This window comes from Schistocerca nitens, chromosome 8 (genome assembly GCF_023898315.1).
Source record: "Schistocerca nitens isolate TAMUIC-IGC-003100 chromosome 8, iqSchNite1.1, whole genome shotgun sequence".
NCBI lineage: Eukaryota > Metazoa > Arthropoda > Insecta > Orthoptera > Acrididae > Schistocerca > Schistocerca nitens.
The window spans coordinates 64,375,820-64,519,998 of NC_064621.1; positions in this window are offsets into that span (position 1 = coordinate 64,375,820).

Here is a 144,179-nt window from a genome sequence, read left to right on the forward strand (position 1 = left end):
GTGGTGCAACAGATGTCCGTTTCTCCAAAAATGTACTCAATGGGATCGTAATGTTGCTACCACACACAAGTTGACCTGCTGTGAGGAAAAAACGAGTTAGTACATTTCAAACATGATAAAGGTCATTTTAAAATCAACATGAAAAACCAAAATTCCAAAAGAAAGAAATGCTTACCAAAGAAAGACAATGTGTCGTGCTGTGCACCCTCCTCCCACCCCGTGGTGCAACAGATGTCCCTTTCTTCAAAAATGTACTCAATGGGATCGTAATGTTGCTACCACACACAAGTTGACCTGCTGTGAGGAAAAAACGAGTTAGTACATTTCAAACATGATAAAGGTCATTTTAAAATCAACGTGAAAAATCAAAATTCCAAAAGAAAGAAATACTTACCAAAGAAAGAAAATGTGATCTGCTGTGCACCCTCCTCCCACCCCGTGGTGCAACAGATGTCCCTTTCTCCAAAAATGTACTCAATGGGATCGTAATGTTGCTACCACACACAAGTTGACCTGCTGTGAGGAAAAAACGAGTTAGTACATTTCAAACATGATAAAGGTCATTTTAAAATATACATGAAAAACCAAAATTCCAAAAGAAAGAAATGCTTACCACAGAAAGAAAATGTGTTCTGCTGTGCACCCTCCTCACACCCGGTGGTGCAACAGATGTCCCTTTCTCCAAAAATGTACTCAATGGGATCGTAATGTTGCTACCACACACAAGTTGACCTGCTGTGAGGAAAAAACGAGTTAGTGCATTTCAAACATGATAAAGGTCATTTTAAAATCAACATGAAAAACCAAAATTCCAAAAGAAAGAAATGCTTACCAAATAAAGAAAATGTGATCTGCTGTGCACCCTCCTCCCACCCCGTGGTGCAACAGATGTCTCTTTCTCCAAAAATGTACTCAATGGGATCCTAATGTTGCTACCGCACACAAGTTGACCTGCTGTGAGGAAAAAACGAGTTAGTACATTTCAAACATGATAAAGGTCATTTTAAAATCAACATGAAAAACCAAAATTCCAAAAGAAAGAAATGCTTACCACAGAAAGAAAATGTGTTCTGCTGTGCACCCTCCTCACACCCGGTGGTGCAACAGATGTCCCTTTCTCCAAAAATGTACTCAATGGGATCGTAATGTTGCTACCACACACAAGTTGACCTGCTGTGAGGAAAAAACGAGTTAAGTACATTTCAAACATGATAAAGGTCATTTTAAAATCAACATGAAAAACCAAAATTCCAAAAGAAAGAAATGCTTACCAAAAAAAGAAAATGTGTCGTGCTGTGCACCCTCCACCCACCCCGTGGTGCAACAGATGTCCCTTTCTCCAAAAATGTACTCAATGGGATCGTAATGTTGCTACCACACACAAGTTGACCTGCTGTGAGGAAGAAACGAGTTAGTACATTTCAAACATGATAAAGGTCATTTTAAAATCAACATGAAAAACCAAAATTCCAGAAGAAAGAAATGCTTACCAAAGAAAGAAAATGTGTCCTGCTGTGCACCCTCCTCCCACCCCGTGGTGCAACAGATGTCCCTTTCTCCAAAAATGTCCTCAATGGGATCGTAATGTTGCTACCACACACAAGTTGACCTGCTGTGAGGAAAAAACGAGTTAGTACATTTCAAACATGATAAAGGTCATTTTAAAATCTACATGAAAAACCAAAATTCCAAAAGAAAGAAATGCTTACCACAGAAAGAAAATGTGTTCTGCTGTGCACCCTCCTCACACCCGGTGGTGCAACAGATGTCCCTTTCTCCAAAAATGTACTCAATGGGATCGTAATGTTGCTACCACACACAAGTTGACCTGCTGTGAGGAAAAAACGAGTTAGTACATTTCAAACATGATAAAGGTCAATTTAAAATCAACATGAAAAACCAAAATTCCAAAAGAAAGAAATGCTTACCAAAGAAAGAAAATGTGTCCTGCTGTGCACACTCCTCCCACCCCGTGGTGCAACAGATGTCCCTTTCTCCAAAAATGTACTCAATGGGATCGTAATGTTGCTACCACACACAAGTTGACCTGCTGTGAGGAAAAAACGAGTTAGTACATTTCAAACATGATAAAGGTCATTTTAAAATCAACATGAAAAACAAAAATTCCAAAAGAAAGAAATGCTTACCAAAGAAAGACAATGTGTCCTGCTGTGCACCCTCCTCCCACCCCGTGGTGCAACAGATGTCCCTTTCTCCAAAAATGTACTCAATGGGATCGTAATGTTGCTACCACACACAAGTTGACCTGCTGTGAGGAAAAAACGAGTTAGTACATTTCAAACATGATAAAGGTCATTTTAAAATCAACATGAAAAACCAAAATTCCAAAAGAAAGAAATGCTTACCAAAGAAAGACAATGTGTCGTGCTGTGCACCCTCCTCCCACCCCTTGGTGCAACAGATGTCCCTTTCTCCAAAAATGTACTCAATGGGATCGTAATGTTGCTACCAGACACAAGTTGACCTGCTGTGAGGAAAAAACGATTTAGTACATTTCAAACATGATAAAGGTCATTTTAAAATCAACATGAAAAACCAAAATTCCAAAAGAAAGAAATGCTTACTACAGAAAGAAAATGTCTTCTGCTGTGCACCCTCCTCACACTCCGTGGTGCAACAGATGTCCCTTTCTCCAAAAATGTACTCAATGGGATCGTAATGTTGCTACCACACACAAGTTGACCTGCTGTGAGGAAAAAACAAGTTAGTACATTTCAAACACGATAAAGGTCATTTTAAAATCAACATGAAAAACCAAAATTCCAAAAGAAAGAAATGCTTACCAAAGAAAGACAATGTGTTGTCCCCCCAGGGGCTCAGCATTCATTTGCTGGGTACGGGCTTGGCGACCCCGGGGTTCCTGAGCTGGGGACTGGTAAGCGCCGCCAGTCCCCTGTCTTCGTAAGCTCTGAGCATACTTCAGCGACCACCGTGTGGCGCGGCGGTGGAACGTTGTGTGTCTCAGGGAATGGGGATCTTGGCTTGACCGCCCGGATCGCGAGGACGGAATACACCTCTCTAAAAAACTCCTCAATCTCAAGGTGTGCTGCGCGCCGATGAGATGCATGGCTGTTGAGGTGGAACAGTCGTTAGCGGGCAACCTCTGGGGAGCCTGCCGCACCTCAGTTGTACAAGGCTTACCTAGGCACGCGGGGCTCTGTCTAGGTGGACTCCTAGTTCCCTAGCTGCTCGTGGGACCGAGATGGAACCCTCGAAGTTTTCTTCTTCTCCTCCCAGCGGAAAGGGTGGGCCGCTGGTAGGTTCTAACACCCAATCTCACAAGAGGGCTCGTGTAGCCAGTCCTCCTGATTCAGGTAGTAACAGAATGCATGCTGCTTCGCAGAATGTGTTTCTTGTAATTAAAAGAAAAGATGGGAGTTTCGAAAAAGTTTCGCCATTTTACATACAGAAAGGCTTAGAAGGTATTGCTGGTACATTAAAATCTGTAAAGCGCTTGCGAAATGGCACCTTGTTGGTTGAAACATCTAGCTTCCAGCAAGTCCAGAACCTTCAGAAGGCACAATTTCTTGGGGAGTTTGCGATTGAGACTGAATTTCACAACACCTTGAACTACAGCAAGGGTGTTGTGACTTGCAGAGATCTCGTTGATATTCCCCTAGACGAACTGAAGGCTGAATGGTCCCGGGAAGGAATTGTCGACGTGCAACACGTTATGAAACGGGTGGATGGTGCTCTCCTGAAATCTGACTCGTTCATCCTTACGTTTAACAGCACCAAATTGCCCGAGCATGTGAAGGCAGGTTTCCTGCGTCTCAGTGTACGGCCTTATTACCCCAACCCCATGCGGTGTTTTAAATGCCAACGCTTTGGACACACTACTCTCGGCTGTAAAGGGGAAGCCACTTGTGGGAACTGTGGTAAAGCTGCCCATGAGGGAGTTGGTTGCTCCTCTCCTCCCAAGTGTGTCAACTGCTCTGGGGATCACCCTGTGTGGAGTAGGGAATGTAGAGTTTTCCTTGAGGAACGGAAGATCCAGGAACTTAAAACCACCAAACGCATCCCGTACGGTGAGGCAAAGAAAATTTACAAGTCCCTGCAGCCGCCCACGTTCGCTGCTTCCTTTTCTTCCGTTCTGAAACAGCCAGTCTTGAAAACTGATGCCGCTACACAAACGGAGGTTGCTACTGTCAGCACTAGCACCTGCGTTTGTCAATGTACGTGTGCTGCTGCTGTTCCTGTGAAGCCTGCTGCTCCTCCCCGGCCTTCTGACCAGGCCGTGGTAGGTGACGTCGTGGAACTTCCTGCCCCTTCCCAGGTCCAATCTTGTGCAATGCCCAGCGCTGCTACACCCCCTACTGCTTCTGAGGTTTTGGCTCCACTGCCACCTCAGGCCCGAAAATCGAAGCCCAAACCAAAGGTGAAGACTCGACCGCTCAAGGAGACTGAAGTTCTACAGTCTGCTGATGTTGACGTCATTCTTTCTGACGTCTCTCTCGACTCCTCTTCAGAGGCGATGGAGGTTGATGTCAGACTGGGGCAATCATCTCGCCCCAAACCTGAGCCTCCACCTGTTGTGGGCTCTCCTCCCCGACAGAAAGTGAGAATGAAGGTACTCCCACCCTGATCAATGGCTCCCATTATACAGTGGAACATGAATGGATTCCGGGCACATGTGGAGGAACTGCACCTCCTAGCACGGCAACGCCCCCTGTGCTTGTGTTTACAGGAAACACATCTAAAACAATCTGATGCTCCTGTACTCAGGGGCTATACGTTGTATCGTAAAGATGACCTGACTGGAGACAGAGCCAAAGGCGGAGTCGCCGTGTTTGTTAATAATGACCACCACTCCTCTGCTCTCCCCCTGGATACTGACCTGCAAGCAGTTGCAGTTGAAATTCATTCCCGTCGAAGGCTTACTGTTTGCTCCCTTTATTTACCCCCTCTGGATGCAATGACCTTAGACGCTCTCACAGGTCTTATCGAACAACTCCCCCGCCCCTTCCTCCTCCTGGGAGACTTCAATGCCCATCATGTGCTGTGGGGCTCCACTTCTCTTTGCACTCGAGGTCGAATTTTGGAGAGCCTCCTAACATCTCAAGTGTTGTGCATCCTCAACACAGGTACTCCAACTCATTTCTCTGCTGCTACTGGGTCATTCTCAGCCATTGACCTATCTTTCTGCTCTCCCGCCCTCACCGACTCTGTTCACTGGGAGGTCATTGACGACCTTCATTCCAGCGATCACTTCCCCATCCGCATTCATCTCCTGGATGGTGTATTGCTGGAGCAGAGGCCGCCATCGTGGATGATTGGCAGGGCTAACTGGCCTCTGTTCACTCGATTGGCTGTCTTTGAACGCCACAACAGCGTACAGGAATGGGTGGATCACATCACACTTGTGCTCCATCATGCTGCTGACCTGTCCATACCACAGTCTTCTGGCCCTCCTAAGCGGCGCCTTGTGCCTTGGTGGACGGAAGAGTGCCGTTCAGCCATCCGGGACAGGCGTGCGGCTCTTCGCCGATTTAAATGCCGCCCAACAGCAGTCAATCTTACCGCCTTTCGCATCGCGAGAGCCAGGGCACGCCGTGTCATTAAAGAGAGCAAGAAAAGGTCATGGCAGGAGTTCCTGGACTCCATAAACCGTTCCACTTGTTCCACAAAAGTATGGGAAGCCATCCGGAGGATTTCCGGTAAACGCAGCCGTCTACCAATAGCTGCAGTCCTGAACCAGGGATGCCTCCAAACAACACCCAGCGCCATTGCTCAGACGCTGGCAGAGCATTTTGCACAAAGTACTGCCACTGCAACCCAGGATCCAGCATTTCGTCGCTACCGTGCGACTGTCGAACGAGCGAAGTTGGACTTTCGGTCGAACAGTTCTGAGGCCTACAACTCCCCTTTCTCCATGTGGGAACTTGAATCGGCACTTACTGCGACTTCTGACACTGCCCCAGGTTACGACCGCATCCGGTACTCCATGCTTCGCCATCTGCCAGCGGTGTCAAAGGAAATCCTCCTCGAATGTTTTAATCTCATATGGCAGACAGGAGTGTTCCCCACCTCGTGGAGGGAGGCAATCCTCATCCCTCTCCTCAAACCAGGAAAGGACCGCACATGTCCCAGTAGTTATCGTAGTATCGCCTTGACAAGCTGTGTCGGAAAGACCCTGGAACGGATGGTTAACCGTCGTCTGGTCTGGCTGCTAGAGACCAGGCAGCTCCTTAGCCGCTTTCAGTGTGGATTCCGAAAATTTCGGTCCACAGTCGACAACCTGACACTCCTCGAGGCGGCTATTCAGCAGGCTTTCCTCCGTCAGCATCACTGTATCGGTATCTTCTTTGATATCAGTAAGGCATATGATACTGCTTGGAGACACTGTATTCTTGCACAACTGCATCAATGGGGCTTTCGTGGCCGCCTCCCCATTTTCATTCGGTCTTTCCTGTCTCAGCGGTTTTTTCGGACCCGCGTTGGTAACACGCTGTCTGATCGCTTTGAGCAAGAGAACGGTGTCCCCCAGGGCAGTGTTTTAAGCGTTACCCTCTTTGCCATAGCCATCAACAGTATAACGTCTACAGTGAGGAGTCCAGTACAGTGCTCCTTGTTTGTGGACGACTTTGCTGTTTTCTGTTCCTCCTCCAGTGTTGCAACCGTGAGCCGTCAGTTGCAGCTAACAGTGCGGCGGTTAGAGGAGTGGGCTGCAAAGACAGGTTTTCGGTTTTCTGCCGATAAGTGTGTTGGTGTTCATTTTAATCGTTCTCGTCGTCTTTTTACTTTGCCTGCCTTGCATTTGGGGGATGCTGTCCTACATTTTAGAGACGCAGTGCGGTTTCTGGGCCTAATTTTTGACTCCAGGTTGTCATGGCTGCCACACCTACGTGACTTGAAAGCCAGATCCCTGAAGGCACTGAACATCCTCAAGTGCCTCAGCCACAGGTCTTGGGGAGCGGACAGGGCGCGTCTCCTTCAGTTTTATCGGGCTTTTGTGCGTTCACGGCTGGACTATGGGTGCACAGTATATGGGTCAGCGAGGCAGTCTTATTTGCGGATCCTTGACGCTGTCCACCATGCTGGGATTCGACTGGCCACGGGTGCTTATCGGACCAGTCCCATACCCAGTCTCTGTGCTGAGGCTGGCGAGCCGCCACTTACCATCCGGCGGCAGCTCCTTCTGGTGCGCCAGGCTTGTAAGTTTCTTGCGGTTCCCAGCTCGCCTGCTCACCGCCTTGTTGCCCATCCACCTCTGGACCGCCTTTTTTCCCACCGTCCCCGGGCTACGTTGCCATTTGGGATCCGTGTGCAACGTGTTCTAGAGTCGCTCGGTGTGGAGTCTGTACAACCCCAAATCCAGGGTTTTAACCGCCTGCCGCCCTGGTTACTGAAGAGGCCCAGAGTGATTTTAGATTTATTGCAGTACAAGAGAGGTTGCACTCCTGCCATCGTTTTTCATGCAGCATTTTCTGCTGTTTTATCTGAGCACCACGACTATGTAGCGGTTTTTACGGATGGGTCGAAACAAGGGGATTCCGTTGGTTGCTCAGTTGTTTTTCCGGATCGTGTCCTTAAGGTCCGACTGCCTCAGACTTTTACGGTCTTTGATGCAGAATTGTCTGCGATCTTGCGGGCGCTGGAGCAGATGAGACGTTCTTCCTCTCCTAAATTTCTTGTCTGTTCCGATTCCCTCAGTGCCCTTCAATCATTGCACCATTTGTATCCGGCAGATAAAGTAGTCCAAACCATCCAGGATGCCCTCCTCCGACTACAGCGACTGGGGAAGGTTGTAGCTTTCTGCTGGGTTCCGGGGCATGTTGGCATTGCTGGGAATGAAAGGGCAGATCTCGCAGCCAAGGAGGCGTGTCTTGATCCACACGTATCACAGTGTGCTATCCCCGTGCACGCACTCACCTCGCTGTTGAGCTCCCGAGTCATGTGTCGGTGGGAGGACGAGTGGCTGGAAGTGACTGACAATAAGCTCCGTCTAGTCAAGCCCACAACGCGTGTGTGGTGTACTTCCTTTCAGCCCCATCGACGGGACGAGGTTCTCCTCACTCGGCTTCGAATAGGCCACAGCCCTATGACGCATGGCTTCCTGCTCCGGCGAGAAGACCCTCCATTGTGTGGTGCTTGCGGCGTCCAGGTCACTGTGCGCCACGTTTTACTGGATTGCGTTTTATTTTCTGACCAGCGGGCCGCGGCTGACTTGCCAACGGACCTGCCAACTCTTTTAGGCAACACTCGGACGAATGTGGATAAAGTTTTAAAGTTCTGTGCCATGTCAACTGTTTTTACAAAGATTTTAGGGAGAGGATTTTAATTTGCTCACTGTGTGACAAGCTCGCCCATATTTTATGTAAGTGGCCAGCCAATGACAATTTCCTGTGTCATTCTTGTTGCTATATTTTACCTTTCCTTAGGTTTTACGTTCTTCTGTAGTATTTTCCCTCTTTTTCTGCTTTCTTTGAGTGTGTTTTTTCAGTTTTATTAGGTCTCTCCACATTCGTTCCTTTTCATGTGTGTCAGGGCGCTGATGACCTCGATGTTGAGCGCCCATAAACCCCAACACACACACACACTCCTCCCACCCCGTGGTGCAACAGATGTCCCTTTCTCCAAAAATGTACTCAATGGGATTGTAATGTTGCTACCACACACAAGTTGACCTGCTGTGAGGAAAAAACGAGTTATTACATTTCAAACATGATAAAGGTCATTTTAAAATCAAAACATGAAAAACCAAAATTCCAAAAGAAAGAAATGCTTACCAAAGAAAGAAAATGTGTCGTGCTGTGCACCCTCCTCCCACCCCGTGGTGCAACAGATGTCCCTTTCTCCAAAAATGTACTCAATGGGATAATAATGTTGCTACCACACACAAGTTGACCTGCTGTGAGGAAAAAACGAGTTAGTACATTTCAAACATGATAAAGGTCGTTTTAAAATCAACATGAAAAACCAAAATTCCAAAAGAAAGAAATGCTTACCACAGAAAGAAAATGTGTCGTGCTGTGCACCCTCCTCCCACCCCGTGGTGCAACAGATGTCCCTTGCTCCAAAAATGTACTCAATGGGATTGTAATGTTGCTACCACACACAAGTTGACCTGCTGTGAGGAAAAAACGAGTTAGTACATTTCAAACATGATAAAGGTCATTTTAAAATCAACATGAAAAACCAAAATTCCAAAAGAAAGAAATGCTTACCAAAGAAAGAAAATGTGTCGTGCTATGCACCCTCCTCCCACCCCGTGGTGCAACAGATGTCCCTTTCTCCAAAAATGTACTCAATGGGATCGTAATGTTGCTACCACACACAAGTTGACCTGCTGTGAGGAAAAAACGAGTTAGTACGTTTCAAACATGATAAAGGTCATTTTAAAATCAACATGAAAAACCTAAATTCCAAAAGAAAGAAATGCTTACCAAAGAAAGAAAATGTGTCCTGCTGTGCACCCTCCTCCCACCCCGTGGTGCAACAGATGTCCCTTTCTCCGAAAATGTACTCAATGGGATCGTAATGTTGCTACCACACACAAGTTGACCTGCTGTGAGGGAAAAACGAGTTAGTACATTTCAAACATGATATAGGTCATTTTAAAATCAACACGAAAAACAAAAATTCCAAAAGAAAGAAATGCTTACCACAGAAAGAAAATGTGTCCTGCTGTGCACCCTCCTCCCACCCCGTGGGGCAACAGATGTCCCTTTCTCCAAAAATGTACTCAATGGGATCGTAATGTTGCTACCACACACAAGTTGACCTGCTGTGAGGAAAAAACGAGTTAGTACATTTCAAACATGATAAAGGTCATTTTAAAATCAACATGAAAAACCAAAATTCCAAAAGAAAGAAATGCTTACCAAAGAAAGACAATGAGTCGTGCTGTGCACCCTCCTCCCACCCCGTGGTGCAACAGATGTCCCTTTCTCCAAAAATGTACTCAATGGGATCGTAATGTTGCTACCACACACAAGTTGACCTGCTGTGAGGAAAAAACGAGTTAGTACATTTCAAACATGATAAAGGTCATTTTAATATCAACATGAAAAACCAAAATTCCAAAAGAAAGAAATGCTTACCAAAGAAAGAAAATGTGTCCTGCTGTGCACCCTCCTCCCACCCCGTGGTGCAACAGATGTCCCTTTCTCCAAAAATGTACTCAATGGGATCGTAATGTTGCTGCCACACACAAGTTGACCTGCTGTGAGGAAAAAACGAGTTAGTACATGTCAAACATGATAAAGGTCATTTTAAAATCAACATGAAAAACCAAAATTCCAAAAGAAAGAAATGCTTACCAAAGAAAGACAATGTGTCCTGCTGTGCACCCTCCTCCCACCCTGTGGTGCAACAGATGTCCCTTTCTCCAAAAATGTACTCAATGGGATAGTAATGTTGCTACCAAACACAAGTGACCTGCTGTGAGGAAAAAATGAGTTATTACATTTCAAACATGATAAAGGTCATTTTAAAATCAACATGAAAAACCAAAATTCCAAAAGAAAGAAATGCTTACCAAAGAAAGAAAATGTGTCCTGCTGTGCACCCTCCTCCCACCCCGTGGTGCAACAGATGTCCCTTTCTCCAAAAATGAACTCAATGGGATTGTAATGTTGCTACCACACTCAAGTTGACCTGCTGTGAGGAAAAAACGAGTTAGTACATTTCAAACATGATAAAGGTCATTTTAAAATCAAAACATGAAAAACTAAAATTCCAAAAGAAAGAAATGCTTACCAAAGAAAGAAAATGTGTCGAGCTGTGCACCCTCCTCCCACCCCGTGGTGCAACAGATGTCCCTTTCTCCAAAAATGTACTCAATGGGATAATAATGTTGCTACCACACACAAGTTGACCTGCTGTGAGGAAGAAACGAGTTAGTACATTTCAAACATGATAAAGGTCGTTTTAAAATCAACATGAAAAACCAAAATTCCAAAAGAAAGAAATGCTTACCACAGAAAGAAAATGTGTCGTGCTGTGCACCCTCCTCCCACCCCGTGGTGCAACAGATGTCCCTTTCTCTAAAAATGTACTCAATGGGATCGTAATGTTGCTACCACACACAAGTTGACCTGCTGTGAGGAAAAAACGAGTTAGTACATTTCAAACATGATAAAGGTCATTTTAAAATCAACATGAAAAACCAAAATTCCAATAGAAAGAAATGCTTACCACAGAAAGAAAATGTGTCGTGCTGTGCACCCTCCTCCCACCCCGTGGTGCAACAGATGTCCCTTTCTCCAAAAATGTACTCAATGGGATTGTAATGTTGCTACCACACACAAGTTGACCTGCTGTGAGGAAAAAACGAGTTAGTACATTTCAAACATGATAAAGGTCATTTTAAAATCAACATGAAAAACCAAAATTCCAAAAGAAAGAAATGCTTACCGAAGAAAGAAAATGTGTCCTGCTGTGCACCCTCCTCCCACCCCGTGGTGCAACAGATGTCCCTTTCTCCAAAAATGTACTCAATGGGATTGTAATGTTGCTACCACACACAAGTTGACCTGCTGTGAGGAAAAAACGAGTTAGTACATTTCAAACATGATAAAGGTCATTTTAAAATCATAACATGAAAAACCAAAATTCCAAAAGAAAGAAATGCTTACCAAAGAAAGAAAATGTGTCCTGCTGTGCACCCTCCTCCCACCCTGTGGTGCAACAGATGTCCCTTTCTCCAAAAATGTACTCAATGGGATCGTAATGTTGCTACCACACACAAGTTGACCTGCTGTGAGGAAAAAACGAGTTAGTACATTTCAAACATGATAGAGGTCGTTTTAAAATCAACATGAAAAACCAAAATTCCAAAAGAAAGAAATGCTTACCACAGAAAGAAAATGTGTCGTGCTGTGCACCCTCCTCCCACCCCGTGGTGCAACAGATGTCCCTTCCTCCAAAAATGTACTCAATGGGATCGTAATGTTGCTACCACACACAAGTTGACCTGCTGTGAGTAAAAAACGAGTTAGTACATTTCAAACATGATAAAGGTCATTTTAAAATCAACATGAAAAACCAAAAACAAATGCTTACCACAGAAAGGAAATGTGTCCTGCTGTGCACCCTCCTCCCACCCCGTGGTGCAACAGATGTCCCTTTCTCCAAAAATGTACTCAATGGGATCGTAATGTTGCTACCACACACAAGTTGACCTGCTGTGAGGAAAAAACGAGTTAGTACATTTCAAAAATGATAAACGTCATTTTAAAATCAACATGAAAAACCAAAATTACAAAAGAAAGAAATGCTTACCACAGAAAGAAAATGTGTCGTGCTGTGCACCCTCCTCCCACCCCGTGGTGCAACAGATGTCCCTTTCTCCAAAAATGTACTCAATGGGATTGTAATGTTGCTACCACACACAAGTTGACCTGCTGTGAGGAAAAAACGAGTTATTACATTTCAAACATGATAAAGGTCATTTTAAAATCAAAACATGAAAAACCAAAATTCCAAAAGAAAGAAATGCTTACCAAAGAAAGAAAATGTGTCGTGCTGTGCACCCTCCTCCCACCCCGTGGTGCAACAGATGTCCCTTTCTCCAAAAATGTACTCAATGGGATAATAATGTTGCTACCACACACAAGTTGACCTGCTGTGAGGAAAAAACGAGTTAGTACATTTCAAACATGATAAAGGTCGTTTTAAAATCAACATGAAAAACCAAAATTCCAAAAGAAAGAAATGCTTACCACAGAAAGAAAATGTGTCGTGCTGTGCACCCTCCTCCCACCCCGTGGTGCAACAGATGTCCCTTGCTCCAAAAATGTACTCAATGGGATCGTAATGTTGCTACCACACACAAGTTGACCTGCTGTGAGGAAAAAACGAGTTAGTACATTTCAAACATGATAAAGGTCATTTTAAAATCAACATGAAAAACCAAAATTCCAAAAGAAAGAAATGCTTACCAAAGAAAGAAAATGTGTCGTGCTACGCACCCTCCTCCCACCCCGTGGTGCAACAGATGTCCCTTTCTCCAAAAATGTACTCAATGGGATCGTAATGTTGCTACCACACACAAGTTGACCTGCTGTGAGGAAAAAACGAGTTAGTACGTTTCAAACATGATAAAGGTCATTTTAAAATCAACATGAAAAACCTAAATTCCAAAAGAAAGAAATGCTTACCAAAGAAAGAAAATGTGTCCTGCTGTGCACCCTCCTCCCACCCCGTGGTGCAACAGATGTCCCTTTCTCCAAAAATGTACTCAATGGGATCGTAATGTTGCTACCACACACAAGTTGACCTGCTGTGAGGGAAAAACGAGTTAGTACATTTCAAACATGATATAGGTCATTTTAAAATCAACACGAAAAACAAAAATTCCAAAAGAAAGAAATGCTTACCACAGAAAGAAAATGTGTCCTGCTGTGCACCCTCCTCCCACCCCGTGGTGCAACAGATGTCCCTTTCTCCAAAAATGTACTCAATGGGATCGTAATGTTGCTACCACACACAAGTTGACCTGCTGTGAGGAAAGAACGAGTTAGTACATTTCAAACATGATAAAGGTCATTTTAAAATCAACATGAAAAACCAAAATTCCAAAAGAAAGAAATGCTTACCAAAGAAAGACAATGAGTCGTGCTGTGCACCCTCCTCCCACCCCGTGGTGCAACAGATGTCCCTTTCTCCAAAAATGTACTCAATGGGATCGTAATGTTGCTACCACACACAAGTTGACCTGCTGTGAGGAAAAAACGAGTTAGTACATTTCAAACATGATAAAGGTCATTTTAATATCAACATGAAAAACCAAAATTCCAAAAGAAAGAAATGCTTACCAAAGAAAGAAAATGTGTCCTGCTGTGCACCCTCCTCCCACCCCGTGGTGCAACAGATGTCCCTTTCTCCAAAAATGTACTCAATGGGATCGTAATGTTGCTGCCACACACAAGTTGACCTGCTGTGAGGAAAAAACGAGTTAGTACATGTCAAACATGATAAAGGTCATTTTAAAATCAACATGAAAAACCAAAATTCCAAAAGAAAGAAATGCTTACCAAAGAAAGACAATGTGTCCTGCTGTGCACCCTCCTCCCACCCTGTGGTGCAACAGATGTCCCTTTCTCCAAAAATGTACTCAATGGGATCGTAATGTTGCTACCACACACAAGTTGACCTGCTGTGAGGAAAAAACGAGTTAGTACATTTCAAACATGATAAAGGTCATTTTAAAATCAACATGAAAAACCAAAATTCCAATAGAAAGAAATGCTTACCAAAGAAAGAAAATGTGATCTGCTGTGCACCCTCCTCTCACCCCGTGGTGCAACAGATGTCCCTTTCTCCAAAAATGTACTCAATGGGATCGTAATGTTGCTACCACACACAAGTTGACCTGCTGTGAGGAAAAAACGAGTTAGTACATTTCAAACATGATAAAGGTCATTTTAAAATCAACATGAAAAACCAAAATTCCAAAAGAAAGAAATGCTTACCACAGAAAGAAAATGTGTTCTGGTGTGCACCCTCCTCCCACCCCGTGGTGCAACAGATGTCCCTTTCTCCAAAAATGTACTCAATGGGATCGTAATGTTGCTACCACACACAAGTTGACCTGCTGTGAGGAAAAAACGAGTTAGTACATTTCAAACATGATAAAGGTTATTTTAAAATCAACATGAAAAACCAAAATTCCAAATGAAAGAAATGCTTACCAAAGAAAAACAATGTGTCGTGCTGTGCACCCTCCTCCCACCCCGTGTCTCAACAGATGTCCCGTTCTCCAAAAATGTACTCAATGGGATCGTAATGTTGCTACCACACACAAGTTGACCTGCTGTGAGGAAAAAACGAGTTAGTACATTTCAAACATGATAAAGGTCATTTTAAAATCAACATGAAAAACCAAAATTACAAAAGAAAGAAATGCTTACCAAAGAAAGACAATGTGTCGTGCTGTGCACCCTCCTCCCACCCCGTGGTGCAACAGATGTCCCTTTCTCCAAAAATGTACTCAATGGGATCGTAATGTTGCTACCACACACAAGTTGACCTGCTGTGAGGGAAAAACGAGTTAGTACATTTCAAACATGATATAGGTCATTTTAAAATCAACATGAAAAACAAAAATTCCAAAAGAAAGAAATGCTTACCACAGAAAGAAAATGTGTCCTGCTGTGCACCCTCCTCCCACCCCGTGGTGCAACAGATGTCCCTTTCTCCAAAAATGTACTCAAAGGGATCGTAATGTTGCTACCACACACAAGTTGACCTGCTGTGAGGAAAAAACGAGTTAGTACATTTCAAACATGATAAAGGTCATTTTAAAATCAACATGAAAAACCAAAATTCCAAAAGAAAGAAATGCTTACCAAAGAAAGACAATGAGTCGTGCTGTGCACGCTCCTCCCACCCCGTGGTGCAACAGATGTCCCTTTCTCCAAAAATGTACTCAATGGGATCGTAATGTTGCTACCACACACAAGTTGACCTGCTGTGAGGAAAAAACAAGTTAGTACATTTCAAACATGATAAAGGTCATTTTAAAATCAACATGAAAAACCAAAATTCCAAAAGAAAGAAATGCTTACCAAAGAAAGAAAATGTGTCCTGCTGTGCACCCTCCTCCCACCCCATGGTGCAAGAGATGTCCCTTTCTCCAAAAATGTACTCAATGGGATCGTAATGTTGGTACCACACACAAGTTGACCTGTTGTGAGGAAAAAACGAGTTAGTACATTTCAAACATGATAAAGGTCATTTTAAAATCAACATGAAAAACCAAAATTCCAAAAGAAAGAAATGCTTACCAAAGAAAGACAATGTGTCCTGCTGTGCACCCTCCTCCCACCCTGTGGTGCAACAGATGTCCCTTTCTCCAAAAATGTACTCCATGGGATTGTAATGTTGCTACCACACACAAGTTGACCTGCTGTGAGGAAAAAACGAGTTAGTACATTTCAAACATGATAAAGGTCATTTTAAAATCAACATGAAAAACCAAAATTCCAATAGAAAGAAATGCTTACCAAAGAAAGAAAATGTGATCTGCTGTGCACCCTCCTCCCACCCCGTGGTGCAACAGATGTCCCTTTCTCCAAAAATGTACTCAATGGGATCGTAATGATGCTACCACACACAAGTTGACCTGCTGTGAGGAAAAAACGAGTTAGTACATTTCAAACATGATAAAGGTCATTTTAAAATCAACATGAAAAACCAAAATTCCAAAAGAAAGAAATGCTTACCACAGAAAGAAAATGTGTCCTGCTATGCACCCTCCTCCCACCCCGTGGTGCAACACATGTCCCAATCTCCAAAAATGTACTCAATGGGATCGTAATGTTGCTACCACACACAAGTTGACCTGCTGTGAGGAAAAAACGAGTTAGTACATTTCAAACATGATAAAGGTCATTTTAAAATCAACATGAAAAACCAAAATTCCAAAAGAAAGAAATGCTTACCAAAGAAAGACAATGTGTCGTGCTGTGCACCCTCCTCCCACCCCGTGTCTCAACGGATGTCCCTTTCTCCAAAAATGTACTCAATGGGATCGTAATGTTGCTACCACACACAAGTTGACCTGCTGTGAGGAAAAAACGAGTTAGTACATTTCAAACATGATAAAGGTCATTTTAAAATCAACATGAAAAACCAAAATTCCAAAAGAAAGAAATGCTTACCAAAGAAAGACAATGTGTCGTGCTGTGCACCCTCCTCCCACCCCGTGTCTCAACGGATGTCCCTTTCTCCAAAAATGTACTCAATGGGATCGTAATGTTGCTACCACACACAAGTTGACCTGCTGTGAGGAAAACACGAGTTAGTACATTTCAAACATGATAAAGGTCATTTTAAAATCATAACACGAAAAACCAAAATTCCAAAAGAAAGAAATGCTTACCAAAGAAAGAAAATGTGTCCTGCTGTGCACCCTCCTCCCACCCTGTGGTGCAACAGATGTCCCTTTCTCCAAAAATGTACTCAATGGGATCGTAATGTTGCTACCACACACAAGTTGACCTGCTGTGAGGAAAAAACGAGTTAGTACATTTCAAACATGATAGAGGTCGTTTTAAAATCAACATGAAAAACCAAAATTCCAAAAGAAAGAAATGCTTACCACAGAAAGAAAATGTGTCGTGCTGTGCACCCTCCTCCCACCCCATGGTGCAACAGATGTCCCTTTCTCCAAAAATGTACTCAATGGGATCGTAATGTTGCTACCACACACAAGTTGACCTGCTGTGAGTAAAAAACGAGTTAGTACATTTCAAACATGATAAAGGTCATTTTAAAATCAACATGAAAAACCAAAATTCCAAAAGAAATGCTTACCACAGAAAGAAAATGTGTCCTGCTGTGCACCCTCCTCCCACCCCGTGGTGCAACAGATGTCCCTTTCTCCAAAAATGTACTCAATGGGATCGTAATGTTGCTACCACACACAAGTTGACCTGCTGTGAGGAAAAAACGAGTTAGTACATTTCAAACATGATAAAGGTCATTTTAAAATCAACATGAAAAACCAAAATTCCAATAGAAAGAAATGCTTACCAAAGAAAGAAAATGTGATCTGCTGTGCACCCTCCTCTCACCCCGTGGTGCAACAGATGTCCCTTTCTCCAAAAATGTACTCAATGGGATCGTAATGTTGCTACCACACACAAGTTGACCTGCTGTGAGGAAAAAACGAGTTAGTACATTTCAAACATGATAAAGGTCATTTTAAAATCAACATGAAAAACCAAAATTCCAAAAGAAAGAAATGCTTACCACAGAAAGAAAATGTGTTCTGGTGTGCACCCTCCTCCCACCCCGTGGTGCAACAGATGTCCCTTTCTCCAAAAATGTACTCAATGGGATCGTAATGTTGCTACCACACACAAGTTGACCTGCTGTGAGGAAAAAACGAGTTAGTACATTTCAAACATGATAAAGGTTATTTTAAAATCAACATGAAAAACCAAAATTCCAAATGAAAGAAATGCTTACCAAAGAAAAACAATGTGTCGTGCTGTGCACCCTCCTCCCACCCCGTGTCTCAACAGATGTCCCGTTCTCCAAAAATGTACTCAATGGGATCGTAATGTTGCTACCACACACAAGTTGACCTGCTGTGAGGAAAAAACGAGTTAGTACATTTCAAACATGATAAAGGTCATTTTAAAATCAACATGAAAAACCAAAATTACAAAAGAAAGAAATGCTTACCAAAGAAAGACAATGTGTCGTGCTGTGCACCCTCCTCCCACCCCGTGGTGCAACAGATGTCCCTTTCTCCAAAAATGTACTCAATGGGATCGTAATGTTGCTACCACACACAAGTTGACCTGCTGTGAGGGAAAAACGAGTTAGTACATTTCAAACATGATATAGGTCATTTTAAAATCAACATGAAAAACAAAAATTCCAAAAGAAAGAAATGCTTACCACAGAAAGAAAATGTGTCCTGCTGTGCACCCTCCTCCCACCCCGTGGTGCAACAGATGTCCCTTTCTCCAAAAATGTACTCAAAGGGATCGTAATGTTGCTACCACACACAAGTTGACCTGCTGTGAGGAAAAAACGAGTTAGTACATTTCAAACATGATAAAGGTCATTTTAAAATCAACATGAAAAACCAAAATTCCAAAAGAAAGAAATGCTTACCAAAGAAAGACAATGAGTCGTGCTGTGCACGCTCCTCCCACCCCGTGGTGCAACAGATGTCCCTTTCTCCAAAAATGTACTCAATGGGATCGTAATGTTGCTACCACACACAAGTTGACCTGCTGTGAGGAAAAAACAAGTTAGTACATTTCAAACATGATAAAGGTCATTTTAAAATCAACATGAAAAACCAAAATTCCAAAAGAAAGAAATGCTTACCAAAGAAAGAAAATGTGTCCTGCTGTGCACCCTCCTCCCACCCCATGGTGCAAGAGATGTCCCTTTCTCCAAAAATGTACTCAATGGGATCGTAATGTTGGTACCACACACAAGTTGACCTGTTGTGAGGAAAAAACGAGTTAGTACATTTCAAACATGATAAAGGTCATTTTAAAATCAACATGAAAAACCAAAATTCCAAAAGAAAGAAATGCTTACCAAAGAAAGACAATGTGTCCTGCTGTGCACCCTCCTCCCACCCTGTGGTGCAACAGATGTCCCTTTCTCCAAAAATGTACTCCATGGGATTGTAATGTTGCTACCACACACAAGTTGACCTGCTGTGAGGAAAAAACGAGTTAGTACATTTCAAACATGATATAGGTCATTTTAAAATCAACATGAAAAACCAAAATTCCAATAGAAAGAAATGCTTACCAAAGAAAGAAAATGTGATCTGCTGTGCACCCTCCTCCCACCCCGTGGTGCAACAGATGTCCCTTTCTCCAAAAATGTACTCAATGGGATCGTAATGATGCTACCACACACAAGTTGACCTGCTGTGAGGAAAAAACGAGTTAGTACATTTCAAACATGATAAAGGTCATTTTAAAATCAACATGAAAAACCAAAATTCCAAAAGAAAGAAATGCTTACCACAGAAAGAAAATGTGTCCTGCTATGCACCCTCCTCCCACCCCGTGGTGCAACACATGTCCCAATCTCCAAAAATGTACTCAATGGGATCGTAATGTTGCTACCACACACAAGTTGACCTGCTGTGAGGAAAAAACGAGTTAGTACATTTCAAACATGATAAAGGTCATTTTAAAATCAACATGAAAAACCAAAATTCCAAAAGAAAGAAATGCTTACCAAAGAAAGACAATGTGTCGTGCTGTGCACCCTCCTCCCACCCCGTGTCTCAACGGATGTCCCTTTCTCCAAAAATGTACTCAATGGGATCGTAATGTTGCTACCACACACAAGTTGACCTGCTGTGAGGAAAAAACGAGTTAGTACATTTCAAACATGATAAAGGTCATTTTAAAATCAACATGAAAAACCAAAATTCCAAAAGAAAGAAATGCTTACCAAAGAAAGACAATGTGTCGTGCTGTGCACCCTCCTCCCACCCCGTGTCTCAACGGATGTCCCTTTCTCCAAAAATGTACTCAATGGGATCGTAATGTTGCTACCACACACAAGTTGACCTGCTGTGAGGAAAACACGAGTTAGTACATTTCAAACATGATAAAGGTCATTTTAAAATCATAACACGAAAAACCAAAATTCCAAAAGAAAGAAATGCTTACCAAAGAAAGAAAATGTGTCCTGCTGTGCACCCTCCTCCCACCCTGTGGTGCAACAGATGTCCCTTTCTCCAAAAATGTACTCAATGGGATCGTAATGTTGCTACCACACACAAGTTGACCTGCTGTGAGGAAAAAACGAGTTAGTACATTTCAAACATGATAGAGGTCGTTTTAAAATCAACATGAAAAACCAAAATTCCAAAAGAAAGAAATGCTTACCACAGAAAGAAAATGTGTCGTGCTGTGCACCCTCCTCCCACCCCATGGTGCAACAGATGTCCCTTTCTCCAAAAATGTACTCAATGGGATCGTAATGTTGCTACCACACACAAGTTGACCTGCTGTGAGTAAAAAACGAGTTAGTACATTTCAAACATGATAAAGGTCATTTTAAAATCAACATGAAAAACCAAAATTCCAAAAGAAATGCTTACCACAGAAAGAAAATGTGTCCTGCTGTGCACCCTCCTCCCACCCCGTGGTGCAACAGATGTCCCTTTCTCCAAAAATGTACTCAATGGGATCGTAATGCTGCTACCACACACATGTTGACCTGCTGTGAGGGAAAAACGAGTTAGTACATTTCAAATATGATATAGGTCATTTTAAAGTCAACACGAAAAACAAAAATTCCAAAAGAAAGAAATGCTTACCACAGAAAGAAAATGTGTCCTGCTGTGCACCCTCCTCCCACCCCGTGGTGCAACAGATGTCCCTTTCTCCAAAAATGTACTCAATGGGATCGTAATGTTGCTACCACACACAAGTTGACCTGCTGTGAGGAAAAAACGAGTTAGTACATTTCAAACATGATAAAGGTCATTTTAAAATCAACATGAAAAACCAAAATTCCAAAAGAAAGAAATGCTTACCAAAGAAAGACAATGAGTCGTGCTGTGCACCCTCCTCCCATCCCGTGGTGCAACAGATGTCCCTTTCTCCAAAAATGTACTCAATGGGATCGTAATGTTGCTACCACACACAAGTTGACCTGCTGTGAGGAAAAAACGAGTTAGTACATTTCAAACATGATAAAGGTCATTTTAAAATCAACATGAAAAACCAAAATTCCAAAAGAAAGAAATGCTTACCAAAGAAAGAAAATGTGTCGTGCTGTGCACCCTCCTCCCACCCCGTGGTGCAACAGATGTCCCTTTCACCAAAAATGTACTCAATGGGATCGTAATGTCGCTACCACACACAAGTTGACCTGCTGTGAGGAAAAAACGAGTTAGTACATTTCAAATATGATAAAGGTCATTTTAAAATCAACATGAAAAACCAAAATTCCAAAAGAAAGAAATGCTTACCAAAGAAAGAAACAGTGTCGTGCTGTGCACCCTCCTCCCACCCCGTGGTGCAACAGATGTCCCTTTCTCCAAAAATGTACTCAATGGGATCGTAATGTTGCTACCACACACAAGTTGACCTGCTGTGAGGAAAAAACGAGTTAGTACATTTCAAACATGATAAAGGTCATTTTAAAATCAACATGAAAAACCAAAATTCCAAAAGAAAGAAATGCTTACCAAAGAAAGAAACTGTGTCCTGCTGTGCACCCTCCTCCCACCCCGTGGTGCAACAGATGTCCCTTTCTCCAAAAATGTACTCAATGGGATCGTAATGTTGCTACCACACACAAGTTGACCTGCTGTGAGGAAAAAACGAGTTAGTACATTTCAAACATGATAAAGGTCATTTTAAAATCAACATGAAAAACCAAAATTCCAAAAGAAAGAAATGCTTACCAAAGAAAGAAAATGTGTCGTGCTGTGCACCCTCCTCCCACCCCGTGGTGCAACAGATGTCCCTTTCTCCAAAAATGTACTCAATGGGATCGTAATGTTGCTACCACACACAAGTTGACCTGCTGTGAGGAAAAAACGAGTTAGTACATTTCAAACATGATAAAGGTCATTTTAAAATCAACATGAAAAACCAAAATTCCAAAAGAAAGAAATGCTTACCAAAGAAAGAAAATTTGTCGTGCTGTGCACCCTCCTCCCACCCCGTGGTGCAACAGATGTCCCTTTCCCCAAAAATGTACAGAATGGGATCGTAATGTTGCTACCACACACAAGACGACCTGCTGTGAGGAAAAAACGAGTTAGTACATTTCAAACATGATAGAGGTCATTTTAAAATCAACATGAAAAACCAAAATTCCAAAAGAAAGAAATGCTTACCAAAGAAAGAAAATGTGTCGTGCTGTGCACCCTCCTCCCACCCCGTGGTGCAACAGATGTCCCTTTCTCCAAAAATGTACTCAATGGGATCGTAATGTTGCTACCACACACAAGTTGACCTGCTGTGAGGAAAAAACGAGTTAGTACATTTCAAACATGATAAAGGTCATTTTAAAATCAACATGAAAAACCTAAATTCCAAAAGAAAGAAATGCTTACCAAAGAAAGAAAATGTGTCGTGCTGTGCACCCTCCTCCCACCCCGTGGTGCAACAGATGTCCCTTTCTCCAAAAATGTACTCAATGGGATCGTAATGTTGCTACCACACACAAGTTGACCTGCTGTGAGGAAAAAACAAGTTAGTACATTTCAAACACGATAAAGGTCATTTTAAAATCAACATGAAAAACCAAAATTCCAAAAGAAAGAAATGCTTACCAAAGAAAGACAATGTGTTGTGCTGTGCACCCTCCTCCTACCCCGTGGTGCAACAGATGTCCCTTTCTCCAAAAATGTACTCAATGGGATCGTAATGTTGCTACCACACACAAGTTGACCTGCTGTGAGGAAAAAACGAGTTAGTACATTTCAAACATGATAAAGGTCATTTTAAAATCAACATGAAAAACCAAAATTCCAAAAGAAAGAAATGCTTACCAAAGAAAGAAAATGTGTCGTGCTGTGCACCCTCCTCCCACCCCGTGGTGCAACAGATGTCCCTTTCACCAAAAATGTACTCAATGGGATCGTAATGTTGCTACCACACACAAGTTGACCTGCTGTGAGGGAAAAACGAGTTAGTACATTTCAAACATGATATAGGTCATTTTAAAATCAACACGAAAAACAAAAATTCCAAAAGAAAGAAATGCTTACCACAGAAAGAAAATGTGTCCTGCTGTGCACCCTCCTCCCACCCCGTGGTGCAACAGATGTCCCTTTCTCCAAAAATGTACTCAATGGGATCGTAATGTTGCTACCACACACAAGTTGACCTGCTGTGAGGAAAGAACGAGTTAGTACATTTCAAACATGATAAAGGTCATTTTAAAATCAACATGAAAAACCAAAATTCCAAAAGAAAGAAATGCTTACCAAAGAAAGACAATGAGTCGTGCTGTGCACCCTCCTCCCACCCCGTGGTGCAACAGATGTCCCTTTCTCCAAAAATGTACTCAATGGGATCGTAATGTTGCTACCACACACAAGTTGACCTGCTGTGAGGAAAAAACGAGTTAGTACATTTCAAACATGATAAAGGTCATTTTAATATCAACATGAAAAACCAAAATTCCAAAAGAAAGAAATGCTTACCAAAGAAAGAAAATGTGTCCTGCTGTGCACCCTCCTCCCACCCCGTGGTGCAACAGATGTCCCTTTCTCCAAAAATGTACTCAATGGGATCGTAATGTTGCTGCCACACACAAGTTGACCTGCTGTGAGGAAAAAACGAGTTAGTACATGTCAAACATGATAAAGGTCATTTTAAAATCAACATGAAAAACCAAAATTCCAAAAGAAAGAAATGCTTACCAAAGAAAGACAATGTGTCCTGCTGTGCACCCTCCTCCCACCCTGTGGTGCAACAGATGTCCCTTTCTCCAAAAATGTACTCAATGGGATCGTAATGTTGCTACCACACACAAGTTGACCTGCTGTGAGGAAAAAACGAGTTAGTACATTTCAAACATGATAAAGGTCATTTTAAAATCAACATGAAAAACCAAAATTCCAATAGAAAGAAATGCTTACCAAAGAAAGAAAATGTGATCTGCTGTGCACCCTCCTCTCACCCCGTGGTGCAACAGATGTCCCTTTCTCCAAAAATGTACTCAATGGGATCGTAATGTTGCTACCACACACAAGTTGACCTGCTGTGAGGAAAAAACGAGTTAGTACATTTCAAACATGATAAAGGTCATTTTAAAATCAACATGAAAAACCAAAATTCCAAAAGAAAGAAATGCTTACCACAGAAAGAAAATGTGTTCTGGTGTGCACCCTCCTCCCACCCCGTGGTGCAACAGATGTCCCTTTCTCCAAAAATGTACTCAATGGGATCGTAATGTTGCTACCACACACAAGTTGACCTGCTGTGAGGAAAAAACGAGTTAGTACATTTCAAACATGATAAAGGTTATTTTAAAATCAACATGAAAAACCAAAATTCCAAATGAAAGAAATGCTTACCAAAGAAAAACAATGTGTCGTGCTGTGCACCCTCCTCCCACCCCGTGTCTCAACAGATGTCCCGTTCTCCAAAAATGTACTCAATGGGATCGTAATGTTGCTACCACACAAGTTGACCTGCTGTGAGGAAAAAACGAGTTAGTACATTTCAAACATGATAAAGGTCATTTTAAAATCAACATGAAAAACCAAAATTACAAAAGAAAGAAATGCTTACCAAAGAAAGACAATGTGTCGTGCTGTGCACCCTCCTCCCACCCCGTGGTGCAACAGATGTCCCTTTCTCCAAAAATGTACTCAATGGGATCGTAATGTTGCTACCACACACAAGTTGACCTGCTGTGAGGGAAAAACGAGTTAGTACATTTCAAACATGATATAGGTCATTTTAAAATCAACATGAAAAACAAAAATTCCAAAAGAAAGAAATGCTTACCACAGAAAGAAAATGTGTCCTGCTGTGCACCCTCCTCCCACCCCGTGGTGCAACAGATGTCCCTTTCTCCAAAAATGTACTCAAAGGGATCGTAATGTTGCTACCACACACAAGTTGACCTGCTGTGAGGAAAAAACGAGTTAGTACATTTCAAACATGATAAAGGTCATTTTAAAATCAACATGAAAAACCAAAATTCCAAAAGAAAGAAATGCTTACCAAAGAAAGACAATGAGTCGTGCTGTGCACGCTCCTCCCACCCCGTGGTGCAACAGATGTCCCTTTCTCCAAAAATGTACTCAATGGGATCGTAATGTTGCTACCACACACAAGTTGACCTGCTGTGAGGAAAAAACAAGTTAGTACATTTCAAACATGATAAAGGTCATTTTAAAATCAACATGAAAAACCAAAATTCCAAAAGAAAGAAATGCTTACCAAAGAAAGAAAATGTGTCCTGCTGTGCACCCTCCTCCCACCCCATGGTGCAAGAGATGTCCCTTTCTCCAAAAATGTACTCAATGGGATCGTAATGTTGGTACCACACACAAGTTGACCTGTTGTGAGGAAAAAACGAGTTAGTACATTTCAAACATGATAAAGGTCATTTTAAAATCAACATGAAAAACCAAAATTCCAAAAGAAAGAAATGCTTACCAAAGAAAGACAATGTGTCCTGCTGTGCACCCTCCTCCCACCCTGTGGTGCAACAGATGTCCCTTTCTCCAAAAATGTACTCCATGGGATTGTAATGTTGCTACCACACACAAGTTGACCTGCTGTGAGGAAAAAACGAGTTAGTACATTTCAAACATGATAAAGGTCATTTTAAAATCAACATGAAAAACCAAAATTCCAATAGAAAGAAATGCTTACCAAAGAAAGAAAATGTGATCTGCTGTGCACCCTCCTCCCACCCCGTGGTGCAACAGATGTCCCTTTCTCCAAAAATGTACTCAATGGGATCGTAATGATGCTACCACACACAAGTTGACCTGCTGTGAGGAAAAAACGAGTTAGTACATTTCAAACATGATAAAGGTCATTTTAAAATCAACATGAAAAACCAAAATTCCAAAAGAAAGAAATGCTTACCACAGAAAGAAAATGTGTCCTGCTATGCACCCTCCTCCCACCCCGTGGTGCAACACATGTCCCAATCTCCAAAAATGTACTCAATGGGATCGTAATGTTGCTACCACACACAAGTTGACCTGCTGTGAGGAAAAAACGAGTTAGTACATTTCAAACATGATAAAGGTCATTTTAAAATCAACATGAAAAACCAAAATTCCAAAAGAAAGAAATGCTTACCAAAGAAAGACAATGTGTCGTGCTGTGCACCCTCCTCCCACCCCGTGTCTCAACGGATGTCCCTTTCTCCAAAAATGTACTCAATGGGATCGTAATGTTGCTACCACACACAAGTTGACCTGCTGTGAGGAAAAAACGAGTTAGTACATTTCAAACATGATAAAGGTCATTTTAAAATCAACATGAAAAACCAAAATTCCAAAAGAAAGAAATGCTTACCAAAGAAAGACAATGTGTCGTGCTGTGCACCCTCCTCCCACCCCGTGTCTCAACGGATGTCCCTTTCTCCAAAAATGTACTCAATGGGATCGTAATGTTGCTACCACACACAAGTTGACCTGCTGTGAGGAAAACACGAGTTAGTACATTTCAAACATGATAAAGGTCATTTTAAAATCATAACACGAAAAACCAAAATTCCAAAAGAAAGAAATGCTTACCAAAGAAAGAAAATGTGTCCTGCTGTGCACCCTCCTCCCACCCTGTGGTGCAACAGATGTCCCTTTCTCCAAAAATGTACTCAATGGGATCGTAATGTTGCTACCACACACAAGTTGACCTGCTGTGAGGAAAAAACGAGTTAGTACATTTCAAACATGATAGAGGTCGTTTTAAAATCAACATGAAAAACCAAAATTCCAAAAGAAAGAAATGCTTACCACAGAAAGAAAATGTGTCGTGCTGTGCACCCTCCTCCCACCCCATGGTGCAACAGATGTCCCTTTCTCCAAAAATGTACTCAATGGGATCGTAATGTTGCTACCACACACAAGTTGACCTGCTGTGAGTAAAAAACGAGTTAGTACATTTCAAACATGATAAAGGTCATTTTAAAATCAACATGAAAAACCAAAATTCCAAAAGAAATGCTTACCACAGAAAGAAAATGTGTCCTGCTGTGCACCCTCCTCCCACCCCGTGGTGCAACAGATGTCCCTTTCTCCAAAAATGTACTCAATGGGATCGTAATGTTGCTACCACACACAAGTTGACCTGCTGTGAGGAAAAAACGAGTTAGTACATTTCAAACATGATAAAGGTCATTTTAAAATCAACATGAAAAACCAAAATTCCAATAGAAAGAAATGCTTACCAAAGAAAGAAAATGTGATCTGCTGTGCACCCTCCTCTCACCCCGTGGTGCAACAGATGTCCCTTTCTCCAAAAATGTACTCAATGGGATCGTAATGTTGCTACCACACACAAGTTGACCTGCTGTGAGGAAAAAACGAGTTAGTACATTTCAAACATGATAAAGGTCATTTTAAAATCAACATGAAAAACCAAAATTCCAAAAGAAAGAAATGCTTACCACAGAAAGAAAATGTGTTCTGGTGTGCACCCTCCTCCCACCCCGTGGTGCAACAGATGTCCCTTTCTCCAAAAATGTACTCAATGGGATCGTAATGTTGCTACCACACACAAGTTGACCTGCTGTGAGGAAAAAACGAGTTAGTACATTTCAAACATGATAAAGGTTATTTTAAAATCAACATGAAAAACCAAAATTCCAAATGAAAGAAATGCTTACCAAAGAAAAACAATGTGTCGTGCTGTGCACCCTCCTCCCACCCCGTGTCTCAACAGATGTCCCGTTCTCCAAAAATGTACTCAATGGGATCGTAATGTTGCTACCACACACAAGTTGACCTGCTGTGAGGAAAAAACGAGTTAGTACATTTCAAACATGATAAAGGTCATTTTAAAATCAACATGAAAAACCAAAATTACAAAAGAAAGAAATGCTTACCAAAGAAAGACAATGTGTCGTGCTGTGCACCCTCCTCCCACCCCGTGGTGCAACAGATGTCCCTTTCTCCAAAAATGTACTCAATGGGATCGTAATGTTGCTACCACACACAAGTTGACCTGCTGTGAGGGAAAAACGAGTTAGTACATTTCAAACATGATATAGGTCATTTTAAAATCAACATGAAAAACAAAAATTCCAAAAGAAAGAAATGCTTACCACAGAAAGAAAATGTGTCCTGCTGTGCACCCTCCTCCCACCCCGTGGTGCAACAGATGTCCCTTTCTCCAAAAATGTACTCAAAGGGATCGTAATGTTGCTACCACACACAAGTTGACCTGCTGTGAGGAAAAAACGAGTTAGTACATTTCAAACATGATAAAGGTCATTTTAAAATCAACATGAAAAACCAAAATTCCAAAAGAAAGAAATGCTTACCAAAGAAAGACAATGAGTCGTGCTGTGCACGCTCCTCCCACCCCGTGGTGCAACAGATGTCCCTTTCTCCAAAAATGTACTCAATGGGATCGTAATGTTGCTACCACACACAAGTTGACCTGCTGTGAGGAAAAAACAAGTTAGTACATTTCAAACATGATAAAGGTCATTTTAAAATCAACATGAAAAACCAAAATTCCAATAGAAAGAAATGCTTACCAAAGAAAGAAAATGTGATCTGCTGTGCACCCTCCTCCCACCCCGTGGTGCAACAGATGTCCCTTTCTCCAAAAATGTACTCAATGGGATCGTAATGATGCTACCACACACAAGTTGACCTGCTGTGAGGAAAAAACGAGTTAGTACATTTCAAACATGATAAAGGTCATTTTAAAATCAACATGAAAAACCAAAATTCCAAAAGAAAGAAATGCTTACCACAGAAAGAAAATGTGTCCTGCTATGCACCCTCCTCCCACCCCGTGGTGCAACACATGTCCCAATCTCCAAAAATGTACTCAATGGGATCGTAATGTTGCTACCACACACAAGTTGACCTGCTGTGAGGAAAAAACGAGTTAGTACATTTCAAACATGATAAAGGTCATTTTAAAATCAACATGAAAAACCAAAATTCCAAAAGAAAGAAATGCTTACCAAAGAAAGACAATGTGTCGTGCTGTGCACCCTCCTCCCACCCCGTGTCTCAACGGATGTCCCTTTCTCCAAAAATGTACTCAATGGGATCGTAATGTTGCTACCACACACAAGTTGACCTGCTGTGAGGAAAAAACGAGTTAGTACATTTCAAACATGATAAAGGTCATTTTAAAATCAACATGAAAAACCAAAATTCCAAAAGAAAGAAATGCTTACCAAAGAAAGACAATGTGTCGTGCTGTGCACCCTCCTCCCACCCCGTGTCTCAACGGATGTCCCTTTCTCCAAAAATGTACTCAATGGGATCGTAATGTTGCTACCACACACAAGTTGACCTGCTGTGAGGAAAACACGAGTTAGTACATTTCAAACATGATAAAGGTCATTTTAAAATCATAACACGAAAAACCAAAATTCCAAAAGAAAGAAATGCTTACCAAAGAAAGAAAATGTGTCCTGCTGTGCACCCTCCTCCCACCCTGTGGTGCAACAGATGTCCCTTTCTCCAAAAATGTACTCAATGGGATCGTAATGTTGCTACCACACACAAGTTGACCTGCTGTGAGGAAAAAACGAGTTAGTACATTTCAAACATGATAGAGGTCGTTTTAAAATCAACATGAAAAACCAAAATTCCAAAAAAAAAAAAATGCTTACCACAGAAAGAAAATGTGTCGTGCTGTGCAACCTCCTCCCACCCCATGGTGCAACAGATGTCCCTTTCTCCAAAAATGTACTCAATGGGATCGTAATGTTGCTACCACACACAAGTTGACCTGCTGTGAGTAAAAAACGAGTTAGTACATTTCAAACATGATAAAGGTCATTTTAAAATCAACATGAAAAACCAAAATTCCAAAAGAAATGCTTACCACAGAAAGAAAATGTGTCCTGCTGTGCACCCTCCTCCCACCCCGTGGTGCATCAGATGTCCCTTTCTCCAAAAATGTACTCAATGGGATCGTAATGCTGCTACCACACACATGTTGACCTGCTGTGAGGGAAAAACGAGTTAGTACATTTCAAATATGATATAGGTCATTTTAAAGTCAACACGAAAAACAAAAATTCCAAAAGAAAGAAATGCTTACCACAGAAAGAAAATGTGTCCTGCTGTGCACCCTCCTCCCACCCCGTGGTGCAACAGATGTCCCTTTCTCCAAAAATGTACTCAATGGGATCGTAATGTTGCTACCACACACAAGTTGACCTGCTGTGAGGAAAAAACGAGTTAGTACATTTCAAACATGATAAAGGTCATTTTAAAATCAACATGAAAAACCAAAATTCCAAAAGAAAGAAATGCTTACCAAAGAAAGACAATGAGTCGTGCTGTGCACCCTCCTCCCATCCCGTGGTGCAACAGATGTCCCTTTCTCCAAAAATGTACTCAATGGGATCGTAATGTTGCTACCACACACAAGTTGACCTGCTGTGAGGAAAAAACGAGTTAGTACATTTCAAACATGATAAAGGTCATTTTAAAATCAACATGAAAAACCAAAATTCCAAAAGAAAGAAATGCTTACCAAAGAAAGAAAATGTGTCGTGCTGTGCACCCTCCTCCCACCCCGTGGTGCAACAGATGTCCCTTTCACCAAAAATGTACTCAATGGGATCGTAATGTCGCTACCACACACAAGTTGACCTGCTGTGAGGAAAAAACGAGTTAGTACATTTCAAATATGATAAAGGTCATTTTAAAATCAACATGAAAAACCAAAATTCCAAAAGAAAGAAATGCTTACCAAAGAAAGAAACAGTGTCGTGCTGTGCACCCTCCTCCCACCCCGTGGTGCAACAGATGTCCCTTTCTCCAAAAATGTACTCAATGGGATCGTAATGTTGCTACCACACACAAGTTGACCTGCTGTGAGGAAAAAACGAGTTAGTACATTTCAAACATGATAAAGGTCATTTTAAAATCAACATGAAAAACCAAAATTCCAAAAGAAAGAAATGCTTACCAAAGAAAGAAACTGTGTCCTGCTGTGCACCCTCCTCCCACCCCGTGGTGCAACAGATGTCCCTTTCTCCAAAAATGTACTCAATGGGATCGTAATGTTGCTACCACACACAAGTTGACCTGCTGTGAGGAAAAAACGAGTTAGTACATTTCAAACATGATAAAGGTCATTTTAAAATCAACATGAAAAACCAAAATTCCAAAAGAAAGAAATGCTTACCAAAGAAAGAAAATGTGTCGTGCTGTGCACCCTCCTCCCACCCCGTGGTGCAACAGATGTCCCTTTCTCCAAAAATGTACTCAATGGGATCGTAATGTTGCTACCACACACAAGTTGACCTGCTGTGAGGAAAAAACGAGTTAGTACATTTCAAACATGATAAAGGTCATTTTAAAATCAACATGAAAAACCAAAATTCCAAAAGAAAGAAATGCTTACCAAAGAAAGAAAATTTGTCGTGCTGTGCACCCTCCTCCCACCCCGTGGTGCAACAGATGTCCCTTTCCCCAAAAATGTACAGAATGGGATCGTAATGTTGCTACCACACACAAGACGACCTGCTGTGAGGAAAAAACGAGTTAGTACATTTCAAACATGATAGAGGTCATTTTAAAATCAACATGAAAAACCAAAATTCCAAAAGAAAGAAATGCTTACCAAAGAAAGAAAATGTGTCGTGCTGTGCACCCTCCTCCCACCCCGTGGTGCAACAGATGTCCCTTTCTCCAAAAATGTACTCAATGGGATCGTAATGTTGCTACCACACACAAGTTGACCTGCTGTGAGGAAAAAACGAGTTAGTACATTTCAAACATGATAAAGGTCATTTTAAAATCAACATGAAAAACCTAAATTCCAAAAGAAAGAAATGCTTACCAAAGAAAGAAAATGTGTCGTGCTGTGCACCCTCCTCCCACCCCGTGGTGCAACAGATGTCCCTTTCTCCAAAAATGTACTCAATGGGATCGTAATGTTGCTACCACACACAAGTTGACCTGCTGTGAGGAAAAAACAAGTTAGTACATTTCAAACACGATAAAGGTCATTTTAAAATCAACATGAAAAACCAAAATTCCAAAAGAAAGAAATGCTTACCAAAGAAAGACAATGTGTTGTGCTGTGCACCCTCCTCCTACCCCGTGGTGCAACAGATGTCCCTTTCTCCAAAAATGTACTCAATGGGATCGTAATGTTGCTACCACACACAAGTTGACCTGCTGTGAGGAAAAAACGAGTTAGTACATTTCAAACATGATAAAGGTCATTTTAAAATCAACATGAAAAACCAAAATTCCAAAAGAAAGAAATGCTTACCAAAGAAAGAAAATGTGTCGTGCTGTGCACCCTCCTCCCACCCCGTGGTGCAACAGATGTCCCTTTCACCAAAAATGTACTCAATGGGATCGTAATGTTGCTACCACACACAAGATGACCTGCTGTGAGGAAAAAACGAGTTAGTACATTTCAAACATGATAGAGGTCATTTTAAAATCAACATGAAAAACCAAAATTCCAAAAGAAAGAAATGCTTACCAAAGAAAGAAAATGTGTCGTGCCGTGCACCCTCCTCCCACCCCGTGGTGCAACAGATGTCCCTTTCTCCAAAAATGTACTCAATGGGATCGTTATGTTGCTACCACACACAAGTTGACCTGCTGTGAGGAAAAAACGAGTTAGTACATTTCAAATATGATAAAGGTCATTTTAAAATCAACATGAAAAACCAAAATTCCATAAGAAAGAAACGCTTACCAAAGAAAGAAACTGTGTCGTGCTGTGCACCCTCCTCCCACCCCGTGGTGCAACAGATGTCCCTTTCTCCAAAAATGTACTCAATGGGATCGTAATGTTGCTACCACACACAAGTTGACCTGCTGTGAGGAAAAAACGAGTTAGTACATTTCAAACATGATAAAGGTCATTTTAAAATCAACATGAAAAACCAAAATTCCAAAAGAAAGAAATGCTTACCAAAGAAAAAAATGTGTCGTGCTGTGCACCCTCCTCCCACCCCGTGGTGCAACAGATGTCCCTTTCTCCAAAAATGTACTCAATGGGATCATAATGTTGCTACCACACACAAGTTGACCTGCTGTGAGGAAAAAACGAGTTAGTACATTCAAACATGATAAAGGTCATTTTAAAATCAACATGAAAAACCAAAATTCCAAAAGAAAGAAATGCTTACGAAAGAAAGAAAATGTGTCGTGCTGTGCACCCTCCTCCCACCCCGTGGTGCAACAGATGTCCCTTTCTCCAAAAATGTACTCAATGGGATCGTAATGTTGCTACCACACACAAGTTGACCTGCTGTGAGGAAAAAACGAGTTAGTACATTTCAAACATGATAAAGGTCATTTTAAAATCAACATGAAAAACCAAAATTCCAAAAGAAAGAAATGCTTACCAAAGAAAGAAAATGTGTCGTGCTGTGCACCCTCCTCCCACCCCGTGGTGCAACAGATGTCCCTTTCACCAAAAATGTACTCAATGGGATCGTAATGTTGCTACCACACACAAGATGACCTGCTGTGAGGAAAAAACGAGTTAGTACATTTCAAACATGATAGAGGTCATTTTAAAATCAACATGAAAAACCAAAATTCCAAAAGAAAGAAATGCTTACCAAAGAAAGAAAATGTGTCGTGCCGTGCACCCTCCTCCCACCCCGTGGTGCAACAGATGTCCCTTTCTCCAAAAATGTACTCAATGGGATCGTTATGTTGCTACCACACACAAGTTGACCTGCTGTGAGGAAAAAACGAGTTAGTACATTTCAAATATGATAAAGGTCATTTTAAAATCAACATGAAAAACCAAAATTCCAAAAGAAAGAAATGCTTACCAAAGAAAGAAACTGTGTCGTGCTGTGCACCCTCCTCCCACCCCGTGGTGCAACAGATGTCCCTTTCTCCAAAAATGTACTCAATGGGATCGTAATGTTGCTACCACACACAAGTTGACCTGCTGTGAGGAAAAAACGAGTTAGTACATTTCAAACATGATAAAGGTCATTTTCACATCAACATCATAACCAAAATTCCAAAAGAAAGAAATGCTTACCAAAGAAAGAAAATGTGTCGTGCTGTGCACCCTCCTCCCACCCCGTGGTGCAACAGATGTCCCTTTCTCCAAAAATGTACTCAATGGGATCATAATGTTGCTACCACACACAAGTTGACCTGCTGTGAGGAAAAAACGAGTTAGTACATTTCAAACATGATAAAGGTCATTTTAAAATCAACATGAAAAACCAAAATTCCAAAAGAAAGAAATGCTTACCAAAGAAAGAAAATGTGTCGTGCTGTGCACCCTCCTCCCGCCCCGTAGTGCAACAGATGTCCCTTTCTCCAAAAATGTACTCAATGGGATCATAATGTTGCTACCACACACAAGTTGACCTGCTGTGAGGAAAAAACGAGTTAGTGCATTTCAAACACGGTAAAGGTCATTTTAAAATCAACATGAAAAACCAAAATTCCAAAAGAAAGAAATGCTTACCAAAGAAAGACAATGTGTTGTCCCCCCAGGGGCTCAGCATTCATTTGCTGGGTACGGGCTTGGCGACCCCGGGGTTCCTGAGCTGGGGACTGGTAAGCGCCGCCAGTCCCCTGTCACCGTAAGCTCTGAGCATACTTCAGCGACCACCGTGTGGCGCGGCGGTGGAACGTTGTGTGTCTCAGGGAATGGGGATCTTGGCTTGACCGCCCGGATCGCGAGGACGGAATACACCTCTCTAAAAAACCCCTCAATCTCAAGGTGTGCTGCGCGCCGATGAGATGCATGGCTGTTGAGGTGGAACAGTCGTTAGCGGGCAACCTCTGGGGAGCCTGCCGCACCTCAGTTGTACAAGGCTTACCTAGGCACGCGGGGCTCTGTCTAGGTGGACTCCTAGTTCCCTAGCTGCTCGTGGGACCGAGATGGAACCCTCGAAGTTTTCTTCTTCTCCTCCCAGCGGAAAGGGTGGGCCGCTGGTAGGTTCTAACACCCAATCTCACAAGAGGGCTCGTGTAGCCAGTCCTCCTGATTCAGGTAGTAACAGAATGCATGCTGCTTCGCAGAATGTGTTTCTTGTAATTAAAAGAAAAGATGGGAGTTTCGAAAAAGTTTCGCCATTTTACATACAGAAAGGCTTAGAAGGTATTGCTGGTACATTAAAATCTGTAAAGCGCTTGCGAAATGGCACCTTGTTGGTTGAAACATCTAGCTTCCAGCAAGTCCAGAACCTTCAGAAGGCACAATTTCTTGGGGAGTTTGCGATTGAGACTGAATTTCACAACACCTTGAACTACAGCAAGGGTGTTGTGACTTGCAGAGATCTCGTTGATATTCCCCTAGACGAACTGAAGGCTGAATGGTCCCGGGAAGGAATTGTCGACGTGCAACACGTTATGAAACGGGTGGATGGTGCTCTCCTGAAATCTGACTCGTTCATCCTTACGTTTAACAGCACCAAATTGCCCGAGCATGTGAAGGCAGGTTTCCTGCGTCTCAGTGTACGGCCTTATTACCCCAACCCCATGCGGTGTTTTAAATGCCAACGCTTTGGACACACTACTCTCGGCTGTAAAGGGGAAGCCACTTGTGGGAACTGTGGTAAAGCTGCCCATGAGGGAGTTGGTTGCTCCTCTCCTCCCAAGTGTGTCAACTGCTCTGGGGATCACCCTGTGTGGAGTAGGGAATGTAGAGTTTTCCTTGAGGAACGGAAGATCCAGGAACTTAAAACCACCAAACGCATCCCGTACGGTGAGGCAAAGAAAATTTACAAGTCCCTGCAGCCGCCCACGTTCGCTGCTTCCTTTTCTTCCGTTCTGAAACAGCCAGTCTTGAAAACTGATGCCGCTACACAAACGGAGGTTGCTACTGTCAGCACTAGCACCTGCGTTTGTCAATGTACGTGTGCTGCTGCTGTTCCTGTGAAGCCTGCTGCTCCTCCCCGGCCTTCTGACCAGGCCGTGGTAGGTGACGTCGTGGAACTTCCTGCCCCTTCCCAGGTCCAATCTTGTGCAATGCCCAGCGCTGCTACACCCCCTACTGCTTCTGAGGTTTTGGCTCCACTGCCACCTCAGGCCCGAAAATCGAAGCCCAAACCAAAGGTGAAGACTCGACCGCTCAAGGAGACTGAAGTTCTACAGTCTGCTGATGTTGACGTCATTCTTTCTGACGTCTCTCTCGACTCCTCTTCAGAGGCGATGGAGGTTGATGTCAGACTGGGGCAATCATCTCGCCCCAAACCTGAGCCTCCACCTGTTGTGGGCTCTCCTCCCCGACAGAAAGTGAGAATGAAGGTACTCCCACCCTGATCAATGGCTCCCATTATACAGTGGAACATGAATGGATTCCGGGCACATGTGGAGGAACTGCACCTCCTAGCACGGCAACGCCCCCTGTGCTTGTGTTTACAGGAAACACATCTAAAACAATCTGATGCTCCTGTACTCAGGGGCTATACGTTGTATCGTAAAGATGACCTGACTGGAGACAGAGCCAAAGGCGGAGTCGCCGTGTTTGTTAATAATGACCACCACTCCTCTGCTCTCCCCCTGGATACTGACCTGCAAGCAGTTGCAGTTGAAATTCATTCCCGTCGAAGGCTTACTGTTTGCTCCCTTTATTTACCCCCTCTGGATGCAATGACCTTAGACGCTCTCACAGGTCTTATCGAACAACTCCCCCGCCCCTTCCTCCTCCTGGGAGACTTCAATGCCCATCATGTGCTGTGGGGCTCCACTTCTCTTTGCACTCGAGGTCGAATTTTGGAGAGCCTCCTAACATCTCAAGTGTTGTGCATCCTCAACACAGGTACTCCAACTCATTTCTCTGCTGCTACTGGGTCATTCTCAGCCATTGACCTATCTTTCTGCTCTCCCGCCCTCACCGACTCTGTTCACTGGGAGGTCATTGACGACCTTCATTCCAGCGATCACTTCCCCATCCGCATTCATCTCCTGGATGGTGTATTGCTGGAGCAGAGGCCGCCATCGTGGATGATTGGCAGGGCTAACTGGCCTCTGTTCACTCGATTGGCTGTCTTTGAACGCCACAACAGCGTACAGGAATGGGTGGATCACATCACACTTGTGCTCCATCATGCTGCTGACCTGTCCATACCACAGTCTTCTGGCCCTCCTAAGCGGCGCCTTGTGCCTTGGTGGACGGAAGAGTGCCGTTCAGCCATCCGGGACAGGCGTGCGGCTCTTCGCCGATTTAAATGCCGCCCAACAGCAGTCAATCTTACCGCCTTTCGCATCGCGAGAGCCAGGGCACGCCGTGTCATTAAAGAGAGCAAGAAAAGGTCATGGCAGGAGTTCCTGGACTCCATAAACCGTTCCACTTGTTCCACAAAAGTATGGGAAGCCATCCGGAGGATTTCCGGTAAACGCAGCCGTCTACCAATAGCTGCAGTCCTGAACCAGGGATGCCTCCAAACAACACCCAGCGCCATTGCTCAGACGCTGGCAGAGCATTTTGCACAAAGTACTGCCACTGCAACCCAGGATCCAGCATTTCGTCGCTACCGTGCGACTGTCGAACGAGCGAAGTTGGACTTTCGGTCGAACAGTTCTGAGGCCTACAACTCCCCTTTCTCCATGTGGGAACTTGAATCGGCACTTACTGCGACTTCTGACACTGCCCCAGGTTACGACCGCATCCGGTACTCCATGCTTCGCCATCTGCCAGCGGTGTCAAAGGAAATCCTCCTCGAATGTTTTAATCTCATATGGCAGACAGGAGTGTTCCCCACCTCGTGGAGGGAGGCAATCCTCATCCCTCTCCTCAAACCAGGAAAGGACCGCACATGTCCCAGTAGTTATCGTAGTATCGCCTTGACAAGCTGTGTCGGAAAGACCCTGGAACGGATGGTTAACCGTCGTCTGGTCTGGCTGCTAGAGACCAGGCAGCTCCTTAGCCGCTTTCAGTGTGGATTCCGAAAATTTCGGTCCACAGTCGACAACCTGACACTCCTCGAGGCGGCTATTCAGCAGGCTTTCCTCCGTCAGCATCACTGTATCGGTATCTTCTTTGATATCAGTAAGGCATATGATACTGCTTGGAGACACTGTATTCTTGCACAACTGCATCAATGGGGCTTTCGTGGCCGCCTCCCCATTTTCATTCGGTCTTTCCTGTCTCAGCGGTTTTTTCGGACCCGCGTTGGTAACACGCTGTCTGATCGCTTTGAGCAAGAGAACGGTGTCCCCCAGGGCAGTGTTTTAAGCGTTACCCTCTTTGCCATAGCCATCAACAGTATAACGTCTACAGTGAGGAGTCCAGTACAGTGCTCCTTGTTTGTGGACGACTTTGCTGTTTTCTGTTCCTCCTCCAGTGTTGCAACCGTGAGCCGTCAGTTGCAGCTAACAGTGCGGCGGTTAGAGGAGTGGGCTGCAAAGACAGGTTTTCGGTTTTCTGCCGATAAGTGTGTTGGTGTTCATTTTAATCGTTCTCGTCGTCTTTTTACTTTGCCTGCCTTGCATTTGGGGGATGCTGTCCTACATTTTAGAGACGCAGTGCGGTTTCTGGGCCTAATTTTTGACTCCAGGTTGTCATGGCTGCCACACCTACGTGACTTGAAAGCCAGATCCCTGAAGGCACTGAACATCCTCAAGTGCCTCAGCCACAGGTCTTGGGGAGCGGACAGGGCGCGTCTCCTTCAGTTTTATCGGGCTTTTGTGCGTTCACGGCTGGACTATGGGTGCACAGTATATGGGTCAGCGAGGCAGTCTTATTTGCGGATCCTTGACGCTGTCCACCATGCTGGGATTCGACTGGCCACGGGTGCTTATCGGACCAGTCCCATACCCAGTCTCTGTGCTGAGGCTGGCGAGCCGCCACTTACCATCCGGCGGCAGCTCCTTCTGGTGCGCCAGGCTTGTAAGTTTCTTGCGGTTCCCAGCTCGCCTGCTCACCGCCTTGTTGCCCATCCACCTCTGGACCGCCATTTTTCCCACCGTCCCCGGGCTACGTTGCCATTTGGGATCCGTGTGCAACGTGTTCTAGAGTCGCTCGGTGTGGAGTCTGTACAACCCCAAATCCAGGGTTTTAACCGCCTGCCGCCCTGGTTACTGAAGAGGCCCAGAGTGATTTTAGATTTATTGCAGTACAAGAGAGGTTGCACTCCTGCCATCGTTTTTCATGCAGCATTTTCTGCTGTTTTATCTGAGCACCACGACTATGTAGCGGTTTTTACGGATGGGTCGAAACAAGGGGATTCCGTTGGTTGCTCAGTTGTTTTTCCGGATCGTGTCCTTAAGGTCCGACTGCCTCAGACTTTTACGGTCTTTGATGCAGAATTGTCTGCGATCTTGCGGGCGCTGGAGCAGATGAGACGTTCTTCCTCTCCTAAATTTCTTGTCTGTTCCGATTCCCTCAGTGCCCTTCAATCATTGCACCATTTGTATCCGGCAGATAAAGTAGTCCAAACCATCCAGGATGCCCTCCTCCGACTACAGCGACTGGGGAAGGTTGTAGCTTTCTGCTGGGTTCCGGGGCATGTTGGCATTGCTGGGAATGAAAGGGCAGATCTCGCAGCCAAGGAGGCGTGTCTTGATCCACACGTATCACAGTGTGCTATCCCCGTGCACGCACTCACCTCGCTGTTGAGCTCCCGAGTCATGTGTCGGTGGGAGGACGAGTGGCTGGAAGTGACTGACAATAAGCTCCGTCTAGTCAAGCCCACAACGCGTGTGTGGTGTACTTCCTTTCAGCCCCATCGACGGGACGAGGTTCTCCTCACTCGGCTTCGAATAGGCCACAGCCCTATGACGCATGGCTTCCTGCTCCGGCGAGAAGACCCTCCATTGTGTGGTGCTTGCGGCGTCCAGGTCACTGTGCGCCACGTTTTACTGGATTGCGTTTTATTTTCTGACCAGCGGGCCGCGGCTGACTTGCCAGCGGACCTGCCAACTCTTTTAGGCAACACTCGGACGAATGTGGATAAAGTTTTAAAGTTCTGTGCCATGTCAACTGTTTTTACAAAGATTTTAGGGAGAGGATTTTAATTTGCTCACTGTGTGACAAGCTCGCCCATATTTTATGTAAGTGGCCAGCCAATGACAATTTCCTGTGTCATTCTTGTTGCTATATTTTACCTTTCCTTAGGTTTTACATTCTTCTGCAGTATTTTCCCTCTTTTTCTGCTTTCTTTGAGTGTGTTTTTTCAGTTTTATTAGGTCTCTCCACATTCGTTCCTTTTCATGTGTGTCAGGGCGCTGATGACCTCGATGTTGAGCGCCCATAAACCCCAACACACACACACACACACAAATGCTGTGAGGAAAAAACGAGTTAGTACATTTCAAACATGATAAAGGTCATTTTAAAATCAACATGAAAAACCAAAATTCCAAAAGAAAGAAATGCTTACCAAAGAAAGAAAATGTGTCGTGCTGTGCGCCATCCTCCAACCCCGTGGTGCAACAGATGTCCCTTTCTCCAAAAATGTACTCAATGGGATCGTAATGTTGCTACCACACACAAGTTGACCTGCTGTGAGGAAAAAACGAGTTAGTACATTTCAAACATGATAAAGGTCATTTTAAAATCAACATGAAAAACCAAAATTCCAAAAGAAAGAAATGCTTACCAAAGAAAGAAAATGTGTCGTGCTGTGCACCCTCCTCCCACCCCGTGGTGCAACAGATGTCCCTTTCTCCAAAAATGTACTCAATGGGATCGTAATGTTGCTACCACACACAAGATGACCTGCTGTGAGGAAAAACCGAGTTAGTACATTTCAAACATGATAATGGTCATTTTAAAATCAACATGAAAAACCAAAATTCCAAAAGAAAGGAATGCTTACCAAAGAAAGAAAATGTGTCGTGCTGTGCACCCTACTCCCACCCCGTGGTACAACAGATGTCCCTTTCTCCAAAAATGTACTCAATGGGATCGTAATGTTGCTACCACACACAAGTTGATCTGCTGTGAGGAAAAAACGAGTTAGTACATTTCAAACATGATAAAGGTCATTTTAAAATCAACATGAAAAACCAAAATTCCAAAAGAAGGAAATGCTTACCAAAGAAAGAAAAACTGTCCTGCTGTGCACCCTCCTCCCACCCCGTGGTGCAACAGATGTCCCTTTCTCCAAAAATGTACTCAATGGGATCGTAATGTTGCTACCACACACAAGTTGACCTGCTGTGAGGAAAAAACAGTTAGTACATTTCAAACATGATAAAGGTCATTTTAAAATCAACATGAAAAACCAAAATTCCAAAAGAAAGAAATGCTTACCAAAGAAAGAAAATGTGTCGTGCTGTGCACCCTCCTCCCACCCCGTGGTGCAACAGATGTCCCTTTCTCCAAAAATGTACTCAATGGGATCGTAATGTTGCTACCACACACAAGTTGACCTGCTGTGAGGAAAAAACGAGTTAGTACATTTCAAACATGATAAAGGTCATTTTAAAATCAACATGAAAAATCAAAATTCCAAAAGAAAGAAATGCTTACCAAAGAAAGAAAATGTGTCCTGCTGTGCACCCTCCTCCCACCCTGTGGTGCAACAGATGTCCCTTTCTCCAAAAATGTACTCAATGGGATCGTAATGTTGCTACCACACACAAGTTGACCTGCTGTGAGGAAAAAACGAGTTAGTACATTTCAAACATGATATAGGTCATTTTAAAATCAACATGAAAAACCAAAATTCCAAAAGAAAGAAATGCCTACCAAAGAAAGAAAATGTGTCGTGCTGTGCTCCCTCCTCCCACCCCGTGGTGCAACAGATGTCCCTTTCTCCAAAAATGTACTCAATGGGATCGTAATGTTGCTACCACACACAAGTTGACCTGCTGTGAGGAAAAAACGAGTTAGTACATTTCAAACATGATAAAGGTCATTTTAAAATCAACATGAAAAACCAAAATTCCAAAAGAAAGAAATGCTTACCAAAGAAAGAAAATGTGTTGTGCTCTGCACCCTCCTCCCACCCCGTGGTGCAACAAATGTCCCTTTCTCCAAAAATGTACTCAATGGGATCGTAATGTTGCTACCACACACAAGTTGACCTGCTGTGAGGAAAAAACGAGTCAGTACATTTCAAACATGATAAAGGTCATTTTAAAATCAACATGAAAAACCAAAATTCCAAAAGAAAGAAATGCTTACCAAAGAAAGAAAATGTGTCCTGCTGTGCACCCTCCTCCCACCCCGTGGGGCAACAGATGTCCCTTTCTCCAAAAATGTACTCAATGGGATCGTAATGTTGCTACCACACACAAGTTGACCTGCTGTGAGGAAAAAACGAGTTAGTACATTTCAAACATGATAAAGGTCATTTTAAAATCAACATGAAAAACCAAAATTCCAAAAGAAGGAAATGCTTACCAAAGAAAGAAAATGTGTCCTGCTGTGCACCCTCCTCCCACCCCGTGGGGCAACAGATGTCCCTTTCTCCAAAAATGTACTCAATGGGATCGTAATGTTGCTACCACACACAAGTTGACCTGCTGTGAGGAAAAAACGAGTTAGTACATTTCAAACATGATAAAGGTCATTTTAAAATCAACATGAAAAACCAAAATTCCAAAAGAAAGAAATGCTTACCACAGAAAGAAAATGTGTCGTGCTGTGCACCCTCCTCCCACCCCGTGGTGCAACAGATGTCCCATTCTCCAAAAATGTACTCAATGGGATCGTAATGTTGCTACCACACACAAGTTGACCTGCTGTGAGGAAAAAACGAGTTAGTACATTTCAAACATGATAAAGGTCATTTTAAAATCAACATGAAAAACCAAAATTCCAAAAGAAAGAAATGCTTACCACAGAAAGAAAATGTGTCGTGCTGTGCACCCTCCTCCCACCCCGTGGTGCAACAGATGTCCCATTCTCCAAAAATGTACTCAATGGGATCGTAATGTTGCTACCACACACAAGTCGACCTGCTGTGAGGAAAAAACGAGTTAGTACATTTCAAACATGATAAAGGTCATTTTAAAATCAACATGAAAAACCAAAATTCCAAAAGAAGGAAATGCTTACCAAAGAAAGAAAATGTGTCCTGCTGTGCACCCTCCCCCCACCCCGTGGGGCAACAGATGTCCCTTTCTCCAAAAATGTACTCAATGGGATCGTAATGTTGCTACCACACACAAGTTGACCTGCTGTGAGGAAAAAACGAGTTAGTACATTTCAAACATGATAAAGGTCATTTTAAAATCAACATGAAAAACCAAAATTCCAAAAGAAAGAAAAGCTTACCACAGAAAGAAAATGTGTCGTGCTGTGCACCCTCCTCCCACCCCGTGGTGCAACAGATGTCCCATTCTCCAAAAATGTACTCAATGGGATCGTAATGTTGCTACCACACACAAGTTGACCTGCTGTGAGGAAAAAACGAGTTAGTACATTTCAAACATGATAAAGGTCATTTTAAAATCAACATGAAAAACCAAAATTCCAAAAGAAAGAAATGCTTACCAAAGAAAGACAATGTGTCCTGCTGTGCACCCTCCTCCCACCCCGTGGTGCAACAGATGTCCCTTTCTCCAAAAATGTACTCAATGGGATCGTAATGTTGCTACCACACACAAGTTGACCTGCTGTGAGGAAAAAACGAGTTAGTACATTTCAAACATGATAAAGGTCATTTTAAAATCAACATGAAAAACGAAAATTCAAAAAGAAAGAAATGCTTACCAAAGAAAGCAAATGTGTCGTGCTGTGCACCATCCTCCCACCCCATAGTGCAACAGATGTCCCTTTCTCCAAAAATGTACTCAATGGGATCGTAATGTTGCAACCACACCCAAGTTGAAATGCTGTGAGGAAAAAACGAGTTAGTACATTTCAAACATGATAAAGGTCATTTTAAAATCAACATGAAAAACCAAAATTCCAAAAGAAAGAAATGCTTACCAAAGAAAGAAAATGTGTCGTGCTGTGCGCCATCCTCCCACCCCGTGGTGCAACAGATGTCCCTTTCTCCAAAAATGTACTCAATGGGATCGTAATGTTGCTACCACACACAAGTTGACCTGCTGTGAGGAAAAAACGAGTTAGTACATTTCAAACATGATAAAGGTCATTTTAAAATCAACATGAAAAACCAAAATTCCAAAAGAAAGAAATGCTTACCAAAGAAAGAAAATGTGTCGTGCTGTGCACCCTCCTCCCACCCCGTGGTGCAACAGATGTCCCTTTCTCCAAAAATGTACTCAATGGGATCGTAATATTGCTACCACACACAAGATGACCTGCTGTGAGGAAAAAACGAGTTAGTACATTTCAAACATGATAATGGTCATTTTAAAATCAACATGAAAAACCAAAATTCCAAAAGAAAGGAATGCTTACCAAAGAAACAAAATGTGTCGTGCTGTGCACCCTACTCCCACCCCGTGGTGCAACAGATGTCCCTTTCTCCAAAAATGTACTCAATGGGATCGTAATGTTGCTACCACACACAAGTTGATCTGCTGTGAGGAAAAAACGAGTTAGTACATTTCAAACATGATAAAGGTCATTTTAAAATCAACATGAAAAACCAAAATTCCAAAAGAAAGAAATGCTTACCAAAGAAAGAAAATGTGTCCTGCTGTGCACCCTCCTCCCACCCCGTGGTGCAACAGATGTCCCTTTCTCCAAAAATGTACTCAATGGGATCGTAATGTTGCTACCACACACAAGTTGACCTGCTGTGAGGAAAAAACGAGTTAGTACATTTCAAACATGATAAAGGTCATTTTAAAATCAACATGAAAAACCAAAATTCCAAAAGAAAGAAATGCTTACCAAAGAAAGAAAATGTGTCGTGCTGTGCACCCTCCTCCCACCCTGTGGTGCAACAGATGTCCCTTTCTCCAAAAATGTACTCAATGGGATCGTAATGTTGCTACCACACACAAGTTGACCTGCTGTGAGGAAAAAACTAGTTAGTACATTTCAAACATGATATAGGTCATTTTAAAATCAACATGAAAAACCAAAATTCCAAAAGAAAGAAATGCCTACCAAAGAAAGAAAATGTGTCGTGCTCTGCTCCCTCCTCCCACCCCGTGGTGCAACAGATGTCCCTTTCTCCAAAAATGTACTCAATGGGATCGTAATGTTGCTACCACACACAAGTTGACCTGCTGTGAGGAAAAAACGAGTTAGTACATTTCAAACATGATAAAGGTCATTTTAAAATCAACATGAAAAACCAAAATTCCAAAAGAAAGAAATGCTTACCAAAGAAAGAATATGTGTCTTGCTGTGCACCCTCCTCCCACCCCGTGGTCCAACAGATGTCCCTTTCTCCAAAAATGTACTCAATGGGATCGTAATGTTGCTACCACACACAAGTTGACCTGCTGTGAGGAAAAAACGAGTTAGTACATTTCAAACATGATAAAGGTCATTTTAAAATCAACATGAAAAACCAAAATTCCAAAAGAAAGAAATGCTTACCAAAGAAAGAAAATGTGTCCTGCTGTGCACCCTCCTCCCACCCCGTGGGGCAACAGATGTCCCTTTCTCCAAAAATGTACTCAATGGGATAGTAATGTTGCTACCACACACAAGTTGACCTGCTGTGAGGAAAAAACGAGTTAGTACATTTCAAACATGATAAAGGTCATTTTAAAATCAACATGAAAAACCAAAATTCCAAAAGAAAGAAATGCTTACCACAGAAAGAAAATGTGGCGTGCTGTGCACCCTCCTCCCACCCCGTGGTGCAACAGATGTCCCATTCTCCAAAAATGTACTCAATGGGATCGTAATGTTGCTACCACACACAAGTTGACCTGCTGTGAGGAAAAAACGAGTTAGTACATTTCAAACATGATAAAGGTCATTTTAAAATCAACATGAAAAACCAAAATTCCAAAAGAAAGAAATGCTTACCAAAGAAAGCAAATGTGTCGTGCTGTGCACCATCCTCCCACCCCATAGTGCAACAGATTTCCCTTTCTCCAAAAATGTACTCAATGGGATCGTAATGTTGCAACCACACACAAGTTGAAATGCTGTGAGGAAAAAACGAGTTAGTACATTTCAAACATGATAAAGGTCATTTTAAAATCAACATGAAAAACCAAAATTCAAAAAGAAAGAAATGCTTACCAAAGAAAGAAAATGTGTCGTGCTGTGCACCATCCTCCCACCCCGTGTTGCAACAGATGTCCCTTTCTCCAAAAATGTACTCAATGGGATCGTAATGTTGCTACCACACACAAGTTGACCTGCTGTGAGGAAAAAACGAGTTAGTACATTTCAAACATGATAAAGGTCATTTTAAAATCAACATGAAAAACCAAAATTCCAAAAGAAAGAAATGCTTACCAAAGAAAGAAAATGTGTCCTGCTGTGCACCCTCCTCCCACCCCGTGGTGCAACAGATGTCCCTTTCTCCAAAAATGTACTCAATGGGATCGTAATGTTGCTACCACACACAAGTTGACCTGCTGTGAGGAAAAAACGAGTTAGTACATTTCAAACATGATATCGGTCATTTTAAAATTAACATGAAAAACCAAAATTCCAAAAGAAAGAAATGCTTACCAAAGAAAGCAAATGTGTCGTGCTGTGCACCATCCTCCCACCCCATAGTGCAACAGATGTCCCTTTCTCCAAAAATGTACTCAATGGGATCGTAATGTTGCTACCACACACAAGTTGAAATGCTGTGAGGAAAAAACGAGTTAGTACATTTCAAACATGATAAAGGTCATTTTAAAATCAACATGAAAAACAAAAATTCCAAAAGAAAGAAATGCTTACCAAAGAAAGAAAATGTGTCCTGCTGTGCACCCTCCTCCCACCCCGTGGTGCAACAGATGTCCCTTTCTCCAAAAATGTACTCAATGGGATCGTAATGTTGCTACCACACACAAGTTGACCTGCTGTGAGGAAAAAACGAGTTAGTACATTTCAAACATGATAAAGGTCATTTTAAAATCAACATGAAAAACCAAAATTCCAAAAGAAAGAAATGCTTACCAAAGAAAGGAAATGTGTCGTGCTGTGCACCCTCCTCCCACCCCGTGGTGCAACATATGTCCCTTTCTCCAAAAATGTACTCAATGGGATCGGAATGATGCTACCACACACAAGTTGACCTGCTGTGAGGAAAAAACGAGTTAGTACATTTCAAACATGATAAAGGTCATTTTAAAATCAACATGAAAAACCAAAATTCCAAAAGAAAGAAATGCTTACCAAAGAAAGAAAATGTGTCCTGCTGTGCACCCTCCTCCCACCCCGTGGTGCAACAGATGTCCCTTTCTCCAAAAATGTACTCAATGGGATCGTAATGTTGCTACCACACACAAGTTGACCTGCTGTGAGGAAAAAACGAGTTAGTACATTTCAAACATGATAAAGGTCATTTTAAAATCAACATGAAAAACCAAAATTTCAAAAGAAAGAAATGCTTACCAAAGAAAGAAAATGTGTCCTGCTGTGCACCCTCCTCCCACCCCGTGGTGCAACAGATGTCCCTTTCTCCAAAAATGTACTCAATGGGATCGTAATGTTGCTACCACACACAAGTTGACCTGCTGTGAGGAAAAAACGAGTTAGTACATTTCAAACATGATAAAGGTCATTTTAAAATCAACATGAAAAACCAAAATTCCAAAAGAAAGAAATGCTTACCAAAGAAAGAAAATGTGTCCTGCTGTGCACCCTCCTCCCACCCCGTGGTGCAACAGATGTCCCTTTCTCCAAAAATGTACTCAATGGGATCGTAATGTTGCTACCACACACAAGTTGACCTGCTGTGAGGAAAAAACGAGTTAGTACATTTCAAACATGATATCGGTCATTTTAAAATTAACATGAAAAACCAAAATTCCAAAAGAAAGAAATGCTTACCAAAGAAAGCAAATGTGTCGTGCTGTGCACCATCCTCCCACCCCATAGTGCAACAGATGTCCCTTTCTCCAAAAATGTACTCAATGGGATCGTAATGTTGCTACCACACACAAGTTGAAATGCTGTGAGGAAAAAACGAGTTAGTACATTTCAAACATGATAAAGGTCATTTTAAAATCAACATGAAAAACAAAAATTCCAAAAGAAAGAAATGCTTACCAAAGAAAGAAAATGTGTCCTGCTGTGCACCCTCCTCCCACCCCGTGGTGCAACAGATGTCCCTTTCTCCAAAAATGTACTCAATGGGATCGTAATGTTGCTACCACACACAAGTTGAGCTGCTGTGAGGAAAAAACGAGTTAGTACATTTCAAACATGATAAAGGTCATTTTAAAATCAACATGAAAAACCAAAATTCCAAAAGAAAGAAATGCTTACCAAAGAAAGAAAATGTGTCGTGCTGTGCACCCTCCTCCCACCCCGTGGTGCAACATATGTCCCTTTCTCCAAAAATGTACTCAATGGGATCGGAATGATGCTACCACACACAAGTTGACCTGCTGTGAGGAAAAAACGAGTTAGTACATTTCAAACATGATAAAGGTCATTTTAAAATCAACATGAAAAACCAAAATTCCAGAAGAAAGAAATGCTTACCAAAGAAAGAAAATGTGTCCTGCTGTGCACCCTCCTCCCACCCCGTGGTGCAACAGATGTCCCTTTCTCCAAAAATGTACTCAATGGGATCGTAATGTTGCTACCACACACAAGTTGACCTGCTGTGAGGAAAAAACGAGTTAGTACATTTCAAACATGATAAAGGTCATTTTAAAATCAACATGAAAAACCAAAATTTCAAAAGAAAGAAATGCTTACCAAAGAAAGAAAATGTGTCCTGCTGTGCACCCTCCTCCCACCCCGTGGTGCAACAGATGTCCCTTTCTCCAAAAATGTACTCAATGGGATCGTAATGTTGCTACCACACACAAGTTGACCTGCTGTGAGGAAAAAACGAGTTAGTACATTTCAAACATGATAAAGGTCATTTTAAAATCAACATGAAAAACCAAAATTCAAAAAGAAAGAAATGCTTACCAAAGAAAGAGAATGTGTCGTGCTGTGCACCATCCTCCCACCCCGTGTTGCAACAGATGTCCCTTTCTCCAAAAATGTACTCAATGGGATCGTAATGTTGCTACCACACACAAGTTGACCTGCTGTGAGGAAAAAACGAGTTAGTACATTTCAAACATGATAAAGGTCATTTTAAAATCAACATGAAAAACCAAAATTCCATAAGAAATGCTTACCACAGAAAGAAAATGTGTCCTGCTGTGCACCCTCCTCCCACCCCGTGGTGCAACAGATGTCCCTTTCTCCAAAAATGTACTCAATGGGATCGTAATGTTGCTACCACACACAAGTTGACCTGCTGTGAGGAAAAAACTAGTTAGTACATTTCAAACATGATATAGGTCATTTTAAAATCAACATGAAAAACCAAAATTCCAAAAGAAAGAAATGCTTACCAAAGAAAGAAAATGTGTCGTGCTGTGCTCCCTCCTCCCACCCCGTGGTGCAACAGATGTCCCTTTCTCCAAAAATGTACTCAATGGGATCGTAATGTTGCTACCACACACAAGTTGACCTGCTGTGAGGAAAAAACGAGTTAGTACATTTCAAACATGATAAAGGTCATTTTAAAATCAACATGAAAAACCAAAATTCCAAAAGAAAGAAATGCTTACCAAAGAAAGAATATGTGTCTTGCTGTGCACCCTCCTCCCACCCCGTGGTCCAACAGATGTCCCTTTCTCCAAAAATGTACTCAATGGGATCGTAATGTTGCTACCACACACAAGTTGACCTGCTGTTAGGAAAAAACGAGTTAGTACATTTCAAACATGATAAAGGTCATTTTAAAATCAACATGAAAAACCAAAATTCCAAAAGAAAGAAATGCTTACCAAAGAAAGAAAATGTGTCCTGCTGTGCACCCTCCTCCCACCCCGTGGGGCAACAGATGTCCCTTTCTCCAAAAATGTACTCAATGGGATAGTAATGTTGCTACCACACACAAGTTGACCTGCTGTGAGGAAAAAACGAGTTAGTACATTTCAAACATGATAAAGGTCATTTTAAAATCAACATGAAAAACCAAAATTCCAAAAGAAAGAAATGCTTACCACAGAAAGAAAATGTGGCGTGCTGTGCACCCTCCTCCCACCCCGTGGTGCAACAGATGTCCCATTCTCCAAAAATGTACTCAATGGGATCGTAATGTTGCTACCACACACAAGTTGACCTGCTGTGAGGAAAAAACGAGTTAGTACATTTCAAACATGATAAAGGTCATTTTAAAATCAACATGAAAAACCAAAATTCCAAAAGAAAGAAATGCTTACCAAAGAAAGACAATGTGTCCTGCTGTGCACCCTCCTCCCACCCCGTGGTGCAACAGATGTCCCTTTCTCCAAAAATGTACTCAATGGGATCGTAATGTTGCTACCACACACAAGTTGACCTGCTGTGAGGAAAAAACGAGTTAGTACATTTCAAACATGATAAAGGTCATTTTAAAATCAACATGAAAAACCAAAATTCCAAAAGAAAGAAATGCTTACCAAAGAAAGCAAATGTGTCGTGCTGTGCACCATCCTCCCACCCCATAGTGCAACATATTTCCCTTTCTCCAAAAATGTACTCAATGGGATCGTAATGTTGCAACCACACACAAGTTGAAATGCTGTGAGGAAAAAACGAGTTAGTACATTTCAAACATGATAAAGGTCATTTTAAAATCAACATGAAAAACCAAAATTCAAAAAGAAAGAAATGCTTACCAAAGAAAGAAAATGTGTCGTGCTGTGCACCATCCTCCCACCCCGTGTTGCAACAGATGTCCCTTTCTCCAAAAATGTACTCAATGGGATCGTAATGTTGCTACCACACACAAGTTGACCTGCTGTGAGGAAAAAACGAGTTAGTACATTTCAAACATGATAAAGGTCATTTTAAAATCAACATGAAAAACCAAAATTCCAAAAGAAAGAAATGCTTACCAAAGAAAGAAAATGTGTCCTGCTGTGCACCCTCCTCCCACCCCGTGGTGCAACAGATGTCCCTTTCTCCAAAAATGTACTCAATGGGATCGTAATGTTGCTACCACACACAAGTTGACCTGCTGTGAGGAAAAAACGAGTTAGTACATTTCAAACATGATATCGGTCATTTTAAAATTAACATGAAAAACCAAAATTCCAAAAGAAAGAAATGCTTACCAAAGAAAGCAAATGTGTCGTGCTGTGCACCATCCTCCCACCCCATAGTGCAACAGATGTCCCTTTCTCCAAAAATGTACTCAATGGGATCGTAATGTTGCTACCACACACAAGTTGAAATGCTGTGAGGAAAAAACGAGTTAGTACATTTCAAACATGATAAAGGTCATTTTAAAATCAACATGAAAAACAAAAATTCCAAAAGAAAGAAATGCTTACCAAAGAAAGAAAATGTGTCCTGCCGTGCACCCTCCTCCCACCCCGTGGTGCAACAGATGTCCCTTTCTCCAAAAATGTACTCAATGGGATCGTAATGTTGCTACCACACACAAGTTGAGCTGCTGTGAGGAAAAAACGAGTTAGTACATTTCAAACATGATAAAGGTCATTTTAAAATCAACATGAAAAACCAAAATTCCAAAAGAAAGAAATGCTTACCAAAGAAAGAAAATGTGTCGTGCTGTGCACCCTCCTCCCACCCCGTGGTGCAACATATGTCCCTTTCTCCAAAAATGTACTCAATGGGATCGGAATGATGCTACCACACACAAGTTGACCTGCTGTGAGGAAAAAACGAGTTAGTACATTTCAAACATGATAAAGGTCATTTTAAAATCAACATGAAAAACCAAAATTCCAAAAGAAAGAAATGCTTACCAAAGAAAGAAAATGTGTCCTGCTGTGCACCCTCCTCCCACCCCGTGGTGCAACAGATGTCCCTTTCTCCAAAAATGTACTCAATGGGATCGTAATGTTGCTACCACACACAAGTTGACCTGCTGTGAGGAAAAAACGAGTTAGTACATTTCAAACATGATAAAGGTCATTTTAAAATCAACATGAAAAACCAAAATTTCAAAAGAAAGAAATGCTTACCAAAGAAAGAAAATGTGTCCTGCTGTGCACCCTCCTCCCACCCCGTGGTGCAACAGATGTCCCTTTCTCCAAAAATGTACTCAATGGGATCGTAATGTTGCTACCACACACAAGTTGACCTGCTGTGAGGAAAAAACGAGTTAGTACATTTCAAACATGATAAAGGTCATTTTAAAATCAACATGAAAAACCAAAATTCAAAAAGAAAGAAATGCTTACCAAAGAAAGAAAATGTGTCGTGCTGTGCACCATCCTCCCACCCCGTGTTGCAACAGATGTCCCTTTCTCCAAAAATGTACTCAATGGGATCGTAATGTTGCTACCACACACAAGTTGACCTGCTGTGAGGAAAAAACGAGTTAGTACATTTCAAACATGATAAAGGTCATTTTAAAATCAACATGAAAAACCAAAATTCCAAAAGAAAGAAATGCTTACCAAAGAAAGAAAATGTGTCCTGCTGTGCACCCTCCTCCCACCCCGTGGTGCAACAGATGTCCCTTTCTCCAAAAATGTACTCAATGGGATCGTAATGTTGCTACCACACACAAGTTGACCTGCTGTGAGGAAAAAACGAGTTAGTACATTTCAAACATGATATCGGTCATTTTAAAATTAACATGAAAAACCAAAATTCCAAAAGAAAGAAATGCTTACCAAAGAAAGCAAATGTGTCGTGCTGTGCACCATCCTCCCACCCCATAGTGCAACAGATGTCCCTTTCTCCAAAAATGTACTCAATGGGATCGTAATGTTGCTACCACACACAAGTTGAAATGCTGTGAGGAAAAAACGAGTTAGTACATTTCAAACATGATAAAGGTCATTTTAAAATCAACATGAAAAACAAAAATTCCAAAAGAAAGAAATGCTTACCAAAGAAAGAAAATGTGTCCTGCTGTGCACCCTCCTCCCACCCCGTGGTGCAACAGATGTCCCTTTCTCCAAAAATGTACTCAATGGGATCGTAATGTTGCTACCACACACAAGTTGAGCTGCTGTGAGGAAAAAACGAGTTAGTACATTTCAAACATGATAAAGGTCATTTTAAAATCAACATGAAAAACCAAAATTCCAAAAGAAAGAAATGCTTACCAAAGAAAGAAAATGTGTCGTGCTGTGCACCCTCCTCCCACCCCGTGGTGCAACATATGTCCCTTTCTCCAAAAATGTACTCAATGGGATCGGAATGATGCTACCACACACAAGTTGACCTGCTGTGAGGAAAAAACGAGTTAGTACATTTCAAACATGATAAAGGTCATTTTAAAATCAACATGAAAAACCAAAATTCCAAAAGAAAGAAATGCTTACCAAAGAAAGAAAATGTGTCCTGCTGTGCACCCTCCTCCCACCCCGTGGTGCAACAGATGTCCCTTTCTCCAAAAATGTACTCAATGGGATCGTAATGTTGCTACCACACACAAGTTGACCTGCTGTGAGGAAAAAACGAGTTAGTACATTTCAAACATGATAAAGGTCATTTTAAAATCAACATGAAAAACCAAAATTCCAAATGAAAGAAATGCTTACCACAGAAAGAAAATGTGTCGTGCTGTGCACCCTCCTCCCACCCCGTGGTGGAACAGATGTCCCTTTCTCCAAAAATGTACTCAATGGGATCGTAATGTTGCTACCACACACAAGTTGACCTGCTGTGAGGAAAAAACGAGTTAGTACATTTCAAACATGATAAAGGTCATTTTAAAATCAACATGAAAAACCAAAATTCCAAAAGAAAGAAATGCTTACCAAAGAAAGAAAATGTGTCGTCCTGTGCACCCTCCTGCCACCCCGTGGTGCAACATATGTCCCTTTCTCCAAAAATGTACTCAATGGGATCGTAATGATGCTACCACACACAAGTTGACCTGCTGTGAGGAAAAAACGAGTTAGTACATTTCAAACATGATAAAGGTCATTTTAAAATCAACATGAAAAACCAAAATTCCAAAAGAAAGAAATGCTTACCAAAGAAAGAAAATGTGTCCTGCTGTGAACCCTCCTCCCACCCCGTGGTGCAACAGATGTCCCTTTCTCCAAAAATGTACTCAATGGGATCGTAATGTTGCTACCACACACAAGTTGACCTGCCGTGAGGAAAAAACGAGTTAGTACATTTCAAACACGATAAAGGTCATTTTAAAATCAACATGAAAAACCAAAATTCCAAAAGAAAGAAATGCTTACCAAAGAAAGAAAATGTGTCCTGCTGTGCACCCTCCTCCCACCCCGTGGTGCAACAGATGTCCCTTTCTCCAAAAATGTACTCAATGGGATCGTAATGTTGCTACCACACACAAGTTGACCTGCTGTGAGGAAAAAACGAGTTAGTACATTTCAAACATGATAAAGGTCATTTTAAAATCAACATGAAAAACCAAAATTCCAAAAGAAAGAAATGCTTACCAAAGAAAGAAAATGTGTCCTGCTGTGCAGCCTCCTCCCACCCCGTGGGGCAACAGATGTCCCTTTCTCCAAAAATGTACTCAATGGGATCGTAATGTTGCTACCACACACAAGTTGACCTGCTGTCAGGAAAAAACGAGTTAGTACATTTCAAACATGATAAAGGTCATTTTAAAATCAACATGAAAAACCAAAATTCCTAAAGAAAGAAATGCTTACCAAAGAAAGAAAATGTGTCCTGCTGTGCACCCTCCTCCCACCCCGTGGTGCAACAGATGTCCCTTTCTCCAAAAATGTACTCAATGGGATCGTAATGTTGCTACCACACACAAGTTGACCTGCTGTGAGGAAAAAACGAGTTAGTACATTTCAAACATGATAAAGGTCATTTTAAAATCAACATGAATAACCAAAATTCCAAAAGAAAGAAATGCTTACCACAGAAAGAAAATGTGTCCTGCTGTGCACCCTCCTCCCACCCCGTGGTGCAACAGATGTCCCTTTCTCCAAAAATGTACTCAATAGGATCGTAATGTTGCTACCACACACAAGTTGACCTGCTGTGAGGAAAAAACGAGTTAGTACATTTCAAACATGATAAAGGTCATTTTAAAATCAACATGAAAAACCAAAATTCCAAATGAAAGAAATGCTTACCAAAGAAAGAAAATGTGTCCTGCTGTGCACCCTCCTCCCACCCCGTGGTGCAACAGATGTCCCTTTCTCCAAAAATGTACTCAATGGGATCGTAATGTTGCTACCACACACAAGTTGACCTGCTGTGAGGAAAAAACGAGTTAGTACATTTCAAACATGATAAAGGTCATTTTAAAATCAACATGAAAAACCAAAATTCCAAAAGAAAGAAATGCTTACCAAAGAAAGAAAATGTGTCGTGCTGTGCACCCTCCTCCCACCCCGTGGTGCAACAGATGTCCCTTTCTACAAAAATGTACTCAATGGGATCGTAATGTTGCTACCACACACAAGTTGACCTGCTGTGAGGAAAAAACGAGTTAGTACATTTCAAACATGATAAAGGTCATTTTAAAATCAACATGAAAAACCAAAATTCCAAAAGAAAGAAATGCTTACCAAAGAAAGAAAATGTGTCGTGCTGTGCACCCTCCTCCCACCCCGTGGTGCTACAGATGTCCCTTTCTCCAAAAATGTACTCAATGGGATCGTAATGTTGCTACCACACACAAGTTGACCTGCTGTGAGGAAAAAACGAGTTAGTACATTTCAAACATGATAAAGGTCATTTTAAAATCAACATGAAAAACCAAAATTCCAAAAGAAAGAAATGCTTACCAAAGAAAGAAAATGTGTCCTGCTGTGCACCCTCCTCCCACCCCGTGGTGCAACAGATGTCCCTTTCTCCAAAAATGTACTCAATGGGTTCGTAATGTTGCTACCACACACAAGTTGACCTGTTGTGAGGAAAAAACGAGTTAGTACATTTCAAACATGATAAAGGTCATTTGAAAATCAACATGAAAAACCAAAATTCCAAAAGAAAGAAATGCTTACCAAAGAAAGAAAATGTGTCGTGCTGTGCACCATCCTCCCACCCCGTGGTGCAACAGATGTCCCTTTCTCCTAAAATTTACTCAATGGGTTCGTAATGTTGCTACCACACACAAGTTGACCTGCTGTGAGGAAGAAACGAGTTAGTACATTTCAAACATGATAAAGGTCATTTTAAAATCAACATGAAAAACCAAAATTCCAAAAGAAAGAAATGCTTACCAAAGAAAGAAAATGTGTCGTGCTGTGCACCATCCTCCCACCCCACAGTGCAACAGATGTCCCTTTCTCCAAAAATGTACTCAATGGGTTCGTAATGTTGCTACCACACACAAGTTGACCTGCTGTGAGGAAAAAACGAGTTAGTACATTTCAAACATGATAAAGGTCATTTTAAAATCAACATGAAAAACCAAAATTCCAAAAGAAAGAAATGCTTACCAAAGAAAGCAAATGTGTCGTGCTGTGCACCATCCTCCCACCCCATAGTGCAACAGATGTCCCTTTCTCCAAAAATGTACTCAATGGGTTCGTAATGTTCCTACCACACACAAGTTGACCTGCTGTGAGGAAAAAACGAGTTAGTACATTTCAAACATGATAAAGGTCATTTTAAAATCAACATGAAAAACCAAAATTCCAAAAGAAAGAAATGCTTACCAAAGAAAGAATATGTGTCCTGCTGTACACCCTCCTCCCACCCCGTGGTGCAACAGATGTCCCTTTCTCCAAAAATGTACTCAATGGGATCATAATGTTGCTACCACACAGAAGTTGACCTGCTGTGAGGAAAAAACGAGTTAGTACATTTCAAACATGATAAAGGTCATTTTAAAATCAACATGAAAAACAAAAATTCCAAAAGAAAGAAATGCTTACCAAAGAAAGAAAATGTGTCCTGCTGTGCACCCTCCTCCCACCCCGTGGTGCAACAGATGTCCCTTTCTCCAAAAATGTACTCAATGGGATCGTAATGTTGCTACCACACACAAGTTGACCTGCTGTGAGGAAAAAACGAGTTAGTACATTTCAAACATGATAAAGGTCATTTTAAAATCAACATGAAAAACCAAAATTCCAAAAGAAAGAAATGCTTACCAAAGAAAGAAAATGTGTCCTGCTGTGCACCCTCCTCCCACCCCGTGGGGCAACAGATGTCCCTTTCTCCAAAAATGTACTCAATGGGATCGTAATGTTGCTACCACACACAAGTTGACCTGCTGTGAGGAAAAAACGAGTTAGTACATTTCAAACATGATAAAGGTCATTTGAAAATCAACATGAAAAACCAAAATTCCAAAAGAAAGAAATGCTTACCAAAGAAAGAAAATGTGTCGTGCTGTGCACCATCCTCCCACCCCGTGGTGCAACAGATGTCCCTTTCTCCAAAAATGTACTCAATGGCATCGTAATGTTGCTACCACACACAAGTTGACCTGCTGTGAGGAAAAAACGAGTTAGTACATTTCAAACATGATAAAGGTCATTTGAAAATCAACATGAAAAACCAAAATTCCAAAAGAAAGAAATGCTTACCAAAGAATGAAAATGTGTCCTGCTGTGCACCCTCCTCCCACCCCGTGGTGCAACAGATGTCCCTTTCTCCAAAAATGTACTCAATGGGATAGTAATGTTGCTACCACACACAAGTTGACCTGCTGTGAGGAAAAAACGAGTTAGTACATTTCAAACATGATAAAGGTCATTTTAAAATCAACATGAAAAACCAAAATTCCAAAAGAAAGAAATGCTTACCAAAGAAAGCAAATGTGTCATGCTGTGCACCATCCTCCCACCCCATAGTGCAACAGATGTCCCTTTCTCCTAAAATGTACTCAATGGGTTCGTAATGTTGCTACCACACACAAGTTGACCTGCTGTGAGGAAGAAACGAGTTAGTACATTTCAAACATGATAAAGGTCATTTTAAAATCAACATGAAAAACCAAAATTCCAAAAGAAAGAAATGCTTACCAAAGAAAGAAAATGTGTCGTGCTGTGCACCATCCTCCCACCCCACAGTGCAACAGATGTCCCTTTCTCCAAAAATGTACTCAATGGGTTCGTAATGTTGCTACCACACACAAGTTGACCTGCTGTGAGGAAAAAACGAGTTAGTACATTTCAAACATGATAAAGGTCATTTTAAAATCAACATGAAAAACCAAAATTCCAAAAGAAAGAAATGCTTACCAAAGAAAGCAAATGTGTCGTGCTGTGCACCATCCTCCCACCCCATAGTGCAACAGATGTCCCTTTCTCCAAAAATGTACTCAATGGGTTCGTAATGTTGCTACCACACACAAGTTGACCTGCTGTGAGGAAAAAACGAGTTAGTACATTTCAAACATGATAAAGGTCATTTTAAAATCTACATGAAAAACCAAAATTCCAAAAGAAAGAAATGCTTACCAAAGAAAGAATATGTGTCCTGCTGTACACCCTCCTCCCACCCCGTGGTGCAACAGATGTCCCTTTCTCCAAAAATGTACTCAACGGGATCGTAATGTTGCTACCACACACAAGTTGAAATGCTGTGAGGAAAAAACGAGTTAGTACATTTCAAACATGATAACGGTCATTTTAAAATCAACATGAAAAACAAAAATTCCAAAAGAAAGAAATGCTTACCAAAGAAAGAAAATGTGTCCTGCTGTGCACCCTCCTCCCACCCCGTGGTGCAACAGATGTCCCTTTCTCCAAAAATGTACTCAATGGGATCGTAATGTTGCTACCACACACAAGTTGACCTGCTGTGAGGAAAAAACGAGTTAGTACATTTCAAACATGATAAAGGTCATTTTAAAATCAACATGAAAAACCTAAATTCCAAAAGAAAGAAATGCTTACCAAAGAAAAAAAATGTGTCCTGCTGTGCACCCTCCTCCCACTCCGTGGTGCAACAGATGTCCCTTTCTCCAAAAATGTACTCAATGGGATCGTAATGTTGCTACCACACGCAAGTTGACCTGCTGTGAGGAAAAAACGAGTTAGTACATTTCAAACATGATAAAGGTCATTTTAAAATCAACATGAAAAACCAAAATTCCAAAAGAAAGAAATGCTTACCAAAGAAAGAATATGTGTCCTGCTGTACACCCTCCTCCCACCCCGTGGTGCAACAGATGTCCCTTTCTCCAAAAATGTACTCAACGGGATCGTAATGTTGCTACCACACACAAGTTGAAATCCTGTGAGGAAAAAACGAGTTAGTACATTTCAAACATGATAACGGTCATTTTAAAATCAACATGAAAAACAAAAATTCCAAAAGAAAGAAATGCTTACCAAAGAAAGAAAATGTGTCCTGCTGTGCACCCTCCTCCCACCCCGTGGTGCAACAGATGTCCCTTTCTCCAAAAATGTACTCAATGGGATCGTAATGTTGCTACCACACACAAGTTGACCTGCTGTGAGGAAAAAACGAGTTAGTACATTTCAAACATGATAAAGGTCATTTTAAAATCAACATGAAAAACCAAAATTCCAAAAGAAAGAAATGCTTACCAAAGAAAAAAAATGTGTCCTGCTGTGCACCCTCCTCCCACTCCGTGGTGCAACAGATGTCCCTTTCTCCAAAAATGTACTCAATGGGATCGTAATGTTGCTACCACACGCAAGTTGACCTGCTGTGAGGAAAAAACGAGTTAGTACATTTCAAACATGATAAAGGTCATTTTAAAATCAACATGAAAAACCAAAATTCCAAAAGAAAGAAATGCTTACCAAAGAAAGAAAATGTGTCGTGCTGTGCACCCTCCTCCCACCCCGTGGTTGCAACATATGTCCCTTTCTCAAAAATGTACTCAATGGGATCGTAATGATGCTACCACACACAAGTTGACCTGCTGTGAGGAAAAAACGAGTTAGTACATTTCAAACATGATAAAGGTCATTTTAAAATCAACATGAAAAACCAAAATTCCAAAAGAAAGAAATGCTTACCAAAGAAAGAAAATGTGTCGTGCTGTGCACCCTCCTCCCACCCCGTGGTGCAACAGATGTCCCTTTCTCCAAAAATGTACTCAATGGGATCGTAATGTTGCTACACCACACACGTTGACCTGCTGTGAGGAAAAAACGAGTTAGTACATTTCAAACATGATAAAGGTCATTTTAAAATCAACATGAAAAACCAAAATTCCAAAAGAAAGAAATGCTTACCAAAGAAAGACAATGTGTCCTGCTGTGCACCCTCCTCCCACCCCGTAGTGCAACAGATGTCCCTTTCTCCAAAAATGTACTCAATGTGATCGTAATGTTGCTACCACACACAAGATGACTTGCTGCGAGGAAAAAACGAGTTAGTACATTTCAAACATGATAAAGGTCATTTTAAAATCAACATGAAAAACCAAAATTCCAAAAAAAAGAAATGCTTACCAAAGAAAGAAAATGTGTCGTGCTGTGCACCATCCTCCCACCCCATAGTGCAACAGATGTCCCTTTCTCCAAAAATGTACTCAATGGGTTCGTAATGTTGCTACCACACACAAGTTGACCTGCTGTGAGGAAAAAACGAGTTAGTACATTTCAAACATGATAAAGGTCATTTTAAGATCAACATGAAAAACCAAAATTCCAAAAGAAAGAAATGCTTACCAAAGAAAGAAAATGTGTCATGCTCTGCACCCTCCTCCCACCCCGTGGTGCAACAGATGTCCCTTTCTCCAAAAATGTACTCAATGGGATCGTAATGTTGCTACCACACACAAGTTGACCTGCTGTGAGGAAAAAACTAGTTAGTACATTTCAAACATGACAAAGGTCATTTTAAAATCAACATGAAAAACCAAAATTCCAAAAGAAAGAAATGCTTACCAAAGAAAGAAAATGTGTCCTGCTGTGCACCCTCCTCCCACCCCGTGGTGCAACAGATGTCCCTTTCTCCAAAAATGTACTCAATGGGATCGTAATGTTGCTACCACACACAAGTTGACCTGCTGTGAGGAAAAAACGAGTTAGTACATTACAAACATGATAAAGGTCATTTTAAAATCAACATGAAAAACCAAAATTCCAAAAGAAAGAAATGCTTACCAAAGAAAGAAAATGTGTCCTGCTGTGCACCCTCCTCCCACCCCGTGGTGCAACAGATGTCCCTTTCTCCAAAAATGTACTCAATGGGATCGTAATGTTGCTACCACACACAAGTTGACCTGCTGTGAGGAAAAAACGAGTTAGTACATTTCAAACATGATAAAGGTCATTTTAAAATCAACATGAAAAACCAAAATTCCAAAGAAAAGAAAAAAAATGCTTACCAAAGAGAGAAAATGTGTCCTGCTGTGCACCCTCCTCCCACCCCGTGGTGCAACAGATGTCCCTTTCTCCAAAAATGTGCTCAATGGGATCGTAATGTTGCTACCACACACAAGTTGACCTGCTGTGAGGAAAAAACGAGTTAGTACATTTCAAACATGATAAAGGTCATTTTAAAATCAACATGAAAAACCAAAATTCCAAAAGAAAGAAATGCTTACCAAAGAAAGAAAATGTGTCCTGCTGTGCACCCTCCTCCCACCCCGTGGTGCAACAGATGTCCCTTTCTCCAAAAATGTACTCAATGGCATCGTAATGTTGCTACCACACACAAGTTGACCTGCTGTGAGGAAAAAACGAGTTAGTACATTTCAAACATGATAAAGGTCATTTGAAAATCAACATGAAAAACCAAAATTCCAAAAGAAAGAAATGCTTACCAAAGAATGAAAATGTGTCCTGCTGTGCACCCTCCTCCCACCCCGTGGTGCAACAGATGTCCCTTTCTCCAAAAATGTACTCAATGGGATAGTAATGTTGCTACCACACACAAGTTGACCTGCTGTGAGGAAAAAACGAGTTAGTACATTTCAAACATGATAAAGGTCATTTTAAAATCAACATGAAAAACCAAAATTCCAAAAGAAAGAAATGCTTACCAAAGAAAGCAAATGTGTCATGCTGTGCACCATCCTCCCACCCCATAGTGCAACAGATGTCCCTTTCTCCTAAAATGTACTCAATGGGTTCGTAATGTTGCTACCACACACAAGTTGACCTGCTGTGAGGAAGAAACGAGTTAGTACATTTCAAACATGATAAAGGTCATTTTAAAATCAACATGAAAAACCAAAATTCCAAAAGAAAGAAATGCTTACCAAAGAAAGAAAATGTGTCGTGCTGTGCACCATCCTCCCACCCCACAGTGCAACAGATGTCCCTTTCTCCAAAAATGTACTCAATGGGTTCGTAATGTTGCTACCACACACAAGTTGACCTGCTGTGAGGAAAAAACGAGTTAGTACATTTCAAACATGATAAAGGTCATTTTAAAATCAACATGAAAAACCAAAATTCCAAAAGAAAGAAATGCTTACCAAAGAAAGCAAATGTGTCGTGCTGTGCACCATCCTCCCACCCCATAGTGCAACAGATGTCCCTTTCTCCAAAAATGTACTCAATGGGTTCGTAATGTTGCTACCACACACAAGTTGACCTGCTGTGAGGAAAAAACGAGTTAGTACATTTCAAACATGATAAAGGTCATTTTAAAATCTACATGAAAAACCAAAATTCCAAAAGAAAGAAATGCTTACCAAAGAAAGAATATGTGTCCTGCTGTACACCCTCCTCCCACCCCGTGGTGCAACAGATGTCCCTTTCTCCAAAAATGTACTCAACGGGATCGTAATGTTGCTACCACACACAAGTTGAAATGCTGTGAGGAAAAAACGAGTTAGTACATTTCAAACATGATAACGGTCATTTTAAAATCAACATGAAAAACAAAAATTCCAAAAGAAAGAAATGCTTACCAAAGAAAGAAAATGTGTCCTGCTGTGCACCCTCCTCCCACCCCGTGGTGCAACAGATGTCCCTTTCTCCAAAAATGTACTCAATGGGATCGTAATGTTGCTACCACACACAAGTTGACCTGCTGTGAGGAAAAAACGAGTTAGTACATTTCAAACATGATAAAGGTCATTTTAAAATCAACATGAAAAACCTAAATTCCAAAAGAAAGAAATGCTTACCAAAGAAAAAAAATGTGTCCTGCTGTGCACCCTCCTCCCACTCCGTGGTGCAACAGATGTCCCTTTCTCCAAAAATGTACTCAATGGGATCGTAATGTTGCTACCACACGCAAGTTGACCTGCTGTGAGGAAAAAACGAGTTAGTACATTTCAAACATGATAAAGGTCATTTTAAAATCAACATGAAAAACCAAAATTCCAAAAGAAAGAAATGCTTACCAAAGAAAGAATATGTGTCCTGCTGTACACCCTCCTCCCACCCCGTGGTGCAACAGATGTCCCTTTCTCCAAAAATGTACTCAACGGGATCGTAATGTTGCTACCACACACAAGTTGAAATCCTGTGAGGAAAAAACGAGTTAGTACATTTCAAACATGATAACGGTCATTTTAAAATCAACATGAAAAACAAAAATTCCAAAAGAAAGAAATGCTTACCAAAGAAAGAAAATGTGTCCTGCTGTGCACCCTCCTCCCACCCCGTGGTGCAACAGATGTCCCTTTCTCCAAAAATGTACTCAATGGGATCGTAATGTTGCTACCACACACAAGTTGACCTGCTGTGAGGAAAAAACGAGTTAGTACATTTCAAACATGATAAAGGTCATTTTAAAATCAACATGAAAAACCAAAATTCCAAAAGAAAGAAATGCTTACCAAAGAAAAAAAATGTGTCCTGCTGTGCACCCTCCTCCCACTCCGTGGTGCAACAGATGTCCCTTTCTCCAAAAATGTACTCAATGGGATCGTAATGTTGCTACCACACGCAAGTTGACCTGCTGTGAGGAAAAAACGAGTTAGTACATTTCAAACATGATAAAGGTCATTTTAAAATCAACATGAAAAACCAAAATTCCAAAAGAAAGAAATGCTTACCAAAGAAAGAAAATGTGTCGTGCTGTGCACCCTCCTCCCACCCCGTGGTTGCAACATATGTCCCTTTCTCAAAAATGTACTCAATGGGATCGTAATGATGCTACCACACACAAGTTGACCTGCTGTGAGGAAAAAACGAGTTAGTACATTTCAAACATGATAAAGGTCATTTTAAAATCAACATGAAAAACCAAAATTCCAAAAGAAAGAAATGCTTACCAAAGAAAGAAAATGTGTCGTGCTGTGCACCCTCCTCCCACCCCGTGGTGCAACAGATGTCCCTTTCTCCAAAAATGTACTCAATGGGATCGTAATGTTGCTACACCACACACGTTGACCTGCTGTGAGGAAAAAACGAGTTAGTACATTTCAAACATGATAAAGGTCATTTTAAAATCAACATGAAAAACCAAAATTCCAAAAGAAAGAAATGCTTACCAAAGAAAGACAATGTGTCCTGCTGTGCACCCTCCTCCCACCCCGTAGTGCAACAGATGTCCCTTTCTCCAAAAATGTACTCAATGTGATCGTAATGTTGCTACCACACACAAGATGACTTGCTGCGAGGAAAAAACGAGTTAGTACATTTCAAACATGATAAAGGTCATTTTAAAATCAACATGAAAAACCAAAATTCCAAAAAAAAGAAATGCTTACCAAAGAAAGAAAATGTGTCGTGCTGTGCACCATCCTCCCACCCCATAGTGCAACAGATGTCCCTTTCTCCAAAAATGTACTCAATGGGTTCGTAATGTTGCTACCACACACAAGTTGACCTGCTGTGAGGAAAAAACGAGTTAGTACATTTCAAACATGATAAAGGTCATTTTAAGATCAACATGAAAAACCAAAATTCCAAAAGAAAGAAATGCTTACCAAAGAAAGAAAATGTGTCATGCTCTGCACCCTCCTCCCACCCCGTGGTGCAACAGATGTCCCTTTCTCCAAAAATGTACTCAATGGGATCGTAATGTTGCTACCACACACAAGTTGACCTGCTGTGAGGAAAAAACTAGTTAGTACATTTCAAACATGACAAAGGTCATTTTAAAATCAACATGAAAAACCAAAATTCCAAAAGAAAGAAATGCTTACCAAAGAAAGAAAATGTGTCCTGCTGTGCACCCTCCTCCCACCCCGTGGTGCAACAGATGTCCCTTTCTCCAAAAATGTACTCAATGGGATCGTAATGTTGCTACCACACACAAGTTGACCTGCTGTGAGGAAAAAACGAGTTAGTACATTACAAACATGATAAAGGTCATTTTAAAATCAACATGAAAAACCAAAATTCCAAAAGAAAGAAATGCTTACCAAAGAAAGAAAATGTGTCCTGCTGTGCACCCTCCTCCCACCCCGTGGTGCAACAGATGTCCCTTTCTCCAAAAATGTACTCAATGGGATCGTAATGTTGCTACCACACACAAGTTGACCTGCTGTGAGGAAAAAACGAGTTAGTACATTTCAAACATGATAAAGGTCATTTTAAAATCAACATGAAAAACCAAAATTCCAAAGAAAAGAAAAAAAATGCTTACCAAAGAGAGAAAATGTGTCCTGCTGTGCACCCTCCTCCCACCCCGTGGTGCAACAGATGTCCCTTTCTCCAAAAATGTGCTCAATGGGATCGTAATGTTGCTACCACACACAAGTTGACCTGCTGTGAGGAAAAAACGAGTTAGTACATTTCAAACATGATAAAGGTCATTTTAAAATCAACATGAAAAACCAAAATTCCAAAAGAAAGAAATGCTTACCAAAGAAAGAAAATGTGTCCTGCTGTGCACCCTCCTCCCACCCCGTGGTGCAACAGATGTCCCTTTCTCCAAAAATGTACTCAATGGGATCGTAATGTTGCTACCACACACAAGTTGACCTGCTGTGAGGAAAAAACGAGTTAGTACATTTCAAACATGATGAAGGTCATTTTAAAATCTAAACATGAAAAACCAAAATTCCAAAAGAAAGAAATGCTTACCAAAGAAAGAAAATGTGTCGTGCTGTGCACCTTCCTCCCACCCCGTGGTGCAACAGATGTCCCTTTCTCCAAAAATGTACTCAATGGGATCGTAATGTTGCTACCACACACAAGTTGACCTGCTGTGAGGAAAAAACGAGTTAGTACATTTCAAACATGATAAAGGTCATTTTAAAATCAACATGAAAAACCAAAATTCCAAAAGAAAGAAATGCTACCAAAGAAAGACAATGTGTCGTGCTGTGCACCCTCCTCCCACCCCGTGGTGCAACAGATGTCCCTTTCTCCAAAAATGTACTGAATGGGATCGTAATGTTGCTACCACACACAAGTTGACCTGCTGTGAGGAAAAAACGAGTTAGTACATTTCAAACATGATAAAGGTCATTTTAAAATCAACATGAAAAACCAAAATTCCAAAAGAAAGAAATGCTTACCATAGAAAGAAAATGTGTCGTGCCGTGCACCCTTCTCCCACCCCGTGGTGCAACAGATGTCCCTTTCTCCAAAAATGTACTCAATGTGATCGTAATGTTGCTACCACACACAAGTTGACCTGCTGTGAGGAAAAAACGAGTTAGTACATTTCAAACATGATAAAGGTCATTTTAAAATCAACATGAAAAACCAAAATTCCAAAAGAATGAAATGCTTACCACAGAAAGAAAATGTGTCCTGCTCTGCACCCTCCTCCCACCCCGTGGTGCAACAGATGTCCCTTTCTCCAAAAATGTACTCAATAGGATCGTAATGTTGCTACCACACACAAGTTGACCTGCTGTGAGGAAAAAACGAGTTAGTACATTTCAAACATGATAAAGGTCATTTTAAAATCAACATGAAAAACCAAAATTCCAAAAGAAAGAAATGCTTACTAAAGAAAGAAAATGTGTCCTGCTGTGCACACTCCTCCCACCCCGTGGTGCAACAGATGTCCCTTTCTCCAAAAATGTACTCAATGGGATCGTAATGTTGCTACCACACACAAGTTGACCTGCTGTGAGGAAAAAACGAGTTAGTACATTTCAAACATGATAAAGGTCATTTTAAAATCAACATGAAAAACCAAAATTCCAGAAGAAAGAAATGCTTACCAAAGAAAGAAAATGTGTCCTGCTGTGCACCCTCCTCCCACCCCGTGGTGCAACAGATGTCCCTTTCTCCAAAAATGTACTCAATGGGATCGTAATGTTGCTACCACACACAAGTTGACCTGCTGTGAGGAAAAAACGAGTTAGTACATTTCAAACATGATGAAGGTCATTTTAAAATCTAAACATGAAAAACCAAAATTCCAAAAGAAAGAAATGCTTACCAAAGAAAGAAAATGTGTCGTGCTGTGCACCTTCCTCCCACCCCGTGGTGCAACAGATGTCCCTTTCTCCAAAAATGTACTCAATGGGATCGTAATGTTGCTACCACACACAAGTTGACCTGCTGTGAGGAAAAAACGAGTTAGTACATTTCAAACATGATAAAGGTCATTTTAAAATCAACATGAAAAACCAAAATTCCAAAAGAAAGAAATGCTACCAAAGAAAGACAATGTGTCGTGCTGTGCACCCTTCTCCCACCCCGTGGTGCAACAGATGTCCCTTTCTCCAAAAATGTACTCAATGTGATCGTAATGTTGCTACCACACACAAGTTGACCTGCTGTGAGGAAAAAACGAGTTAGTACATTTCAAACATGATAAAGGTCATTTTAAAATCAACATGAAAAACCAAAATTCCAAAAGAATGAAATGCTTACCACAGAAAGAAAATGTGTCCTGCTCTGCACCCTCCTCCCACCCCGTGGTGCAACAGATGTCCCTTTCTCCAAAAATGTACTCAATAGGATCGTAATGTTGCTACCACACACAAGTTGACCTGCTGTGAGGAAAAAACGAGTTAGTACATTTCAAACATGATAAAGGTCATTTTAAAATCAACATGAAAAACCAAAATTCCAAAAGAAAGAAATGCTTACCAAAGAAAGAAAATGTGTCCTGCTGTGCACACTCCTCCCACCCCGTGGTGCAACAGATGTCCCTTTCTCCAAAAATGTACTCAATGGGATCGTAATGTTGCTACCACACACAAGTTGACCTGCTGTGAGGAAAAAACGAGTTAGTACATTTCAAACATGATAAAGGTCATTTTAAAATCAACATGAAAAACCAAAATTCCAGAAGAAAGAAATGCTTACCAAAGAAAGAAAATGTGTCCTGCTGTGCACCCTCCTCCCACCCCGTGGTGCAACAGATGTCCCTTTCTCCAAAAATGTCCTCAATGGGATCGTAATGTTGCTACCACACACAAGTTGACCTGCTGTGAGGAAAAAACGAGTTAGTACATTTCAAACATGATGAAGGTCATTTTAAAATCTAAACATGAAAAACCAAAATTCCAAAAGAAAGAAATGCTTACCAAAGAAAGAAAATGTGTCGTGCTGTGCACCTTCCTCCCACCCCGTGGTGCAACAGATGTCCCTTTCTCCAAAAATGTACTCAATGGGATCGTAATGTTGCTACCACACACAAGTTGACCTGCTGTGAGGAAAAAACGAGTTAGTACATTTCAAACATGATAAAGGTCATTTTAAAATCAACATGAAAAACCAAAATTCCAAAAGAAAGAAATGCTACCAAAGAAAGACAATGTGTCGTGCTGTGCACCCTCCTCCCACCCCGTGGTGCAACAGATGTCCCTTTCTCCAAAAATGTACTGAATGGGATCGTAATGTTGCTACCACACACAAGTTGACCTGCTGTGAGGAAAAAACGAGTTAGTACATTTCAAACATGATAAAGGTCATTTTAAAATCAACATGAAAAACCAAAATTCCAAAAGAAAGAAATGCTTACCATAGAAAGAAAATGTGTCGTGCCGTGCACCCTTCTCCCACCCCGTGGTGCAACAGATGTCCCTTTCTCCAAAAATGTACTCAATGTGATCGTAATGTTGCTACCACACACAAGTTGACCTGCTGTGAGGAAAAAACGAGTTAGTACATTTCAAACATGATAAAGGTCATTTTAAAATCAACATGAAAAACCAAAATTCCAAAAGAATGAAATGCTTACCACAGAAAGAAAATGTGTCCTGCTCTGCACCCTCCTCCCACCCCGTGGTGCAACAGATGTCCCTTTCTCCAAAAATGTACTCAATGGGATCGTAATGTTGCTACCACACACAAGTTGACCTGCTGTGAGGAAAAAACGAGTTAGTACATTTCAAACATGATAAAGGTCATTTTAAAATCAACATGAAAAACCAAAATTCCAAAAGAAAGAAATGCTTACCATAGAAAGAAAATGTGTCGTGCCGTGCACCCTTCTCCCACCCCGTGGTGCAACAGATGTCCCTTTCTCCAAAAATGTACTCAATGTGATCGTAATGTTGCTACCACACACAAGTTGACCTGCTGTGAGGAAAAAACGAGTTAGTACATTTCAAACATGATAAAGGTCATTTTAAAATCAACATGAAAAACCAAAATTCCAAAAGAATGAAATGCTTACCACAGAAAGAAAATGTGTCCTGCTGTGCACCCTCCTCCCACCCCGTGGTGCAACAGATGTCCCTTTCTCCAAAAATGTACTCAATGGGATCGTAATGTTGCTACCACACACAAGTTGACCTGCTGTGAGGAAAAAACGAGTTAGTACATTTCAAACATGATAAAGGTCATTTTAAAATCAACATGAAAAACCAAAATTCCAAAGAAAAGAAAAAAAATGCTTACCAAAGAGAGAAAATGTGTCCTGCTGTGCACCCTCCTCCCACCCCGTGGTGCAACAGATGTCCCTTTCTCCAAAAATGTGCTCAATGGGATCGTAATGTTGCTACCACACACAAGTTGACCTGCTGTGAGGAAAAAACGAGTTAGTACATTTCAAACATGATAAAGGTCATTTTAAAATCAACATGAAAAACCAAAATTCCAAAAGAAAGAAATGCTTACCAAAGAAAGAAAATGTGTCCTGCTGTGCACCCTCCTCCCACCCCGTGGTGCAACAGATGTCCCTTTCTCCAAAAATGTACTCAATGGGATCGTAATGTTGCTACCACACACAAGTTGACCTGCTGTGAGGAAAAAACGAGTTAGTACATTTCAAACATGATGAAGGTCATTTTAAAATCTAAACATGAAAAACCAAAATTCCAAAAGAAAGAAATGCTTACCAAAGAAAGAAAATGTGTCGTGCTGTGCACCTTCCTCCCACCCCGTGGTGCAACAGATGTCCCTTTCTCCAAAAATGTACTCAATGGGATCGTAATGTTGCTACCACACACAAGTTGACCTGCTGTGAGGAAAAAACGAGTTAGTACATTTCAAACATGATAAAGGTCATTTTAAAATCAACATGAAAAACCAAAATTCCAAAAGAAAGAAATGCTACCAAAGAAAGACAATGTGTCGTGCTGTGCACCCTCCTCCCACCCCGTGGTGCAACAGATGTCCCTTTCTCCAAAAATGTACTGAATGGGATCGTAATGTTGCTACCACACACAAGTTGACCTGCTGTGAGGAAAAAACGAGTTAGTACATTTCAAACATGATAAAGGTCATTTTAAAATCAACATGAAAAACCAAAATTCCAAAAGAAAGAAATGCTTACCATAGAAAGAAAATGTGTCGTGCCGTGCACCCTTCTCCCACCCCGTGGTGCAACAGATGTCCCTTTCTCCAAAAATGTACTCAATGTGATCGTAATGTTGCTACCACACACAAGTTGACCTGCTGTGAGGAAAAAACGAGTTAGTACATTTCAAACATGATAAAGGTCATTTTAAAATCAACATGAAAAACCAAAATTCCAAAAGAATGAAATGCTTACCACAGAAAGAAAATGTGTCCTGCTCTGCACCCTCCTCCCACCCCGTGGTGCAACAGATGTCCCTTTCTCCAAAAATGTACTCAATAGGATCGTAATGTTGCTACCACACACAAGTTGACCTGCTGTGAGGAAAAAACGAGTTAGTACATTTCAAACATGATAAAGGTCATTTTAAAATCAACATGAAAAACCAAAATTCCAAAAGAAAGAAATGCTTACCAAAGAAAGAAAATGTGTCCTGCTGTGCACACTCCTCCCACCCCGTGGTGCAACAGATGTCCCTTTCTCCAAAAATGTACTCAATGGGATCGTAATGTTGCTACCACACACAAGTTGACCTGCTGTGAGGAAAAAACGAGTTAGTACATTTCAAACATGATAAAGGTCATTTTAAAATCAACATGAAAAACCAAAATTCCAGAAGAAAGAAATGCTTACCAAAGAAAGAAAATGTGTCCTGCTGTGCACCCTCCTCCCACCCCGTGGTGCAACAGATGTCCCTTTCTCCAAAAATGTACTCAATGGGATCGTAATGTTGCTACCACACACAAGTTGACCTGCTGTGAGGAAAAAACGAGTTAGTACATTTCAAACATGATGAAGGTCATTTTAAAATCTAAACATGAAAAACCAAAATTCCAAAAGAAAGAAATGCTTACCAAAGAAAGAAAATGTGTCGTGCTGTGCACCTTCCTCCCACCCCGTGGTGCAACAGATGTCCCTTTCTCCAAAAATGTACTCAATGGGATCGTAATGTTGCTACCACACACAAGTTGACCTGCTGTGAGGAAAAAACGAGTTAGTACATTTCAAACATGATAAAGGTCATTTTAAAATCAACATGAAAAACCAAAATTCCAAAAGAAAGAAATGCTACCAAAGAAAGACAATGTGTCGTGCTGTGCACCCTTCTCCCACCCCGTGGTGCAACAGATGTCCCTTTCTCCAAAAATGTACTCAATGTGATCGTAATGTTGCTACCACACACAAGTTGACCTGCTGTGAGGAAAAAACGAGTTAGTACATTTCAAACATGATAAAGGTCATTTTAAAATCAACATGAAAAACCAAAATTCCAAAAGAATGAAATGCTTACCACAGAAAGAAAATGTGTCCTGCTCTGCACCCTCCTCCCACCCCGTGGTGCAACAGATGTCCCTTTCTCCAAAAATGTACTCAATAGGATCGTAATGTTGCTACCACACACAAGTTGACCTGCTGTGAGGAAAAAACGAGTTAGTACATTTCAAACATGATAAAGGTCATTTTAAAATCAACATGAAAAACCAAAATTCCAAAAGAAAGAAATGCTTACCAAAGAAAGAAAATGTGTCCTGCTGTGCACACTCCTCCCACCCCGTGGTGCAACAGATGTCCCTTTCTCCAAAAATGTACTCAATGGGATCGTAATGTTGCTACCACACACAAGTTGACCTGCTGTGAGGAAAAAACGAGTTAGTACATTTCAAACATGATAAAGGTCATTTTAAAATCAACATGAAAAACCAAAATTCCAGAAGAAAGAAATGCTTACCAAAGAAAGAAAATGTGTCCTGCTGTGCACCCTCCTCCCACCCCGTGGTGCAACAGATGTCCCTTTCTCCAAAAATGTCCTCAATGGGATCGTAATGTTGCTACCACACACAAGTTGACCTGCTGTGAGGAAAAAACGAGTTAGTACATTTCAAACATGATGAAGGTCATTTTAAAATCTAAACATGAAAAACCAAAATTCCAAAAGAAAGAAATGCTTACCAAAGAAAGAAAATGTGTCGTGCTGTGCACCTTCCTCCCACCCCGTGGTGCAACAGATGTCCCTTTCTCCAAAAATGTACTCAATGGGATCGTAATGTTGCTACCACACACAAGTTGACCTGCTGTGAGGAAAAAACGAGTTAGTACATTTCAAACATGATAAAGGTCATTTTAAAATCAACATGAAAAACCAAAATTCCAAAAGAAAGAAATGCTACCAAAGAAAGACAATGTGTCGTGCTGTGCACCCTCCTCCCACCCCGTGGTGCAACAGATGTCCCTTTCTCCAAAAATGTACTGAATGGGATCGTAATGTTGCTACCACACACAAGTTGACCTGCTGTGAGGAAAAAACGAGTTAGTACATTTCAAACATGATAAAGGTCATTTTAAAATCAACATGAAAAACCAAAATTCCAAAAGAAAGAAATGCTTACCATAGAAAGAAAATGTGTCGTGCCGTGCACCCTTCTCCCACCCCGTGGTGCAACAGATGTCCCTTTCTCCAAAAATGTACTCAATGTGATCGTAATGTTGCTACCACACACAAGTTGACCTGCTGTGAGGAAAAAACGAGTTAGTACATTTCAAACATGATAAAGGTCATTTTAAAATCAACATGAAAAACCAAAATTCCAAAAGAATGAAATGCTTACCACAGAAAGAAAATGTGTCCTGCTCTGCACCCTCCTCCCACCCCGTGGTGCAACAGATGTCCCTTTCTCCAAAAATGTACTCAATAGGATCGTAATGTTGCTACCACACACAAGTTGACCTGCTGTGAGGAAAAAACGAGTTAGTACATTTCAAACATGATAAAGGTCATTTTAAAATCAACATGAAAAACCAAAATTCCAAAAGAAAGAAATGCTTACCAAAGAAAGAAAATGTGTCCTGCTGTGCACACTCCTCCCACCCCGTGGTGCAACAGATGTCCCTTTCTCCAAAAATGTACTCAATGGGATCGTAATGTTGCTACCACACACAAGTTGACCTGCTGTGAGGAAAAAACGAGTTAGTACATTTCAAACATGATAAAGGTCATTTTAAAATCAACATGAAAAACCAAAATTCCAGAAGAAAGAAATGCTTACCAAAGAAAGAAAATGTGTCCTGCTGTGCACCCTCCTCCCACCCCGTGGTGCAACAGATGTCCCTTTCTCCAAAAATGTCCTCAATGGGATCGTAATGTTGCTACCACACACAAGTTGACCTGCTGTGAGGAAAAAACGAGTTAGTACATTTCAAACATGATGAAGGTCATTTTAAAATCTAAACATGAAAAACCAAAATTCCAAAAGAAAGAAATGCTTACCAAAGAAAGAAAATGTGTCGTGCTGTGCACCTTCCTCCCACCCCGTGGTGCAACAGATGTCCCTTTCTCCAAAAATGTACTCAATGGGATCGTAATGTTGCTACCACACACAAGTTGACCTGCTGTGAGGAAAAAACGAGTTAGTACATTTCAAACATGATAAAGGTCATTTTAAAATCAACATGAAAAACCAAAATTCCAAAAGAAAGAAATGCTACCAAAGAAAGACAATGTGTCGTGCTGTGCACCCTCCTCCCACCCCGTGGTGCAACAGATGTCCCTTTCTCCAAAAATGTACTGAATGGGATCGTAATGTTGCTACCACACACAAGTTGACCTGCTGTGAGGAAAAAACGAGTTAGTACATTTCAAACATGATAAAGGTCATTTTAAAATCAACATGAAAAACCAAAATTCCAAAAGAAAGAAATGCTTACCATAGAAAGAAAATGTGTCGTGCCGTGCACCCTTCTCCCACCCCGTGGTGCAACAGATGTCCCTTTCTCCAAAAATGTACTCAATGTGATCGTAATGTTGCTACCACACACAAGTTGACCTGCTGTGAGGAAAAAACGAGTTAGTACATTTCAAACATGATAAAGGTCATTTTAAAATCAACATGAAAAACCAAAATTCCAAAAGAATGAAATGCTTACCACAGAAAGAAAATGTGTCCTGCTCTGCACCCTCCTCCCACCCCGTGGTGCAACAGATGTCCCTTTCTCCAAAAATGTACTCAATAGGATCGTAATGTTGCTACCACACACAAGTTGACCTGCTGTGAGGAAAAAACGAGTTAGTACATTTCAAACATGATAAAGGTCATTTTAAAATCAACATGAAAAACCAAAATTCCAAAAGAAAGAAATGCTTACCAAAGAAAGAAAATGTGTCCTGCTGTGCACACTCCTCCCACCCCGTGGTGCAACAGATGTCCCTTTCTCCAAAAATGTACTCAATGGGATAGTAATGTTGCTACCACACACAAGTTGACCTGCTGTGAGGAAAAAACGAGTTAGTACATTTCAAACATGATAAAGGTCATTTTAAAATCAACATGAAAAACCAAAATTCCAGAAGAAAGAAATGCTTACCAAAGAAAGAAAATGTGTCCTGCTGTGCACCCTCCTCCCACCCCGTGGTGCAACAGATGTCCCTTTCTCCAAAAATGTCCTCAATGGGATCGTAATGTTGCTACCACACACAAGTTGACCTGCTGTGAGGAAAAAACGAGTTAGTACATTTCAAACATGATAAAGGTCATTTTAAAATCAACATGAAAAACCAAAATTCCAAAAGAAAGAAATGCTTACCAAAGAAAGAAAATGTGTCCTGCTGTGCACCCTCCTCCCACCCCGTGGTGCAAGTGATGTCCCTTTCTCCAAAAATGTACTCCATGGGATCGTAATGTTGCTACCACACACAAGTTGACCTGCTGTGAGGAAAAAACGAGTTAGTAAATTTCAAACATGATAAAGGTCATTTTAAAATCAACATGAAAAACCAAAATTCCAAAAGAAAGAAATGCTTACCAAAGAAAGACAATGTGTCGTGCTGTGCACCCTCCTCCCACCCCGTGGTGCAACAGATGTCCCTTTCTCCAAAAATGTACTCAATGGGTTCGTAATGTTGCTACCACACACAAGTTGACCTGCTGTGAGGAAAAAACGAGTTAGTACATTTCAAACATGATAAAGGTCATTTTAAGATCAACATGAAAAACCAAAATTCCAAAAGAAAGAAATGCTTACCAAAGAAAGAAAATGTGTCATGCTCTGCACCCTCCTCCCACCCCGTGGTGCAACAGATGTCCCTTTCTCCAAAAATGTACTCAATGGGATCGTAATGTTGCTACCACACACAAGTTGACCTGCTGTGAGGAAAAAACTAGTTAGTACATTTCAAACATGACAAAGGTCATTTTAAAATCAACATGAAAACCAAAATTCCAAAAGAAAGAAATGCTTACCAAAGAAAGAAAATGTGTCCTGCTGTGCACCCTCCTCCCACCCCGTGGTGCAACAGATGTCCCTTTCTCCAAAAATGTACTCAATGGGATCGTAATGTTGCTACCACACACAAGTTGACCTGCTGTGAGGAAAAAACGAGTTAGTACATTACAAACATGATAAAGGTCATTTTAAAATCAACATGAAAAACCAAAATTCCAAAAGAAAGAAATGCTTACCAAAGAAAGAAAATGTGTCCTGCTGTGCACCCTCCTCCCACCCCGTGGTGCAACAGATGTCCCTTTCTCCAAAAATGTACTCAATGGGATCGTAATGTTGCTACCACACACAAGTTGACCTGCTGTGAGGAAAAAACGAGTTAGTACATTTCAAACATGATAAAGGTCATTTTAAAATCAACATGAAAAACCAAAATTCCAAAGAAAAGAAAAAAAATGCTTACCAAAGAGAGAAAATGTGTCCTGCTGTGCACCCTCCTCCCACCCCGTGGTGCAACAGATGTCCCTTTCTCCAAAAATGTGCTCAATGGGATCGTAATGTTGCTACCACACACAAGTTGACCTGCTGTGAGGAAAAAACGAGTTAGTACATTTCAAACATGATAAAGGTCATTTTAAAATCAACATGAAAAACCAAAATTCCAAAAGAAAGAAATGCTTACCAAAGAAAGAAAATGTGTCCTGCTGTGCACCCTCCTCCCACCCCGTGGTGCAACAGATGTCCCTTTCTCCAAAAATGTACTCAATGGGATCGTAATGTTGCTACCACACACAAGTTGACCTGCTGTGAGGAAAAAACGAGTTAGTACATTTCAAACATGATGAAGGTCATTTTAAAATCTAAACATGAAAAACCAAAATTCCAAAAGAAAGAAATGCTTACCAAAGAAAGAAAATGTGTCGTGCTGTGCACCTTCCTCCCACCCCGTGGTGCAACAGATGTCCCTTTCTCCAAAAATGTACTCAATGGGATCGTAATGTTGCTACCACACACAAGTTGACCTGCTGTGAGGAAAAAACGAGTTAGTACATTTCAAACATGATAAAGGTCATTTTAAAATCAACATGAAAAACCAAAATTCCAAAAGAAAGAAATGCTACCAAAGAAAGACAATGTGTCGTGCTGTGCACCCTCCTCCCACCCCGTGGTGCAACAGATGTCCCTTTCTCCAAAAATGTACTGAATGGGATCGTAATGTTGCTACCACACACAAGTTGACCTGCTGTGAGGAAAAAACGAGTTAGTACATTTCAAACATGATAAAGGTCATTTTAAAATCAACATGAAAAACCAAAATTCCAAAAGAAAGAAATGCTTACCATAGAAAGAAAATGTGTCGTGCCGTGCACCCTTCTCCCACCCCGTGGTGCAACAGATGTCCCTTTCTCCAAAAATGTACTCAATGTGATCGTAATGTTGCTACCACACACAAGTTGACCTGCTGTGAGGAAAAAACGAGTTAGTACATTTCAAACATGATAAAGGTCATTTTAAAATCAACATGAAAAACCAAAATTCCAAAAGAATGAAATGCTTACCACAGAAAGAAAATGTGTCCTGCTCTGCACCCTCCTCCCACCCCGTGGTGCAACAGATGTCCCTTTCTCCAAAAATGTACTCAATAGGATCGTAATGTTGCTACCACACACAAGTTGACCTGCTGTGAGGAAAAAACGAGTTAGTACATTTCAAACATGATAAAGGTCATTTTAAAATCAACATGAAAAACCAAAATTCCAAAAGAAAGAAATGCTTACCAAAGAAAGAAAATGTGTCCTGCTGTGCACACTCCTCCCACCCCGTGGTGCAACAGATGTCCCTTTCTCCAAAAATGTACTCAATGGGATCGTAATGTTGCTACCACACACAAGTTGACCTGCTGTGAGGAAAAAACGAGTTAGTACATTTCAAACATGATAAAGGTCATTTTAAAATCAACATGAAAAACCAAAATTCCAGAAGAAAGAAATGCTTACCAAAGAAAGAAAATGTGTCCTGCTGTGCACCCTCCTCCCACCCCGTGGTGCAACAGATGTCCCTTTCTCCAAAAATGTCCTCAATGGGATCGTAATGTTGCTACCACACACAAGTTGACCTGCTGTGAGGAAAAAACGAGTTAGTACATTTCAAACATGATAAAGGTCATTTTAAAATCAACATGAAAAACCAAAATTCCAAAAGAAAGAAATGCTTACCAAAGAAAGAAAATGTGTCCTGCTGTGCACCCTCCTCCCACCCCGTGGTGCAAGTGATGTCCCTTTCTCCAAAAATGTACTCCATGGGATCGTAATGTTGCTACCACACACAAGTTGACCTGCTGTGAGGAAAAAACGAGTTAGTAAATTTCAAACATGATAAAGGTCATTTTAAAATCAACATGAAAAACCAAAATTCCAAAAGAAAGAAATGCTTACCAAAGAAAGACAATGTGTCGTGCTGTGCACCCTCCTCCCACCCCGTGGTGCAACAGATGTCCCTTTCTCCAAAAATGTACTCAATGGGATCGTAATGTTGCTACCACACACAAGTTGACCTGCTGTGAGGAAAAAACGAGTTAGTACATTTCAAGCATGATAAAGGTCATTTTAAAATCAACATGAAAAACCAAAATTCCAAAAGAAAGAAATGCTTACCAAAGAAAGACAATCTGTCGTGCTGTGCACCCTCCTCCCACCCCGTGGTGCAACAGATGTCCCTTTCTCCAAAAATGTACTCAATGGGATCGTAATGTTGCTACCACACACAAGTTGACCTGCTGTGAGGAAAAAACGAGTTAGTACATTTCAAACATGATAAAGGTCATTTTAAAATCAACATGAAAAACCAAAATTCCAAAAGAAAGAAATGCTTACCATAGAAAGAAAATGTGTCGTGCCGTGCACCCTTCTCCCACCCCGTGGTGCAACAGATGTCCCTTTCTCCAAAAATGTACTCAATGTGATCGTAATGTTGCTACCACACACAAGTTGACCTGCTGTGAGGAAAAAACGAGTTAGTACATTTCAAACATGATAAAGGTCATTTTAAAATCAACATGAAAAACCAAAATTCCAAAAGAATGAAATGCTTACCACAGAAAGAAAATGTGTCCTGCTGTGCACCCTCCTCCCACCCCGTGGTGCAACAGATGTCCCTTTCTCTCAAAATGTACTCAATAGGATCGTAATGTTGCTACCACACACAAGTTGACCTGCTGTGAGGAAAAAACGAGTTAGTACATTTCAAACATGATAAAGGTCATTTTAAAATCAACATGAAAAACCAAAATTCCAAAAGAAAGAAATGCTTACCAAAGAAAGAAAATGTGTCCTGCTGTGCACCCTCCTCCCACCCCGTGGTGCAACAGATGTCCCTTTCTCCAAAAATGTACTCAATGGGATCGTAATGTTGCTACCACACACAAGTTGACCTGCTGTGAGGAAAAAACGAGTTAGTACATTTCAAACATGATAAAGGTCATTTTAAAATCAACATGAAAAACCAAAATTCCAAAAGAAAGAAATGCTTACCAAAGAAAGAAAATGTGTCCTGCTGTGCACCCTCCTCCCACCCCGTGGTGCAACAGATGTCCCTTTCTCCAAAAATGTACTCAATGGGATCGTAATGTTGCTACCACACACAAGTTGACCTGCTGTGAGGAAAAAACGAGTTAGTACATTTCAAACATGATAAAGGTCATTTTAAAATCAACATGAAAAACCAAAATTCCAAAAGAAAGAAATCCTTACCAAAGAAAGAAAACGTGTCGTGCTGTGCACCCTCCTCCCACCCCGTGGTGCAACATATGTCCCTTTCTCCAAAAATGTACTCAATGGGATCGTAATGTTGCTACCACACACAAGTTGACCTGCTGTGAGGAAAAAACGAGTTAGTACATTTCAAACATGATAAAGGTCATTTTAAAATCAACATGAAAAACCAAAATTCCAAAAAAAAAAAATGCTTACCAAAGAAAGAAAATGTGTCCTGCTGTGCACCATCCTCCCACCCCACAGTGCAACAGATGTCCCTTTCTCCAAAAATGTACTCAATGGGATCGTAATGTTGCTACCACACACAAGTTGACCTGCTGTGAGGAAAAAACGAGTTAGTACATTTCAAACATGATAAAGGTCATTTTAAAATCAACATGAAAAACCAAAATTCCAAAAGTAAGAAATTCTTACCAAAGAAAGAAAATGTGTCGTGCTGTGCACCCTCCTCCCACCCCGTGGTGCAACAGATGTCCCTTTCTCCAAAAATGTACTCAATGGGATCGTAATGTTGCTACCACACACAAGTTGACCTGCTGTGAGGAAAAAACGAGTTAGTATGTATCAAACATGATAAAGGTCATTTTAAAATCAAAACATGAAAAACCAAAATTCCAAAAGAAAGAAATGCTTACCAATGAAAGAAAATGTGTCGTGCTGTGCACCCTCCTCCCACCCCGTGGTGCAACAGATGTCCCTTTCTCCAAAAATGTACTCAATGGGATCGTAATGTTGCTACCACACACAAGTTGACCTGCTGTGAGGAAAAAACGAGTTAGTACATTTCAAACATGATAAAGGTCATTTTAAAATCAACATGAAAAACCAAAATTCCAAAAGTAAGAAATTCTTACCAAAGAAAGAAAATGTGACGTGCTGTGCACCCTCCTCCCACCCCGTGGTGCAACAGATGTCCCTTTCTCCAAAAATGTACTGAATGGGATCGTAATGTTGCTACCACACACAAGTTGACCTGCTGTGAGGAAAAAACGAGTTAGTACATTTCAAACATGATATAGGTCATTTTAAAATCAACATGAAATACCAAAATTCCAAAAGAAAGTAATGCCTACCAAAGAAAGAAAATGTGTCGTGCTGTGCACCCTCCTCCCACCCCGTGGTGCAACAGATGTCCCTTTCTCCAAAAATGTACTCAATGGGATCGTAATGTTGCTACCACACACAAGTTGACCTGCTGTGAGGAAAAAACGAGTTAGTACATTTCAAACATGATAAAGGTCATTTTAAAATCAACATGAAAAACCAAAATTCCAAAAGAAAGAAATGCTTACCAAAGAAAGAAAATGTGTCGTGCTGTGCACCCTCTTCCCACCCCGTGGTGCAACAGATGTCCCTTTCTCCAAAAATGTACTCAATGGGATCGTAATGTTGCTACCGCACACAAGTTGACCTGCTGTGAGGAAAAAACGAGTTATTACATTTCAAACATGATAAAGGTCATTTTAAAATCAAAACATAAAAAACCAAAATTCCAAAAGAAAGAAATGCTTACCACAGAAAGAAAATGTGTCCTGCTGTGCACCCTCCTCCCACCCCGTGGTGCAACAGATGTCCCTTTCTCCAAAAATGTACTCAATGGGATCGTAATGTTGCTACCACACACAAGTTGACCTGCTGTGAGGAAAAAACGAGTTAGTACATTTCAAACATGATAAAGGTCATTTTAAAATCAACATGAAAAACCAAAATTCCAAAACAAAGAAATGCTTACCAAAGAAAGAAAATGTGTCGTGCTGTGCACCCTCCTCCCACCCCGTGGTGCAACAGATGTCCCTTTCTCCAAAAATGTACTCAATGGGATCGTAATGTTGCTACAACACACAAGTTGACCTGCTGTGAGGAAAAAAAGGGTTAGTACATTTCAAACATGATAAAGGTCATTTTAAAATCAACATGAAAAACAAAAATTCCAAAAGAAAGAAATGCTTACCAAAGAAAGACAATGTGTCGTGCTGTGCACCCTCCTGCCACCCCGTGGTGCAACAGATGTCCATTTCTCCAAAAATGTACTCAATGGGATTGTAATGTTGCTACCACACACAAGTTGACCTGCTGTGAGGAAAAAACGAGTTAGTACATTTCAAACATGATAAAGGTCATTTTAAAATCAACATGAAAAACCCAAATTACAAAAGAAAGAAATGCTTACCAAAGAAAGAAAATGTGTCCGCCTGTGCACCCTCCTCCCACCCCGTGGTGCAACAGATGTCCCTTTCTCCAAAAATGTACTCAATGGGATCGTAATGTTGCTACCACACACAAGTTGACCTGCTGTGAGGAAAAAACGAGTTAGTACATTTCAAACATGATAAAGGTCATTTTAAAATCAACATGAAAAACCAAAATTCCAAAAGAAAGAAATGCTTACCAAAGAAAGAAAATGTGTCGTGCTGTGCACACTCCTCCCACCCCGTGGTGCAACAGATGTCCCTTTCTCCAAAAATGTACTCAATGGGATCGTAATGTTGCTACCACACACAAGTTGACCTGCTGTGAGGAAAAAACGAGTTAGTATATTTCAAACATGATAAAGGTCATTTTAAAATCAACATGAAAAACCTAAATTCCAAAAGAAAGAAATGCTTACCAAAGAAAGAAAATGTGTCCTGCTGTGCACCCTCCTGCCACCCCGTGGTGCAACAGATGTCCCTTTCTCCAAAAATGTACTCAATGGGATCGTAATGTTGCTACCACACACAAGTTGACCTGCTGTGAGGAAAAAACGAGTTAGTACATTTCAAACATGATAAAGGTCATTTTAAAATCAACATGAAAAACCAAAATTCCAAAAGAAAGAAATGCTTACCACAGAAAGAAAATGTGTCCTGCTGTGCACCCTCCTCCCACCCCGTGGTGCAACAGATGTCCCTTTCTCCAAAAATGTACTCTATGGGATCGTAATGTTGCTACCACACACAAGTTGACCTGCTGTGAGGAAAAAACGAGTTAGTACATTTCAAACATGAAATAGGTCATTTTAAAAGTAACATGAAAAACAAAAATTCCAAAAGAAAGAAATGCTTACCACAGAAAGAAAATGTCTCCTGCTGTGCACCCTCCTCCCACCCCGTGGTGCAACAGATGTCCCTTTTTCCAAAAATGTACTCAATGGGATCGTAATGTTGCTACAACACACAAGTTGACCTGCTGTGAGGAAAAAACGAGTTAGTACATTTCAAACACGATAAAGGTCATTTTAAAATCAACATGAAAAACCAAAATTCCAAAAGAAAGAAATGCTTACCAAAGAAAGAAAATGTGTCGTGCTGTGCACCCTCCTCTTACCCCGTGGTGCAACAGATGTCCCTTTCTCCAAAAATGTACTCAATGGGATCGTAATGTTGCTACCACACACAAGTTGACCTGCTGTGAGGAAAAAACGAGTTAGTACATTTCAAACATGATAAAGGTCATTTTAAAATCAACATGAAAAACCAAAATTCCAAAAGAAAGAAATGCTTACCACAGAAAGAAAATGTGTTCTGCTGTGCACCCTCCTCACACCCGGTGGTGCAACAGATGTCCCTTTCTCCAAAAATGTACTCAATGGGATCGTAATGTTGCTACCACACACAAGTTGACCTGCTGTGAGGAAAAAACGAGTTAGTACATTTCAAACATGATAAAGGTCATTTTAAAATCAACATGAAAAACCAAAATTCCAAAAGAAAGAAATGCTTACCAGAGAAATACAATGTGTCCTGCTGTGCACCCTCCTCCCACCCCGTGGTGCAACATATGTCCCTTTCTCCAAAAATGTACTCAATGGGATCGTAATGTTGCTACCACACACAAGTTGACCTGCTGTGAGGAAAAAACGAGTTAGTACATTTCAAACATGATAAAGGTCATTTTAAAATCAACATGAAAAACCAAAATTCCAAAAGAAAGAAATGCTTACCAAAGAAAGAAAATGTGATCTGCTGTGCACCCTCCTCCCACCCCGTGGTGCAACAGATGTCTCTTTCTCCAAAAATGTACTCAATGGGATCCTAATGTTGCTACCGCACACAAGTTGACCTGCTGTGAGGAAAAAACGAGTTAGTACATTTCAAACATGATAAAGGTCATTTTAAAATCAACATGAAAAACCAAAATTCCAAAAGAAAGAAATGCTTACCACAGAAAGAAAATGTGTTCTGCTGTGCACCCTCCTCACACCCGGTGGTGCAACAGATGTCCCTTTCTCCAAAAATGTACTCAATGGGATCGTAATGTTGCTACCACACACAAGTTGACCTGCTGTGAGGAAAAAACGAGTTAAGTACATTTCAAACATGATAAAGGTCATTTTTAAATCAACATGAAAAACCAAAATTCCAAAAGAAAGAAATGCTTACCAAAAAAAGAAAATGTGTCGTGCTGTGCACCCTACCCCCCCCCCCGTGGTGCAACAGATGTCCCTTTCTCCAAAAATGTACTCAATGGGATCGTAATGTTGCTACCACACACAAGTTGACCTGCTGTGAGGAAAAAACGAGTTAGTACATTTCAAACATGATAAAGGTCATTTTAAAATCAACATGAAAAACCAAAATTCCAGAAGAAAGAAATGCTTACCAAAGAAAGAAAATGTGTCCTGCTGTACACCCTCCTCCCACCCCGTGGTGCAACAGATGTCCCTTTCTCCAAAAATGTCCTCAATGGGATCGTAATGTTGCTACCACACACAAGTTGACCTGCTGTGAGGAAAAAACGAGTTAGTACATTTCAAACATGATAAAGGTCATTTTAAAATCAACATGAAAAACCAAAATTCCAAAAGAAAGAAATGCTTACCACAGAAAGAAAATGTGTTCTGCTGTGCACCCTCCTCACACCCGGTGGTGCAACAGATGTCCCTTTCTCCAAAAATGTACTCAATGGGATCGTAATGTTGCTACCACACACAAGTTGACCTGCTGTGAGTAAAAAACGAGTTAGTACATTTCAAACATGATAAAGGTCATTTTAAAATCAACATGAAAAACCAAAAACAAATGCTTACCACAGAAAGGAAATGTGTCCTGCTGTGCACCCTCCTCCCACCCCGTGGTGCAACAGATGTCCCTTTCTCCAAAAATGTACTCAATGGGATCGTAATGTTGCTACCACACACAAGTTGACCTGCTGTGAGGAAAAAACGAGTTAGTACATTTCAAAAATGATAAACGTCATTTTAAAATCAACATGAAAAACCAAAATTACAAAAGAAAGAAATGCTTACCACAGAAAGAAAATGTGTCGTGCTGTGCACCCTCCTCCCACCCCGTGGTGCAACAGATGTCCCTTTCTCCAAAAATGTACTCAATGGGATTGTAATGTTGCTACCACACACAAGTTGACCTGCTGTGAGGAAAAAACGAGTTATTACATTTCAAACATGATAAAGGTCATTTTAAAATCAAAACATGAAAAACCAAAATTCCAAAAGAAAGAAATGCTTACCAAAGAAAGAAAATGTGTCGTGCTGTGCACCCTCCTCCCACCCCGTGGTGCAACAGATGTCCCTTTCTCCAAAAATGTACTCAATGGGATAATAATGTTGCTACCACACACAAGTTGACCTGCTGTGAGGAAAAAACGAGTTAGTACATTTCAAACATGATAAAGGTCGTTTTAAAATCAACATGAAAAACCAAAATTCCAAAAGAAAGAAATGCTTACCACAGAAAGAAAATGTGTCGTACTGTGCACCCTCCTCCCACCCCGTGGTGCAACAGATGTCCCTTGCTCCAAAAATGTACTCAATGGGATCGTAATGTTGCTACCACACACAAGTTGACCTGCTGTGAGGAAAAAACGAGTTAGTACATTTCAAACATGATAAAGGTCTTTTAAAATCAACATGAAAAACCAAAATTCCAAAAGAAAGAAATGCTTACCAAAGAAAGAAAATGTGTCGTGCTGTGCACCCTCCTCCCACCCCGTGGTGCAACAGATGTCCCTTTCTCCAAAAATGTACTCAATGGGATAATAATGTTGCTACCACACACAAGTTGACCTGCTGTGAGGAAAAAACGAGTTAGTACATTTCAAACATGATAAAGGTCGTTTTAAAATCAACATGAAAAACCAAAATTCCAAAAGAAAGAAATGCTTACCACAGAAAGAAAATGTGTCGTGCTGTGCACCCTCCTCCCACCCCGTGGTGCAACAGATGTCCCTTGCTCCAAAAATGTACTCAATGGGATCGTAATGTTGCTACCACACACAAGTTGACCTGCTGTGAGGAAAAAACGAGTTAGTACATTTCAAACATGATAAAGGTCTTTTAAAATCAACATGAAAAACCAAAATTCCAAAAGAAAGAAATGCTTACCAAAGAAAGAAAATGTGTCGTGCTACGCACCCTCCTCCCACCCCGTGGTGCAACAGATGTCCCTTTCTCCAAAAATGTACTCAATGGGATCGTAATGTTGCTACCACACACAAGTTGACCTGCTGTGAGGAAAAAACGAGTTAGTACGTTTCAAACATGATAAAGGTCATTTTAAAATCAACATGAAAAACCTAAATTCCAAAAGAAAGAAATGCTTACCAAAGAAAGAAAATGTGTCCTGCTGTGCACCCTCCTCCCACCCCGTGGTGCAACAGATGTCCCTTTCTCCAAAAATGTACTCAATGGGATCGTAATGTTGCTACCACACACAAGTTGACCTGCTGTGAGGAAAAAACGAGTTAGTACATTTCAAACATGATAAAGGTCATTTTAAAATCAACATGAAAAACCAAAATTCCAAAAGAAAGAAATGCTTACCACAGAAAGAAAATGTGTCGTGCTGTGCACCCTCCTCCCACCCCGTGGTGCAACAGATGTCCCTTTCTCCAAAAATGTACTCAATGGGATTGTAATGTTGCTACCACACACAAGTTGACCTGCTGTGAGGAAAAAACGAGTTAGTACATTTCAAACATGATAAAGGTCATTTTAAAATCAACATGAAAAACCAAAATTCCAAAAGAAAGAAATGCTTACCGAAGAAAGAAAATGTGTCCTGCTGTGCACCCTCCTCCCACCCTGTGGTGCAACAGATGTCCCTTTCTCCAAAAATGTACTCAATGGGATTGTAATGTTGCTACCACACACAAGTTGACCTGCTGTGAGGAAAAAACGAGTTAGTACATTTCAAACATGATAAAGGTCATTTTAAAATCATAACATGAAAAACCAAAATTCCAAAAGAAAGAAATGCTTACCAAAGAAAGAAAATGTGTCCTGCTGTGCACCCTCCTCCCACCCTGTGGTGCAACAGATGTCCCTTTCTCCAAAAATGTACTCAATGGGATCGTAATGTTGCTACCACACACAAGTTGACCTGCTGTGAGGAAAAAACGAGTTAGTACATTTCAAACATGATAGAGGTCGTTTTAAAATCAACATGAAAAACCTAAATTCCAAAAGAAAGAAATGCTTACCACAGAAAGAAAATGTGTCGTGCTGTGCACCCTCCTCCCACCCCGTGGTGCAACAGATGTCCCTTCCTCCAAAAATGTACTCAATGGGATCGTAATGTTGCTACCACACACAAGTTGACCTGCTGTGAGTAAAAAACGAGTTAGTACATTTCAAACATGATAAAGGTCATTTTAAAATCAACATGAAAAACCAAAAACAAATGCTTACCACAGAAAGGAAATGTGTCCTGCTGTGCACCCTCCTCCCACCCCGTGGTGCAACAGATGTCCCTTTCTCCAAAAATGTACTCAATGGGATCGTAATGTTGCTACCACACACAAGTTGACCTGCTGTGAGGAAAAAACGAGTTAGTACATTTCAAAAATGATAAACGTCATTTTAAAATCAACATGAAAAACCAAAATTACAAAAGAAAGAAATGCTTACCACAGAAAGAAAATGTGTCGTGCTGTGCACCCTCCTCCCACCCCGTGGTGCAACAGATGTCCCTTTCTCCAAAAATGTACTCAATGGGATTATAATGTTGCTACCACACACAAGTTGACCTGCTGTGAGGAAAAAACGAGTTATTACATTTCAAACATGATAAAGGTCATTTTAAAATCAAAACATGAAAAACCAAAATTCCAAAAGAAAGAAATGCTTACCAAAGAAAGAAAATGTGTCGTGCTACGCACCCTCCTCCCACCCCGTGGTGCAACAGATGTCCCTTTCTCCAAAAATGTACTCAATGGGATCGTAATGTTGCTACCACACACAAGTTGACCTGCTGTGAGGAAAAAACGAGTTAGTACGTTTCAAACATGATAAAGGTCATTTTAAAATCAACATGAAAAACCTAAATTCCAAAAGAAAGAAATGCTTACCAAAGAAAGAAAATGTGTCCTGCTGTGCACCCTCCTCCCACCCCGTGGTGCAACAGATGTCCCTTTCTCCAAAAATGTACTCAATGGGATCGTAATGTTGCTACCACACACAAGTTGACCTGCTGTGAGGGAAAAACGAGTTAGTACATTTCAAACATGATATAGGTCATTTTAAAATCAACACGAAAAACAAAAATTCCAAAAGAAAGAAATGCTTACCACAGAAAGAAAATGTGTCCTGCTGTGCACCCTCCTCCCACCCCGTGGTGCAACAGATGTCCCTTTCTCCAAAAATGTACTCAATGGGATCGTAATGTTGCTACCACACACAAGTTGACCTGCTGTGAGGAAAAAACGAGTTAGTACATTTCAAACATGATAAAGGTCATTTTAAAATCAACATGAAAAACCAAAATTCCAAAAGAAAGAAATGCTTACCAAAGAAAGACAATGAGTCGTGCTGTGCACCCTCCTCCCACCCCGTGGTGCAACAGATGTCCCCTTCTCCAAAAATGTACTCAATAGGATCGTAATGTTGCTACCACACACAAGTTGACCTGCTGTGAGGAAAAAACGAGTTAGTACATTTCAAACATGATAAAGGTCATTTTAATATCAACATGAAAAACCAAAATTCCAAAAGAAAGAAATGCTTACCAAAGAAAGAAAATGTGTCCTGCTGTGCACCCTCCTCCCACCCCGTGGTGCAACAGATGTCCCTTTCTCCAAAAATGTACTCAATGGGATCGTAATGTTGCTGCCACACACAAGTTGACCTGCTGTGAGGAAAAAACGAGTTAGTACATGTCAAACATGATAAAGGTCATTTTAAAATCAACATGAAAAACCAAAATTCCAAAAGAAAGAAATGCTTACCAAAGAAAGACAATGTGTCCTGCTGTGCACCCTCCTCCCACCCTGTGGTGCAACAGATGTCCCTTTCTCCAAAAATGTACTCAATGGGATCGTAATGTTGCTACCACACACAAGTTGACCTGCTGTGAGGAAAAAACGAGTTAGTACATTTCAAACATGATAAAGGTCATTTTAAAATCAACATGAAAAACCAAAATTCCAAAAGAAAGAAATGCTTACCAGAGAAATACAATGTGTCCTGCTGTGCACCCTCCTCCCACCCCGTGGTGCAACATATGTCCCTTTCTCCAAAAATGTACTCAATGGGATCGTAATGTTGCTACCACACACAAGTTGACCTGCTGTGAGGAAAAAACGAGTTAGTACATTTCAAACATGATAAAGGTCATTTTAAAATCAACATGAAAAACCAAAATTCCAAAAGAAAGAAATGCTTACCAAAGAAAGAAAATGTGATCTGCTGTGCACCCTCCTCCCACCCCGTGGTGCAACAGATGTCTCTTTCTCCAAAAATGTACTCAATGGGATCCTAATGTTGCTACCGCACACAAGTTGACCTGCTGTGAGGAAAAAACGAGTTAGTACATTTCAAACATGATAAAGGTCATTTTAAAATCAACATGAAAAACCAAAATTCCAAAAGAAAGAAATGCTTACCACAGAAAGAAAATGTGTTCTGCTGTGCACCCTCCTCACACCCGGTGGTGCAACAGATGTCCCTTTCTCCAAAAATGTACTCAATGGGATCGTAATGTTGCTACCACACACAAGTTGACCTGCTGTGAGGAAAAAACGAGTTAAGTACATTTCAAACATGATAAAGGTCATTTTTAAATCAACATGAAAAACCAAAATTCCAAAAGAAAGAAATGCTTACCAAAAAAAGAAAATGTGTCGTGCTGTGCACCCTACCCCCCCCCCCGTGGTGCAACAGATGTCCCTTTCTCCAAAAATGTACTCAATGGGATCGTAATGTTGCTACCACACACAAGTTGACCTGCTGTGAGGAAAAAACGAGTTAGTACATTTCAAACATGATAAAGGTCATTTTAAAATCAACATGAAAAACCAAAATTCCAAAAGAAAGAAATGCTTACCAAAGAAAGAAAATGTGATCTGCTGTGCACCCTCCTCCCACCCCGTGGTGCAACAGATGTCTCTTTCTCCAAAAATGTACTCAATGGGATCCTAATGTTGCTACCGCACACAAGTTGACCTGCTGTGAGGAAAAAACGAGTTAGTACATTTCAAACATGATAAAGGTCATTTTAAAATCAACATGAAAAACCAAAATTCCAAAAGAAAGAAATGCTTACCACAGAAAGAAAATGTGTTCTGCTGTGCACCCTCCTCACACCCGGTGGTGCAACAGATGTCCCTTTCTCCAAAAATGTACTCAATGGGATCGTAATGTTGCTACCACACACAAGTTGACCTGCTGTGAGGAAAAAACGAGTTAAGTACATTTCAAACATGATAAAGGTCATTTTTAAATCAACATGAAAAACCAAAATTCCAAAAGAAAGAAATGCTTACCAAAAAAAGAAAATGTGTCGTGCTGTGCACCCTACCCCCCCCCCCCGTGGTGCAACAGATGTCCCTTTCTCCAAAAATGTACTCAATGGGATCGTAATGTTGCTACCACACACAAGTTGACCTGCTGTGAGGAAAAAACGAGTTAGTACATTTCAAACATGATAAAGGTCATTTTAAAATCAACATGAAAAACCAAAATTCCAGAAGAAAGAAATGCTTACCAAAGAAAGAAAATGTGTCCTGCTGTACACCCTCCTCCCACCCCGTGGTGCAACAGATGTCCCTTTCTCCAAAAATGTCCTCAATGGGATCGTAATGTTGCTACCACACACAAGTTGACCTGCTGTGAGGAAAAAACGAGTTAGTACATTTCAAACATGATAAAGGTCATTTTAAAATCAACATGAAAAACCAAAATTCCAAAAGAAAGAAATGCTTACCACAGAAAGAAAATGTGTTCTGCTGTGCACCCTCCTCACACCCGGTGGTGCAACAGATGTCCCTTTCTCCAAAAATGTACTCAATGGGATCGTAATGTTGCTACCACACACAAGTTGACCTGCTGTGAGTAAAAAACGAGTTAGTACATTTCAAACATGATAAAGGTCATTTTAAAATCAACATGAAAAACCAAAAACAAATGCTTACCACAGAAAGGAAATGTGTCCTGCTGTGCACCCTCCTCCCACCCCGTGGTGCAACAGATGTCCCTTTCTCCAAAAATGTACTCAATGGGATCGTAATGTTGCTACCACACACAAGTTGACCTGCTGTGAGGAAAAAACGAGTTAGTACATTTCAAAAATGATAAACGTCATTTTAAAATCAACATGAAAAACCAAAATTACAAAAGAAAGAAATGCTTACCACAGAAAGAAAATGTGTCGTGCTGTGCACCCTCCTCCCACCCCGTGGTGCAACAGATGTCCCTTTCTCCAAAAATGTACTCAATGGGATTGTAATGTTGCTACCACACACAAGTTGACCTGCTGTGAGGAAAAAACGAGTTATTACATTTCAAACATGATAAAGGTCATTTTAAAATCAAAACATGAAAAACCAAAATTCCAAAAGAAAGAAATGCTTACCAAAGAAAGAAAATGTGTCGTGCTGTGCACCCTCCTCCCACCCCGTGGTGCAACAGATGTCCCTTTCTCCAAAAATGTACTCAATGGGATAATAATGTTGCTACCACACACAAGTTGACCTGCTGTGAGGAAAAAACGAGTTAGTACATTTCAAACATGATAAAGGTCGTTTTAAAATCAACATGAAAAACCAAAATTCCAAAAGAAAGAAATGCTTACCACAGAAAGAAAATGTGTCGTACTGTGCACCCTCCTCCCACCCCGTGGTGCAACAGATGTCCCTTGCTCCAAAAATGTACTCAATGGGATCGTAATGTTGCTACCACACACAAGTTGACCTGCTGTGAGGAAAAAACGAGTTAGTACATTTCAAACATGATAAAGGTCTTTTAAAATCAACATGAAAAACCAAAATTCCAAAAGAAAGAAATGCTTACCAAAGAAAGAAAATGTGTCGTGCTGTGCACCCTCCTCCCACCCCGTGGTGCAACAGATGTCCCTTTCTCCAAAAATGTACTCAATGGGATAATAATGTTGCTACCACACACAAGTTGACCTGCTGTGAGGAAAAAACGAGTTAGTACATTTCAAACATGATAAAGGTCGTTTTAAAATCAACATGAAAAACCAAAATTCCAAAAGAAAGAAATGCTTACCACAGAAAGAAAATGTGTCGTGCTGTGCACCCTCCTCCCACCCCGTGGTGCAACAGATGTCCCTTGCTCCAAAAATGTACTCAATGGGATCGTAATGTTGCTACCACACACAAGTTGACCTGCTGTGAGGAAAAAACGAGTTAGTACATTTCAAACATGATAAAGGTCTTTTAAAATCAACATGAAAAACCAAAATTCCAAAAGAAAGAAATGCTTACCAAAGAAAGAAAATGTGTCGTGCTACGCACCCTCCTCCCACCCCGTGGTGCAACAGATGTCCCTTTCTCCAAAAATGTACTCAATGGGATCGTAATGTTGCTACCACACACAAGTTGACCTGCTGTGAGGAAAAAACGAGTTAGTACGTTTCAAACATGATAAAGGTCATTTTAAAATCAACATGAAAAACCTAAATTCCAAAAGAAAGAAATGCTTACCAAAGAAAGAAAATGTGTCCTGCTGTGCACCCTCCTCCCACCCCGTGGTGCAACAGATGTCCCTTTCTCCAAAAATGTACTCAATGGGATCGTAATGTTGCTACCACACACAAGTTGACCTGCTGTGAGGAAAAAACGAGTTAGTACATTTCAAACATGATAAAGGTCATTTTAAAATCAACATGAAAAACCAAAATTCCAAAAGAAAGAAATGCTTACCACAGAAAGAAAATGTGTCGTGCTGTGCACCCTCCTCCCACCCCGTGGTGCAACAGATGTCCCTTTCTCCAAAAATGTACTCAATGGGATTGTAATGTTGCTACCACACACAAGTTGACCTGCTGTGAGGAAAAAACGAGTTAGTACATTTCAAACATGATAAAGGTCATTTTAAAATCAACATGAAAAACCAAAATTCCAAAAGAAAGAAATGCTTACCGAAGAAAGAAAATGTGTCCTGCTGTGCACCCTCCTCCCACCCTGTGGTGCAACAGATGTCCCTTTCTCCAAAAATGTACTCAATGGGATTGTAATGTTGCTACCACACACAAGTTGACCTGCTGTGAGGAAAAAACGAGTTAGTACATTTCAAACATGATAAAGGTCATTTTAAAATCATAACATGAAAAACCAAAATTCCAAAAGAAAGAAATGCTTACCAAAGAAAGAAAATGTGTCCTGCTGTGCACCCTCCTCCCACCCTGTGGTGCAACAGATGTCCCTTTCTCCAAAAATGTACTCAATGGGATCGTAATGTTGCTACCACACACAAGTTGACCTGCTGTGAGGAAAAAACGAGTTAGTACATTTCAAACATGATAGAGGTCGTTTTAAAATCAACATGAAAAACCTAAATTCCAAAAGAAAGAAATGCTTACCACAGAAAGAAAATGTGTCGTGCTGTGCACCCTCCTCCCACCCCGTGGTGCAACAGATGTCCCTTCCTCCAAAAATGTACTCAATGGGATCGTAATGTTGCTACCACACACAAGTTGACCTGCTGTGAGTAAAAAACGAGTTAGTACATTTCAAACATGATAAAGGTCATTTTTAAATCAACATGAAAAACCAAAAACAAATGCTTACCACAGAAAGGAAATGTGTCCTGCTGTGCACCCTCCTCCCACCCCGTGGTGCAACAGATGTCCCTTTCTCCAAAAATGTACTCAATGGGATCGTAATGTTGCTACCACACACAAGTTGACCTGCTGTGAGGAAAAAACGAGTTAGTACATTTCAAAAATGATAAACGTCATTTTAAAATCAACATGAAAAACCAAAATTACAAAAGAAAGAAATGCTTACCACAGAAAGAAAATGTGTCGTGCTGTGCACCCTCCTCCCACCCCGTGGTGCAACAGATGTCCCTTTCTCCAAAAATGTACTCAATGGGATTGTAATGTTGCTACCACACACAAGTTGACCTGCTGTGAGGAAAAAACGAGTTATTACATTTCAAACATGATAAAGGTCATTTTAAAATCAAAACATGAAAAACCAAAATTCCAAAAGAAAGAAATGCTTACCAAAGAAAGAAAATGTGTCGTGCTACGCACCCTCCTCCCACCCCGTGGTGCAACAGATGTCCCTTTCTCCAAAAATGTACTCAATGGGATCGTAATGTTGCTACCACACACAAGTTGACCTGCTGTGAGGAAAAAACGAGTTAGTACGTTTCAAACATGATAAAGGTCATTTTAAAATCAACATGAAAAACCTAAATTCCAAAAGAAAGAAATGCTTACCAAAGAAAGAAAATGTGTCCTGCTGTGCACCCTCCTCCCACCCCGTGGTGCAACAGATGTCCCTTTCTCCAAAAATGTACTCAATGGGATCGTAATGTTGCTACCACACACAAGTTGACCTGCTGTGAGGGAAAAACGAGTTAGTACATTTCAAACATGATATAGGTCATTTTAAAATCAACACGAAAAACAAAAATTCCAAAAGAAAGAAATGCTTACCACAGAAAGAAAATGTGTCCTGCTGTGCACCCTCCTCCCACCCCGTGGTGCAACAGATGTCCCTTTCTCCAAAAATGTACTCAATGGGATCGTAATGTTGCTACCACACACAAGTTGACCTGCTGTGAGGAAAAAACGAGTTAGTACATTTCAAACATGATAAAGGTCATTTTAAAATCAACATGAAAAACCAAAATTCCAAAAGAAAGAAATGCTTACCAAAGAAAGACAATGAGTCGTGCTGTGCACCCTCCTCCCACCCCGTGGTGCAACAGATGTCCCCTTCTCCAAAAATGTACTCAATAGGATCGTAATGTTGCTACCACACACAAGTTGACCTGCTGTGAGGAAAAAACGAGTTAGTACATTTCAAACATGATAAAGGTCATTTTAATATCAACATGAAAAACCAAAATTCCAAAAGAAAGAAATGCTTACCAAAGAAAGAAAATGTGTCCTGCTGTGCACCCTCCTCCCACCCCGTGGTGCAACAGATGTCCCTTTCTCCAAAAATGTACTCAATGGGATCGTAATGTTGCTGCCACACACAAGTTGACCTGCTGTGAGGAAAAAACGAGTTAGTACATGTCAAACATGATAAAGGTCATTTTAAAATCAACATGAAAAACCAAAATTCCAAAAGAAAGAAATGCTTACCAAAGAAAGACAATGTGTCCTGCTGTGCACCCTCCTCCCACCCTGTGGTGCAACAGATGTCCCTTTCTCCAAAAATGTACTCAATGGGATCGTAATGTTGCTACCACACACAAGTTGACCTGCTGTGAGGAAAAAACGAGTTAGTACATTTCAAACATGATAAAGGTCATTTTAAAATCAACATGAAAAACCAAAATTCCAATAGAAAGAAATGCTTACCAAAGAAAGAAAATGTGATCTGCTGTGCACCCTCCTCTCACCCCGTGGTGCAACAGATGTCCCTTTCTCCAAAAATGTACTCAATGGGATCGTAATGATGCTACCACACACAAGTTGACCTGCTGTGAGGAAAAAACGAGTTAGTACATTTCAAACATGATAAAGGTCATTTTAAAATCAACATGAAAAACCAAAATTCCAAAAGAAAAAATGCTTACCAAAGAAAGACAATGAGTCGTGCTGTGCACCCTCCTCCCACCCCGTGGTGCAACAGATGTCCCTTTCTCCAAAAATGTACTCAATGGGATCGTAATGTTGCTACCACACACAAGTTGACCTGCTGTGAGGAAAAAACGAGTTAGTACATTTCAAACATGATAAAGGTCATTTTAAAATCAACATGAAAAACCAAAATTCCAAAAGAAAGAAATGCTTACCAAAGAAAGAAAATGTGTCCTGCTGTGCACCCTCCTCCCACCCCATGGTGCAAGAGATGTCCCTTTCTCCAAAAATGTACTCAATGGGATCGTAATGTTGCTACCACACACAAGTTGACCTGTTGTGAGGAAAAAACGAGTTAGTACATTTCAAACATGATAAAGGTCATTTTAAAATCAACATGAAAAACCAAAATTCCAAAAGAAAGAAATGCTTACCAAAGAAAGACAATGTGTCCTGCTGTGCACCCTCCTCCCACCCTGTGGTGCAACAGATGTCCCTTTCTCCAAAAATGTACTCAATGGGATTGTAATGTTGCTACCACACACAAGTTGACCTGCTGTGAGGAAAAAACGAGTTAGTACATTTCAAACATGATAAAGGTCATTTTAAAATCAACATGAAAAACCAAAATTCCAATAGAAAGAAATGCTTACCAAAGAAAGAAAATGTGATCTGCTGTGCACCCTCCTCCCACCCCGTGGTGCAACAGATGTCCCTTTCTCCAAAAATGTACTCAATGGGATCGTAATGATGCTACCACACACAAGTTGACCTGCTGTGAGGAAAAAACGAGTTAGTACATTTCAAACATGATAAAGGTCATTTTAAAATCAACATGAAAAAGCAAGATTCCAAAAGAAAGAAATGCTTACCACAGAAAGAAAATGTGTTCTGGTGTGCACCCTCCTCCCACCCCGTGGTGCAACAGATGTCCCTTTCTCCAAAAATGTACTCAATGGTATCGTAATGTTGCTACCACACACAAGTTGACCTGCTGTGAGGAAAAAACGAGTTAGTACATTTCAAACATGATAAAGGTCATTTTAAAATCAACATGAAAAACCAAAATTCCAAAAGAAAGAAATGCTTACCAAAGAAAGACAATGTGTCGTGCTGTGCACCCTCCTCCCACCCCGTGTCTCAACGGATGTCCCTTTCTCCAAAAATGTACTCAATGGGATCGTAATGTTGCTACCACACACAAGTTGACCTGCTGTGAGGAAAAAACGAGTTAGTACATTTCAAACATGATAAAGGTCATTTTAAAATCAACATGAAAAACCAAAATTCCAAAAGAAAGAAATGCTTACCAAAGAAAGACAATGTGTCGTGCTGTGCACCCTCCTCCCACCCCGTGTCTCAACGGATGTCCCTTTCTCCAAAAATGTACTCAATGGGATCGTAATGTTGCTACCACACACAAGTTGACATGCTGTGAGGAAAAAACGAGTTAGTACATTTCAAACATGATAAAGGTCATTTTAAAATCATAACACGAAAAACCAAAATTCCAAAAGAAAGAAATGCTTACCAAAGAAAGAAAATGTGTCCTGCTGTGCACCCTCCTCCCACCCTGTGGTGCAACAGATGTCCCTTTCTCCAAAAATGTACTCAATGGGATCGTAATGTTGCTACCACACACAAGTTGACCTGCTGTGAGGAAAAAACGAGTTAGTACATTTCAAACATGATAGAGGTCGTTTTTAAATCAACATGAAAAACCAAAATTCCAAAAGAAAGAAATGCTTACCACAGAAAGAAAATGTGTCGTGCTGTGCACCCTCCTCCCACCCCATGGTGCAACAGATGTCCCTTTCTCCAAAAATGTACTCAATGGGATCGTAATGTTGCTACCACACACAAGTTGACCTGCTGTGAGTAAAAAACGAGTTAGTACATTTCAAACATGATAAAGGTCATTTTAAAATCAACATGAAAAACCAAAATTCCAAAAGAAATGCTTACCACAGAAAGAAAATGTGTCCTGCTGTGCACCCTCCTCCCACCCCGTGGTGCAACAGATGTCCCTTTCTCCAAAAATGTACTCAATGGGATCGTAATGTTGCTACCACACACAAGTTGACCTGCTGTGAGGAAAAAACGAGTTAGTACATTTCAAAAATGATAAACGTCATTTTAAAATCAACATGAAAAACCAAAATTACAAAAGAAAGAAATGCTTACCACAGAAAGAAAATGTGTCGTGCTGTGCACCCTCCTCCCACCCCGTGGTGCAACAGATGTCCCTTTCTCCAAAAATGTACTCAATGGGATTGTAATGTTGCTACCACACACAAGTTGACCTGCTGTGAGGAAAAAACGAGTTATTACATTTCAAACATGATAAAGGTCATTTTAAAATCAAAACATGAAAAACCAAAATTCCAAAAGAAAGAAATGCTTACCAAAGAAAGAAAATGTGTCGTGCTGTGCACCCTCCTCCCACCCCGTGGTGCAACAGATGTCCCTTTCTCCAAAAATGTTTCAATGGGATCTTAATGTTGCTACCACACACAAGTTGACCTGCTGTGAGGAAAAAACGAGTTAGTACATTTCAAACATGATAAAGGTCGTTTTAAAATCAACATGAAAAACCAAAATTCCAAAAGAAAGAAATGCTTACCACAGAAAGAAAATGTGTCGTGCTGTGCACCCTCCTCCCACCCCGTGGTGCAACAGATGTCCCTTGCTCCAAAAATGTACTCAATGGGATCGTAATGTTGCTACCACACACAAGTTGACCTGCTGTGAGGAAAAAACGAGTTAGTACATTTCAAACATGATAAAGGTCATTTTAAAATCAACATGAAAAACAAAAATTCCAAAAGAAAGAAATGTTTACCAAAGAAAGAAAATGTGTCGTGCTGTGCACCCTCCTCCCACCCCGTGGTGCAACAGATGTCCCTTTCTCCAAAAATGTACTCAATGTGATCGTAATGTTGCTACCACACACAAGTTGACCTGCTGTGAGGAAAAAACGAGTTAGTACGTTTCAAACATGATAAAGGTCATTTTAAAATCAACATGAAAAACCTAAATTCCAAAAGAAAGAAATGCTTACCAAAGAAAGAAAATGTGTCCTGCTGTGCACCCTCCTCCCACCCCGTGGTGCAACAGATGTCCCTTTCTCCAAAAATGTACTCAATGGGATCGTAATGTTGCTACCACACACATGTTGACCTGCTGTGAGGGAAAAACGAGTTAGTACATTTCAAACATGATATAGGTCATTTTAAAATCAACACGAAAAACAAAAATTCCAAAAGAAAGAAATGCTTACCACAGAAAGAAAATGTGTCCTGCTGTGCACCCTCCTCCCACCCCGTGGTGCAACAGATGTCCCTTTCTCCAAAAATGTACTCAATGGGATCGTAATGTTGCTACCACACACAAGTTGACCTGCTGTGAGGAAAAAACGAGTTAGTACATTTCAAACATGATAAAGGTCATTTTAAAATCAACATGAAAAACCAAAATTCCAAAAGAAAGAAATGCTTACCAAAGAAAGACAATGAGTCGTGCTGTGCACCCTCCTCCCATCCCGTAGTGCAACAGATGTCCCTTTCTCCAAAAATGTACTCAATGGGATCGTAATGTTGCTACCACACACAAGTTGACCTGCTGTGAGGAAAAAACGAGTTAGTACATTTCAAACATGATAAAGGTCATTTTAAAATCAACATGAAAAACCAAAATTCCAAAAGAAAGAAATGCTTACCAAAGAAAGACAATGTGTCGTGCTGTGCACCCTCCTCCCACCCCGTGTCTCAACAGATGTCCCTTTCTCCAAAAATGTACTCAATGGGATCGTAATGTTGCTACCACACACAAGTTGACCTGCTGTGAGGAAAAAACGAGTTAGTACATTTCAAACATGATAAAGGTCATTTTAAAAGTAACATGAAAAACAAAAATTCCAAAAGAAAGAAATGCTTACCAAAGAAAGACAATGTGTCGTGCTGTGCACCCTCCTCCCACCCCGTGGTGCAACAGATGTCCCTTTCTCCAAAAATGTACTCAATGGGATCGTAATGTTGCTACCACACACAAGTTGACCTGCTGTGAGGAAAAAACGAGTTAGTACGTTTCAAACATGATAAAGGTCATTTTAAAATCAACATGAAAAACCTAAATTCCAAAAGAAAGAAATGCTTACCAAAGAAAGAAAATGTGTCCTGCTGTGCACCCTCCTCCCACCCCGTGGTGCAACAGATGTCCCTTTCTCCAAAAATGTACTCAATGGGATCGTAATGTTGCTACCACACACAAGTTGACCTGCTGTGAAGGAAAAACGAGTTAGTACATTTCAAACATGATATAGGTCATTTTAAAATCAACATGAAAAACAAAAATTCCAAAAGAAAGAAATGCTTACCACAGAAAGAAAATGTGTCCTGCTGTGCACCCTCCTCCCACCCCGTGGTGCAACAGATGTCCCTTTCTCCAAAAATGTACTCAATGGGATCGTAATGTTGCTACCACACACAAGTTGACCTGCTGTGAGGAAAAAACGAGTTAGTACATTACAAACATGATAAAGGTCATTTTAAAATCAACATGAAAAACCAAAATTCCAAAAGAAAGAAATGCTTACCAAAGAAAGACAATGAGTCGTGCTGTGCACCCTCCTCCCACCCCGTGGTGCAACAGATGTCCCTTTCTCCAAAAATGTACTCAATGGGATCGTAATGTTGTACCACACACAAGTTGAACTGCTGTGAGGAAAAAACGAGTTAGTACATTTCAAACATGATAAAGGTCATTTTAAAATCAACATGAAAAACCAAAATTCCAAAAGAAAGAAATGCTTACCAAAGAAAGAAAATGTGTCCTGCTGTGCACCCTCCTCCCACCCCGTGGTGCAAGAGATGTCCCTTTCTCCAAAAATGTACTCAATGGGATCGTAATGTTGCTACCACACACAAGTTGACCTGCTGTGAGGAAAAAACGAGTTAGTACATTTCAAACATGATAAAGGTCATTTTAAAATCAACATGAAAAACCAAAATTCCAAAAGAAAGAAATGCTTACCAAAGAAAGACAATGTGTCCTGCTGTGCACCCTCCTCCCACCCTGTGGTGCAACAGATGTCCCTTTCTCCAAAAATGTACTCAATGGGATTGTAATGTTGCTACCACACACAAGTTGACCTGCTGTGAGGAAAAAACGAGTTAGTACATTTCAAACATGATAAAGGTCATTTTAAAATCAACATGAAAAACCAAAATTCCAATAGAAAGAAATGCTTACCAAAGAAAGAAAATGTGTCGTGCTGTGCACCCTCCTCCCACCCCGTGGTGCAACAGATGTCCCTTTCTCCAAAAATGTACTCAATGGGATCGTAATGATGCTACCACACACAAGTTGACCTGCTGTGAGGAAAAAACGAGTTAGTACATTTCAAACATGATAAAGGTCATTTTAAAATCAACATGAAAAACCAAAATTCCAAAAGAAAGAAATGCTTACCACACAAAGAAAATGTGTTCTGGTGTGCACCCTCCTCCCACCCCGTGGTGCAACGGATGTCCCTTTCTCCAAAAATGTACTCAATGGTATCGTAATGTTGCTACCACACACAAGTTGACCTGCTGTGAGGAAAAAACGAGTTAGTACATTTCAAACATGATAAAGGTCATTTTAAAATCAACATGAAAAACCAAAATTCCAAAAGAAAGAAATGCTTACCAAAGAAAGACAATGTGTCGTGCTGTGCACCCTCCTCCCACCCCGTGGTGCAACAGATGTCCCTTTCTCCAAAAATGTACTCAATGGGATCGTAATGTTGCTACCACACACAAGTTGACCTGCTGTGAGGAAAAAACGAGTTAGTACATTTCAAACATGATAAAGGTCATTTTAAAATCAACATGAAAACCAAAATTCCAAAAGAAAGAAATGCTTACCACAGAAAGTAAATGTGTTCTGCTGTGCACCCTCCTCACACCCCGTGGTGCAACAGATGTCCCTTTCTCCAAAAATGTACTCAATGGGATCGTAATGTTGCTACCACACACAAGTTGACCTGCTGTGAGGAAAAAACGAGTTAGTACATTTCAAACATGATAAAGGTCATTTTAAAATGAACATGAAAAACCAAAATTCCATAAGAAATGCTTACCACAGAAAGAAAATGTGTCCTGCTGTGCACCCTCCTCCCACCCCGTGGTGCAACAGATGTCCCTTGCTCCAAAAATGTACTCAATGGGATCGTAATGTTGCTACAACACACAAGTTGACCTGCTGTGAGGAAAAAACGAGTTAGTACATTTCAAACACGATAAAGGTCATTATAAAATCAACATGCAAAACCAAAGTTCCAAAAGAAAGAAATGCTTACCACAGAAAGAAAATGTGTCCTGCTATGCACCCTCCTCCCACCCCGTGGTGCAACACATGTCCCAATCTCCAAAAATGTACTCAATGGGATCGTAATGTTGCTACCACACACAAGTTGACCTGCTGTGAGGAAAAAACGAGTTAGTACATTTCAAACATGATAAAGGTCATTTTAAAATCAACATGAAAAACCAAAATTCCAAAAGAAAGAAATGCTTACCAAAGAAAGACAATGTTTCGTGTTGTGCACCCTCCTCACACCCCGTGGTGCAACAGATGTCCCTTTCTCCAAAATTGTACTCAATGGGATCGTAATGTTGCTACCACACACAATTTGACCTGCTGTGAGGAAAAAACGAGTTAGTACATTTCAAACATGATAAAGGTCATTTTAAAATCAACATGAAAAACCAAAATTCCAAAAGAAAGAAATGCTTACCACAGAAAGAAAATGTGTCGTGCTTTGCACCCTCCTCCCACCCCATGGTGCAACAGATATCCCAATCTCCAAAAATGTACTCAATGGGATCGTAATGTTGCTACCACACACAAGTTGACCTGCTGTGAGGAAAAAACGAGTTAGTACATTTCAAACATGATAAAGGTCATTTTAAAATCAACATGAAAAACCAAAATTCCGAAAGAAAGAAATGCTTACCAAAGAAAAACAATGTGTCGTGCTGTGCACCCTCCTCCCACCCCGTGTTGCAACAGATGTCCCTTTCTCCAAAAATGTACTCAATGGGATCGTAATGTTGCTACCACACACACGTTGACCTGCTGTGAGGAAAAAACGAGTTAGTACATTTCAAACATGATAAAGGTCATTTTAAAATCAACATGAAAAACCAAAATTCCAAAAGAAAGAAATGCTTACTACAGAAAGAAAATGTGTCGTGCTGTGCACCCTCCTCCTACCCCGTGGTGCAACAGATGTCCCTTTCTCCAAAAATGTACTCAATGGGATCGTAATGTTGCTACCACACACAAGTACACCTGCTGTGAGGAAAAAACGAGTTAGTACATTTCAAACATGATAAAGGTCATTTTAAAATCAACATGAAAAACCAAAATTCCAAAAGAAAGAAATGCTTACCAAAGAAAGACAATGTGTCGTGCTGTGCACCCTCCTCCCACCCCGTGGTGCAACAGATGTCCCTTTCTTCAAAAATGTACTCAATGGGATCGTAATGTTGCTACCACACACAAGTTGACCTGCTGTGAGGAAAAAACGAGTTAGTACATTTCAAACATGATAAAGGTCATTTTAAAATCAACATGAAAAACCAAAATTCCAAAAGAAAGAAATGCTTACCAAAGAAAGACAATGTTTCGTGTTGTGCACCCTCCTCACACCCCGTGGTGCAACAGATGTCCCTTTCTCCAAAATTGTACTCAATGGGATCGTAATGTTGCTACCACACACAATTTGACCTGCTGTGAGGAAAAAACGAGTTAGTACATTTCAAACATGATAAAGGTCATTTTAAAATCAACATGAAAAACCAAAATTCCAAAAGAAAGAAATGCTTACCACAGAAAGAAAATGTGTCGTGCTTTGCACCCTCCTCCCACCCCATGGTGCAACAGATGTCCCTTTCTCCAAAAATGTACTCAATGGGATCGTAATGTTGCTACCACACACAAGTTGACCTGCTGTGAGGAAAAAACGAGTTAGTACATTTCAAACATGATAAAGGTCATTTTAAAATCAACATGAAAAACCAAAATTCCAAAAGAAAGAAATGCTTACCAGAGAAATACAATGTGTCGTGCTGTGCACCCTCCTCCCACCCCGTGGTGCAACAGATGTCCCTTTCTCCAAAAATGTACTCAATGGGATCGTAATGTTGCTACCACACACAAGTTGACCTGCTGTGAGGAAAAAACGAGTTAGTACATTTTAAACATGATAAAGGTCATTTTAAAATCAACATGAAAAACCAAAATTCCAAAAGAAAGTAATGCTTACCAAAGAAAGAAAATGTGTCGTGCTGTGCACCCTCCTCCCACCCCGTGGTGCAACAGATGTCCCTTTCTCCAAAAATGTACTCAATGGGATCGTAATGTTGCTACCACACACAAGTTGACCTGCTGTGAGGAAAAAACGAGTTAGTACATTTCAAACATGATAAAGGTCATTTTAAAATCAACATGAAAAACCAAAATTCCAAAAGAAAGAAATGCTTACCAAAGAAAGACAATGTGATCTGCTGTGCACCCTCCTCCCACCCCGTGGTGCAACAGATGTCCCTTTCTCCAAAAATGTACTCAATGGGATCGTAATGTTGCTACCACACACAAGTTGACCTGCTGTGAGGAAAAAACTAGTTAGTACATTTCAAACATGATAAAGGTCATTATAAAATCAACATGAAAAACCAAAATTCCAAAAGAAAGAAATGCTTACCACAGAAAGAAAATGTGTTCTGCTGTGCACCCTCCTCACACCCCGTGGTGCAACAGATGTCCCTTTCTCCAAAAATGTACTCAATGGGATCGTAATGTTGCTACCACACACAAGTTGACCTGCTGTGAGGAAAACACGAGTTAGTACATTTCAAACATGATAAAGGTCATTTTAAAATCAACATGAAAAACCAAAATTCCAAAAGAAAGAAATGCTTACCAAAGAAAGAAAATGTGTCCTGCTGTGCACCCTCCTCCCACCCCGTGGTGCAACAGATGTCCCTTTCTCCAAAAATGTACTCAATGGGATCGTAATGTTGCTACCACACACAAGTTGACCTGCTGTGAGGAAAAAACGAGTTAGTACATTTCAAACATGATAAAGGTCATTTTAAAATCAACATGAAAAACCAAAATTCCAAAAGAAAGAAATGCTTACCACAGAAAGTAAATGTGTTCTGCTGTGCACCCTCCTCACACCCCGTGGTGCAACAGATGTCCCTTTCTCCAAAAATGTACTCAATGGGATCGTAATGTTGCTACCACACACAAGTTGACCTGCTGTGAGGAAAAAACGAGTTAGTACATTTCAAACATGATAAAGGTCATTTTAAAATCAACATGAAAAACCAAAATTCCATAAGAAATGCTTACCACAGAAAGAAAATGTGTCCTGCTGTGCACCCTCCTCCCACCCCGTGGTGCAACAGATGTCCCTTTCTCCAAAAATGTACTCAATGGGATCGTAATGTTGCTACAACACACAAGTTGACCTGCTGTGAGGAAAAAATGAGTTAGTTCATTTCAAACATGATAAAGGTCATTTTAAAATCAACATGAAAAACCAAAATTCCATAAGAAATGCTTACCACAGAAAGAAAATGTGTCCTGCTGTGCACCCTCCTCCCACCCCGTGGTGCAACAGATGTCCCTTTCTCCAAAAATGTACTCAATGGGATCGTAATGTTGCTACCACACACAAGTTGACCTGCTGTGAGGAAAAAACGAGTTAGTACATTTCAAACATGATAAAGGTCATTTTAAAATCAACATGAAAAACCAAAATTCCAAAAGAAAGAAATGCTTACCAAAGAAAGACAATGAGTCGTGCTGTGCACCCTCCTCCCACCCCGTGGTGCAACAGATGTCCCTTTCTCCAAAAATGTACTCAATGGGATCGTAATGTTGTACCACACACAAGTTGACCTGCTGTGAGGAAAAAACGAGTTAGTACATTTCAAACATGATAAAGGTCATTTTAAAATCAACATGAAAAACCAAAATTCCAAAAGAAAGAAATGCTTACCAAAGAAAGAAAATGTGTCCTGCTGTGCACCCTCCTCCCACCCCGTGGTGCAAGAGATGTCCCTTTCTCCAAAAATGTACTCAATGGGATCGTAATGTTGCTACCACACACAAGTTGACCTGCTGTGAGGAAAAAACGAGTTAGTACATTTCAAACATGATAAAGGTCATTTTAAAATCAACATGAAAAACCAAAATTCCAAAAGAAAGAAATGCTTACCAAAGAAAGACAATGTGTCCTGCTGTGCACCCTCCTCCCACCCTGTGGTGCAACAGATGTCCCTTTCTCCAAAAATGTACTCAATGGGATTGTAATGTTGCTACCACACACAAGTTGACCTGCTGTGAGGAAAAAACGAGTTAGTACATTTCAAACATGATAAAGGTCATTTTAAAATCAACATGAAAAACCAAAATTCCAATAGAAAGAAATGCTTACCAAAGAAAGAAAATGTGTCGTGCTGTGCACCCTCCTCCCACCCCGTGGTGCAACAGATGTCCCTTTCTCCAAAAATGTACTCAATGGGATCGTAATGATGCTACCACACACAAGTTGACCTGCTGTGAGGAAAAAACGAGTTAGTACATTTCAAACATGATAAAGGTCATTTTAAAATCAACATGAAAAACCAAAATTCCAAAAGAAAGAAATGCTTACCACACAAAGAAAATGTGTTCTGGTGTGCACCCTCCTCCCACCCCGTGGTGCAACAGATGTCCCTTTCTCCAAAAATGTACTCAATGGTATCGTAATGTTGCTACCACACACAAGTTGACCTGCTGTGAGGAAAAAACGAGTTAGTACATTTCAAACATGATAAAGGTCATTTTAAAATCAACATGAAAAACCAAAATTCCAAAAGAAAGAAATGCTTACCAAAGAAAGACAATGTGTCGTGCTGTGCACCCTCCTCCCACCCCGTGGTGCAACAGATGTCCCTTTCTCCAAAAATGTACTCAATGGGATCGTAATGTTGCTACCACACACAAGTTGACCTGCTGTGAGGAAAAAACGAGTTAGTACATTTCAAACATGATAAAGGTCATTTTAAAATCAACATGAAAACCAAAATTCCAAAAGAAAGAAATGCTTACCACAGAAAGTAAATGTGTTCTGCTGTGCACCCTCCTCACACCCCGTGGTGCAACAGATGTCCCTTTCTCCAAAAATGTACTCAATGGGATCGTAATGTTGCTACCACACACAAGTTGACCTGCTGTGAGGAAAAAACGAGTTAGTACATTTCAAACATGATAAAGGTCATTTTAAAATGAACATGAAAAACCAAAATTCCATAAGAAATGCTTACCACAGAAAGAAAATGTGTCCTGCTGTGCACCCTCCTCCCACCCCGTGGTGCAACACATGTCCCAATCTCCAAAAATGTACTCAATGGGATCGTAATGTTGCTACCACACACAAGTTGACCTGCTGTGAGGAATAAACGAGTTAGTACATTTCAAACATGATAAAGGTCATTTTAAAATCAACATGAAAAACCAAAATTCCAAAAGAAAGAAATGCTTACCAAAGAAAAACAATGTGTCGTGCTGTGCACCCTCCTCCCACCCCGTGTTGCAACAGATGTCCCTTTCTCCAAAAATGTACTCAATGGGATCGTAATGTTGCTACCACACACACGTTGACCTGCTGTGAGGAAAAAACGAGTTAGTACATTTCAAACACGATAAAGGTCATTATAAAATCAACATGCAAAACCAAAGTTCCAAAAGAATGAAATGCTTACCACAGAAAGAAAATGTGTCCTGCTATGCACCCTCCTCCCACCCCGTGGTGCAACACATGTCCCAATCTCCAAAAATGTACTCAATGGGATCGTAATGTTGCTACCACACACAAGTTGACCTGCTGTGAGGAATAAACGAGTTAGTACATTTCAAACATGATAAAGGTCATTTTAAAATCAACATGAAAAACCAAAATTCCAAAAGAAAGAAATGCTTACCAAAGAAAGACAATGTTTCGTGTTGTGCACCCTCCTCACACCCCGTGGTGCAACAGATGTCCCTTTCTCCAAAATTGTACTCAATGGGATCGTAATGTTGCTACCACACACAATTTGACCTGCTGTGAGGAAAAAACGAGTTAGTACATTTCAAACATGATAAAGGTCATTTTAAAATCAACATGAAAAACCAAAATTCCAAAAGAAAGAAATGCTTACCACAGAAAGAAAATGTGTCGTGCTTTGCACCCTCCTCCCACCCCATGGTGCAACATATATCCCAATCTCCAAAAATGTACTCAATGGGATCGTAATGTTGCTACCACACACAAGTTGACCTGCTGTGAGGAAAAAACGAGTTAGTACATTTCAAACATGATAAAGGTCATTTTAAAATCAACATGAAAAACCAAAATTCCGAAAGAAAGAAATGCTTACCAAAGAAAAACAATGTGTCGTGCTGTGCACCCTCCTCCCACCCCGTGTTGCAACAGATGTCCGTTTCTCCAAAAATGTACTCAATGGGATCGTAATGTTGCTACCACACACACGTTGACCTGCTGTGAGGAAAAAACGAGTTAGTACATTTCAAACATGATAAAGGTCATTTTAAAATCAACATGAAAAACCAAAATTCCAAAAGAAAGAAATGCTTACTACAGAAAGAAAATGTGTCGTGCTGTGCACCCTCCTCCTACCCCGTGGTGCAACAGATGTCCCTTTCTCCAAAAATGTACTCAATGGGATCGTAATGTTGCTACCACACACAAGTACACCTGCTGTGAGGAAAAAACGAGTTAGTACATTTCAAACATGATAAAGGTCATTTTAAAATCAACATGAAAAACCAAAATTCCAAAAGAAAGAAATGCTTACCAAAGAAAGACAATGTGTCGTGCTGTGCACCCTCCTCCCACCCCGTGGTGCAACAGATGTCCCTTTCTTCAAAAATGTACTCAATGGGATCGTAATGTTGCTACCACACACAAGTTGACCTGCTGTGAGGAAAAAACGAGTTAGTACATTTCAAACATGATAAAGGTCATTTTAAAATCAACATGAAAAACCAAAATTCCAAAAGAAAGAAATGCTTACCAAAGAAAGACAATGTTTCGTGTTGTGCACCCTCCTCACACCCCGTGGTGCAACAGATGTCCCTTTCTCCAAAATTGTACTCAATGGGATCGTAATGTTGCTACCACACACAATTTGACCTGCTGTGAGGAAAAAACGAGTTAGTACATTTCAAACATGATAAAGGTCATTTTAAAATCAACATGAAAAACCAAAATTCCAAAAGAAAGAAATGCTTACCACAGAAAGAAAATGTGTCGTGCTTTGCACCCTCCTCCCACCCCATGGTGCAACAGATGTCCCTTTCTCCAAAAATGTACTCAATGGGATCGTAATGTTGCTACCACACACAAGTTGACCTGCTGTGAGGAAAAAACGAGTTAGTACATTTCAAACATGATAAAGGTCATTTTAAAATCAACATGAAAAACCAAAATTCCAAAAGAAAGAAATGCTTACCAGAGAAATACAATGTGTCGTGCTGTGCACCCTCCTCCCACCCCGTGGTGCAACAGATGTCCCTTTCTCCAAAAATGTACTCAATGGGATCGTAATGTTGCTACCACACACAAGTTGACCTGCTGTGAGGAAAAAACGAGTTAGTACATTTTAAACATGATAAAGGTCATTTTAAAATCAACATGAAAAACCAAAATTCCAAAAGAAAGTAATGCTTACCAAAGAAAGAAAATGTGTCGTGCTGTGCACCCTCCTCCCACCCCGTGGTGCAACAGATGTCCCTTTCTCCGAAAATGTACTCAATGGGATCGTAATGTTGCTACCACACACAAGTTGACCTGCTGTGAGGAAAAAACGAGTTAGTACATTTCAAACATGATAAAGGTCATTTTAAAATCAACATGAAAAACCAAAATTCCAAAAGAAAGAAATGCTTACCAAAGAAAGACAATGTGATCTGCTGTGCACCCTCCTCCCACCCCGTGGTGCAACAGATGTCCCTTTCTCCAAAAATGTACTCAATGGGATCGTAATGTTGCTACCACACACAAGTTGACCTGCTGTGAGGAAAAAACTAGTTAGTACATTTCAAACATGATAAAGGTCATTTTAAAATCAACATGAAAAACCAAAATTCCAAAAGAAAGAAATGCTTACCACAGAAAGAAAATGTGTTCTGCTGTGCACCCTCCTCACACCCCGTGGTGCAACAGATGTCCCTTTCTCCAAAAATGTACTCAATGGGATCGTAATGTTGCTACCACACACAAGTTGACCTGCTGTGAGGAAAACACGAGTTAGTACATTTCAAACATGATAAAGGTCATTTTAAAATCAACATGAAAAACCAAAATTCCAAAAGAAAGAAATGCTTACCAAAGAAAGAAAATGTGTCCTGCTGTGCACCCTCCTCCCACCCCGTGGTGCAACAGATGTCCCTTTCTCCAAAAATGTACTCAATGGGATCGTAATGTTGCTACCACACACAAGTTGACCTGCTGTGAGGAAAAAACGAGTTAGTACATTTCAAACATGATAAAGGTCATTTTAAAATCAACATGAAAAACCAAAATTCCAAAAGAAAGAAATGCTTACCACAGAAAGTAAATGTGTTCTGCTGTGCACCCTCCTCACACCCCGTGGTGCAACAGATGTCCCTTTCTCCAAAAATGTACTCAATGGGATCGTAATGTTGCTACCACACACAAGTTGACCTGCTGTGAGGAAAAAACGAGTTTGTACATTTCAAACATGATAAAGGTCATTTTAAAATCAACATGAAAAACCAAAATTCCATAAGAAATGCTTACCACAGAAAGAAAATGTGTCCTGCTGTGCACCCTCCTCCCACCCCGTGGTGCAACAGATGTCCCTTTCTCCAAAAATGTACTCAATGGGATCGTAATGTTGCTACAACACACAAGTTGACCTGCTGTGAGGAAAAAATGAGTTAGTTCATTTCAAACATGATAAAGGTCATTTTAAAATCAACATGAAAAACCAAAATTCCAAAAGAAAGAAATGCTTACCAGAGAAATACAATGTGTCGTGCTGTGCACCCTCCTCCCACCCCGTGGTGCAACAGATGTCCCTTTCTCCAAAAATGTACTCAATGGGATCGTAATGTTGCTACCACACACAAGTACACCTGCTGTGAGGAAAAAACGAGTTAGTACATTTCAAACATGATAAAGGTCATTTTAAAATCAACATGAAAAACCAAAATTCCAAAAGAAAGAAATGCTTACCAAAGAAAGACAATGTGTCGTGCTGTGCACCCTCCTCCCACCCCGTGGTGCAACAGATGTCCCTTTCTTCAAAAATGTACTCAATGGGATCGTAATGTTGCTACCACACACAAGTTGACCTGCTGTGAGGAAAAAACGAGTTAGTACATTTCAAACATGATAAAGGTCATTTTAAAATCAACATGAAAAACCAAAATTCCAAAAGAAAGAAATGCTTACCAAAGAAAGACAATGTTTCGTGTTGTGCACCCTCCTCACACCCCGTGGTGCAACAGATGTCCCTTTCTCCAAAATTGTACTCAATGGGATCGTAATGTTGCTACCACACACAATTTGACCTGCTGTGAGGAAAAAACGAGTTAGTACATTTCAAACATGATAAAGGTCATTTTAAAATCAACATGAAAAACCAAAATTCCAAAAGAAAGAAATGCTTACCACAGAAAGAAAATGTGTCGTGCTTTGCACCCTCCTCCCACCCCATGGTGCAACAGATGTCCCTTTCTCCAAAAATGTACTCAATGGGATCGTAATGTTGCTACCACACACAAGTTGACCTGCTGTGAGGAAAAAACGAGTTAGTACATTTCAAACATGATAAAGGTCATTTTAAAATCAACATGAAAAACCAAAATTCCAAAAGAAAGAAATGCTTACCAGAGAAATACAATGTGTCGTGCTGTGCACCCTCCTCCCACCCCGTGGTGCAACAGATGTCCCTTTCTCCAAAAATGTACTCAATGGGATCGTAATGTTGCTACCACACACAAGTTGACCTGCTGTGAGGAAAAATGAGTTAGTACATTTTAAACATGATAAAGGTCATTTTAAAATCAACATGAAAAACCAAAATTCCAAAAGAAAGTAATGCTTACCAAAGAAAGAAAATGTGTCGTGCTGTGCACCCTCCTCCCACCCCGTGGTGCAACAGATGTCCCTTTCTCCAAAAATGTACTCAATGGGATCGTAATGTTGCTACCACACACAAGTTGACCTGCTGTGAGGAAAAAACGAGTTAGTACATTTCAAACATGATAAAGGTCATTTTAAAATCAACATGAAAAACCAAAATTCCAAAAGAAAGAAATGCTTACCAAAGAAAGACAATGTGATCTGCTGTGCACCCTCCTCCCACCCCGTGGTGCAACAGATGTCCCTTTCTCCAAAAATGTACTCAATGGGATCGTAATGTTGCTACCACACACAAGTTGACCTGCTGTGAGGAAAAAACTAGTTAGTACATTTCAAACATGATAAAGGTCATTTTAAAATCAACATGAAAAACCAAAATTCCAAAAGAAAGAAATGCTTACCACAGAAAGAAAATGTGTTCTGCTGTGCACCCTCCTCACACCCCGTGGTGCAACAGATGTCCCTTTCTCCAAAAATGTACTCAATGGGATCGTAATGTTGCTACCACACACAAGTTGACCTGCTGTGAGGAAAACACGAGTTAGTACATTTCAAACATGATAAAGGTCATTTTAAAATCAACATGAAAAACCAAAATTCCAAAAGAAAGAAATGCTTACCAAAGAAAGAAAATGTGTCCTGCTGTGCACCCTCCTCCCACCCCGTGGTGCAACAGATGTCCCTTTCTCCAAAAATGTACTCAATGGGATCGTAATGTTGCTACCACACACAAGTTGACCTGCTGTGAGGAAAAAACGAGTTAGTACATTTCAAACATGATAAAGGTCATTTTAAAATCAACATGAAAAACCAAAATTCCAAAAGAAAGAAATGCTTACCACAGAAAGTAAATGTGTTCTGCTGTGCACCCTCCTCCCACCCCGTGGTGCAACAGATGTCCCTTTCTCCAAAAATGTACTCAATGGGATCGTAATGTTGCTACCACACACAAGTTGACCTGCTGTGAGGAAAAAACGAGTTAGTACATTTCAAACATGATAAAGGTCATTTTAAAATCAACATGAAAAACCAAAATTCCATAAGAAATGCTTACCACAGAAAGAAAATGTGTCCTGCTGTGCACCCTCCTCCCACCCCGTGGTGCAACAGATGTCCCTTTCTCCAAAAATGTACTCAATGGGATCGTAATGTTGCTACAACACACAAGTTGACCTGCTGTGAGGAAAAAACGAGTTAGTACATTTCAAACATGATAAAGGTCATTTTAAAATCAACATGAAAAACCAAAATTCCAAAAGAAAGTAATGCTTACCAAAGAAAGAAAATGTGTCGTGCTGTGCACCCTCCTCCCACCCCGTGGTGCAACAGATGTCCCTTTCTCCAAAAATGTACTCAATGGGATCGTAATGATGCTACCACACACAAGTTGACCTGCTGTGAGGAAAAAACGAGTCAGTACATTTCAAACATGATAAAGGTCATTTTAAAATCAACATGAAAAACCAAAATTCCAAAAGAAAGAAATGCTTACGAGAGAAATACAATATGTCGTGCTGTGCACCCTCCTCCCACCCCGTGGTGCAACAGATGTCCCTTTCTCCAAAAATGTACTCAATGGGATCGTAATGTTGCTACCACACACAAGTTGACCTGCTGTGAGGAAAAAACGAGTTAGTACATTTCAAACATGATAAAGGTCATTTTAAAATCAACATGAAAAACCAAAATTCCAAAAGAAAGAAATGCTTACCAAAGAAAGACAATGTGTCGTGCTGTGCACCCTCCTCCCACCCCGTGGTGCAACACATGTCCCTTTCTTTAAAAATGTACTCAATGGGACCGTAATGTTGCTACCACACACAAGTTGACCTGCTGTGAGGAAAAAACGAGTTAGTACATTTCAAACATGATAAAGGTCATTTTAAAATCAACATGAAAAACCAAAATTCCAAAAGAAAGAAATGCTTACCAAAGAAAGACAATGTGTCGTGCTGTGCACCCTCCTCCCACCCCGTGGTGCAACAGATGTCCCTTTCTCCAAAAATGTACTCAATGGGATCGTAATGTTGCTACCACACACAAGTTGACCTGCTGTGAGGAAAAAACGAGTTAGTACATTTCAAACATGATAAAGGTCATTTTAAAATCAACATGAAAAACCAAAATTCCAAAAGAAAGAAATGCTTACCAAAGAAAGACAATGTGTCGTGCTGTGCACCCTCCTCCCACCCCGTGGTGCAACAGATGTCCCTTTCTCCAAAAATGTACTCAATGGGATCGTAATGTTGCTACCACACACAAGTTGACCTGCTGTGAGGAAAAAACGAGTTAGTACATTTCAAGCATGATAAAGGTCATTTTAAAGTCAACATGAAAAACCAAAATTCCATAAGAAATGCTTACCACAGAAAGAAAATGTGTCCTGCTGTGCACCCTCCTCCCACCCCGTGGTGCAACAGATGTCCCTTTCTCCAAAAATGTACTCAATGGGATCGTAATGTTGCTACAACACACAAGTTGACCTGCTGTGAGGAAAAAACGAGTTAGTACATTTCAAACCCGATAAAGGTCATTTTAAAATCAACATGAAAAACCAAAGTTCCAAAAGAAAGAAATGCTTACCACAGAAAGAAAATGTGTCCTGCTATGCACCCTCCTCTCACCCCGTGGTGCAACACATGTCCCAATCTCCAAAAATGTACTCAATGGGATCGTAATGTTGCTACCACACACAAGTTGACCTGCTGTGAGGAAAAAACGAGTTAGTACATTTCAAACATGATAAAGGTCATTTTAAAATCAACATGAAAAACCAAAATTCCGAAAGAAAGAAATGCTTACCAAAGAAAGACAATGTGTCGTGCTGTGCACCCTCCTCCCACCCCGTGTTGCAACAGATGTCCCTTTCTCCAAAAATGTACTCAATGGGATCGTAATGTTGCTACCACACACAAGTTGACCTGCTGTGAGGAAAAAACGAGTTAGTACATTTCAAACATGATAAAGGTCATTTTAAAATCAACATGAAAAACCAAAATTCCAAAAGAAAGAACTGCTCACCACAGAAAGAAAATGTGTCCTGCTATGCACCCTCCTCCCACCCTGTGGTGCAACACATGTCCCAATCTCCAAAAATGTACTCAATGGGATCGTAATGTTGCTACCACACACAAGTTGACCTGCTGTGAGGAAAAAACGAGTTAGTACATTTCAAACATGATAAAGGTCATTTTAAAATCAACATGAAAAACCAAAATTCCAAAAGAAAGAAATGCTTACCACAGAAAGAAAATGTGTCCTGCTATGCACCCTCCTCCCACCACGTGGTGCAACACATGTCCCAATCTCCAAAAATGTACTCAATGGGATCGTAATGTTGCTACCACACACAAGTTGACCTGCTGTGAGGAAAAAACGAGTTATTACATTTCAAACATGATAAAGGTCATTTTAAAATCAACATGAAAAACCAAAATTCCAAAAGAAAGAAATGCTTACTACAGAAAGAAAATGTGTCCTGCTGAGCACCCTCCTCCCGTCCCGTGGTGCAACAGATGTCCCTTTCTCCAAAAATGTACTCAATGGGATCGTAATGTTGCTACCACACACAAGTTGACCTGCTGTGAGGAAAAAACGAGTTAGTACATTTCAAACATGATATAGGTCATTTTAAAAGTAACATGAAAAACAAAAATTCCAAAAGAAAGAAATGCTTACCACAGAAAGAAAATGTGTCCTGCTGTGCACCCTCCTCCCACCCCGTGGTGCAACAGATGTCCCTTTCTCCAAAAATGTACTCAATGGGATCGTAATGTTGCTACCACACACAAGTTGACCTGCTGTGAGGAAAAAACGAGTTAGTACATTTCAAACATGATAAAGGTCATTTTAAAATCAACATGAAAAACCAAAATTCCAAAAGAAAGAAATGCTTACCACAGAAAGAAAATGTGTCCTGCTATGCACCCTCCTCCCACCCCGTGGTGCAACACATGTCCCAATCTCCAAAAATGTACTCAATGGGATCGTAATGTTGCTACCACACACAAGTTGACCTGCTGTGAGGAAAAAACGAGTTAGTACATTTCAAACATGATAAAGGTCATTTTAAAATCAACATGAAAAACCAAAATTCCAAAAGAAAGAAATGCTTACTACAGAAAGAAAATGTGTCCTGCTGAGCACCCTCCTCCCGTCCCGTGGTGCAACAGATGTCCCTTTCTCCAAAAATGTACTCAATGGGATCGTAATGTTGCTACCACACACAAGTTGACCTGCTGTGAGGAAAAAACGAGTTAGTACATTTCAAACATGATATAGGTCATTTTAAAAGTAACATGAAAAACAAAAATTCCAAAAGAAAGAAATGCTTACCACAGAAAGAAAATGTGTCCTGCTGTGCACCCTCCTCCCACCCCGTGGTGCAACAGATGTCCCTTTCTCCAAAAATGTACTCAATGGGATCGTAATGTTGCTACAACACACAAGTTGACCTGCTGTGAGGAAAAAACAAGTTAGTACATTTCAAACATGATAAAGGTCATTTTAAAATCAACATGAAAAACCAAAATTCCAAAAGAAAGAATTGCTTACCAAAGAAAGAAAATGTGTCGTGCTGTGCACCCTCCTCCTACCCCGGGGTGCAACAGATGTCCCTTTCTCCAAAAATGTACTCAATGGGATCGTAATGTTGCTACCACACACACGTTGACCTGCTGTGAGGAAAAAACGAGTTAGTACATTTCAAACATGATAAAGGTCATTTTAAAATCAACATGAAAAACCAAAATTCCAAAAGAAAGAAATGCTTACTACAGAAAGAAAATGTGTCCTGCTGAGCACCCTCCTCCCACCCCGTGGTGCAACAGATGTCCCTTTCTCCAAAAATGTACTCCATGGGATCGTAATGTTGCTACCACACACAAGTTGACCTGCTGTGAGGAAAAAACGAGTTAGTACATTTCAAACATGATAAAGGTCATTTTAAAAGTAACATGAAGAACAAAAATTCCAAAAGAAAGAAATGCTTACCACAGAAAGAAAATGTGTCCTGCTGTGCACCCTCCTCCCACCCCGTGGTGCAACAGATGTCCCTTTCTCCAAAAATGTACTCAATGGGATCGTAATGTTGCTACAACACACAAGTTGACCTGCTGTGAGGAAAAAACGAGTTAGTACATTTCAAACATGATAAAGGTCATTTTAAAATCAACATGAAAAACCAAAATTTCAAAAGAAAGAAATGCTTACCAAAGAAAGAAAATGTGTCGTGCTGTGCACCCTCCTCCTACCCCGTGGTGCAACAGATGTCCCTTTCTCCAAAAATGTACTCAATGGGATCGTAATGTTGCTACCACACACAAGTACACCTGCTGTGAGGAAAAAACGAGTTAGTACATTTCAAACATGATAAAGGTCATTTTAAAATCAACATGAAAAACCAAAATTCCAAAAGAAAGAAATGCTTACCAAAGAAAGACAATGTGTCGTGCTGTGCACCCTCCTCCCACCCCGTGGTACAACAGATGTCCCTTTCTTCAAAAATGTACTCAATGGGATCGTAATGTTGTTACCACACACAAGTTGACCTGCTGTGAGGAAAAAACGAGTTAGTACATTTCAAACATGATAAAGGTCATTTTAAAATCAACATGAAAAACCAAAATTCCAAAAGAAAGAAATGCTTACCAAAGAAAGACAATGTTTCGTGTTGTGCACCCTCCTCACACCCCGTGGTGCAACAGATGTCCCTTTCTCCAAAATTGTACTCAATGGGATCGTAATGTTGCTACCACACACAATTTGACCTGCTGTGAGGAAAAAACGAGTTAGTACATTTCAAACATGATAAAGGTCATTTTAAAATCAACATGAAAAACCAAAATTCCAAAAGAAAGAAATGCTTACCACAGAAAGAAAATGTGTCGTGCTTTGCACCCTCCTCCCACCCCATGGTGCAACAGATGTCCCTTTCTCCAAAAATGTACTCAATGGGATCGTAATGTTGCTACCACACACAAGTTGACCTGCTGTGAGGAAAAAACGAGTTAGTACATTTCAAACATGATAAAGGTCATTTTAAAATCAACATGAAAAACCAAAATTCCAAAAGAAAGAAATGCTTACCAGAGAAATACAATGTGTCGTGCTGTGCACCCTCCTCCCACCCCGTGGTGCAACAGATGTCCCTTTCTCCAAAAATGTACTCAATGGGATCGTAATGTTGCTACCACACACAAGTTGACCTGCTGTGAGGAAAATACGAGTTAGTACATTTTAAACATGATAAAGGTCATTTTAAAATCAACATGAAAAACCAAAATTCCAAAAGAAAGTAATGCTTACCAAAGAAAGAAAATGTGTCGTGCTGTGCACCCTCCTCCCACCCCGTGGTGCAACAGATGTCCCTTTCTCCAAAAATGTACTCAATGGGATCGTAATGTTGCTACCACACACAAGTTGACCTGCTGTGAGGAAAAAACGAGTTAGTACATTTCAAACATGATAAAGGTCATTTTAAAATCAACATGAAAAACCAAAATTCCAAAAGAAAGAAATGCTTACCAAAGAAAGACAATGTGATCTGCTGTGCACCCTCCTCCCACCCCGTGGTGCAACAGATGTCCCTTTCTCCAAAAATGTACTCAATGGGATCGTAATGTTGCTACCATACACAAGTTGACCTGCTGTGAGGAAAAAACGAGTTAGTACATTTCAAACATGATAAAGGTCATTTTAAAATCAACATGAAAAACCAAAATTCCAAAAGAAAGAAATGCTTACCACAGAAAGAAAATGTGTCGTGCTTTGCACCCTCCTCCCACCCCATGGTGCAACAGATGTCCCTTTCTCCAAAAATGTACTCAATGGGATCGTAATGTTGCTACCACACACAAGTTGACCTGCTGTGAGGAAAACACGAGTTAGTACATTTCAAACATGATAAAGGTCATTTTAAAATCAACATGAAAAACCAAAATTCCAAAAGAAAGAAATGCTTACCAAAGAAAGAAAATGTGTCCTGCTGTGCACCCTCCTCCCACCCCGTGGTGCAACAGATGTCCCTTTCTCCAAAAATGTACTCAATGGGATCGTAATGTTGCTACCACACACAAGTTGACCTGCTGTGAGGAAAAAACGAGTTAGTACATTTCAAACATGATAAAGGTCATTTTAAAATCAACAAGAAAAACCAAAATTCCAAAAGAAAGAAATCCTTACCACAGAAAGTAAATGTGTTCTGCTGTGCACCCTCCTCACACCCCGTGGTGCAACAGATGTCCCTTTCTCCAAAAATGTACTCAATGGGATCGTAATGTTGCTACCACACACAAGTTGACCTGCTGTGAGGAAAAAACGAGTTAGTACATTTCAAACATGATAAAGGTCATTTTAAAATCAACATGAAAAACCAAAATTCCAAAAGAAAGAAATGCTTACCACAGAAAGAAAATGTGTTCTGCTGTGCACCCTCCTCCCACCCCGTGGTGCAACAGATGTCCCTTTCTCCAAAAATGTACTCAATGGGATCGTAATGTTGCTACAACACACAAGTTGACCTGCTGTGAGGAAAAAACGAGTTAGTACATTTCAAACACGATAAAGGTCATTTTAAAATCAACATGAAAAACCAAAGTTCCAAAAGAAAGAAATGCTTACCACAGAAAGAAAATGTGTCCTGCTATGCACCCTCCTCCCACCCCGTGGTGCAACACATATCCCAATCTCCAAAAATGTACTCAATGGGATCGTAATGTTGCTACCACACACAAGTTGACCTGCTGTGAGGAAAAAACGAGTTAGTACATTTCAAACATGATAAAGGTCATTTTAAAATCAACATGAAAAACCAAAATTCCAAAAGAAAGAAATGCTTACTACAGAAAGAAAATGTGTCCTGCTGAGCACCCTCCTCCCGTCCCGTGGTGCAACAGATGTCCCTTTCTCCAAAAATGTACTCAATGGGATCGTAATGTTGCTACCACACACAAGTTGACCTGCTGTGAGGAAAAAACGAGTTAGTACATTTCAAACATGATATAGGTCATTTTAAAAGTAACATGAAAAACAAAAATTCCAAAAGAAAGAAATGCTTACCACAGAAAGAAAATGTGTCCTGCTGTGCACCCTCCTCCCACCCCGTGGTGCAACAGATGTCCCTTTCTCCAAAAATGTACTCAATGGGATCGTAATGTTGCTACAACACACAAGTTGACCTGCTGTGAGGAAAAAACAAGTTAGTACATTTCAAACATGATAAAGGTCATTTTAAAATCAACATGAAAAACCAAAATTCCAAAAGAAAGAATTGCTTACCAAAGAAAGAAAATGTGTCGTGCTGTGCACCCTCCTCCTACCCCGGGGTGCAACAGATGTCCCTTTCTCCAAAAATGTACTCAATGGGATCGTAATGTTGCTACCACACACACGTTGACCTGCTGTGAGGAAAAAACGAGTTAGTACATTTCAAACATGATAAAGGTCATTTTAAAATCAACATGAAAAACCAAAATTCCAAAAGAAAGAAATGCTTACTACAGAAAGAAAATGTGTCCTGCTGAGCACCCTCCTCCCACCCCGTGGTGCAACAGATGTCCCTTTCTCCAAAAATGTACTCCATGGGATCGTAATGTTGCTACCACACACAAGTTGACCTGCTGTGAGGAAAAAACGAGTTAGTACATTTCAAACATGATAAAGGTCATTTTAAAAGTAACATGAAGAACAAAAATTCCAAAAGAAAGAAATGCTTACCACAGAAAGAAAATGTGTCCTGCTGTGCACCCTCCTCCCACCCCGTGGTGCAACAGATGTCCCTTTCTCCAAAAATGTACTCAATGGGATCGTAATGTTGCTACAACACACAAGTTGACCTGCTGTGAGGAAAAAACGAGTTAGTACATTTCAAACATGATAAAGGTCATTTTAAAATCAACATGAAAAACCAAAATTTCAAAAGAAAGAAATGCTTACCAAAGAAAGAAAATGTGTCGTGCTGTGCACCCTCCTCCTACCCCGTGGTGCAACAGATGTCCCTTTCTCCAAAAATGTACTCAATGGGATCGTAATGTTGCTACCACACACAAGTACACCTGCTGTGAGGAAAAAACGAGTTAGTACATTTCAAACATGATAAAGGTCATTTTAAAATCAACATGAAAAACCAAAATTCCAAAAGAAAGAAATGCTTACCAAAGAAAGACAATGTGTCGTGCTGTGCACCCTCCTCCCACCCCGTGGTACAACAGATGTCCCTTTCTTCAAAAATGTACTCAATGGGATCGTAATGTTGTTACCACACACAAGTTGACCTGCTGTGAGGAAAAAACGAGTTAGTACATTTCAAACATGATAAAGGTCATTTTAAAATCAACATGAAAAACCAAAATTCCAAAAGAAAGAAATGCTTACCAAAGAAAGACAATGTTTCGTGTTGTGCACCCTCCTCACACCCCGTGGTGCAACAGATGTCCCTTTCTCCAAAATTGTACTCAATGGGATCGTAATGTTGCTACCACACACAATTTGACCTGCTGTGAGGAAAAAACGAGTTAGTACATTTCAAACATGATAAAGGTCATTTTAAAATCAACATGAAAAACCAAAATTCCAAAAGAAAGAAATGCTTACCACAGAAAGAAAATGTGTCGTGCTTTGCACCCTCCTCCCACCCCATGGTGCAACAGATGTCCCTTTCTCCAAAAATGTACTCAATGGGATCGTAATGTTGCTACCACACACAAGTTGACCTGCTGTGAGGAAAAAACGAGTTAGTACATTTCAAACATGATAAAGGTCATTTTAAAATCAACATGAAAAACCAAAATTCCAAAAGAAAGAAATGCTTACCAGAGAAATACAATGTGTCGTGCTGTGCACCCTCCTCCCACCCCGTGGTGCAACAGATGTCCCTTTCTCCAAAAATGTACTCAATGGGATCGTAATGTTGCTACCACACACAAGTTGACCTGCTGTGAGGAAAATACGAGTTAGTACATTTTAAACATGATAAAGGTCATTTTAAAATCAACATGAAAAACCAAAATTCCAAAAGAAAGTAATGCTTACCAAAGAAAGAAAATGTGTCGTGCTGTGCACCCTCCTCCCACCCCGTGGTGCAACAGATGTCCCTTTCTCCAAAAATGTACTCAATGGGATCGTAATGTTGCTACCACACACAAGTTGACCTGCTGTGAGGAAAAAACGAGTTAGTACATTTCAAACATGATAAAGGTCATTTTAAAATCAACATGAAAAACCAAAATTCCAAAAGAAAGAAATGCTTACCAAAGAAAGACAATGTGATCTGCTGTGCACCCTCCTCCCACCCCGTGGTGCAACAGATGTCCCTTTCTCCAAAAATGTACTCAATGGGATCGTAATGTTGCTACCATACACAAGTTGACCTGCTGTGAGGAAAAAACGAGTTAGTACATTTCAAACATGATAAAGGTCATTTTAAAATCAACATGAAAAACCAAAATTCCAAAAGAAAGAAATGCTTACCACAGAAAGAAAATGTGTCGTGCTTTGCACCCTCCTCCCACCCCATGGTGCAACAGATGTCCCTTTCTCCAAAAATGTACTCAATGGGATCGTAATGTTGCTACCACACACAAGTTGACCTGCTGTGAGGAAAACACGAGTTAGTACATTTCAAACATGATAAAGGTCATTTTAAAATCAACATGAAAAACCAAAATTCCAAAAGAAAGAAATGCTTACCAAAGAAAGAAAATGTGTCCTGCTGTGCACCCTCCTCCCACCCCGTGGTGCAACAGATGTCCCTTTCTCCAAAAATGTACTCAATGGGATCGTAATGTTGCTACCACACACAAGTTGACCTGCTGTGAGGAAAAAACGAGTTAGTACATTTCAAACATGATAAAGGTCATTTTAAAATCAACAAGAAAAACCAAAATTCCAAAAGAAAGAAATCCTTACCACAGAAAGTAAATGTGTTCTGCTGTGCACCCTCCTCACACCCCGTGGTGCAACAGATGTCCCTTTCTCCAAAAATGTACTCAATGGGATCGTAATGTTGCTACCACACACAAGTTGACCTGCTGTGAGGAAAAAACGAGTTAGTACATTTCAAACATGATAAAGGTCATTTTAAAATCAACATGAAAAACCAAAATTCCAAAAGAAAGAAATGCTTACCACAGAAAGAAAATGTGTTCTGCTGTGCACCCTCCTCCCACCCCGTGGTGCAACAGATGTCCCTTTCTCCAAAAATGTACTCAATGGGATCGTAATGTTGCTACAACACACAAGTTGACCTGCTGTGAGGAAAAAACGAGTTAGTACATTTCAAACACGATAAAGGTCATTTTAAAATCAACATGAAAAACCAAAGTTCCAAAAGAAAGAAATGCTTACCACAGAAAGAAAATGTGTCCTGCTATGCACCCTCCTCCCACCCCGTGGTGCAACACATATCCCAATCTCCAAAAATGTACTCAATGGGATCGTAATGTTGCTACCACACACAAGTTGACCTGCTGTGAGGAAAAAACGAGTTAGTACATTTCAAACATGATAAAGGTCATTTTAAAATCAACATGAAAAACCAAAATTCCGAAAGAAAGAAATGCTTACCAAAGAAAGACAATGTGTCGTGCTGTGCACCCTCCTCCCGCCCCGTGTTGCAACAGATGTCCCTTTCTCCAAAAATGTACTCAATGGGATCTTAATGTTGCTACCACACACAAGTTGACCTGCTGTGAGGAAAAAACGAGTTAGTACATTTCAAACATGATAAAGGTCATTTTAAAATCAACATGAAAAACCAAAATTCCAAAAGAAAGAACTGCTTACCACAGAAAGAAAATGTGTCCTGCTATGCACCCTCCTCCCACCCCGTGATGCAACACATGTCCCAATCTCCAAAAATGTACTCAATGGGATCGTAATGTTGCTACCACACACAAGTTGACCTGCTGTGAGGAAAAAACGAGTTAGTACATTTCAAACATGATAAAGGTCATTTTAAAATCAACATGAAAAACCAAAATTCCAAAAGGAAGAAATGCTTACCAAAGAAAGACAATGTGTCCTGCTGTGCACCCTCCTCCCACCCTGTGGTGCAACTGATGTCCCTTTCTCCAAAAATGTACTCAATGCGATCGTAATGTTGCTACCACACACAAGTTGACCTGCTGTGAGGAAAAAACGAGTTAGTACATTTCAAACATGATAAAGGTCATTTTAAAATCAACATGAAAAACCAAAATTCCAAAAGAAAGTAATGCTTACCAAAGAAAGAAAATGTGTCGTGCTGTGCACCCTCCTCCCACCCCGTGGTGCAACAGATGTCCCTTTCTCCAAAAATGTTCTCAATGGGATCGTAATGATGCTACCACACACAAGTTGACCTGCTGTGAGGAAAAAACGAGTTAGTACATTTCAAACATGATAAAGGTCATTTTAAAATCAACATGAAAAACCAAAATTCCAAAAGAAAGAAATGCTTACCAAAGAAAGAAAATGTGTCGTGCTGTGCACCCTCCTCCTACCCCGTGGTGCAACAGATGTCCCTTTCTCCAAAAATGTACTCAATGGGATCGTAATGTTGCTACCACGCACAAGTTGACCTGCTGTGAGGAAAAAACGAGTTAGTACATTTCAAACATGATAAAGGTCATTTTAAAATCAACATGAAAAACCAAAATTCCAAAAGAAAGAAATGCTTACCAAAGAAAGACAATGTGTCGTGCTGTGCACCCTCCTCCCACCCCGTGGTGCACACATGTCCCTTTCTTCAAAAATGTGCTCAATGGGATCGTAATGTTGCTACCACACACAAGTTGACCTGCTGTGAGGAAAAAACGAGTTAGTACATTTCAAACATGATAAAGGTCATTTTAAAATCAACATGTAAAACCAAAATTCCAAAAGAAAGAAATGCTTACCAAAGAAAGACAATGTTTCGTGTTGTGCACCCTCCTCACACCCCGTGGTGCAACAGATGTCCCTTTCTCCAAAATTGTACTCAATGGGATCGTAATGTTGCTACCACACACAAGTTGACCTGCTGTGAGGAAAAAACGAGTTAGTACATTTCAAACATGATAAAGGTCATTTTAAAATCAACATGAAAAACCAAAATTCCAAAAGAAAGAAATGCTTACCACACAAAGAAAATGTGTCGTGCTGTGCACCCTCCTCCCACCCCGTGGTGCAACAGATGTCCCTTTCTCCAAAAATGTACTCAATGGGATCATAATGTTGCTACCACACACAAGTTGACCTGCTGTGAGGAAAAAACGAGTTAGTACATTTCAAACATGATAAAGGTCATTTTAAAATCAACATGAAAAACCAAAATTCCAAAAGAAAGAAATGCTTACCAAAGAAAGACAATGTGTCGTGCTGTGCACCCTCCTCCCACCCCGTGGTGCAACAGATGTCCCTTTCTCCAAAAATGTACTCAATGGGATCGTAATGTTGCTACCACACACAAGTACACCTGCTGTGAGGAAAAAACGAGTTAGTACATTTCAAACATGATAAAGGTCATTTTAAAATCAACATGAAAAACCAAAATTCCAAAAGAAAGAAATGCTTACCAAAGAAAGACAATGTGTCGTGCTGTGCACCCTCCTCCCACCCCGTGGTACAACAGATGTCCCTTTCTTCAAAAATGTACTCAATGGGATCGTAATGTTGTTACCACACACAAGTTGACCTGCTGTGAGGAAAAAACGAGTTAGTACATTTCAAACATGATAAAGGTCATTTTAAAATCAACATGAAAAACCAAAATTCCAAAAGAAAGAAATGCTTACCAAAGAAAGACAATGTTTCGTGTTGTGCACCCTCCTCACACCCCGTGGTGCAACAGATGTCCCTTTCTCCAAAATTGTACTCAATGGGATCGTAATGTTGCTACCACACACAATTTGACCTGCTGTGAGGAAAAAACGAGTTAGTACATTTCAAACATGATAAAGGTCATTTTAAAATCAACATGAAAAACCAAAATTCCAAAAGAAAGAAATGCTTACCACAGAAAGAAAATGTGTCGTGCTTTGCACCCTCCTCCCACCCCATGGTGCAACAGATGTCCCTTTCTCCAAAAATGTACTCAATGGGATCGTAATGTTGCTACCACACACAAGTTGACCTGCTGTGAGGAAAAAACGAGTTAGTACATTTCAAACATGATAAAGGTCATTTTAAAATCAACATGAAAAACCAAAATTCCAAAAGAAAGAAATGCTTACCAGAGAAATACAATGTGTCGTGCTGTGCACCCTCCTCCCACCCCGTGGTGCAACAGATGTCCCTTTCTCCAAAAATGTACTCAATGGGATCGTAATGTTGCTACCACACACAAGTTGACCTGCTGTGAGGAAAATACGAGTTAGTACATTTTAAACATGATAAAGGTCATTTTAAAATCAACATGAAAAACCAAAATTCCAAAAGAAAGTAATGCTTACCAAAGAAAGAAAATGTGTCGTGCTGTGCACCCTCCTCCCACCCCGTGGTGCAACAGATGTCCCTTTCTCCAAAAATGTACTCAATGGGATCGTAATGTTGCTACCACACACAAGTTGACCTGCTGTGAGGAAAAAACGAGTTAGTACATTTCAAACATGATAAAGGTCATTTTAAAATCAACATGAAAAACCAAAATTCCAAAAGAAAGAAATGCTTACCAAAGAAAGACAATGTGATCTGCTGTGCACCCTCCTCCCACCCCGTGGTGCAACAGATGTCCCTTTCTCCAAAAATGTACTCAATGGGATCGTAATGTTGCTACCATACACAAGTTGACCTGCTGTGAGGAAAAAACGAGTTAGTACATTTCAAACATGATAAAGGTCATTTTAAAATCAACATGAAAAACCAAAATTCCAAAAGAAAGAAATGCTTACCACAGAAAGAAAATGTGTCGTGCTTTGCACCCTCCTCCCACCCCATGGTGCAACAGATGTCCCTTTCTCCAAAAATGTACTCAATGGGATCGTAATGTTGCTACCACACACAAGTTGACCTGCTGTGAGGAAAACACGAGTTAGTACATTTCAAACATGATAAAGGTCATTTTAAAATCAACATGAAAAACCAAAATTCCAAAAGAAAGAAATGCTTACCAAAGAAAGAAAATGTGTCCTGCTGTGCACCCTCCTCCCACCCCGTGGTGCAACAGATGTCCCTTTCTCCAAAAATGTACTCAATGGGATCGTAATGTTGCTACCACACACAAGTTGACCTGCTGTGAGGAAAAAACGAGTTAGTACATTTCAAACATGATAAAGGTCATTTTAAAATCAACAAGAAAAACCAAAATTCCAAAAGAAAGAAATCCTTACCACAGAAAGTAAATGTGTTCTGCTGTGCACCCTCCTCACACCCCGTGGTGCAACAGATGTCCCTTTCTCCAAAAATGTACTCAATGGGATCGTAATGTTGCTACCACACACAAGTTGACCTGCTGTGAGGAAAAAACGAGTTAGTACATTTCAAACATGATAAAGGTCATTTTAAAATCAACATGAAAAACCAAAATTCCAAAAGAAAGAAATGCTTACCACAGAAAGAAAATGTGTTCTGCTGTGCACCCTCCTCCCACCCCGTGGTGCAACAGATGTCCCTTTCTCCAAAAATGTACTCAATGGGATCGTAATGTTGCTACAACACACAAGTTGACCTGCTGTGAGGAAAAAACGAGTTAGTACATTTCAAACACGATAAAGGTCATTTTAAAATCAACATGAAAAACCAAAGTTCCAAAAGAAAGAAATGCTTACCACAGAAAGAAAATGTGTCCTGCTATGCACCCTCCTCCCACCCCGTGGTGCAACACATATCCCTATCTCCAAAAATGTACTCAATGGGATCGTAATGTTGCTACCACACACAAGTTGACCTGCTGTGAGGAAAAAACGAGTTAGTACATTTCAAACATGATAAAGGTCATTTTAAAATCAACATGAAAAACCAAAATTCCGAAAGAAAGAAATGCTTACCAAAGAAAGACAATGTGTCGTGCTGTGCACCCTCCTCCCGCCCCGTGTTGCAACAGATGTCCCTTTCTCCAAAAATGTACTCAATGGGATCTTAATGTTGCTACCACACACAAGTTGACCTGCTGTGAGGAAAAAACGAGTTAGTACATTTCAAACATGATAAAGGTCATTTTAAAATCAACATGAAAAACCAAAATTCCAAAAGAAAGAACTGCTTACCACAGAAAGAAAATGTGTCCTGCTATGCACCCTCCTCCCACCCCGTGATGCAACACATGTCCCAATCTCCAAAAATGTACTCAATGGGATCGTAATGTTGCTACCACACACAAGTTGACCTGCTGTGAGGAAAAAACGAGTTAGTACATTTCAAACATGATAAAGGTAATTTTAAAATCAACATGAAAAACCAAAATTCCAAAAGGAAGAAATGCTTACCAAAGAAAGACAATGTGTCCTGCTGTGCACCCTCCTCCCACCCTGTGGTGCAACTGATGTCCCTTTCTCCAAAAATGTACTCAATGCGATCGTAATGTTGCTACCACACACAAGTTGACCTGCTGTGAGGAAAAAACGAGTTAGTACATTTCAAACATGATAAAGGTCATTTTAAAATCAACATGAAAAACCAAAATTCCAAAAGAAAGTAATGCTTACCAAAGAAAGAAAATGTGTCGTGCTGTGCACCCTCCTCCCACCCCGTGGTGCAACAGATGTCCCTTTCTCCAAAAATGTTCTCAATGGGATCGTAATGATGCTACCACACACAAGTTGACCTGCTGTGAGGAAAAAACGAGTTAGTACATTTCAAACATGATAAAGGTCATTTTAAAATCAACATGAAAAACCAAAATTCCAAAAGAAAGAAATGCTTACCAAAGAAAGAAAATGTGTCGTGCTGTGCACCCTCCTCCTACCCCGTGGTGCAACAGATGTCCCTTTCTCCAAAAATGTACTCAATGGGATCGTAATGTTGCTACCACGCACAAGTTGACCTGCTGTGAGGAAAAAACGAGTTAGTACATTTCAAACATGATAAAGGTCATTTTAAAATCAACATGAAAAACCAAAATTCCAAAAGAAAGAAATGCTTACCAAAGAAAGACAATGTGTCGTGCTGTGCACCCTCCTCCCACCCCGTGGTGCACACATGTCCCTTTCTTCAAAAATGTGCTCAATGGGATCGTAATGTTGCTACCACACACAAGTTGACCTGCTGTGAGGAAAAAACGAGTTAGTACATTTCAAACATGATAAAGGTCATTTTAAAATCAACATGTAAAACCAAAATTCCAAAAGAAAGAAATGCTTACCAAAGAAAGACAATGTTTCGTGTTGTGCACCCTCCTCACACCCCGTGGTGCAACAGATGTCCCTTTCTCCAAAATTGTACTCAATGGGATCGTAATGTTGCTACCACACACAAGTTGACCTGCTGTGAGGAAAAAACGAGTTAGTACATTTCAAACATGATAAAGGTCATTTTAAAATCAACATGAAAAACCAAAATTCCAAAAGAAAGAAATGCTTACCACACAAAGAAAATGTGTCGTGCTGTGCACCCTCCTCCCACCCCGTGGTGCAACAGATGTCCCTTTCTCCAAAAATGTACTCAATGGGATCATAATGTTGCTACCACACACAAGTTGACCTGCTGTGAGGAAAAAACGAGTTAGTACATTTCAAACATGATAAAGGTCATTTTAAAATCAACATGAAAAACCAAAATTCCAAAAGAAAGAAATGCTTACCAAAGAAAGACAATGTGTCGTGCTGTGCACCCTCCTCCCACCCCGTGGTGCAACAGATGTCCCTTTCTCCAAAAATGTACTCAATGGGATCGTAATGTTGCTACCACACACAAGTACACCTGCTGTGAGGAAAAAACGAGTTAGTACATTTCAAACATGATAAAGGTCATTTTAAAATCAACATGAAAAACCAAAATTCCAAAAGAAAGCAATGCTTACCAAAGAAAGACAATGTGTCGTGCTGTGCACCCTCCTCCCACCCCGTGGTACAACAGATGTCCCTTTCTTCAAAAATGTACTCAATGGGATCGTAATGTTGTTACCACACACAAGTTGACCTGCTGTGAGGAAAAAACGAGTTAGTACATTTCAAACATGATAAAGGTCATTTTAAAATCAACATGAAAAACCAAAATTCCAAAAGAAAGAAATGCTTACCAAAGAAAGACAATGTTTCGTGTTGTGCACCCTCCTCACACCCCGTGGTGCAACAGATGTCCCTTTCTCCAAAATTGTACTCAATGGGATCGTAATGTTGCTACCACACACAATTTGACCTGCTGTGAGGAAAAAACGAGTTAGTACATTTCAAACATGATAAAGGTCATTTTAAAATCAACATGAAAAACCAAAATTCCAAAAGAAAGAAATGCTTACCACAGAAAGAAAATGTGTCGTGCTTTGCACCCTCCTCCCACCCCATGGTGCAACAGATGTCCCTTTCTCCAAAAATGTACTCAATGGGATCGTAATGTTGCTACCACACACAAGTTGACCTGCTGTGAGGAAAAAACGAGTTAGTACATTTCAAACATGATAAAGGTCATTTTAAAATCAACATGAAAAACCAAAATTCCAAAAGAAAGAAATGCTTACCAGAGAAATACAATGTGTCGTGCTGTGCACCCTCCTCCCACCCCGTGGTGCAACAGATGTCCCTTTCTCCAAAAATGTACTCAATGGGATCGTAATGTTGCTACCACACACAAGTTGACCTGCTGTGAGGAAAATACGAGTTAGTACATTTTAAACATGATAAAGGTCATTTTAAAATCAACATGAAAAACCAAAATTCCAAAAGAAAGTAATGCTTACCAAAGAAAGAAAATGTGTCGTGCTGTGCACCCTCCTCCCACCCCGTGGTGCAACAGATGTCCCTTTCTCCAAAAATGTACTCAATGGGATCGTAATGTTGCTACCACACACAAGTTGACCTGCTGTGAGGAAAAAACGAGTTAGTACATTTCAAACATGATAAAGGTCATTTTAAAATCAACATGAAAAACCAAAATTCCAAAAGAAAGAAATGCTTACCAAAGAAAGACAATGTGATCTGCTGTGCACCCTCCTCCCACCCCGTGGTGCAACAGATGTCCCTTTCTCCAAAAATGTACTCAATGGGATCGTAATGTTGCTACCATACACAAGTTGACCTGCTGTGAGGAAAAAACGAGTTAGTACATTTCAAACATGATAAAGGTCATTTTAAAATCAACATGAAAAACCAAAATTCCAAAAGAAAGAAATGCTTACCACAGAAAGAAAATGTGTCGTGCTTTGCACCCTCCTCCCACCCCATGGTGCAACAGATGTCCCTTTCTCCAAAAATGTACTCAATGGGATCGTAATGTTGCTACCACACACAAGTTGACCTGCTGTGAGGAAAACACGAGTTAGTACATTTCAAACATGATAAAGGTCATTTTAAAATCAACATGAAAAACCAAAATTCCAAAAGAAAGAAATGCTTACCAAAGAAAGAAAATGTGTCCTGCTGTGCACCCTCCTCCCACCCCGTGGTGCAACAGATGTCCCTTTCTCCAAAAATGTACTCAATGGGATCGTAATGTTGCTACCACACACAAGTTGACCTGCTGTGAGGAAAAAACGAGTTAGTACATTTCAAACATGATAAAGGTCATTTTAAAATCAACAAGAAAAACCAAAATTCCAAAAGAAAGAAATCCTTACCACAGAAAGTAAATGTGTTCTGCTGTGCACCCTCCTCACACCCCGTGGTGCAACAGATGTCCCTTTCTCCAAAAATGTACTCAATGGGATCGTAATGTTGCTACCACACACAAGTTGACCTGCTGTGAGGAAAAAACGAGTTAGTACATTTCAAACATGATAAAGGTCATTTTAAAATCAACATGAAAAACCAAAATTCCAAAAGAAAGAAATGCTTACCACAGAAAGAAAATGTGTTCTGCTGTGCACCCTCCTCCCACCCCGTGGTGCAACAGATGTCCCTTTCTCCAAAAATGTACTCAATGGGATCGTAATGTTGCTACAACACACAAGTTGACCTGCTGTGAGGAAAAAACGAGTTAGTACATTTCAAACACGATAAAGGTCATTTTAAAATCAACATGAAAAACCAAAGTTCCAAAAGAAAGAAATGCTTACCACAGAAAGAAAATGTGTCCTGCTATGCACCCTCCTCCCACCCCGTGGTGCAACACATATCCCAATCTCCAAAAATGTACTCAATGGGATCGTAATGTTGCTACCACACACAAGTTGACCTGCTGTGAGGAAAAAACGAGTTAGTACATTTCAAACATGATAAAGGTCATTTTAAAATCAACATGAAAAACCAAAATTCCGAAAGAAAGAAATGCTTACCAAAGAAAGACAATGTGTCGTGCTGTGCACCCTCCTCCCGCCCCGTGTTGCAACAGATGTCCCTTTCTCCAAAAATGTACTCAATGGGATCTTAATGTTGCTACCACACACAAGTTGACCTGCTGTGAGGAAAAAACGAGTTAGTACATTTCAAACATGATAAAGGTCATTTTAAAATCAACATGAAAAACCAAAATTCCAAAAGAAAGAACTGCTTACCACAGAAAGAAAATGTGTCCTGCTATGCACCCTCCTCCCACCCCGTGATGCAACACATGTCCCAATCTCCAAAAATGTACTCAATGGGATCGTAATGTTGCTACCACACACAAGTTGACCTGCTGTGAGGAAAAAACGAGTTAGTACATTTCAAACATGATAAAGGTAATTTTAAAATCAACATGAAAAACCAAAATTCCAAAAGGAAGAAATGCTTACCAAAGAAAGACAATGTGTCCTGCTGTGCACCCTCCTCCCACCCTGTGGTGCAACTGATGTCCCTTTCTCCAAAAATGTACTCAATGCGATCGTAATGTTGCTACCACACACAAGTTGACCTGCTGTGAGGAAAAAACGAGTTAGTACATTTCAAACATGATAAAGGTCATTTTAAAATCAACATGAAAAACCAAAATTCCAAAAGAAAGTAATGCTTACCAAAGAAAGAAAATGTGTCGTGCTGTGCACCCTCCTCCCACCCCGTGGTGCAACAGATGTCCCTTTCTCCAAAAATGTTCTCAATGGGATCGTAATGATGCTACCACACACAAGTTGACCTGCTGTGAGGAAAAAACGAGTTAGTACATTTCAAACATGATAAAGGTCATTTTAAAATCAACATGAAAAACCAAAATTCCAAAAGAAAGAAATGCTTACCAAAGAAAGAAAATGTGTCGTGCTGTGCACCCTCCTCCTACCCCGTGGTGCAACAGATGTCCCTTTCTCCAAAAATGTACTCAATGGGATCGTAATGTTGCTACCACGCACAAGTTGACCTGCTGTGAGGAAAAAACGAGTTAGTACATTTCAAACATGATAAAGGTCATTTTAAAATCAACATGAAAAACCAAAATTCCAAAAGAAAGAAATGCTTACCAAAGAAAGACAATGTGTCGTGCTGTGCACCCTCCTCCCACCCCGTGGTGCACACATGTCCCTTTCTTCAAAAATGTGCTCAATGGGATCGTAATGTTGCTACCACACACAAGTTGACCTGCTGTGAGGAAAAAACGAGTTAGTACATTTCAAACATGATAAAGGTCATTTTAAAATCAACATGTAAAACCAAAATTCCAAAAGAAAGAAATGCTTACCAAAGAAAGACAATGTTTCGTGTTGTGCACCCTCCTCACACCCCGTGGTGCAACAGATGTCCCTTTCTCCAAAATTGTACTCAATGGGATCGTAATGTTGCTACCACACACAAGTTGACCTGCTGTGAGGAAAAAACGAGTTAGTACATTTCAAACATGATAAAGGTCATTTTAAAATCAACATGAAAAACCAAAATTCCAAAAGAAAGAAATGCTTACCACACAAAGAAAATGTGTCGTGCTGTGCACCCTCCTCCCACCCCGTGGTGCAACAGATGTCCCTTTCTCCAAAAATGTACTCAATGGGATCATAATGTTGCTACCACACACAAGTTGACCTGCTGTGAGGAAAAAACGAGTTAGTACATTTCAAACATGATAAAGGTCATTTTAAAATCAACATGAAAAACCAAAATTCCAAAAGAAAGAAATGCTTACCAAAGAAAGACAATGTGTCGTGCTGTGCACCCTCCTCCCACCCCGTGGTGCAACAGATGTCCCTTTCTCCAAAAATGTACTCAATGGGATCGTAATGTTGCTACCACACACAAGTTGACCTGCTGTGAGGAAAAAACGAGTTAGTACATTTCAAACATGATAAAGGTCATTTTAAAGTCAACATGAAAAACCAAAATTCCATAAGAAATGCTTACCACAGAAAGATAATGTGTCCTGCTGTGCACCCTCCTCCCACCCCGTGGTGCAACAGATGTCCCTTTCTCCAAAAATGTACTCAATGGGATCGTAATGTTGCTACCACACACAAGTTGACCTGCTGTGAGGAAAAAACGAGCTAGTACATTTCAAGCATGATAAAGGTCATTTTAAAGTCAACATGAAAAACCAAAATTCCATAAGAAATGCTTACCACAGAAAGAAAATGTGTCCTGCTGTGCACCCTCCTCCCACCCCGTGGTGCAACAGATGTCCCTTTCTCCAAAAATGTACTCAATGGGATCGTAATGTTGCTACAACACACAAGTTGACCTGCTGTGAGGAAAAAACGAGTTAGTACATTTCAAACCCGATAAAGGTCATTTTAAAATCAACATGAAAAACCAAAGTTCCAAAAGAAAGAAATGCTTACCACAGAAAGAAAATGTGTCCTGCTATGCACCCTCCTCCCACCCCGTGGTGCAACACATGTCCCAATCTCCAAAAATGTACTCAATGGGATCGTAATGTTGCTACCACACACAAGTTGACCTGCTGTGAGGAAAAAACGAGTTAGTACATTTCAAACATGATAAAGGTCATTTTAAAATCAACATGAAAAACCAAAATTCCGAAAGAAAGAAATGCTTACCAAAGAAAGACAATGTGTCGTGCTGTGCACCCTCCTCCCACCCCGTGTTGCAACAGATGTCCCTTTCTCCAAAAATGTACTCAATGGGATCGTAATGTTGCTACCACACACAAGTTGACCTGCTGTGAGGAAAAAACGAGTTAGTACATTTCAAACATGATAAAGGTCATTTTAAAATCAACATGAAAAACCAAAATTCCAAAAGAAAGAACTGCTCACCACAGAAAGAAAATGTGTCCTGCTATGCACCCTCCTCCCACCCCGTGGTGCAACACATGTCCCAATCTCCAAAAATGTACTCAATGGGATCGTAATGTTGCTACCACACACAAGTTGACCTGCTGTGAGGAAAAAACGAGTTAGTACATTTCAAACATGATAAAGGTCATATTAAAATCAACATGAAAAACCAAAATTCCAAAAGAAAGAAATGCTTACCACAGAAAGAAAATGTGTCCTGCTATGCACCCTCCTCCCACCACGTGGTGCAACACATGTCCCAATCTCCAAAAATGTACTCAATGGGATCGTAATGTTGCTACCACACACAAGTTGACCTGCTGTGAGGAAAAAACGAGTTATTACATTTCAAACATGATAAAGGTCATTTTAAAATCAACATGAAAAACCAAAATTCCAAAAGAAAGAAATGCTTACTACAGAAAGAAAATGTGTCCTGCTGAGCACCCTCCTCCCGTCCCGTGGTGCAACAGATGTCCCTTTCTCCAAAAATGTACTCAATGGGATCGTAATGTTGCTACCACACACAAGTTGACCTGCTGTGAGGAAAAAACGAGTTAGTACATTTCAAACATGATATAGGTCATTTTAAAAGTAACATGAAAAACAAAAATTCCAAAAGAAAGAAATGCTTACCACAGAAAGAAAATGTGTCCTGCTGTGCACCCTCCTCCCACCCCGTGGTGCAACAGATGTCCCTTTCTCCAAAAATGTACTCAATGGGATCGTAATGTTGCTACCACACACAAGTTGACCTGCTGTGAGGAAAAAACGAGTTAGTACATTTCAAACATGATAAAGGTCATTTTAAAATCAACATGAAAAACCAAAATTCCAAAAGAAAGAAATGCTTACCACAGAAAGAAAATGTGTCCTGCTATGCACCCTCCTCCCACCCCGTGGTGCAACACATGTCCCAATCTCCAAAAATGTACTCAATGGGATCGTAATGTTGCTACCACACACAAGTTGACCTGCTGTGAGGAAAAAACGAGTTAGTACATTTCAAACATGATAAAGGTCATTTTAAAATCAACATGAAAAACCAAAATTCCAAAAGAAAGAAATGCTTACTACAGAAAGAAAATGTGTCCTGCTGAGCACCCTCCTCCCGTCCCGTGGTGCAACAGATGTCCCTTTCTCCAAAAATGTACTCAATGGGATCGTAATGTTGCTACCACACACAAGTTGACCTGCTGTGAGGAAAAAACGAGTTAGTACATTTCAAACATGATATAGGTCATTTTAAAAGTAACATGAAAAACAAAAATTCCAAAAGAAAGAAATGCTTACCACAGAAAGAAAATGTGTCCTGCTGTGCACCCTCCTCCCACCCCGTGGTGCAACAGATGTCCCTTTCTCCAAAAATGTACTCAATGGGATCGTAATGTTGCTACAACACACAAGTTGACCTGCTGTGAGGAAAAAACAAGTTAGTACATTTCAAACATGATAAGGGTCACTTTAAAATCAACATGAAAAACCAAAATTCCAAAAGAAAGAATTGCTTACCAAAGAAAGAAAATGTGTCGTGCTGTGCACCCTCCTCCTACCCCGGGGTGCAACAGATGTCCCTTTCTCCAAAAATGTACTCAATGGGATCGTAATGTTGCTACCACACACACGTTGACCTGCTGTGAGGAAAAAACGAGTTAGTACATTTCAAACATGATAAAGGTCATTTTAAAATCAACATGAAAAACCAAAATTCCAAAAGAAAGAAATGCTTACTACAGAAAGAAAATGTGTCCTGCTGAGCACCCTCCTCCCACCCCGTGGTGCAACAGATGTCCCTTTCTCCAAAAATGTACTCCATGGGATCGTAATGTTGCTACCACACACAAGTTGACCTGCTGTGAGGAAAAAACGAGTTAGTACATTTCAAACATGATACAGGTCATTTTAAAAGTAACATGAAGAACAAAAATTCCAAAAGAAAGAAATGCTTACCACAGAAAGAAAATGTGTCCTGCTGTGCACCCTCCTCCCACCCCGTGGTGCAACAGATGTCCCTTTCTCCAAAAATGTACTCAATGGGATCGTAATGTTGCTACAACACACAAGTTGACCTGCTGTGAGGAAAAAACGAGTTAGTACATTTCAAACATGATAAAGGTCATTTTAAAATCAACATGAAAAACCAAAATTTCAAAAGAAAGAAATGCTTACCAAAGAAAGAAAATGTGTCGTGCTGTGCACCCTCCTCCTACCCCGTGGTGCAACAGATGTCCCTTTCTCCAAAAATGTACTCAATGGGATCGTAATGTTGCTACCACACACAAGTACACCTGCTGTGAGGAAAAAACGAGTTAGTACATTTCAAACATGATAAAGGTCATTTTAAAATCAACATGAAAAACCAAAATTCCAAAAGAAAGAAATGCTTACCAAAGAAAGACAATGTGTCGTGCTGTGCACCCTCCTCCCACCCCGTGGTACAACAGATGTCCCTTTCTTCAAAACTGTACTCAATGGGATCGTAATGTTGTTACCACACACAAGTTGACCTGCTGTGAGGAAAAAACGAGTTAGTACATTTCAAACATGATAAAGGTCATTTTAAAATCAACATGAAAAACCAAAATTCCAAAAGAAAGAAATGCTTACCAAAGAAAGACAATGTTTCGTGTTGTGCACCCTCCTCACACCCCGTGGTGCAACAGATGTCCCTTTCTCCAAAATTGTACTCAATGGGATCGTAATGTTGCTACCACACACAATTTGACCTGCTGTGAGGAAAAAACGAGTTAGTACATTTCAAACATGATAAAGGTCATTTTAAAATCAACATGAAAAACCAAAATTCCAAAAGAAAGAAATGCTTACCACAGAAAGAAAATGTGTCGTGCTTTGCACCCTCCTCCCACCCCATGGTGCAACAGATGTCCCTTTCTCCAAAAATGTACTCAATGGGATCGTAATGTTGCTACCACACACAAGTTGACCTGCTGTGAGGAAAAAACGAGTTAGTACATTTCAAACATGATAAAGGTCATTTTAAAATCAACATGAAAAACCAAAATTCCAAAAGAAAGAAATGCTTACCAGAGAAATACAATGTGTCGTGCTGTGCACCCTCCTCCCACCCCGTGGTGCAACAGATGTCCCTTTCTCCAAAAATGTACTCAATGGGATCGTAATGTTGCTACCACACACAAGTTGACCTGCTGTGAGGAAAATACGAGTTAGTACATTTTAAACATGATAAAGGTCATTTTAAAATCAACATGAAAAACCAAAATTCCAAAAGAAAGTAATGCTTACCAAAGAAAGAAAATGTGTCGTGCTGTGCACCCTCCTCCCACCCCGTGGTGCAACAGATGTCCCTTTCTCCAAAAATGTACTCAATGGGATCGTAATGTTGCTACCACACACAAGTTGACCTGCTGTGAGGAAAAAACGAGTTAGTACATTTCAAACATGATAAAGGTCATTTTAAAATCAACATGAAAAACCAAAATTCCAAAAGAAAGAAATGCTTACCAAAGAAAGACAATGTGATCTGCTGTGCACCCTCCTCCCACCCCGTGGTGCAACAGATGTCCCTTTCTCCAAAAATGTACTCAATGGGATCGTAATGTTGCTACCATACACAAGTTGACCTGCTGTGAGGAAAAAACGAGTTAGTACATTTCAAACATGATAAAGGTCATTTTAAAATCAACATGAAAAACCAAAATTCCAAAAGAAAGAAATGCTTACCACAGAAAGAAAATGTGTTCTGCTGTGCACCCTCCTCACACCCCGTGGTGCAACAGATGTCCCTTTCTCCAAAAATGTACTCAATGGGATCGTAATGTTGCTACCACACACAAGTTGACCTGCTGTGAGGAAAACACGAGTTAGTACATTTCAAACATGATAAAGGTCATTTTAAAATCAACATGAAAAACCAAAATTCCAAAAGAAAGAAATGCTTACCAAAGAAAGAAAATGTGTCCTGCTGTGCACCCTCCTCCCACCCCGTGGTGCAACAGATGTCCCTTTCTCCAAAAATGTACTCAATGGGATCGTAATGTTGCTACCACACACAAGTTGACCTGCTGTGAGGAAAAAACGAGTTAGTACATTTCAAACATGATAAAGGTCATTTTAAAATCAACAAGAAAAACCAAAATTCCAAAAGAAAGAAATGCTTACCACAGAAAGTAAATGTGTTCTGCTGTGCACCCTCCTCACACCCCGTGGTGCAACAGATGTCCCTTTCTCCAAAAATGTACTCAATGGGATCGTAATGTTGCTACCACACACAAGTTGACCTGCTGTGAGGAAAAAACGAGTTAGTACATTTCAAACATGATAAAGGTCATTTTAAAATCAACATGAAAAACCAAAATTCCAAAAGAAAGAAATGCTTACCACAGAAAGAAAATGTGTCCTGCTGTGCACCCTCCTCCCACCCCGTGGTGCAACAGATGTCCCTTTCTCCAAAAATGTACTCAATGGGATCGTAATGTTGCTACAACACACAAGTTGACCTGCTGTGAGGAAAAAACGAGTTAGTACATTTCAAACACGATAAAGGTCATTTTAAAATCAACATGAAAAACCAAAGTTCCAAAAGAAAGAAATGCTTACCACAGAAAGAAAATGTGTCCTGCTATGCACCCTCCTCCCACCCCGTGGTGCAACACATGTCCCAATCTCCAAAAATGTACTCAATGGGATCGTAATGTTGCTACCACACACAAGTTGACCTGCTGTGAGGAAAAAACGAGTTAGTACATTTCAAACATGATAAAGGTCATTTTAAAATCAACATGAAAAACCAAAATTCCGAAAGAAAGAAATGCTTACCAAAGAAAGACAATGTGTCGTGCTGTGCACCCTCCTCCCGCCCCGTGTTGCAACAGATGTCCCTTTCTCCAAAAATGTACTCAATGGGATCTTAATGTTGCTACCACACACAAGTTGACCTGCTGTGAGGAAAAAACGAGTTAGTACATTTCAAACATGATAAAGGTCATTTTAAAATCAACATGAAAAACCAAAATTCCAAAAGAAAGAACTGCTTACCACAGAAAGAAAATGTGTCCTGCTATGCACCCTCCTCCCACCCCGTGATGCAACACATGTCCCAATCTCCAAAAATGTACTCAATGGGATCGTAATGTTGCTACCACACACAAGTTGACCTGCTGTGAGGAAAAAACGAGTTAGTACATTTCAAACATGATAAAGGTCATTTTAAAATCAACATGAAAAACCAAAATTCCAAAAGGAAGAAATGCTTACCAAAGAAAGACAATGTGTCCTGCTGTGCACCCTCCTCCCACCCTGTGGTGCAACTGATGTCCCTTTCTCCAAAAATGTACTCAATGGGATCGTAATGTTGCTACCACACACAAGTTGACCTGCTGTGAGGAAAAAACGAGTTAGTACATTTCAAACATGATAAAGGTCATTTTAAAATCAACATGAAAAACCAAAATTCCAAAAGAAAGTAATGCTTACCAAAGAAAGAAAATGTGTCGTGCTGTGCACCCTCCTCCCACCCCGTGGTGCAACAGATGTCCCTTTCTCCAAAAATGTTCTCAATGGGATCGTAATGATGCTACCACACACAAGTTGACCTGCTGTGAGGAAAAAACGAGTTAGTACATTTCAAACATGATAAAGGTCATTTTAAAATCAAAATGAAAAACCAAAATTCCAAAAGAAAGAAATGCTTACCAAAGAAAGAAAATGTGTCGTGCTGTGCACCCTCCTCCTACCCCGTGGTGCAACAGATGTCCCTTTCTCCAAAAATGTACTCAATGGGATCGTAATGTTGCTACCACACACAAGTTGACCTGCTGTGAGGAAAAAACGAGTTAGTACATTTCAAACATGATAAAGGTCATTTTAAAATCAACATGAGAAACCAAAATTCCAAAAGAAAGAACTGCTTACCACAGAAAGAAAATGTGTCCTGCTATGCACCCTCCTCCCACCCCGTGATGCAACACATGTCCCAATCTCCAAAAATGTACTCAATGGGATCGTAATGTTGCTACCACACACAAGTTGACCTGCTGTGAGGAAAAAACGAGTTAGTACATTTCAAACATGATAAAGGTCATTTTAAAATCAACATGAAAAACCAAAATTCCAAAAGGAAGAAATGCTTACCAAAGAAAGACAATGTGTCCTGCTGTGCACCCTCCTCCCACCCTGTGGTGCAACTGATGTCCCTTTCTCCAAAAATGTACTCAATGGGATCGTAATGTTGCTACCACACACAAGTTGACCTGCTGTGAGGAAAAAACGAGTTAGTACATTTCAAACATGATAAAGGTCATTTTAAAATCAACATGAAAAACCAAAATTCCAAAAGAAAGTAATGCTTACCAAAGAAAGAAAATGTGTCGTGCTGTGCACCCTCCTCCCACCCCGTGGTGCAACAGATGTCCCTTTCTCCAAAAATGTTCTCAATGGGATCGTAATGATGCTACCACACACAAGTTGACCTGCTGTGAGGAAAAAACGAGTTAGTACATTTCAAACATGATAAAGGTCATTTTAAAATCAACATGAAAAACCAAAATTCCAAAAGAAAGAAATGCTTACCAAAGAAAGAAAATGTGTCGTGCTGTGCACCCTCCTCCTACCCCGTGGTGCAACAGATGTCCCTTTCTCCAAAAATGTACTCAATGGGATCGTAATGTTGCTACCACGCACAAGTTGACCTGCTGTGAGGAAAAAACGAGTTAGTACATTTCAAACATGATAAAGGTCATTTTAAAATCAACATGAAAAACCAAAATTCCAAAAGAAAGAAATGCTTACCAAAGAAAGACAATGTGTCGTGCTGTGCACCCTCCTCCCACCCCGTGGTGCAACACATGTCCCTTTCTTCAAAAATGTACTCAATGGGATCGTAATGTTGCTACCACACACAAGTTGACCTGCTGTGAGGAAAAAACGAGTTAGTACATTTCAAACATGATAAAGGTCATTTTAAAATCAACATGTAAAACCAAAATTCCAAAAGAAAGAAATGCTTACCAAAGAAAGACAATGTTTCGTGTTGTGCACCCTCCTCACACCCCGTGGTGCAACAGATGTCCCTTTCTCCAAAATTGTACTCAATGGGATCGTAATGTTGCTACCACACACAAGTTGACCTGCTGTGAGGAAAAAACGAGTTAGTACATTTCAAACATGATAAAGGTCATTTTAAAATCAACATGAAAAACCAAAATTCCAAAAGAAAGAAATGCTTACCACACAAAGAAAATGTGTCATGCTGTGCACCCTCCTCCCACCCCGTGGTGCAACAGATGTCCCTTTCTCCAAAAATGTACTCAATGAGATCGTAATGTTGCTACCACACACAAGTTGACCTGCTGTGAGGAAAAAACGAGTTAGTACATTCCAAACATGATAAAGGTCATTTTAAAATCAACATGAAAAACCAAAATTCCAAAAGAAAGAAATGCTTACCAAAGAAAGACAATGTGTCGTGCTGTGCACCCTCCTCCCACCCCGTGGTGCAACAGATGTCCCTTTCTCCAAAAATGTACTCAATGGGATCGTAATGTTGCTACCACACACAAGTTGACCTGCTGTGAGGAAAAAACGAGTTAGTACATTTCAAACATGATAAAGGTCATTTTAAAGTCAACATGAAAAACCAAAATTCCATAAGAAATGCTTACCACAGAAAGATAATGTGTCCTGCTGTGCACCCTCCTCCCACCCCGTGGTGCAACAGATGTCCCTTTCTCCAAAAATGTACTCAATGGGATCGTAATGTTGCTACAACACACAAGTTGACCTGCTGTGAGGAAAAAACGAGTTAGTACATTTCAAACCCGATAAAGGTCATTTTAAAATCAACATGAAAAACCAAAGTTCCAAAAGAAAGAAATGCTTACCACAGAAAGAAAATGTGTCCTGCTATGCACCCTCCTCCCACCCCGTGGTGCAACACATGTCCCAATCTCCAAAAATGTACTCAATGGGATCGTAATGTTGCTACCACACACAAGTTGACCTGCTGTGAGGAAAAAACGAGTTAGTACATTTCAAACATGATAAAGGTCATTTTAAAATCAACATGAAAAACCAAAATTCCGAAAGAAAGAAATGCTTACCAAAGAAAGACAATGTGTCGTGCTGTGCACCCTCCTCCCACCCCGTGTTGCAACAGATGTCCCTTTCTCCAAATATGTACTCAATGGGATCGTAATGTTGCTACCACACACAAGTTGACCTGCTGTGAGGAAAAAACGAGTTAGTACATTTCAAACATGATAAAGGTCATTTTAAAATCAACATGAAAAATCAAAATTCCAAAAGAAAGAACTGCTTACCACAGAAAGAAAATGTGTCCTGCTATGCACCCTCCTCCCACCCCGTGGTGCAACACATGTCCCAATCTCCAAAAATGTACTCAATGGGATCGTAATGTTGCTACCACACACAAGTTGACCTGCTGTGAGGAAAAAACGAGTTAGTACATTTCAAACATGATAAAGGTCATTTTAAAATCAACATAAAAAACCAAAATTCCAAAAGAAAGAAATGCTTACCACAGAAAGAAAATGTGTCCTGCTATGCACCCTCCTCCCACCCCGTGGTGCAACACATGTCCCAATCTCCAAAAATGTACTCAATGGGATCGTAATGTTGCTACCACACACAAGTTGACCTGCTGTGAGGAAAAAACGAGTTAGTACATTTCAAACATGATAAAGGTCATTTTAAAATCAACATGAAAAACCAAAATTCCAAAAGAAAGAAATGCTTACTACAGAAAGAAAATGTGTCCTGCTCAGCACCCTCCTCCCACCCCGTGGTGCAACAGATGTCCCTTTCTCCAAAAATGTACTCAATGGGATCGTAATGTTGCTACCACACACAAGTTGACCTGCTGTGAGGAAAAAACGAGTTAGTACATTTCAAACATGATAAAGGTCATTTTAAAATCAACATGAAAAACCAAAATTCCAAAAGAAAGAAATGCTTACCAAAGAAAGAAAATGTGATCTGCTGTGCACCCTCCTCCCACCCCGTGGTGCAACAGATGTCCCTTTCTCCAAAAATGTACTCAATGGGATCGTAATGTTGCTACCACACACAAGTTGATCTGCTGTGAGGAAAAAACGAGTTAGTACATTTCAAACATGATAAAGGTCATTTTAAAATCAACATGAAAAACCAAAATTCCAAAAGAAAGAAATGCTTACCACAGAATGAAAATGTGTTCGGCTGTGCACCCTCCTCACACCCCGTGGTGCAACAGATGTCCCTTTCTCCAAAAATGTACTCAATGGGATCGTAATGTTGCTACCACACACAAGTTGACCTGCTGTGAGGAAAAAACGAGTTAGTACATTTCAAACATGATAAAGGTAATTTTAAAATCAACATGAAAAACCAAAATTCCAAAAGAAA